The sequence below is a fragment of the Halichoerus grypus genome, chromosome 7, assembly GCF_964656455.1.
Source record: "Halichoerus grypus chromosome 7, mHalGry1.hap1.1, whole genome shotgun sequence".
NCBI lineage: Eukaryota > Metazoa > Chordata > Mammalia > Carnivora > Phocidae > Halichoerus > Halichoerus grypus.
This window is the reverse complement of record NC_135718.1, coordinates 21549858-21694036: the sequence shown is the minus strand read 5'-3', so window position 1 is coordinate 21694036 and position 144179 is coordinate 21549858. Positions and strand designations below refer to the sequence as shown.

Below are 144179 nucleotides of genomic sequence, written 5' to 3'. Positions count from 1 at the left end.
GCAGGTGTTATCAGGTGGTGATACAATCAGATACCATAGTTATCTTCCTGCTTGCAAACCCAGGTCATTTCACAGTGGAAAGGGTACCAGTCTCAAAAGGGACAAAGGAAAAGAAGTCTTATGAAAAAAATCATTCTGCAATGGCAAATATAGCAATGCCCTCAGGAAATTGTAGCAACAATCAGGGTTTAATCCAACTAAAGCAGATACTGCAGGACACAGGAAGGTGATGTCAAATAAGAGGTTTTATTGGAGTGGCCTGCAAAACAGATAAATGTGCGAATGCAAAGCCGATGAAAAGAAATGTTTGCTACTACCCATTACATGGATCAATATGAATCTGCTAACTCTAAATCTTTTTGTGGCAGTTTTCATTATAAATGACCTGCATTTTTAAACAATCCACCATCAAAAGTCTAGGTTTGAGTGAAATTAAGAGTTATCTTTACATATAATTAATGCACTTGCTCCTGAATATTAACTCACAACACGTTTGTCATTTCCCTTAAAGGCTGCTCGCCTTTGTGGTCTTTCAAGATCCTTATGTTTGTATCATCCTATTCAGTTTAAAATATTCTGATCTTTTAAAAATGGGCAGAAACCGTAGCAGAAATTCATGAGCTTCCATAAATCTTTACAATTCAGATAAACTCTTATGTATGCCTTCATGACAAAAGAGCTTCTCAAAGTCACTTCCATTCCGTTGTCACTATTCTCATTCATACCCACCCATGGGCAATTTGGAGAAGACGGACAACAAATGTCCACATAAAGAAGCTTCTTTTAAGGATGATAGAAATGAGATGGAAACAGGAGTAAGAATTGCATGATATATTTTTTTAAATATCATATATATATTTTTTTATTTGACAGAGAGAGAGAGAGACAGCGAGAGAGGGAACACAAGCAGGGCGAGTGGGAGGGGAGAAGCAGGCTTCCTGTGGAGCAAGGAACCCGATGTGGGACTCGATCCCAGGACCCTGGGACCATACCCTGAGCTGAAGGCAGACACTTAACGACTAAGCCACCCAGGTGCCCCTAAATACCATATTTTAATAGAATATTTAAAAAGCTTATTTAGTTCAATCTAGAATGGGGATTATTACAAAGATAATTTGATCCATCTTTCTATTCTCAAATATAATGTCCTCGTGTAACATCTTTCTCCAAAATGGGAAGTAATAGCAACCTTTCATATAAGGGAAGAGAATCTCTCATGTGTAGGTAAAATATTCATACTGGTATAGCAGAAGAAGCCAGGATAACAACTATCTTGTATATTTCAACCCTTTTTTCTGAGGCCAGTAGTGTTGCCTATCCTTAACATTTGAAGAAAGTTCCTATGATAGCATAGACCTGCATTAAGAGAAGCCTTCAGAAAGAAGGTACTACATTAACTTCCAATCTTGGGAAGACAGGAGAAGGGAAGAATACAAACCCTATAATAAAACAAATTATTATAAAATAGATGTAAATTAAAAAAAAAAACAAAACTATGTAGAACCAAAGAAAGCAATAGAGTTGTGAAACAAAGGTAAATTGAGGCCAGAGACAAGAAAGTACAACTTAGGAAGTGAATAGATACTGAAATGATTTCCTAAGGAGATTTCATAAAGCCTCCAAGCTAGTTAACAGTTCCTAATATTAGAGAAAAAAAGTAATGAAACCTCTTTAACACCAGTTAATAAATTAGTGGATATTTTAGAAATTAAAGGAGGAAGAAGGCAGAAAGAGACAGGAGGGATAGAGAGAGATAAAGAGAGAGGGAGAGAGAATAATTTTGATAATAAAAATGAAAGAAAAAACCTCCTTCTGGGACTGCAGAAATGGTTATACACACACACACACACACACACACACACACACACACACACACATTTAGCATATATTGATAAAGTGAAAAAAATGTGAGCTTCTATATGCCAGACATTGTGCTAAACTATGAAATCTGAAGATGGAAAATACTATGCATGGTCTCAAAAAATTAAAGTCCAGACTCTGATTGTTGCATTAGAGGAGAAAAGGCCCAGCTCTGGACAGGTGCAGTCCTAAGGAAAGGATGGAGCAACTTTTCCAGGAGATGGAGATGGGTATTTATCTAAAGACAAAAATGGAAGCAGAAAATCCTCAGGATCTCTCTGATTAGATTGTATCTTAAGAGGAAGAGTAATTGTAAAAGAGTGGAACATTGGATATTTTACCAACCAAATCTTTTAGAAGTTCACCCATCCTGAATTTCATAGTCTACGTGTGGCATTTGAAGATGGTCATATTTAAATAACCAGTTCTAACATCCATGCCTTGTTCTTTCTGTTTTTATTCACATTTCCAATCTAGGTAGATGTTTTAATTTGGAAGGAGGCAAATTTGAATAGCTGCATTTTTAATATAGATATATTTATTTAAAATTGCTTATGGAAGGACATATACTGGTGGACGGAGGAGAGAATGAACACACTCCAGAATAAGACCTGAAATTTAATCTAAGTTCTGCTCTTTATTTAGTATGTGGCCTCTACCAAGTTTAATTCTCTGCATATTCAGTTTTCTTATCTGTAATATGAGGGTAATAAAACTACAATGTCTGGGCCACATATATTAATGTATGAACAGGGCTAGCCTAATATCTATGATAGGATACACCCTGAAAACATTGATATTAGCTAAATTCTATTAAGCAATTTCTATATTTCAAATATTATGCCAAGTTATTTATATATAGTATCTCCTTTATCTCTCAATACAAACCTGTAAGTTAGTAACTATTATTTTTAGCAGTACTGAGATGTAAATCTGTCTCTCCTTTTGATTCTTCCTTAGAGTTTCCATCTCTCTGATTACATTATCCATTTGTTTTTCTGTTTGTCCACTTTTTCCATTAAGAGTCCTTAGCTTTTTAATGGTAGTTGTTTAAATTCCTGATCTATAATTCCAAAATCTCTGTCATAATTATGTCTGGTTCTGATGCTTGTTCTGTCTCTCCAAATTGTGCTGTTTGTCTATTAGTTTAGTATGTCTTGTAATTTTGGGATGGAAGCTCGACATGATGTACTGTGTAAAAGGGTCTGAGGTCAATAGGGCTTTAGTGTGAAGTCTTATATTTACCTGACTAGGAGTTAGGCCATTTTCCCTGTTTGCCACAGCTGTGGGTTTCAGAGGCTGAACTTTCCCCTATTGCTCTTGTCTTTGTTTCCCCTGTTGTCTTTGTGTTTCTCTAGAGAATTCTTAAATAATTTCTGACGTGCAGTTCTTTCAACTGCAGTTCCCTAATATAGGAGCACTTTTGATACGGTGGTAAGATGTGGGAGGAAGGGAAGCACTCTATAGTCCTACAATTAGGTCTCACTCATTTGGTGAGTCTGTGCCCTGGGTTGTGTCCCCCACAAGTGCTTCTCAGCTCTCCCCCTGCCCCCCCCCCACAAACTTAAATGAGATAGAAAGACAAGAGGGGGCTAGAGTTTGGGCATTTCCCTTCCTCGAGTTCGGTTAATTTCTGGTAAAACTCAAGGTAGTCAGGATCTAGTGAAATATTTTCCCTTAAGGCACACTTTTGTTAAGACAAACAGAACACATTGGGTATATTTCATAATGGCTACTTTTCCCCTCCTCATGCCTAAAACAGAGGCAACTTCCTTTTTTTTTTTTTTTTTCTGATTTTCACCTTGAGAATCTGATGGGACTCCCACAGGTAAGTCTTAGGAAGGTGTGAAGTCCCCCTAAGACTAGGGGTTTTTAACTCTCAAGCTTGTCGATACTGAGCTTCCAGTACTCATCAACTAAAGCTTAAGTTATTGTACATCATTATTAGCTCAAATGGTGGGCTTCTGGTCCTAAAATTCTGCTCTAGTAAGTTCTGATTCTCTATATCTGCCGATCTGTCTCTCCAATTTTCAGGGCAGTTTTTGCCTTATGACCTCAATTTTCTGATGAATCTAGGAAGAATTATTAATTTTTAGTTTGTTCAGCTTTTTTTTTTCCTTTTTTCTTTTCTGTGACAACAGGAGTGACAATTTCTAAGCTCCTTATATGCTAGACCGGCAACCAGAAATACTCCTTAACTTTTGAACACCTTTTTAACATCTTTATATTCACAGTCTTTTCTCTTTTCCCTTCCTCTTCCTTTTCCCAAGCTGTCATTCTTTCCTCAGGAGTCATCTCTGATTCTTCATTCCACTACTTCTTCCTCATCAAATCTTCAGACAGCTTCCTTCCATGCGTTGTGATCTCATGAGAGAATGAGAGACACCCCCATTTCCACCTGAAGTAAGGTGAGATGAGGGGGCTTCTGGTTTCTGAATTCAGCATAGACTGAGCTGTTTGAAGTCAACATAGACAGAAAACTGTTCAGTGCTGCTGTGGTTTTAGGAAGGATCACAGATAGAGGCTTGCATAAAATCCAAACAAAGAACAAGTAAACAGGGGGCCTGCAGAGTCTTCCTGAATAGAAGCATAAGAATAGAGAACTAGAGAGCTGGGGGAAGTATAGAAATACTGCCCCGTTTGTCTGCACACACAAAACATGTTTGAATAATTTCTTGGGGGAAGTTTAAACCACTGACTGAGTAAAGTGTTCTTCTCCACTGAGCTGTCCAAGGAAGCATTGAATGAACAACAATGAAGAGATACTGTCCTGGTAGACAGTGTAAACACAGGCTCCTTTCAAAAGCGATAGGAGTACTTTGGAGTCATACACAACAGAGAAATAATTAAATTTGCAGGTTGGCTGGACTCAAGAAATCCCAGAAATATAATGGAAGAAAGAGGACAGGATAACTAAGGGCCTCAACACCAGCCTAAAAGGGTAGCTTGTGTTTGCCAATTTTTGTTAGGTATCAGGTCCCATTTGGCACTTTATACAGAATTTCTACCACTTAATCTTTACAACAACCCTATCAAAGAAGAATTACTAGCCTTATTATAAGGATGAACAAATTGAGCTTCAAAGCATTGAATAACAAGGTCATGGTCACCCCACTACTTATTTCTATAACCAGGATTCAAACCCAAAGCTGCATTATCTCAAAGCTCATGCTTTTAAACCATTCTGCTCTCCTCTTAAAGCCACTTTTTGTTATCACCAATCCCTTGTCAAATTAAGAACTAAATTCTCTAGCTGGGAACTTGCTCTAAGACAGAAATTGAGAGCTCCAGTGCCTTAGAGAGGCAGTCTCAATTCCCAAATGGAAAAAGCAAGGTTTGGTATGTTATTAGTATTTATATAAACCCACCATACTCTTTTTTCTTTGATTCTTTTTAAAATTTTTATTTTTTTAATTTAAATTCAATTGATTAACATATAATGTATTTTTAGTTTCAAAGGTAGAGGTCAGCGGTTCATCAGTCTTATATAATACCCAGTACTCATTACATCACATGCCTTCCTTAATGTCCATCACACAGTTACCCCATCCCCCCACCCCAATCCCCTCCAGCAACCCTCAGTTTGTTTCCTAAGATTAAGAGTCTCTATGGTTTCTCTCCTTCTCTGATTTAATCTTGTTTTATTTTTTCTCTCCACCTTACTCTTTATGGACACAAGGCTGTTAGGTTAAAAATATATCACATCTTTCTGGGTCATGAGGATCCACTTAAAATGTAATTGAGCTTTATTTTTATTTTATTTTTGTCTATCAGCTCCGCTTACCCCTCATTCTACAACATTAAGGCAAATGCCATATTAGGTGTAAGAGTACATGAAAATGTCTCTGGGAGCAGATGAATCTAATTGTAGTGAACAGGAATGAAGCCTTTTCTCTTATGATGCAGTCTCCTTTATTAGCTAAATCTCTTCCTGGGAAGTATTGGAGCACCATGCTTTGTTGGACCCTTTATTATTATGGAGGAGTGCAGAGAAGATTGGTCATGAGTAAGGTACTTGCAAAATGGTATAATTTATTTCCAAGACACTTTTGAGAGAGAAAAGAGGATCTCAATCAGTCAGGATGTTGGGGCAACTGGTATAATAAATAGGGAGGGCTCTGGGTGAAGTAGGGCTTTTGGTGATTCTGTTTATTTGTTACTATATGTTTGTATTACTCAGAATTCTCCAGAGAAACAAACCAGTAGGAGATAGATGATAGATAGATGATGATAGATAGATAGATAGATGATAGATAGATGATAGATAGATAAAGTGATTTATTATAGAAATTTGCTCATGTGATTATGGAGACCAAGAAGTCCTACAATCTGCCATTTGTAAGCTAGAGAACCAGGGAAACTAGTGGTATAAATCCTTCTGAGTCCAAAAGCCTAAGAATGGGGGGACCAATGAAAGTCCCTGTCAGGGTCCATAAGTGTGAGAACCAAGAGTGCAGATATCTGAGGGCAGGAGAAGATGAAGGTCTCAGCTTTAGGTGAGCTTTAGCTCCACCTTTTTGTTGTATTCAGGCCTTCAATGGATGGGATGATGCCCACTGGCATTGGCAAGAGCCATCTTCTTTACTTGGTTGGATTCAAATGCTCATCTCTTTCTGAGACACCCTCATAGACATACCTAGAAATAATGTTTTACCAGCTATCTGGGCAAACCTTTAGCCTAGTCAAGTTAACACATGAAAATAACTATCATAACCTTCAAGGAAGGGAGAAGGAATTTGGATAATTTCAATTCTTGGAGATTTCTTGGTCCAGGCCAGGGCTCATCTTGTGTCAGCTAGTTACTTATTTGCAATTCAAGAGACAATGGTTTACTAAAAAGAAATCAGTTTATTCACAATCAGAGCAAAATCAACATTGGAAATCTGTGTGCTATTTGAATAACAAAATAAATAGATTCATTGCAGATGTTACAAGTTATGACTGTGCTTTACAGGAAACAGACTATATGTACAATTATCTTCTCTACTTAAAATTTATCCTGAAATACTAAGGTTTAACAAGATTAAAACACAACCTAAGCAATAATCTCTCTCCTTCTCTTCCAACTCCACCTATACATATGAACATTATTCAGTTTTCTTTTCAAACAAGCCACTTTTTAAATAATTCAAAATATATTAGTTCCTATGATATTGTAATTTATAATAAGAAATATGTGTTTGGTCTTTGTCCCTTTCCTGGTGCAAAGCTCCTAAAATCCTAGGGATGTCCGTAAGTGATAGGAGTGGTAAAGTGCCTCTTGTTATGTTAACGAAATGACTTTTGGAATGCCTCAAGGTCTTCTAAGTATGAAGACTGGTTGCCAGGGGAACCAACCCTGTGATTAGAGGGTTGGAATTTTCATTCCCATCCCCCGACCTTGGGGAGGGGAGAGTGGCTGGAGGTTGAATCAATTGACAATGGCCAATAAATTAATCAATCAAGCTTATGTAATGAAGCCTTCATAAAAAAATAAAAGGACAGGTTCAGAGAACTTCTGAGTTGGTAAACACACTGAGATATGGGGAGAATGGAATCTTTGGGGAGAGCTTGGAAGCTCTGTGCCCCTTCCCCAAGCCTTGTACTATGTATCTCTTCCATCTGGCTGTTCCTGAGTTAAATTCTTTTATAATAAATTGGTAATCTAGAAAGTAAAATGTTTTGAGTTCCATGAGCTGCTCTAGCAAATTAATTGAACCCAAAGAGAGTTGTCATGGAAATCTCTGATAGATAGCTGGTTGGTCAGAAGCACAGAAAACAACCTGGGCTTGTGATTAGTGTCTGAAATGTGTAGCTTTTTGGGGACAGGGACTGCTTGTAGAACTGAACTGTAACCTGTGGAATCTGTGGGAGACCAGACTGGGTAGAGGCAGGCAGTGAGGGTGGTGAAAGAATTCACCCAAGGCAGAACAAAGGAGATTGAAGTTTATTGAATACACTGCAAGGGAGCAGTGAGCAGGACAGCAAAGGAGAAACTATCTGCCAGGGGGCAGTGGTAGGGGGCTGAATTAAGAGGAGGAAGTGAGGAAGTATGGGAACGTATGGAATTTTCTTTTTCTGGTACCTGTGCTAGGTTGTAAGTAGCCCATTGGTCAGCTAGGGCTTATGGATATTTTGAAGTGGGTCACCTAATGGGTCTGTGTGCATTCAGCCTGGTGTTACTGTGAGCCCCTTACCTTACTCGGGTTTCCATTGCTCAAATCTGTTACCTAAAAACAGCCTCTGCAAAATATGATATCTCCAGGTAAATAGTGTCAGAATTTGGCTGAATTATAGAACACCCAGCTGGTGTCCAGAGAATTGCCTGGTGTTGTGGGGGTACCCCTTCCCTAATACACATTTTGGAATTGGGTTCAGAACCCAGAATCGTTACCAAAAGACACAGTTCAAGACTATATTCTCATTTTCCTCTATAAGCAGTCCTGAAAATTATAGATTTTCTGTCATTCTACATAGGTCAACAATTCCATTAAATGGATAATATTAAAATCCTATAAACCAGTATAATCATAGAGAGCTTTGTGGGGGGAAAATGTAATATTTTAATCATAGTTTCTATATTCTCAGGACCGGCAAGATGCCTAATACATAATGGGCATACACACACACACACACTGCCAAGTATGTATACACCCACACACATATATTTACATCCACACACACTGCCTATATATGTATATACACACACATATATATACATATACACGTACTGCCCATATGTGTACACACATACACACACATACATATATGTATATATATATGACATGACAATAGAAAGGCATTAGAAAATTTAGAGTGGCTTGAAGTACTTAAACTGTCTATTGGCATACATTTTTTGCAGGAATATCACATAGGAAGATATTTCCATTCTAGTTCTTTTTTTTTTTTTTTAAGATTTTATTTATTTATTTGACAGAGAGAGACACAGCAAGAGAGGGAACACAAGCAGGGGGAGTGGGAGAGGGAGAAGCAGGCTTTCCACTGAGCAGGGAGCCCAATGCGGGGCTCAATCCCAGGACCCTGGGACCATGACCTGAGCCGAAGGCAGATGCTTAATGACTGAGCCACCCAGGCACCCCCCTCCATTCTAGTTCTAATACCCCCTAAAATTATTTTCAAGTGGCACAAAAAATTATCTGAACTGTCCAGTTATATCATGTGGCATAGAGATTCAACCACATAGACCCACCATTTCTTCTGGCCCCCAGATGTATAGGTCAATTCATTTCCTGATGACCACTAAACAGTTACCAGTAATAATTTATAATGACCACATTTGATTTCCTTAGTGGTTTCCTAACTCTTTGATCTTGAGCCCACAGGCAAGGTTGCAAGTCATCAAACGTCCAGCACAGGTAGAGGGATGAGCAATGTTGATAGAACTTTGCTGAAAGCCTCTAGGCCATGTCTTATCACAGTAGCACTTTATTTCTTTGCAACTCTCTTAGAAGCCATTCATGGCCATAATAAAAAACAAAACAAATGGGGCACCTGGGTGGCTCAGTCGTTAAGCATCTGCCTTCGGCTCAGGTCATGATCCCAGGGTCCTGGGATCAGGCCCCATGTCGGGCTCCCTGCTCCGTGGGAAGTCTGCTTCTCCCTCTCCCACTCCCCCTGCTTGTGTTCCCTCTCTTGCTGTCTCTCTCTGCCAAATAAATAAATAAAATCTTTAAAAAAAGTGCAAAAGAAAAGTCAAACAAAGCAAAACAAGAGTTATTAAGGATAGTATAAATATGAATTGATTTGGTGGCAGAAACTAAGAAGAAGCACAAAGTATTGTGGTAGTTTATTGGTATAGATTGCTTTAGCTTAGAGGGTCCTCAGAGTATAACCTTTCATTCTACAAATACAGACACTGAGGCTCATAGAAGGGAAAGAATTTGTCCATTTCTCATTTGATATCATAAATCCAAGTGATCAAGGAACATGAAAATACATATATTTTCATCTTTATTTAGACAATGTGCTCTCTTAAGGCAGAAATTTTTATCTGTTTTTCTCAGTTAAATGTACTGTGACTTGGGTAACTGAACTTCTTGAAGTCTCAAATGGAAGGCCAAATGAGATAATGCCTGCAGAATACCTTACGCAGCCTGACACATAGGAAGTACTCAGTGAATATTCAACATGAACAACGGGCATCATCACCCTATATTATGTGTCACAGATACAGATTGTGTTATGATGAGAATAGTTTTCATTTGACTTTAACAAAAACTTTAAAAATGAGTCAGAACAATATGACGGATTATAAAACTGATGTTCAGAAATAAGTGATTTATTTATATTTACACAATTTAGTGAGGCCAAAGAGTTCATCAGTAAATAAATATGAACTTCATCAGAGCCCTTCTTCTTACAATACTTCACCATATTAATTGTTGAAGGACACTGGGCTCTGAAAAATGTCTTCTAATGTTATTACATAACTGTATATTTTAATAGCTCAAGGAGATTGAATGAGGGTGTAAAAGGCAAATTATACAAATTGATTCTGAATTCTGACTAGGTTATCCCATGGGCCAAGAAAGTCAAATATTCAAGTGTCTAATTACAGAATAATTACTAGTTAAAATTTAGATGACTCATTTTTGAACCCACAGATAAAAAACAGCAGCTGGAAAAGGAAGCATGCTTTTTGTATAGAGACAAACACAAAAACAATAGAAAGTAAGGGGAGAACCTTCAAAATAATCCATTAAAAACTGAAAATGTTTTTCTGGAAGCCAAATTTGGAAGGAAATGCATTGGGGGAGATAGGAGAAGCATAGAATACTGTAAAAAACCAAGATGCAGAATTGAAAATTAATGAGAACAATCCCAGATTTCTACCATTGACATATGCAGCATCTCTTTCAGTGCTTAGCTCACTTTGAAATCACCTTCTTAAGGTAAGGACTCAGAGTCTCTCTGCTTTCCATCACAACATAACCCACAGTGACACCTGCTACCTCCAGAACTAGGAAATAAATTTCATCAGGAAAGACTTACAAGATAATGGCAAGATGTATGTACCTGGGAGTCAGATAGTCCTGAGTCTGAGTCTGAGATAATCATTCCAGGATTACACATGGACAAAGTGGGCGTAGTCTCGTCATTCCAGAAACTCCAGTTATTAAAGATGTTTCCAACACAAGGCAGACTAAGAAATAGTGGCACTGCCCTAGGCAACCTTGGGGGTCAATGCACTCATGACCTAGTACAGAAAATAAGACAGATACCAAAGGGAGGCAAGATGGCGGAAGAGTAGGGGACCTCATTTCATCTGGTCCCTTGAATTCAGCTAGATGTCTATCAAATCATTCTGAACACCTGTGAATTCAATCTGAGATGTAAGAAAAGAATTTCTGGGATTCTACAAATAGAAAGGTGACCACTTTTTGCAAGGTAAGAGGTGCAGAGAAGTGAATCTGAGGAGATATAGCAAAAGATAAATGGCGGGGGGAGGGAGCCTCTGTAAGCCAGCTACCGGAAAATGATATAGCCCTAGAGTGCAAAATTGGAACTTTTAGAAGTCTGCTCCAGTGAGAGACATCCCTGCCTGAAAGGTTCTCAGATGGCAAAGTAGGGCAGAATCCTAGGTGAGACAGTGTGGTCTCAGGATCCTCAGGGTCACAGAAAGAACAGGGGTGCCTGAGCCGGCAGAGTTCCCAAGCATTGGAGCAGGGAAACTGGCTACGATCAGCAAGTCCAGGAGTGGGCTCTCAGCTTGGTTTGCCATAAACCACCAACTGTGGCATGATCGGGAAACCGCTTTCCATGCAGGAGCCCTGAAAGCAGCAGGCCTGTGGCAACCCTCCTCCCTACCATGGGAGGACTGGCGTAGGAGCACACCTAAGGAGTCTGCACAGTTTGGCCCACAAAAAAGTGAAGACTGCTTTTCCCTGAGAGTTTACTGAAGAGTGGGGCTGGGATTTTCAGCTCCAGTCCTGGAGATCGGGGCACCACCATTTTTATTTTCATTCTCTAAAGTGGAGCAGAAAGCCTTCAGGGAGCAAAAGCCACATAGAACAACCTGAAGCAACTTACACTGAGCCCAGCCCCCTGGCAAGGGGCAGTGCAAAGACACCTGAGAATCAGTGTGACAGGACCCTCCTCCAGAAGACCAGCTGGACATCAGGGGAAACCAAATTTACCAAGCATACAGAACTGCAAAACTCCTGTGCTAGAGGAAATAGTATATAGAATTCAAAGTTTTTTCTCATGATTCTTTTATCTTTCAGTTTAAAATTTTCCTTTTCTTTTTTCTTTTTTTCCTTTTCAACTAGTTTTTTATTTAATCAACTCTTTGTTTTTAAGTCTTTTTTTAAAATTTTCATTTTTACATTTACATTTTATAGATATATTCTTTATTATGGCTTCCTTTCACTCTATTCAGTTTTATTTTTGTATATATGTAAGTTTTTCTTTCTTTACAATTGTGGGATCAAGTGTCTTCTAACAAACAGAGCAAAATATACCCAGGACCAAGTGTATGATCCTGTTCTGTCTACCTGTTTGATTATATTCTCTCTTTCCCCCCCTTTTTTTTCCCTGGTCTCTTCTGATTGTCTAGTGTATATTTTGCTAGGGTCATGTTTGATATTTTTATTTTTTATTTATTTTTTGTTCTCTTGTTTATTCTTCTCTGGACAAAAGGACTAGAAGGAGGAATTCATAACAAAAGAAAGAACCAGAGCTAATATACTCTCTGCCATAGATTTAATCAATATGGATATAAGTAAAATGTCGGACCTGGAATTCAGAATAACAATTATAAAGATACTAGCTGGGCTTGAAAAAAGCATAAAAGACACCATAGAATCCTTTAGTGCAGAAATAATATCTAATCAGGCTGAAATTAAAAATCCTTTAACTGAGATGCAGTCTAAAATGGCTTGGGTAAATGACAGTGACATAGAAGACATAATGTTAGAAAATAAGGAAGCTGAGGAAAAGAGAGAAAAACAATAAAGGATCAGGAGGGGAGGCTTCGAGAAATCAGCAATACCAAAAAGTGAAACAAAATTTGATTGATTGGAATCCCCAAGGAAGAGGAAAGAGAGAGAGGAACAGAAGGTATATTTGAGCAAATCATAGCTGAGAACTTCCCTAATCTGTGGAAGGAAACAGGCATTCAAGTAAGCAGGCACAGATATCCCCCCTCAAAATCAACAAAAATAGATCAACACCCCAACATATAATAGTGAAGCTTGCAAATTTCAGAGATAAAGAGAAAATCCTGAAAGCAGCTCAAAACAAGAAGTTCTTAACCTATAAGGGTAGAACCATTAGACTGGCAGCAGACATATGCACAGAGACCAGGCAGGCCAGAAAGGGCTGGCATAATATAGTCAGGGTGCTAAATGAGAAAAACATGCAGCCAAGAATACTTTATCCAGGGGTGCCTGGGTGGCTCAGTCATTAATCGTCTGCCTTTGGCTCAGGTCATGATCCCAGGGTCCTGGGATCGAGCCCTGCATTGGGCTCCCTGCTCAGCGGGAAGCCTGCTTTTCCCTCTCCCACTCCCCCTGCTTGTGTTCCCTCTCTTACTGCCTCTCTCTCTGTCAAATAAATAAATAAAATCTTTTTTATTTTTTATTTTATTTTATTTTTCTAAAAGATTTTATTTATTTGAGAGAGAAGGAGAGACAGTGAGAGAGTATGAGCAGGGAAGAGAGGGAGAAGTGGGCTCCCCACAGAGCAAGGAGCCTGATGGGGGGCTCGATCCCAGGACCCTGGGATCATGACCTGAGCTGAAGGCAGATGCCTAACTGACCGAGCCATCCAGGCACCCCAATAAATAAAATCTTAAAAAAAAAAAAAAAGAATACTTTATCCAGCAAGGCTGTCATTCAGAATGAAAGGAGAGATAAAGAGCTTCTAGGACAAGCAGAAACAAGGAATTTGTGATCACTAAACTAGCTCTGCAAGAAATATTAAAGAGGATATTTTAAGTGAAGAGAGACCCTAAAAGTAACATAGAACAGAAAGGAACAGAGACAATATACAGAAGCAGTGACTTCACAGGTAATATAATGGCACTAAATTCATATCTTTCAATAGTTACTCTGAATGTAAATGGGCTAAGTGCTCCAATCAACAGACATAGGGTATCAGATTGGATAAAAATGTAAGCCCCTCCATATGCTGCCTACAAGAGTCTCATTTTAGACCCAAAGACATCACCAGATTGAAAGTGAGAGGGTGGAGAACAATGTATCATGCTAATGGACATTCAAAGAAAGCCAGGGTAGCAATCCTCATATCAGACAAATTAGATTTTCAACCAAAGCCTGTAGTAAGATATAAAGAGGGACACTATATCATACTTAAAGAGTCTATCCAACAAGAAGATCTAACAATTGTAAATATTTATGCTCCTAACTTGGGAGCAGCCAATTATATAAACCAATTAATAATGAAATTAAAGAAACACATTGATAATAATACAATAATAGTAGGGGACAGATCATCTAAGCAGAAGATCAACAAGGAAACAAGGGCTTTGAATGACACACAGGACCAGATGACTTCACAGATATAAACAGAGCATTCCATCCTAAAGCAACAGAATACACATTCTTCTCGGTGCATATGGAACATTCTCCAGAATAGATCACATACTGGGTCACAAATCAGGTCTCAACTGGTACAATAGGTTGGGGTTATTCCCTGCATATTTTCAGACAACAATGCTTTGAAACTAGAACTCAATCACAAGAGGAAATTTGGAAGGAACTCAAATACTTGGAGGCTAAAGAGCATCCTACTAAAGAATGAATAGATCAACCAGTAAATTAAGAAGAATTTAAAAAATTCATGAAAATGAAAACACAGCTGTTCAAAACCTTTGGGATGCTGCAAAGACAGTCCTAAGAGGGAAGTATATACCAATACAAGACTTTCTCAAGAAACTAGAAAAATCTCAAATACACAAGCTAACCTTACACCTAAAGGAGCTGCAGAAAGAACAGCAAATAGATCCTAAACCAAGCAGGAGATGAGAAATAATAAAGATTAGAACAGAAATCAATGAAATAGAAACCAAAAGAACAGTAGAACAGATCAACGAAACTAGGAGCTGGTTCTTTGAAGGAATTAATAAGATCAATAAACTCCTAGACAGACTTATCAAAAAGAAAAGAGAAAGGACCCAAATTAATAAAATCATGAATGAAAGAGGAGAGATTATGACTGACACCAAGGAAATACAAACAATTTTAAGAACATATTATGAGCAACTATATGCCAACAAATTAGGTAATCTGGAAGAAATGGATGCATTCCTAGAAATGTATAAACCACCAAAACTGAAACAGGAAGAAAGAGAAAACCTGAACAGACCTATAACCACTAAGGAAATTGAAGCAGTAATCCGAAATCTCCCAACAAACAAGAGTCCAGGACCAGATGGCTTCCCAGGGGAAATCTACCAAACATTTAAAGTAGAACTAATACCTATTCTTCTGAAGCTGTTTCAAAAAATAGAAATGGAAGGAAAACTTCCAAACTCGTTCTATGAAGCCAGCATTACCTTGTCCCAAAACCAGACAAAGACCCCACCAAAAAGTAGAAGAACAGACTAATATTCCTGATGAACATGGATGCCAAAATTCTCACCAAGATACTAGCTAATAGGATCCAATTGTCCATTAAAAGGATTATTCACCACAACCAGGTGTGATCTAATCCTGGGCTGCAAGGCTGGTTCAACATCCACAAATCAATCAACATGAAACATCACATTAACAAAAGAAAGGACAAGAACTATATAATCCTCCCAGTTGATGCAGAAATAGTATTTGGCAAAATACAGCATCCTTTCTTGATTAAAACTCTTCACAGTGTAGGGATAGAGGGAACATACCTCAATATCATAAAAGCCATTTATGAAAAGCCCACAGAGAATATCATTCTCAATGGGGAAAACACTGAGAGATTTTCCCTTAAAGTGAGGAACATGACAAGGGATGTCCACTGTCACCACTGTTGTTCAACATAGTACTAGAAGTCCTAGCCTCAGCAATCAGACAACAAAAAGAAATAAAAGGCATTCAAATTGGCAAAAAAGTCAAACTCTAACTCTTCACAGATGACATGATACTTTATGTGGAAAACCCAAAAGACTCCACCCCCAAATTGCTAGAATTCATACAAGAATTCAGCAATGTGGCAGGATATAAAATCAATGTACAGAAATTAGTTGCATTTCTCTATACTAACAATGAGACAGAAGAAAAAGAAATCAAGGAATCGATCCCATTTACAATTGCACCAAAAACCATAAGGTACCTAGGAATAAACCTAACCAAAGAGGTAAAGGATCTGTACTCTAAAAACTACAGAACACTTATGAAAGAAATTGAGGAAGACACAAAGAAATGGAAAAACATTCCATGCTCATGAATTGGAAGAATAAATCTTGTTAAAATATCTATGCTACTCAGAGCAATCCACACATTCAATGCAATCCCTATCAAAATGCCATTGACATTTCTCACAGAGCTGGAACAAATAATCCTGAAATTTGTATGGAACCAGAAAAGACCTCGAATAGCCAGAGGAATGTTCACAAAGAAAACCACAGCTGGGGGTATCACAATGCCGGACTTCAAGCACTATTACAAAGCTGTAATCATCACAACAGTATGGTACTGGCACAAAAACAAACACATAGATCAATGGAACAGAATAGAGCACCCAGAAATGGACCCTCAACTCTGTGGTCAACTGATCTTCAACAAAGCAGGAAAGAAGATCCAATGGAGCAAAGACAGTCTCTTCAACAAATGGTATTGGGAAAATCGGACATCCACATACAGAAGGATGAAACTGGACCATTTCCTTACACCACACACAAAAATAGACTCAAAATGGATGAAAGGCCTAAATTAAGACAGGAATCCATCAAAATCCTAGAGCACATAGGCAGCAACCTCTTTGATCTGGCCATAGCAACTTCTTGCTAGGCAAGTCTCTAAAGGCAAGGGAAACAAAAGCAAAAATGAACTATTGGGACTTCACCAGGAGAAAAAGTTTCTGCATAGCAAAGGAAACAGCAAAACTAAAAGACAATGTATGGAATGGGAAAAGATATTTGCAAATGACATATCAGATAAAGGGCTAGTATCCAAGATCAAACTCAATACCCAAAAAGCAAATAATTCAGTCAAGACATGGGCAGAAGACATGAACACACATTTTTCCAAAGAAGACATCCAAATGGCCAACAGACACATGAAAAAGTGCTCAACATCGCTCGGCATCAGGGAAATCCAAATCAAAACTACAATGAGACACCAACTCACACCAGTCAGAATGGCTAAAATTAACAAGTCAGGAAAGGACAAATGTTGGTGAGGATGTGGATAAAGGGGAACAATCTTACACTGTTGGTGGGAATGCAAGCTGGTATAGCAACTCTGGAAAACAGTATGGAGGTTCCTCAAGAATTTAAAAATAGAGCTACAGCAATTGTACTACTAGGTATTTGTCCCAAAGATACAAATGTAGCGATATGAAGGGGCACATGTACTCCAATGTTTATAGCAGCAATGTCCACAATAGCCAAACTATGGAAAGAGTCAAGATGTTCATCGACAGATGAATGGATAAAGAAGATGTGATATATATCATATATATATATATATGTGTGTGTGTGTGTGTGTGTGTGTGTGTGTGTATAAATACAATGGAATATTACTCAGCCATTCATCATCAGATAGGATGAATACTTACCATTTACATTGACGTGGATGGAACTGAAGCGTATTATGCTGAGCGAAATAAGTCAATCAGAGAAAGACAATTATCATATGATTTCACTCATATGGGGCATATAAGAAACAGAGAAGAGGATCATAGGGGAAAGGAGGGAAAATGGAATGGGAAGAAATCAGAGAGGGAGACAACCCATGAGAGACTCATAGCTATAGGAAACCAACTGAGGATTGCTGGAGGGGAGGTGGATTGGGGAATGGGGTAATTCGGTGATGGGCATTAAGGTGGGCACATAATGTGATGAGCACTGGGTGTTATGTGCAACTGGTGTGATGTGTCCAACTCTACATCTGAAACTAATGATACACTAATTGAGTTAAAAAAAGATCGATATCAAAAGAAATTACTAACATCCAAAAAGGCATCATAAATATCAAGGATTCAGCAAAGGATTTTGAGGATTGAATGAGTTCATAAGGGGAGACCATATGTGCAAACACTGAAAACCTATACAGTCTTACTCAAACTCAACAAGAGTATTGATACTTTACTTGAAAAAGAGTCACACTTCCAGATAGAAACTTGACCTATCTTAATCATCAAGCCCATACCCTTATCTCCAAAGATTTTACTGAGAGTCAATATTTGTATCACAAAGTGGGTCGCTAATAACATTTCTTGGTTTATTGGTTGAAAAGTATTTATTTATTGTAGACATACTATACATCAGGCCATGTGTAATTTTTTTCACATGGCGTAATTTCTGTTTGTACTTAGCTGCCTCCCTCTCATACTTCATACATGCCTTAGCTTAAATGGCAGTCTTCTCTGATCATTTTCTCTAATTAACTCACTTACCCTAGCCCCCACCCCACACACATATTTTATTTTCTCTCCTAACATCTGGACTTTTCCTCTTATGTTTCTCTGAAGAGTGACATTTCCCTAAAGACCAGTTAACTTGGTTGTATTAAAATTCAAGACTCAGCCTCTCCTGCAAGGGTCAGTAGCTGAAATTGTCTCTCAATTCTGTGAGGTTCCAGTTGCTGCTTTTGCCTCAGCTCCTCTGGGACCTTGTTGAAGCACGTATAGTTTAGCAGTCAAGTCTTTGTGAGGAATTCAAATGCACAGTTTTAGTGTTCAACTCTTCTGTGGCTCCCTTTCTTCCAAGACTTTTCCTTTAACTTTCTGCTATTCTACAAGCCTCCATATCTCTGTCCTCCAACACCTTGGAAAGTAAATTCTGCTGCTTTGCCTAGCAGTCAGCTTCAAGTCTGTGAATGTACAGGCAAAAGCCTCAAACTTGCAAATCTCATCCATTACAGTTTGTCTTTCTAAGGTTGATTTCTCTCTACTTGATTTCCATTTTTGAGTATTCTCCAGAAATCCCCCCCTTTTTCCTCTAGGTTTTATAATGGTATCTATAAGAGGTATAATTTATCCAAGTTATGCCACCATTACTGGAATCCAAAATTTCCTGAAATATTTTCATAAGGGTTGGAAAGGACTTTTTTTTTTTTCTTTCTTTCTTTCTTTCTTTCTTTTATTTATTTATTTATTTATTTATTTATTTATTTATTTATTTATTTTAACTACATCTAGCAAAATCCATAACCGATGTAGTGGATAATTTTTGGAAGAGAGAAGGAAGGCCCTGAGAGCCTAAAGGGAAGATGAGAGAGGCAACATAAAGAGTTCCCTCCCAGTTGCTCCATACAATGTTGCAGAGGGGGAGAGGCATGGGTGAGCCTGCCGAACACTACACTTTTTTCTACCTCTTTTACAGGAATCCTCTTTTGGTTTTACAATGGCCTATTTGCTATGGCTTCTCAACTCATCTCTAGAGTTCTCACAGAGTTATTCTGTTCTATATATTGCTGTTAATTCCCCATCTCTGTTGAAGAAGGAGGGGTTGTAACTTCCTAGTCCACCACCTCGTTGACATCCGGTCACTGTAATGCATTTTTAGGGGACTTATTTTTGTTTATTTATATTTTTTTTTCAGTCATTGATTTCCTCAAATCATGATAGTTGATTTAGGCTAATATTAAATTTACTTTGTATATTCTGAGAACTCAGTTACTGAAAGTGGAGAAAGATGACCGAGGCCTATGTTGGGTGTCAGAAAGGGATTAACCTGCCATTAATCATACTGTGTATTTGAGAGGTTAATAATACAATGAATTCAGGGCGCCTGGGTGGCTCAGTTGGTTAAGCGACTGCCTTCAGCTCAGGTCATGATCCCGGAGTCCTGGGATCGAGTCCCGCATCAGGCTCCCTGCTCGGCGGGGAGCCTGCTTCTCCCTCTGACCCTATCCCCTCTCATGCTGTTTCTCTCTCTCTGTCAAATAAATAAATAAATAAAATCTTTAAAAAAAAATAATACAATGAATTCAAATCATGTTTTTATTCCAAGACTAACAAAGCAGAGATCACATTGTAGTTTTATTCAGATATCTAGGAACTGACTCCCACCTTAAATACTTGTTAACTGTGTGTTCTTAGGCAGGTTATTTAAAATGCTCCTACCTCAGTTCCTCATCTAACATATAAGATGATTACAGTACCTATAATGTAAGATTTTTGTCAAGATTAAATAAAGTGATACATGTGAAATCCTTAGCATATTACCTTGATACATGAGTGTTTAATGACTTCTAAGCCATGTCCTTCTTACTAACTTGGGAGCTCCAGGTAATGTAGCTAAGGACTGTGAGGGTCTTATTTTAATACATAAAATAAAATATCCTGATGTCACTATTAAGTAGCATGATGAAGCATCAAAGTGTAAATTTACTTTTCACAGATAGCTGAAGTCATGATAGCATTGGGTTATGATCTCACTTATTCCAATGGTATCTTGATGAAATTCAAAGCATACAGCTTATTCTTGTCATCATTCTCCCCCCACGCCCCACCACCCACTGGCAAAAATAAGGCATAAGAGATAAAGGGAAATTTGGCCCAAATTATATAGCAATTTACATAATTTGTGTCAAAACTGAATCCAGCTCAGCCTTCCACTCAGAAGTGTACCAACTGGAATTATGACTGATAAAGAATGAATCCTGAGTTCCATATATGAGTATACAGTGTAAGTTACATTTTTTTTTGCTTTTTTGCAAAGGATAAATATACAGTATTTCTTAAACAAAGGGATCTATATGACAAAAAAAGAATGATAAAGAAGAGTATTGTTACTAATAGTCACAGAAATATAAGATCAAATGTCACTTTTGGCCTATCCAAATTCTAAAATATATGTGGGTATGTGTTGTGTTTGCTAATAACTACTCTTGACCATAGAGAAAGGACTTAGGTATTTATCAATGTTTGGAAAGCCAAAATTTGTTCATGTACTTTAAACTAACAATTCTCCATATAGGAATTTGTCTTATGTGTGTAATTACAAATACACAAAAATTATAAGTGTTACGAGTCATAAAAATCTTGAAAAACTTAAATTCCAAAAAGCGGCCACTGGCCAACTAATTGCCAGTACATAAGAATGATGGCTAGCAATATTTAGCTGATAAAACCAAATTCAGAAGAAGAATTAATTGCAGAGAAAACAGTCACTAACCATTGAGCAAGTAGGCAGGTCAAATGTCAGGTGTTGTATGACCCGATTTTGCAAAATACGCATATAAATCATTGGGTGAATAAACAAGAAAATGTCATCAATTTTCATTTTGGGGCATGAATTATGAGAAAATTTTGACTTTATTGTTTATACTCTTATCTTTATTTTCTAAAACCCATGGACAGGCATAGGGAGTGAGAGTGGGGTAAGAATTACTACCCACCACCTGATCTGCACTAAATTCCAACATAGGAGTTCTTAAAACTGAGTCGTGAAAAAGAAATTTTGCTTCTTGGACATGCCATTAGCTGTGGAATTCAAATTAACAAAACTCTTTAGCATTTTCTTTCATGGAGTAATGACATCAGTCAGATGGTGTGAAGAAATACATATGCACAGGACATTTTATGTTACTACCTAGCTGATTATGACTAAAGTCATCAGGAGACAGAGCAGGTGTACAAACAAATTAAACAGTTTCTTAGCACACAGAATCAATACAACTCTTCTAGTACTTGGTGATTTTTCTGATCTCTTTCTTGGCTTGGGGGATTTTCCCAAGCACTTCCCTAGCCCTTTCCTCTAGAATGAGCAAGCTAAACTTCAATTAGTTACTTTTTAAAAGTAAATTACATTTGTAAGTAGACTTTTATATTATACTAACGTTATTAAACTTAGAGGATTTCTACTTTGTACAACTGTGTACAACTCTGTTTTCTCTTTCAGTTACCTAAATCCCTATGTTAAGAATCACTTTTGGGCACCTGGGTGGCTCAGCCGGTTAAGCGTTTGTCTTTGGTCAGATCATGATTCCAGGGTCTTGGGATGGAGTCCTGCATAGGCTCCCTGCTCAAGGGAAGTCAGCTTCTCCCTCTCCCCCTGCCCCTCCCTCCATTCATGCTCATGCACACTCTCTCTCTCTCACAAAAATAAATAAAATCTTAAAAAAAAAATCACTTTCTTAGTGATCAACTTGTCCTTAAAATATCAAATACTCTGGACTTAAGATCCATACCTGCACTGACGTATGTAATTTGGTTGTTTTCTCATAGTAAATAATCAATTCAAAAGCTTTCTCTCATTAGCTGCTGTGATCCATTATTGGCTTACATCCTAAAATTTTCCTACAACATCTGCAAAGTTAATAAACCAATTATGGAAGCCATCTGGAACTCGAAGAGAGATTAAAAAAAAAAACTAAAAAAACTCCCTCTTTTCTGAATAGCTGGTACTGTAATAGTAAGTCACAAAACAGTGATGTTACAAACCCCACTATCATTAAAGGAGAGAGGAAATTTTTTTACATAAAAGAAATACTGGTAGAGCCATGGTAGAGCTCCATGGAAATTGACTCCTGAAACAGTTTAAACATCTATATCTATTGCTTACTTGTCCAAAGGCATGGAGCCCTTAGTTCGTTTATCATAGGAACCAGCAGGGCTCAATTGTCTGCGTGGATGGGGACACATTTAGTGAACTTGGGCAAGTTATTCAAGCTCTCTGGGCACTAGACTCATTGATAAAAATGGGAAATTTTGCCATTAACCTACCCTCTAGACTTAGCTGGAAGGAAATGTGATTGTTGTTCTAATGCTGAACTTCAATACTCATAGGTAGCTGAGAAAACAAAGCAAAAGCTAAACCCCAAACTCAGAATGTGTCATTAATAAGTCTGGAATATTCTTAATCCATCAGTGCTGTTTAGGGGATACTAAATATGGGGTTAAATTAAATGCTTTGGTTTCTCAACTATCCTGTTTCAAATTCTAATTCTGCAACTTATAGACTGCCTGGTATTGGGAAATTATACCACTTCTCCAGGCTTCTTTTCCCTCAAATCTTACAGTGGAAATGTCATATGATTTTAGTTAGAATTCAATGGTATAATTAAAAATATATATATAGTACTTTAGTACTCAATAAAAACAGTTTTATTATTTTTACATTTCATTTTATTACAATTCAATGATGTATATCTAAGTCATCATGAATTTCTTCTCTCTCCTCTTTTGACATATTCCCCCCAAATCTTGTAATTAGCCATAAAAATACTATAAAAATTGGACAGGAATCAATAGCAATTTTAAAACAAAGAGAAAAGATACATTCTCCCCTTGCTATCCTAGTTTACAGAAAATTCCTGAGATAAGAAGATTTTTGCTCTGCTCTGCCCTGATACCTGCTATTTATTGGACCTTAGAAAATGAGTTACTCTCCTTTTGGACACTCAGTTTCTACAATCATAAAATACGGAAGTCATGTTTTACATGCTCTGTTCACTCGGCACATGTGAAAATTAAAGACTAATATTAATGGGGAAAATTCTATCAATTTAAAAGTTTTATTTATTGTTCAGATCTTTTAACCTGGTCATTCCATTCCTGGGAATTTATTTTTAGAAAATAATTCTAAAGGAGAAAGAAAAAAATATATTCCAAAATGCTTACAGTGAGTGACCTTTCTCAACAATTTATTGTGATTATTTCTCAAGTTACAGAAAATTTGAAAGATTATTACAGTGAATACTTACATAAGAACTAAATATCTACCTTTAACGTTTAACATCTGAGCTTTACAACAGATTTTCCTAGATATCCAATTTATCCAATCATATACCCATTTTATTTTTTAGTTCATGTATTGACATGATTGTATAATTAAAAAAAAAATTCTCTTGAAATGATGAATTACCCTGATTGATTTTTATATTCCTGGAGTAATCACTACTTGGTAATAATATATTATCTTTTTTATATGTTGCTGAATTTATTTTAGCTAATATTTCATTAAGAACTTTTACAATTATGTTCATGGGGGTATTTGTCTGAAATGTTCCTTACTGTAGCTACTTTTGTCAGGGTTTGGTAATAGTTGCTCTGGTCTCATAAAACAAATTGGGAGGTGCTTCTTCTTCCTCTATTTTCTTTTTTTTTAATTTTTTATTTTTTTTAAAGATTTTATTTATTTATTTGACAGAGAGAGACATAGCGAGAGAGGGAACACAAGCAGGGGCAGTGGGAGCGGGAGAAGCAGGCTTCCCGCGGAGCAGGGAGCCCGACGCGGGGCTCGATCCCAGGACCCTGGGATCATGATCTGAGCCGAAGGCAGACGCTTAATGACTGAGCCACCCAGGCGCCCCCTTCTTCCTCTATTTTCTAAAACATTTGGTGTAAGATGGGTATTATTTCTTCCTTAAATGTTTGATAGAACTCACCTAAGTATATGTATTTTTTTCTAATAAGTCCACAATCATTCACATTGTTATTCTCTCTGTAATGTATCTATTTTCTGATTGCTTTTAAGATTTTCTCTTTATCTGTGATTTTCATCAGTTAGCCTATGATGTACCTCTCTAACATTATCTTTGTATGTATTATTTTTGATCCCTTTGATTCCAAGATCTTGGAAACTTGTAGCTTGATGTTTTTCACCAAATTTGAATATTTTATCTATTTCCTTATAATAATTTTTCTGACCTGTTCTTTCTCTCCTGAGGTAGTGAGAACCCACTTATCTAGACTGCTTAATATTACAGCACAATTTTCTAAGCTTCTGTTTATTTTTTTAAACATTTTTTCACTTTTTTTTACAGATTGGATAATTTCTGTTGATATTCATATTAATAAGCCTTTTCAATTACAGTCTTAAATATATTGCTCAACCCATCTAATTTTCCCCCCTCTTTTGAGAAACTGTGCCTTTAATTTCCAGAGCAGAATTATAGGTTTCACTTTTTTGCTGGGATTCCCTACCGGTTCATTTGTTCTTATCACATTTTCTCTAAGTCCTTGAACCTAATTTCAACAGTTGTTTTAAACTCCTTATCTTCTAATTGTAACCTGAAGTTCTTATCTTGGGTTATATTTCTAATTGGCTGCTTTTATTTATTTATTTATTTTTAAATTCTTGGGCCATATATTCTTTTTTTTTTTTTTTCATTGTTGGGGGGCCAGAGGGAGAGAGAGAATCTTAAGCAGGCTGCATGCCCAGCATGGAGACAATGTGGGGCTCGATCTCAGGACCCTGAGATCATGACCTGAGATGAAATCAAGAGTCAGACACTTAACTGACTGAGTCACCCAGGGGCCCCTATATATTCTTGCTTCTTCCTGTGTTTAGTAATTTTTGCTGTGTGTCATATATTGTGTATTATATATGGTAGGGAATTTGAAATATGTCTTTCTTGAGAGGATTTTAATTTTGTTTGATCAATAGTTTAATTAATGGCAGACCTGTTGTCATTGATAGGTTTCTTTTTTTCTTTGCTATTGTGGTTTTTTTTCCCCTGTTGCTATTAGTCCTAATTCTTCCCTCCTGTGCTGGGTATGCTCTTTCCTTCTCATCTGGCCTTTCTGAAGTCTCAACTAAATGCTTGAAGTGCTTAGTGAGGTCTCTTCACTTTGGTTTGGCTACAATTCCATGTCCTTCAACATTGCCCAACCTCTGGCAAGTTTCTCAAGTCCCATGACACAGATGCAGCTCTCTGTGAGGCCTCATGGTGTGTGGTCCCGTATATCTGCAGCCTATCTCTGCGCCAAGGACTGCCAGGGAATCATGATCCTGGTCTGCCCCTCGTTCTGCACAGTATTCTCTTCTCTGGTCCTTTGCCCAGCATATACCAGTTGCTCAGGTGTCTGAGTTCTATCTCTGCCTCTTGTGTTCAGTAAAACACCGTCTACTCTAAATCCTGCTGGCCCCCATTTCACTGTGGAAGCTTTCTCAGTGCAACGTGTGCACGGTCCAGCCACAATGCCCTTCTTCTCCCTTTATTTCCCTTGACTTGACTGAATCCAGTTCCCCAATTCCTCCCCAGACCTACCCCTCTTTTTATATCCCAGTTAGGGTACAGAAGAAATTAGCTGAATAATTCAGCTTTTTTGCTATGGCTCTCACCTATTTCAGTGAATCTAAATTAAGGTTAGTTTATTTCCCTGTAAAGCTGATCATGGATGTGGGTCCCAGTGGTGAACTTAGAACTTATGCTCTCCTCAGACTCAGTCATCACTGCTGCTTTGACCCTAAAACAAATGACCTCTGATTTCCTCACATTGTTCACATGTTCTAAGCCATTCCTGTATGATTTTTCTTTTCTGCTCACAGGATTCATGCAGTCAAGCTCTTCAGCCATATACCCTACCCCGCATTCCAATGAAACACCATTTTCTAGTTCTGAGCTTCTTCATTGATCCTTTCAGAAATTAGACTGAGGCACTCCAAAATTTCTAGGCACGGTTTTATTCTTAGAGCCTTGAATCAAATGGTATGCCTCAGTTCAAACATGTCTATCATTTAAATGAGATATCTAAGTTGTTTGGCTTTACAAACTGCTTGTAAAAAAAAGAAGAAAAAAAAATATGTGGTCTAGAAGCAAATGAGCAATGTTCTTAGGATCTTATATAAACCTGATAGCAGTCTGTGACTGCAACTGTGGTAGTGTTAGATACATTCAACAAAACTAAACATTCTTGTAGATTCTCTCTGTGCTCCCTCTGACAATCAAGCAATCAAAATATGTATTATGCCTATATATAAAAGTTTCCTTTTATTTGCTTTGCGATGCAGAAGGAAAGCATACCATAGTTTCTACCACTGAAATGACAAACTAGTATGGGACTCAAGACCAACACCCCTGATATAATGGTGCTCTTTCCAGGAAATCTCGTGAGAATTTATATGGCTCACATTAGAAAGGTTTTATTGCTCTTAGGTGGGAATTTACTGGGAGTAAGCTGGAGGAGAAAAATCTGTCCATAAAATTGATATACAATATCTATTTATATCTGCATACCTACAGATATAAAATAACTATAGAAATATAGTAGATATACCTACTGCAAATATATAATTAATTTGTTCCAAATTCACAAAATAATCCCCACTAGTTCATCAAATTCTTATGAAAAAGTAAAAGATACAGTGAGTAATATCAAACATACATTTTATACACATGGCTCATCATCTATTTCCATATCATTTGTCTCATTAACCCATCACAATAACCTAGAGGCAGGATGGAGCAGGTATTCCATTTACCAATGAAAAACGTGAGGCTCATGTGGTCAAGTGACTCATTGAAGGTCACACAGCTAGTTAATTATCCTATCTGGTGCTCTTTTGATTATACCACTCTAATTTGGTTTCCCCGACATGATTGCGACATCAAGACACTTCAGTAAGTTTAAGTGTTTGATCAATAATTCAAGGAGCTACTAATTGAATGGGGCGATGCTTATGGATTCATTAAAAGGTATCACCTCTCCATAGAGCACTAGCAAAGGTCATGGGATAGCTGCCCCTACGTTGTCATAATCATCCCTCAAAATAAATTATTCAGATTAGGAATTATATACCCATTAGCTTTCGGGAAAATGCTGATAAGCACATTTATCCTCCAGCTGCTCACTAGGCCCATTAATATGTATTTTCTCAAGTATAAAAAACAAATACACTGCGACCCTGAACAGGTGAAGGCATCAGGAGAGCCCATTCAGAAATGGGGAGTTTGCTGCTTTCAGCAAACCTACACTATTAGGCCTGTACTTCCAGCATGTCATTTTAGAATAAACATCCTCTGGGAGGCAGCTACACGGATGCTTTCACAGCAGAGTGAGGAGTGCCTGACACAGCTATGAATGAACAGCAGATGTTTGCTGGTGAGCTGGGATCACTGACTTTAATTGCAAGAGTAAAATGATCTTTGGAAAGGGAAAAAGCCCAGTGTTATCAGTCACTTTTGTGCAACCCCTGCACACTGAGTAATTACGTCTGAGAGCCAGCTCTGTTGTTCTGAAGGATGTGGAAGGGGGAGGGGGTACATGACATTTACCTCCTTGTACCATTTGGATAATGTTACCTTGTCTGGAAAACCTCAGGACAAGAAAAGCCTGCAGTCTTCACACTCTCAAGAAATTCTTTTGAACTTAGTTATGTGGCTATTGGTAATTGGAGAGTGGATAAAGTAAGAATAAAAAGTTCTAAAGCAATTACAACGTATTTTTCACATTTCAAATGGAACTAAATACAAAGAAAATAGATACACTGATTTAAACAAAAAAAAACCCATGAATAAAGAACAAATTACAAAATTGTTAATGTTATTCTTCAAAGCGAGTATCTACAGAGTATTATTCTTAACTGAGGAATGATTATCATTAACACTGTTTTGGATTGGAGAAGAAATAGTTTCAAACTTGGAGTCAGACAGGTCTGGGCTTAAATCTCCAGTAGCTACTCAAAAGCTGTGTATTTAAAAATATACATTAAAGGGTTTTTTGGTCGCAACAGAAATCATCCTAAGGCAAATAGGGAAGGGTATCGGGGTATCTGTTTGAATCCAATAAATAATTGAATAATTAATTCATGGAAAGCGTCAGAACCTGGGCATTTCCAAAGACCTCAGCATCAAACATAGGGGAACAAGCTGAAGTTCTGCCATTAAATGTGCCAATTTCTCTTGGAGGTCACAGTCATCTTCATGTGAAGGGGAGGCTGATGTTCTGAACATCTTGTTAAGTTGAATACGTTGGAATGGAGTTTGTTTTATTGAGGCATGTTACCTTTGGTTCACACGTCTAGAAGTGGTGAAGGTCTCGTGCAGGTGGGGGAGCATTCCCATGTGCACAACTGCAATATATATTTTTTCCTTTTTCTTCTACAGCTAACCAGGTGTCCCTCCACCATAGCAGTTCTTCAGGTACTCAACATAAACCCTTTTTATAAACCATTGCCAAGGACCTCCTCCTACTCTCTTTACTAACTCTCAGTCTTACGACCAAAATATCAAGTCTTCCCAAATTATTGAATTCCTTCCTCCCATACCTGTACAGAAAACTCCAGCTAAGAAGGCAATCCCTCCTCTCTCAAGGAATTGAAGGTTACCAGGGTTCTGCTTGGGAAACTTTAAGATAGAAGCCACAGCAAACTCATGTTAGAAACCAAAGTGACTTGTAATCAAGGAGAACTTCCCAGGGTTTCGTATTCTTAAAACTGACCAGAAAGATGCTCAGACTTCTAGGATTTATATGATTTTAAGCCTGCATTATTTGTGATCTCTATTTCATCTAGCTATTGCCAACCCCGAGAGTGTTTTATTCTTCTGTAAAATATGAAGGAATGTATAACAGGTAGTGTCTTCTTCCACACGAGACAGAGACACTACACTGAGTTGTAATGCTGGGAGCATATTGATCGTCTTCTGTGGATCATATAACAGCTTAATTGATCTCAAACAGGGTGGGAGAGAGAGAGGGAGAGAAGGAGGGAGAGAAAGGGAAAGGGAAAGAGAAAGAGATTTATTCATTTATTGTAAAGAATTGTGGTTATGAAAGCTGACAATCTCAAGATCTGCAGACAGCAAGCTGCAGACCCAGGAGAGCTGGTGTCCCAGTCAGAGGGCAGGACAAAACCAATGTACCAGCTCAAGGCAGTCAGGCAGGAGGAGCTCCCTCTTACTTGAGGGAGAGTCAGTCTTTTTGCTGTATTCAAACCCTTCTACCTTATACTTAACAATCTTAGGTTAAATAACAGCACAGAAGGGACTAGGCTGATATCTCCATGGATGTAATTTTAGAAACGCCATCAAAATCCTTGCTATACCCCCAAATAAACATCCTTGCTACTTTGATATTTGAAATGTCTTTAATATAAAATAACATTTGCATCTCATTATGAGACAAGGATTTAAATGCAATGTAAATCCACCAGAAAAGTCTATGTCAATACATTAACCATGGGGCTTTTTACTTGGAGTGATGGAAACCTAATTTCAAGCTTGTTGAAGGGAAAAAAAAAAATGAATTCATTTGATTGTTACTGAAAATAAAAATTATATACATATATATATATATATCAGAAATAGCTGGAGCTAGGGGTTCAGATTATGTTTTTAAGAAATACAGAAATACAGGTCAGTACATTATCTCTCTCTTTCTCCCCCTACTTAACTCTGGGACACCTTCATTCTCTGGCAGGTTCTCTCTTCTTGATGGGAAAGACAGTAAACCTTCCAGGTTCACATGCTTCCTACAGCTTGTGATCTCAGGACAGAGGCCCTGCCCCTCCCAGAATCTAAACCTGTCTCCTAAAGGAGGCCTCTAATTGCCCAGACTGGGAAGCAAAGCCCTTTGATAAACAGTAGCCCTCCTTTAGCACATTGAATCTGCGAGGGGTCATTTCCAAAATGAAGGCCTGTGGGAAAGATAAAATGGGTAAAAGTCTTTGACAATGTGACCTTCAGACTAGAGTTTGAATGATATGAGCATTCAGAGGCAGATGAAACCAGATACGCCCTTACTATATTTTAGGACCTACCTGTTTCATGCTCAAAACAACACCATGACGTTTATTATACATATAAGGAAAAAAGTCTCTGAAGATAGGTTTATGGTTCTTAACCCATTTTTTTGTTTGCTTGTTTGTTTCCTTTACTTAAGTATATCTACAGATAGAAAGTATACTTGTCAGAGTCACTGAATAAATAGCAATGAATCTCAACATCATATGTGTACGTGTGTATACAGATTTAGGGAGGAGGGTCCAGTTAGTTTTTGCTGTGTAACAAATCGCCCTGAAAGTCAATGGCTTAAATTACAATGATTTATTATTATTTATGTAAATAATAAATAGTTATTTATATAAACATATAATTATATATTATTTATATAAGAAATAATCATTTATTTGTTATTATTTCTAATTCTGTGTGGGTTGACTGACTGATTCCTATGCTGGTTTTCCCTGGCGTCATTATGTGGCCATCAGCAGAAGGGGTGTATGATCCAGCTGTCTCCTGGTGCTTGCAGGTGGTGAGCTGGGAATCTCAGTTTCCACACAGCCTCTCACTGTCTCTGAGGTTAGCCTGTTTCTTTGTTTATGGGTCTCAGGAAAGTGTCCAAGCATGTGTAGGTGGAAGCTGCAAGTCTTTTGAGGACAGCTTCGGGAGTCTCCTGATGTGACTTCAGGCAAAGTCTAGTCATCAACATAAGCCATAAGGCCAGTACAGTTTCAAGGCTTAGTAAATAGACTCTATAGCTTAATGAAAAAACTACAATGTCACATTGAAGACTGGGGTACATACTGGATGGGAAGAATCTGTGGCCATATTTTGTGATTGATCATATAGCCTGAATTTCAAGGTTCAGGCAAAAAGTAATTAGGAAAAGCCCTCCTGGTTGATGCTTGCTATCATGATCTTAGATCTTTCCTAGATCTTTGTTTATGTATTTTTAAAGATTTTATTTATTTATTTATTTGAGAGAGGGAGACAAAGAGACAGGTGGGGCGATGGAAGCAGAGGGAGAGGGACAAGCAGACTCTGCGCTGAGCACCGAGCTCGATGCAGGGCTTGATCCCAGGACACTGAGATCATGACCTGAGCCGAAACAAGAGTCAGATGCATAACTGACTGAGCCACCCAGGGGCCCCTCTCCTAGATCTTTAAACCTAGATTTTTCTGAGTTAATTGCCATATTCTGTTCATCAGGAAACAGTGATGCTCAGTCAGTGGCCATCAATGAGCCATCTAGTGGTCAGGAGTTCAGTAAACTCTATTTGCAAAACTCAGCTTTTAATTAATAGTGAATTTTAAAAATCTATCTTAATTTAAACTTGTCACATCAATTAGCCTCAGGGATGAATAAGTAAACACAAACACAATTTATCACTTTGTCAAGTTAACAAACACCATGTTGATGTGCTCAGCGCCCCTAATAAAGATTCATGAATTCACACATCTGACAGTTGTTAAGCCTATATGCTATCTAGGCTGGCCGTGCTCTTGCTAGAGATTTTAAGGTCAACAAGATGGGAATCTTCTTATTCTTGCTACTCTTACAGTCTAGGAAGGAGGCTGAAATAAAGGGATTAGTAAAATACTGTAGAAAATGAGGTGGACTGTGGCAGAGATTATCCAGAGGATGAAAAAACAGACAATTTTTCTTGAAAGCTTACTGCATGAATTAGCTCATTTAAAGTTTATAAACAGCCTGTGAGTTAACAACAATAGCCATGTTTTATTTTAATAGTTTAAGAAGTCTCATTTAAGCTCAGAGACATCAAATAAGTTTCTGAAGAACATAGTAAATAAAGGCTGTGGCCAATATTCCAAACAAGGAAGATCTGACTGCAAGTCCCTTCTTCTATATAAATTATGCACATTTTAACAATATATTCATAATTTGGTGTCTATTATATTAGTTATACTTTGCCGCATAACAAATTGCTGAACACTCCATGGCTTAAAACAGCACAGGCTTATTGTCTCACAGATTCAGTGGGCCAAGAATTCAGGCAGTTTTACTAGTTTACCAGCTTCAGGGTCTCACCAGACTCCAATCAAGGAGTTAGCCCGGCTGTATTGTCACCTGGATCGCTGGCCGAAGAAGAAGTCACTTTCAAGATCCCTCAGGCTTGGGGCAGATTTTATTTCCTTGTGGTTGTGACTGAGAGCTTGAGTTTCCTGCTGACTGTCAGAGGGAGGCCACCCTCAGCACCTAAAGGCTGCCCCCTGTTCCCTCTCAGGTGGCTTTCTTTATGGGCAGCTCGCAACATGGCAGCTTGCTTCTTCAAGGCCAGCCAGAAAGCAAGAGTGAGTCAGCTAGCAAGAGGAGTTTTGTATCACATATGTAGTCATGAAAGTGAACCCCCATAGCCTTTGCCACGGTCTATTGGTAAGAAGCAAGAAACAGGTGCTGCTGCAATCAAGGGAGGGGGATAATACAAAGTGCAAACACCAGCACACAGGGTGCATGGGGCCACCCAAAAGTCTGTCCATCACATTGATGGCAGACATTGGCATTGACTGGGGGTTCACTCATGGACTTGTAAGTTTGAGTTTTGAGATGCCATAGGGAGTGCACGTATGCACACACACACACACACAACACACACACACCTTGTCTCACCTTCTCATACTCATACACTCACATATCCCTCCTAAGCTTCACAAAATATTTTGCACACACATTTCATTCATGGCACCAAACTGTGAACTTTCAATCCAAAAGGAAATAACTTCTATCCTATTTTTTAGTCAGCAAAGAGTTGGGGGAAGGGGAATGGTGGGGAGGGCTGCTAAGCAAAAATATTCAATTATGTTCCCCTCAAGACTGAAAAGCAGAAAGGGAGAGATTTCATCAAGGAACTTGGCAGGCCACAGAACAGTCCAAAACATACACAGTGAATGGCCCCTGATAGAATTCTATCCAGAAGGCAACCCTGCCGCCTATTGAAAGATTCCTTAGCTGGGCTGGCAAACAATGTACATTGAAGGACCTTGGAGTTAGATAATCCTTTTGCCTTGAGTGTGGTGATAAACACAGGGCCTGGGGAGTATGGCTGTGTTCTATAGAATGGAGAGCAAGGCCAAGACATCCTCAGGGTTTTAGCCACTCCCCATGGATCTCTCTGGACTTAGAACCTTTTTCTCCACCTGAGAGAAGAAGGTCGCTCTTTGGGGGTTAGAAAGCCTATTCTTCTCTAGTGGATGGGGCCACACCAGCACTATAATATCCTGTAATAATATTCTTATTCCCAAGAATAATAAGAAAAATGGTGAGCCAGTGGGGAAGGAACAAGATCACTCAACTATGTACCCAACAAAAGTGCCGCCAAATGACAGAAAAATCAATACAGCAGTAGACCAGTGCCTTGGAAAAGAGACTTTGGAGTCTGGCATACCAGAGTTAAAACCTAGTTTGTTACATTCTAGCTATTTGATCTTGGGCTGATCAGTTGTTTCTCAGAGTCTCAGTAAAATAATACTAGATTCAAAAGTAAAGTGAGTTGTTCCTATGTGTAAGATTCTGTGCTAAGCACTTTTCATTTATCACCTCATTTAATATGGTAACTCTATCTCATTGTCCTTAATCAGAACTTTTCAAATTATAAACAAGAAAAGTCTAAAAACTCAGGGTCAATTAAGCAAATATAAAATATAATATTAGTAATAAAATAATGAAATGAGGGAGGGAGGGCTTACAGGTAAAGATTCTGCTGAAATGGGTGGACTAGGCATTACCAGATCCACTTCTTGCACACTGTTTCTTCTTTCCCACTGACTTTTTGTGCTTTAGCTTTACTTTCTGTCCATTCCATAGACATATTTCCTCCCTATGATAAGGAAATGGACAAATGCAACTGCAACAGGCAGCTGGTTCTGATTACATCACCAGGTAAGGCCTAAGGAAGACGTTAGCTGATCTTCCTTGAGTAAACATATCTATCCTTCTGTCAGTTACCACAGCCATGGGGTTGGAGTTCTCTGATTCACTTGCCCTAGGTCACATGCCAAACGCTGAGGCTCAGGGTGGGATCTTTCCATTAGTAGGTTCACTATAATAGACATGATGGGTGAAGGAAGCAGACCAAAAAAAAAAAAAAAAAAAAATCAGTTAACCACAACAGGGAGGTATATTTAGTTAATTATTTTATAGATAAGAAAACTATTTCAGAGTTTAGAGCAATTAAGTAAATGGTAGAAGATTATCCATGTATAGGAGGTAAAGGAAGGTTTGATTTGAGCCCTGATTATGTTTATAACCTATAGGAAGAGCTGTTATCAATATACTGTTTGGTTAAATCTTCTCATTGATTCCAGGAGTAAAATAGGGAGTATTTGAATGGACTAGGAAGTATTATAAGACTACTTGGGGGAAAGGTATCTTACATGGATTTGACTGGTAAAGCAGAAAAGCAAGAGAAATGCTACTTTGCTTAATTAGGTTTAACCAAAAAAAATTTCTTTCAAAGATTTACTTTTAGTTGAAATATTATGGAATTTAGAGTTAAGGAGAGATGTGTTTGTTCTCCTAGTTGAAGATTAGAAAACTAAGTTAAAAGAAGCAGGTTCAAGTCCAGGCTTAGCTACTGACCTCACATTTGATTTTGGACAAGTTATATATACTCCATGAGCCTCAAGCTCCTCTTAATCTAGAAAATAATATTACTTCACAGTCTCTTGAGATTCAAATTGGGAAGGAAATTTAAAATTGTATTGAAAACCTAAAAACACAATCCAAATGGAAGATGCTACATGCCACTGTTTACTGATATCATTTCTAAAATCAGAGAAAATGGATCTTTATCACTCTAGTAGTTTTATAACTTGGTAACAGAAGAGGAATCTTTTGAGCTAATTTACCTGTCAACTTCTATTACCTTACAGATCAGTATTATTATTATTTATTGTGGTGAAGATAACTTTTGTAAGAATTGCTAGGGAACAAGATATTTAAAAATTAAGTGTTGTACCCAACAAAAGCCTTTGCTTTAACTCAAATTAAATGTATTTTTCTTTATATGTATTACTCTTCAGCAAACAGGGATATTCTATTGGCTTTTGTTATACTGCCCTTCATTCATATCCCTTTGCGCTGTTCTCCTGGACCTTTTCCGCTACAAGCTCAGCAGTCCTTTTCACTTTCCCTTGTAAGAAATCTCTCCTTCTCTCCAACATCTCTAATCATCTTCAAGGCTCTTTTCCTATGTAATTCTAGATAAGAATAGGGGATTGATTTATAGTAAGTCTTCATCCACTGCTGTGGAGACACAAAGTGAAGTGCTACATCTTGTGAATAATTACTTTAGAAAACAAACCCCCAATGCAGCAAGATAAAACGATGGAATTCATCTCCATCACATTCATTTTGACAGTTGCAGGAATCCAGGTCCGATCGTGCTGCAGTGAAAACTACAGGCTGAGGCTGGCAAAAAAGAAAAGACATGTTCTTGTCAAAGCGACTCTCATTGCAGCTGAAAGACCATTCAGTTTTGTCTGAGGACACCAAGCTACTTTCTGAGTTCTTGGCAAGCTTTTGTTCAGGAAGGGGATTCTGAGTGATTTTGCCTATGTCATGTGACCGTTCAGTGAATAACCCACGAATAGCTGTCACACAGGGACCCCGTCTTTCCATTGATGCCCCCATCTATGACTGCTCCAAGCTGACCTTTGGTCTCAGGTCAGTGCTCTCTCTGAGGGGACAATAATGTTGTAGAGCCTTGGGATGTAGGAAAAAGAATGGGGAAAAATTTCTCCTTGTCTTTTTACTCGGTTTTTCTTTTGGACACAAGTTTGGGTTAGGAAAATAATTAGAAGTGTTCTCAGAAAATGAGATGAGGAAATATAGAAAATAAAGATGATTAGGTCTAAATTTAACAAATTAACAGAGTTTTTTTATTTTTATAATTTTTTTTGTTTAAGATTTTTTTATTATTATGTTCATTTAGCCAACATATAGTACATCATTAGTTTTTTTTTTTTTTTTATTATAACACTTGGAGTTTTAAGAATACTGCTTAAGACCTAAGAGTTAACAACCAAAACACTCAAAAAGAAATTATTAAAATTAAAAGCCAGAAATTATTAAAATAAAACTTCTCAGGGAGCGAGGGTACAGACAATGAGCAATGGGGTGAGAAACTGCTGCTTTTCTTAATAAATCCATAGATTAATTTTTACTATGCCATATACTTTGATAAATGTAATTAACAAAGATACCATAAAATATGGCTATAAAATAAAAAATGATTTTGTATAGAATGCAAACTAAGCTTATTAATTACTAATATAAATTTTCACATTTATTTTCTAACTGGGACTTAATAATATGGGAAAGTCAAGGTTTATTGCTACATTTGTCAAGTGAAAAAAAGTGAAATTCACAAAAGGTAAGGAATCTTCCAAGATTATTCGGAAGTCAGAGGTACACTGATTAGGAGAAAAACCCAGGTCCCTGGCTCAGACATCAGCGTTCTTCCCATCCCCCCTCCTCTGACAGAAGGGATATTCACAGGTGCCACTCACTAGAGCAAAACAATTTTAAGGCAAGCGGCAGGAAGAGAAAGCCACAGAGACAGTGACCTCAGATTTAAAACAGGTAGAACATACAAACTGGGTCGAGATTGTTTTAAGTAATGTGTAAGTGAGCCCCTGAGTCAGGCAGGTTAGGAGATATTAGACATCAGTGGGGAGCAGGCCTAACACGGCAAGGGTGATGAATATGCCATTCCACTTAGCATCTCTGACAGAACTCACAGCGCAAACTCACAGACTCGTATGAGTCCACTGCCGGGTGCAGTGCAGCGAGGTTGAAATTTAGGAAAGAGCGGAGCCCAGGATTATATTTGTCTCGCTGAAGGGGGGCCAGAGGAAAGGAGGAGGGAGGATGCAGACCGGTCCATAACCTGTGCGGTTGAATGGCAGGGGCAGACCCAGCAGCCTGGACCCCTTTCTTATCAGTAATCGCTGCACACTTGTTGGAGGGGGTGGTGGGCATCTGCTCTATCCAGGGCTTTGCTGATTGTCTTGATTTCTGTGAAGTGGAAAGCCTGTTGCATCGAGCTGTCTGCAGTGATGCTTGAACAGTTTCTCCTTGGAGATTAATTCAGAAGGCATCTGTGCATTACTTATTCTCTCTCTGTCTCTCAATGGAAATGAGCCTTTTGGGGAAAAATTTGGAGTGCAGGCCTTTTATGCTATGTGTCGGACCCCATCTCCTTTCTGTACATCTCTGCATTGGCCTAGATCTGGGTTTGTAAACTCCATGCAGTCTATACTTTAAAAAATAATTTTATCATGATGGCTTTGGATAAAAAGTGACTTAGGAGTAGAACAGAAGGTAGACAAGCCAGAATGCTCTTGTTACCCTGCAGACCACCTTGTCACCCTGTTGCTGAATATAGGGAAGGAAGGAAGTTGTGGAGTTGTTCTTGAAATAAGATTCTGGAGGTTAAAGAAAGAAAGAAATCAGTGTCTTTTCATTACTAATATGGTGTGTATGCACAAACACACATACTCCTCACGACCCATTCCCAAGGTCCCCACGCCAAGAGAAGTGTCCTGAATCTCCTTTCCAGTGAGGACTCAGCAGATGATAATAGCCCATCCCTCATCTGGTATCTAGACCTGTGGTTTGGTCTAAATTCCAAATCATAAGAGGGACAGTGTGATGGTGGTGGTAGTGGTGGTGGTGGGATGTGTGTGTGTGTGTGTGTGTGTGTGTGTGTGTGCACATGCGTGTGTGTAGTGGGGGAGATAAAACCAAAAAAATGCACTTCAGTTTAAAGTAACATTCCTCTCTGATACAGGTTGTTACCCCTTTGTAATTTTGTAACCACTGAAAGCATTCACTGGGCATCAACTGAAAATTAAAAGAAGGCTGGGAGAAAGTTTAGGAGTTTTCAGGGGCAAAGTTGGAGGTGGTAAATAAAGCAAGCAGCTATTAACTTTTCATCAGAGATCAGCAGGAAACAAACAGCAATTATTCCCCATAGAAATTCACTCTCAGACTGTCTGCACTTTGTCCTATCCCCAGGCATAGTGTGGATGACATAGCTAAGCAAGGACACAGCCTAAGATGCACCAAGGTGGGGAAGTGAGGGATGGAGAGCAGACAGGAGCACCAGAAAGAGAGGCAGACACAGAGCACACAGCGAGGGGAGGACAGGGACACAGAGGGGGAGAAGCAGACACCAACAGCAATGAGAAAAGCAGACCCAAGCTCAACGGTGTACTGAGTCCCCAGAGATAGGGGCAAGTTTTTTGCTCACCTCCGTCATTTTTACAATACCATTCTGTTTTTTATTGCAACATCCATTATCTATCTGTATTATTATTGTTCTAACATTTTCTTTAAGCATTAAATAATTTTTATGTAAACATTTTAGTAGAACCACCTATGCAAAACCTTACATTTAAATTTTAAAAGTTGGAATAACAACAGTATGAATTATATGATGGCATTCTAGCTAAGTGTTGCCGCCCAAAAAAAGCTCTGAGGTTCCTTGTTGACACTATCAAAAAAAAGGGAGGGGGGAGGGAGGAAAGAGAGAAAGATTAAGTGTGAAACTATAGCAACAAAAAGGAGGCCTATTCCAGGTGCCTAGGTAGCTCAATCAGTTAAGTGTCTGACTCTTGGTTTTGGCTCAGGTCATGATCTCAGGGTCCTGGGATCGAGCCCCACATCGGGCTCCATGCTCAGAGGGGAGTCTGCTTGAGATTCTCTCTCCATCTACCTCTCCCGCTTGTGTTCTCTCTCTCTCTTTAAAATAAATAAATAAAATCTTTAAAAAAATAAAGATTTTTCCTTGATAAAGATCATAGGAATAATAAAAAAAAAGAATCATAAAGTATGAAAAATGTTTTTCTCCCTGAGATATAATGTGGTATTCCATGGTGTTATGGCTCTGTACCATGCAAAATAATTTCAAGCTCCTGAAATCACCTGCAAGATGCGTGAATAACACACATAGAGATTCGCTGATGCAGTGGTTAAGAGTGTGAGTGGGTTGGGCGCCTGGGTGGCTCAGTTGGTTAAGCGACTGCCTTAGGCTCAGGTCATGATCCTGGAGTCCCTGGATCGAGTCCCGCATCGGGCTCCCTGCTCGGCAGGGAGTCTGCTTCTCCCTCTGACCCTCCCCCCTCTCATGTGCTCTCTCTCATTCTCTCTCTCTCAAATAAATAAATAAAATCTTAAATAAAAAAAAAAAAAAGGAGTGTGTGTGGGCTCTGGACATGGAACTAGACTTAATACTGGCTCATTCATTCCAGAAATGTGTGGTGGGTACCTGCTGGGCATTTCAGGTGCCAGGAATAAATGGTAAAATAATAAAAAGAGTCTTCCTTTATGGGCCTTTTTAAAAATTGTAGTAACCAAATTTTGTGTACATAACAAAATTTAGCATTTTAACTGTATTTAATTGTACAATTTAGTGGCATTAAATGCATTCACAATGTTGTGTAATCATCTATCTCTTTCCAGAATCTTTTCATCATCCCAAACAGCAACTCTGTATCCATTAAACAATAACTCCCCATTCCTCTCCCACAGCCCCTAGTAATCTCAGTTTCACTTTCTGTCTCTGTCATTCTATCTTTTTTTAGGTACTCCGATAAGTGGAATCACACAATATTGGCACTTTTGTGTCTGGCTTATTTCACTTACCATAATGTTTTCAAGGTTCATCCATGTTGTAGCATCAGAATTCCATTCATTTTCATGGGTGAATAATATTCCATTGCATGTGTATACTGCATTTTTGTTTATCCACTCATTTATTGATGAACACTTAGGTTATTTCCACCTTTGGGCTATTGTGAGTAGTGCTACTATGATCATCCCTGTACAAGTATCTATTTGATTTCCTGCTTCCAATTATTTTGGGTACATACCTACTTCCTTCATGGGTCTTGCACTTTAAGAGGAAGTAAGAACAGATAAATTTCAACTTCAGAATATTATGTTATTGGGACACACATGTTGTGACAAAGGAGGACAAAAGAGCCAGACAGAACCCAGGTGGAGGAGATTCTAGTAAGAAAAAAAAAAGGAATAGCACAGGTGAAAATTCTAAATTAATTGGGTGCATAGTCCATTATGAAAAAAAGAAAATTCAGGAATGCTTAGAATGGGGGGAAATGAGATTAGAGGGAAGGGCAAGGAACTGATCCCACAGGGATTTATAGACCATATAAACATCATTGAATCTCCCAAATACCCACATGATCCTTCACATCATTCAGATTCCTTAACTGAAATATCACATTCTAATAAATATCTTCTTTGATCATCATATGCAAACTGACATGTTACCTTCATCAGCTTTTAGTCCTTATCTTGTTTTATTTTTCTCCATAGCATTTATAGTCCATATATATGTATTTGTGTGTGTGTGTGTGTGTCCTTCTGCCCCTCAGAATAAAAGTTCCATGATGCAGAGACTATGTCTTTTATTTTACTTCTGCATCCCAGGACCAAGGAATGTGGCACATAAATGAGCTATAAATATCAGTGGAATTAATGAATGAATGAACCAATGAGTAAGTGAACAGACTCTCATTTACTAGCTTTATGACCTTGAGTAACGTATTTCCTTTTTTTAAATTCAAGCACCTCTTCTGGGTAGTTGTGTGGATGAAGTAAAATGTGCATAAAACACATAATACAGGGCACCTGGGTGGCTCAGTCAGTCAAGCATCCAACTCTTGATTTCAGCTCAGGTCGTGATCTCAGGATCTTGAGACTGAGTCACATGTCAGGCTCCATGCTGGGTGTGGAGCCTGCTTGGATTCTCTCTCTCTCTCTCCCTCTGCCTCCCCCCACCCCAACTCACACTCTCTCTCTCTCTCAAAAAAAAAATCTGTAATACAGGCCCTAGAACATACTAAATGTCCAATAAACATTAGCTCATAGAATTTAGAGAAAAGGACATAAACAGCAAAAAGTTGAGGGAGATAAATATAGAAAAACAAAACAAGATAAAACTACCCATTCATTATTTGTTTTGGTGGGAGCTCCGTCCTTGTATTAGACCCATCCATCACAAAAGGAAACAAAATTAAACAAAGCCAACAAATACATGTTACACTTTTGACTGTCAGAGAAAATAATAAAATAATGGGAATGGGCTGATGTTGAACACAAGTAGAATTTAAATTTTTGTTTCATACAATCAAATATCAGTCATGAGTTTTGCTTTCCTACAATGATTTACTGGTTTCCACACAAACTGCAGTGAGTGAGTGAGTGTGTGTGTGTGTGTGTATGTGCACGCTATGTATGTAAAAACATACCTGTGTGAAAATACATAGAATCATATGATGTGTTTGGAGTGAATTTGAGCAACTGACCCAGGTGAGTATAATAGTTAATCTCTTGTTCCCTTGCAATACATCGAGAGACACAGAATCATCAGAAAAATCAGGAAATTTGAAGGTGTTTTTCATGCCTCCTCCTCACTCCCCCAAAAAACTTCACTCTCTACTCTTGGGGATTTGTAAACTGTAGTGATGCTTGTTCCTAATTTAATGAAAAACAAAAATCAATAATACAGCATTGATCAACATGGACCCTGGGAGTAAAAAAGAATCACATCATGGAGGTGTTAAAACACATATAAAATTGGAGATAATGAATAAGGTGTTCTAACTGTAGCTTTTGGCTTGGACCTGATAAGAGATAATACTCTCCCACAAGGAAAGGCTTTCATTTCACACCTACTTTGTGAAGCTGGTGATAATTCTGAGGCAGTTTGCAAGGACTAGGACTTATTTTGCCAATTTCATAGCTGCTCTTGGATCTGAGGAATAGAGACACAAGGCTCCTTTTATAACTCACTGGGTTGTTGTTGATTTTCTAATTTATTTATTCATCAGCTATACCTTTCTACTTACAAGAGGAATTGGCAATGGTTTAAAGCACACTTTCTTCTGAACCCACCAGGGCTGTGTTTTACCACTCCCTGCTCTGGAGAGGAGTTGGAGCTCGTTCTGCTGAGTTCCAGCAAAGGATGGCTCTGGATATGGGTGTGGTAGGGAGAAGATGAAGGGATTTTCATTTAATATATCAAAATGGAAACCATTTATTATGAAATTTTATTTATGTATACCCCATTTAAAACTCCCACTATAATATGTATACACTAGGCCAGTGGTTCTCATACTTAGATGATTGCCAGTGTCACCTGGGATCATGTTTTAAAAGCAGTTTTTCAGGACCCAGCTCCAGACCTCCTTTTGCTGTGTATCTGGAGTTAGGTCTAAGAATCTCAATATTTAGCAAGCCCTGAGGTGAGTCTGCTGGGCTGGGAACCACATTTTGAGAAATCACATAGTAATCAATATTCGCTGATTGATTTGTTAATATTCTGTTCATGACTTGCTCATCATTTCCTGTTTTTTTCTCCCACTGACCCTAACTGCTATTCTTTTTTTTTTTTTAAAGATTTTATTTATTTATTTGACAGAGAGAGACACAGCGAGAGAGGGACCACAAGCAGGGGGAATGGGAGAGGGAGAAACAGGCTTCCCGCGGAGCAGAGAGCCCGATGTGGGGCTCGATCCCAGGATGCTGGGATCATGACCTGAGCCGAAGGCAGACGCTTAACGACTGAGCCACCCAGGTGCCCCCTTAACTGCTATTCTTATGGTCCATTTGGGGGAAGTTAAGCTGATTTCTGATAGAAAAATCTCCCTATAAGACTAAAACCTTCTTTTAACAGTTGAAGAAAGTACTGTTTGGAGAGGACAATAGACTGAGCCAATATCAAAGAGTGGAAGAGTTAGGAAGAACACAACATGGGTGGGTCCTGTTAACAATGGCTCTTTCTTGAGAGGCCAATTATCAAGAAACTGACTGTGTTAAATCATGTGTCCTTGGGAAAAAAATAACATAATAAAGAAGCAAAAGTTAGTTGTCATAAAAGTCACAATGGGAAAGCCATTGGGATATAAAGCATGAAAGAATCAATGTGGAAACATAAGGATCTGGTTTCTCTTTTATCTAGAGTCAGGCCATGTCAGGAGATGAGTGTGTGTGTGTGTGTGTGTGTGTGTGTGTGTGTGTGTGTGCAGTAGATGGTAGACTGCCAGGAAAGGAGATTAGAGTCTTCTCCATGCACAGAACAAGATGAATCGGTGTTGATCAAAGACTGACATCAAACATACGGCCTCCATAATTTAACCTGCTGTTTGTAAACCCTCATTAGAAAGCAAAAAGGATCATTATGAGTTTCTCAGGTCACAGGTATTAACTCCACATCATTCTAATTTCTAGTCCTTGGTCACTTTCTGCCACATCCTTTGCTGCATCTCAAAATCAATTTGCAATTTAATGTTGTGGGGTCTGCCAAAGAAGTTAAGTTCTGTCACCAAAGTTGCCAGTAAAAGTCATTAACATATGAAGCACTAAAATCAAGGTGAAGCGTGAGGGTCTGGTTTCATTTCTACCTATAGTCAGACTGTGTGAGAAGAGGGGCCCAGCCTAGGGGAGTTGGGTGTGAATGTGCATGTACACAGGTAATAAACCTCCACGAAAGGAGATCGACGTGTTCTCCAGACAGAATGAGTTGAGTTGGTGTGGAACAAAAGCTGTATCAAATATATGCCCTCAATAATGAAATCTGCTCTCTGTAAACCGCCTTTTGAGAGGAGGAAGCTTCATTATGAGTTTCTCAGGAACATGTGTTAGCTCCATGTAGTTTTAATTTCCAGCCCTCAGTCACTCTCCAACACATCCTTTCTCTGCCCTCTCAAATTCAATTTGCAATTTAATGCCATGAGGTCTGCCCACGATGAGGTCTTCCGTGTCCTCAGTCACGTGGAAAAACATACAGCATTCTGTGCAGGGACCTTACCCATAAAACACCAGTGGCATTAAGCCATCATATTGAAAGAAAATCACATTTCATAAATTCTAAGTTTAATCTATATGTAAATTTAGCCAACATTTTTAAAGAATAATAATTCATGAGTATTGATGTTTACACTGCTTGGCAATGTTTTTTCTTATTACTTTAAGTAATGATCCAGATACAAACAACATTCTTTTATTTTATAAAAACAGGTGCTTGGTTGACTGAAGAGATGCTGAAGAGACCCATCTCCTACTTTCAGAGAAACAAAACCACCAGCATCTTTCCTGAGCTAAGAAGAAAGAATAGTGATACTAAACAGAAAGCTACCAATTTTCAGTAATTTATATTAAAATTTTACTAAGGAAAATGTAAAGGTTTCCTCCAAATGCCCACTTCTTTTCATTATAACTATAAATCAACAACAAAAAGCAACCGGTAATAACGGAGACATTGAGATTGTTCCGACACAGTTATGGTATTCCTTTCAGGCATAGATATAGATCAGCATCACTAAGATTTGGTGAGATTATTTTAAAATGTAGATTCTTTGGTATTTGAACAACAAAAAAACACATATGATTTAATAAGTGTGGTAGGGTCCAGAATTATGACCAGAATCACTGAATTCTTAATTCATCGACTTTATCTCCAGTCTAAAACAAAGCCAAATCCACACTAAAATGCCCACACTATCCTGTAACTTGACATTTATATGAAAATCCTGAGTTGGGGGCCCACGAATCTGCATTTTAATAAATTATCTGGAAAATAATAAAGCCTAGCCTAACATTTTTTGGCTGTTTGCTAAATGCCACTAAGTGTCCTAAAAGCTTTATTTTAAACCAACTTATTTGGTTTATTCAATTATTTCCTTATTTTTTAAATTTAATCTTCAAGAAACCCAATGAGGTATTACTACTTCCATTTTATAGAGAAAAAAAGCTGAGGCACAAAGACTAAGTTGCCCAAGTTTATTCTAGAAAGTCTCCAAGCTGATTCAAACCAAAGCAGATAGAACCCAGAGCTTTTATCTTCCAATATACTGTACCTTGGTGATTTTGGTGCATATGAAAAGGATTGAGTTATGAAATAGATATATAGGGCCTTCTGCAATAAGTAGTATAAAAAGCACCTTCAAAAACATGGAAAATAATATTAAAAATATTCCTTACTTTTGCTTTCATAATTACATTCCCTGTCCTAACATTACCAAATCCCAAATCTGTACATTCAAATACCTTTTCTTATGTGTCTCAGTTCAACTCTTCATGCCATACAACAAATTCAGAAAATTCTCTGCTAATTTCTCTTTCTCCAGCGCTGCCTGCTGCCTTCCACACTGTTCAGCAGATCTGAAAAGGAGGCAGTCATCCTCACTCTTTCTTTCCCTCATCATCAACATTTCCTGCCATCAGTAAGTGATCCCTATAACTTTCCTATTAAATCTCTAGCAAATTCAGCTCTCCCCTTTTATAGTCTATGTCATCATTATCATCACCATCACCATCACTACCATCATCATCATCACCATCATCACCATCATCATCATCATCACCATCATCATCACCATCATCACCATCACCATCATCACCATCACCATCATCACCATCATCACCATCACCATCATCACCATCATCATCATCACCGTCGCCATCATCACCATCATCTTTCCTGGACTTCTGCAATTGCTTTGCCTCTTGTCTCCCTCTTGTCCCCTCCAAGCCATTCTTCACACTGCAGCAAGAATGATCTTGAAACATGGTGGCTGAATCCCCAGGTCCTTGACATTTTCCAGGAAACCTTGCATGTGCCATCCTTCCTATCTCCTTGGCCTCAGATCAGATCACTCTCCCCCAACACTTACACTCCATGCATGTCAGCCTTCCTTTAGTTCCTCTAGCTCCCGACATTCCTCTGGCTTCCTGCTTTCACATGTTTCCCTCTGCCTGGAATGCTCCCGTTAGAGGAGCATAAATTATGAGTAACTCCAGGCCTCAGCTGTCTCATCTATAAAATGGGGATAAAATAACTTTAGATTAGGGTTGTTAATACTATGAAATACAAGTATTATATATTCAATAAGCTTTAATTTCCCTAAATATGTTCAAACATTTTTAGGTATCTTCTAATAATCTTTATATTAAAACATATTGAATAATATATTCCTTCCCACCATTTCACCAGTCGTCATTTCATGGACTCTCAAGGTTAGATGTGTCCCTTAAAGAAACTGTTTATCTCATTTCAGAAATTCATTAAAATTTTCACAAATCTTGTTGTGAAGTATTCTTGCAATTTTTAATTGCTGGCTAGTTAACAATAACCTTCAGAATGTTGCATCTTTCTAAAAATGTACCTGTTGGATAGCTATAATTTTCAAAATGACTACTTTGTTCTACAATCCATCAATGAGTTAGTAAAAACAATGAATGGAATTTTCACATTTTTGTGGGCCCTGACAGGAAAAAAAAAGATTACAAATAAATGAGCAAGTAAAGGAGCATTAATTAGCATCGAATTTGTAATAGCAGAGTTCAGTGCTCAATAATTTGAAAATTAATTGAACTTTTATGTTGATGTATAAGGTAAAAACATAGCCAAGTTCTTGTTGAGAAAAGATTAATATTACTTAGTAAAAACTCTCAAGACTACTAATTTGTTGAAGAAATAAATGTATATTGTATAAAGGTTATTAGTAGTATAATCCAGCAAGAAGGATGTTATAGTATCATGTATGTGAAATATGGAAATGGAAAAAGACAGATAGACAGGGGAGAGAGAGAGTGAAGGGAGAAATTGTGAGCAAATGTTGGGAAATGAATAATAGGGAATTCAGGATTAAGAGGATCCATGACATGTTTATATCCATCTTGCAACTTCTTTATACATTTGAATTTATTTCAGAATGACATTTATGGAATCTGGATGCAGACTATTCTTTTAACCTTTCCATAAGTATAAAATTATTACATAATTTTTAAAAATTGCCTTTTGTCCCTGGAGCACCTTCATACATGTCCCAATTTTCTCTACAGCACACCCTATTGCTTACTATACAGTTGACCCTGGAACAACAGGGATGATAGGGGTGCCAACTTCCCACACAGTCGAAAATCCACCTATAACTTTTAATATTTTTTAAAGATTTACTTATTTATTTGAGAGAGAGAGAGTGAGTGCATGAGCAGGGGAGAGACAGGGGAGAGGCAGGCTCCTCGCTGAACATGGAGCCCAATGCAGGGCATGATCTCACGACCCTGAGATCATGACTTGAGTCAAAACCAAGAAGCGGATGCTTAACCAACAGAGCCACCCAGGCGCCTGTCCACCTACAACTTTTGACTCCCCCAAAACTTAACTATTAATAGCCTACTGTTAACTGGAAGCCTTACCAATAACATAAACAGTCATTAACACATATTTTGTATATTATTTTTATTATATACTGTATTCTTATGATAAATTAACCTAGAGAAAAGACACTGTTATTAGGAAAATCATAAGGAAGAGAAAACACATTTATACTACTATACTGTATTTATCAAAATAAAGCCACATGTAGGTAGACACAGTTCAAAACAAACTCATGTTGTTCAAAGGTCAGCTGTACTATATGATGTTTTAATTTATTATTATCTGTTTCCCCCCATTAGAATGTAAGTTTGTGAGGCTGAGATTTTTTTTTTTTTTCATTTTATTCGCAGCTGTACACCCTGGATCTTAAACAAAGCTTCAACACAATAGGCACTCAAAAACATTTTTGAATGAATGAATGTTTGAATGAATGAATGGATAAATGAATCTATAATATGGTGGTACTGAGGATCAGCATAATATATTTACATTATACACACATGTAAGGCACTTAGCACAGTGTCTTAAGTGCTTGATAAATATGAGTTGCTTTTACTGAGTAGTTCAGGAGGGTTAGATTTCCTGCTGTGTGGTGATAAGAGATGAGGCTGAGGCCAGGGACAAGGGCCACATAAGGAAGGGACACATGGCTCATCGTAAGAAACTTATACTTTATTCCATAACAAGTGAGGAGTGGTTTATTCGGATTTGTTTACATGAATTTCCCTGTTATATGTTGAATTGTTTCCCACAAAATTCATGTGTCAAAGTCTTAATCCCTAGTACCTTATTCTGGAGATAGGGTTTGACCTTATTTGACCTTATTCTGGAGATAGGGTCAAAATGAAGTTATTAGGGTAGTCATAATACAATGTGACTGATGTTATTGTAAAAAAGAATATTTGGAGATGGACTTATGTAACAAAGAATGTCATGTGAATGTGAGGAAGGCCATCTCCAGACCAAAGAGAGAAATCTGGAATGGACTCTCCCTCATAGCCCTCAGATGGAACCTTGATTTCAGACGTTAGCCTCCTGAACCATAAGGCAATAGATTTCCATTTTTTAAGGCACCCAGTTAGTTCAATTATGTTAGGGCATCTCTAGAAAACTAGCACAATCCTTTTGGCCATCATTTGGGGATAAATGGGAGGCATGCTTGACTAAAGCAGGGTAAGCCACTTAACCCTTCTGAGCTCCAGTTTCTTCATCTATAAACTGGACATAAGGCCTGATAAGCAAACCTCATGATTCTACATCAAAGACAACCTGTGAAAATGTGTAAGAGAAATTGATGATAAATAGAAAGGAATATGAATAGGGCACGTAAGGCACAATGCGTGTCTTCTAAATACATAGGCTTTTTTTTTTTTAATCCATTAGAGCTTCTCAGAATATTCATCACAAGCAACTCTCTCTTATCTAGAGGAAAATATTGTCAATAGCAATTCAGCCACCCTTTTCCTGAGAAAAATTTCCCACCAGGGTATCATCTCCAGTTCTGAATGGACGCATCAGTGAAATGTGACACGGACAAAGAATGAAATCTCTATGGTCAACATGGCATTTTTCTCCCACAGAACCAGTGAAATGTGAAAAAGTCTGTCCTGAAAAATAACTGGCAGGGAAAGTGGGGCCAAACACTTATCCTGCTCTTGGGTGGACACAAGTGATTGAAGGGCTTAATGGGTGAAGGAAATTGCCCCCAGGGAGACAGAATCCTTGAGAACACCTTACTGGCACTGGACAGTCTGAGACCCAGTGAACTTTGTTGTTTCATATAAATGAATGAATGGTGCTTACAGCCTGAGGTAGCACAAATGAATCAGTAATTTAACTTCCATTTTAAATTAAACAAATGGAAAACTGTGCTTTCCAAATCTATTAGCACCTTATAATTAAGCCCTTAACAGAGGTTCAGTCGTAGAATACTTCATCTTTTAAAGAAAATAAATTGTTGACAGTTCACTTTTAATTTGAGTGTTGTTAAGTCTTTTACCTAAATTGTGACTTCATGAGAACTGAGTACTTACAGATTCTTGAAGAGACGCCTTTTGTTCTTAGGTATCAGTCTGGTGTAGGATGAAGCAAGACCACATCAGCAAGCAGAGATCTGGGCTGTGAAAGGGTCACAAAACTGTGAGCTTCTTAATGTCTAGGATTGTGTTTTATTTTGATATTCAGCCCCAAAGACCCTAAATAAGAGGGCTTCATAATATTCTTTCTGCTAAATTAGATGATAGATACATATATGTGAATAAATAGGAAATGTTAGAACGCAAAGATAAGAGCAGAGGCAAAATATAAGAAAAGGGGAATTAGTCTTTGTCACTAAGTCACCTAGTCACTAAGACTTGAGTCTTAGAGGTCAATATCTTTATGTCTGAAACCTCCCCTTCACATATTATTCATGAGTCTTTCCTTACTTCTTTTCCTCCAATCACCATTCCATTAACACCTGTTCTCAAGAAGGAATCTGAAATTCATGCACAGAAAGGGGTAATTGACTGATGTGCCAACTTAATGACCATCCTAGAATCCTAACAGGAATTAAATTCTTAATTAAACTAAGCTAGACACTTTTAATTGTCACAACCCACAAATGGGGAGTGGTGGGTAGGAGGTTCTTGTGATACTGACTGGAGGCCAGGGGAAGCTGTTAAACATGCTACAATTCACAAGGCACCCCTCCCCAATAAAAAGAAGAATTACTTGAAAAATTAATGGTGATAAAGTTGATGAGGTTGAGAAATCCTGGTCTAGGGGAATAAAGCCTAAGCAGCGTAATTCTCAGCATAATTGGCAGTGAAGAGAGGAAGAAAGGATATTTGTTGAGAAGAAATCAAAGCTTGTCTTTACAAGGTATCACAGTATATAAAGATAGTGACATCCTCCTAGAGAGGCAGTCTGTGTAAGAAGCCGAATACAGTCAGATCCTTGTCTTCAGAAGGGAGGGTCAGCATGGCAGCCTGATGGCTGAGCCTTCTGCGAGCATCAAAGCCAGATTTCAGAGTGTGGCAATGGTGTTGTTTCCAATCTTGGGACCCTTGGCCTCAGAGTCACATCTCTTTCTTTTAATTTTGCAATTTCCATAGAGCAAGTCTTAGTTCTCTTCATCTCCACATTTCCCACTGCTGGTCCTTCCAGGGGTTTTGTATAAGGATCCCACATCTCTTTAAGCCCTTGTTATTTCATCTGTAAAACAGGAATAAGCCACAACAATAAAAGTGATTCACTGAATGGGTTTCTGTGAAGCCTGAGACTTACCTAGGACAGAGAAAGCAGGAATTGCATCTCACTTTTAGCATTTACTACCAATTTCATTCTTTTTAAAATTTTAATTCCAGTGTAGTTAACATACAGTGTTATATTAGTTTCAGGTGTACAATACAGTGATTCAAGAGTTCCATATATTACTCAGTGCTCTTCAAGATAAGTGTACTCATAATCCCCTTCACCTATTTCACCCATCCCCCCACACCTCACCATCTGTTTGTTCTTTATAGTTAAGAGTCTGTTTTTGGTTTGTTTCTCTCCTTTTTTTCCCCTCTTTGTTCATATTTTTCTTAAATTCCACATATGAGTGAAATCATATGGTACCTATCTTTTTCTGACTGGTTTATTTCACTTAGCATTATACTTTTCAGATCCATCCACGTTACAAATAACAAGTTTTTTCTTTTTAATGGCTGAGTAATATTCCATTATATATATAAATTTATTTATCCATTCATCTACCATGGAACTTGGGCTGCTACCAGTTTGGCTATTGTAAATAATGCTGCAATAAACATGGGGGTGCATATATCCCTTTGAATTAGTGTTTTCATGTTCTTTGGGAAAATATCCACTAGTGCAATTACTGGATCAGAGAGTAGTTCTATTTTTAATTTTTTGAGGAAACTCCATATGTTTTCCACAGTGACTGTACCAGTTTACATTCCCACCAACAGGGCAAGAAGGTTTCTTTTTCTCCACATCCTTGCCAATGCTTGTTGTTTCTGGTGTTTTGATTTTAGCCATTCTGACAAGTGTGAAGTGGTAGCTCATGGCGGTTGATTTGCATTTCCCTGATGATGAGTGATGTTGAGCAACCTTTCATGTGTCTGTTGGCCATCTGTATGTCTTCTTTGGAAAAATGTCTATTCATGTCTTCTGCCCATTTTTTAATTAGGTTATTCATTTTGGGGGTTTGAGTTTTATAAATTCTTTATGTTTTTGATATGTCATTTGCAAATATCTTCTCCCATTCAGTAGGTTGCCTTTTAGTTTTGTTATTTATTTATTTATTTTGCTGTGCAGAAGCTTTTCATTTTGATGTATTCCCAATAGTTTATTTTTGCTTTTGTTTCCCTTGCCTCAGGAGACATATCTAGAAGGATGTTGCTACTACCTATTTCATTCTGAACTAATTGCTCAACCCTCAATGTTCTCATTTGTGAGATGCATGTCACCTACATCAATAGGACATTGTGAGGATTTAATGCAAAAAGGGAGAAGAGCAATGAGCTCTTGTCCTTTCACATTGTAAGTGTCAAATAAATCATATTGCTGTTGGGATCATTGTTATCATTGATAATCTTTTCTATTGATTATCATTCATCGATTCACTGATTGTTTGGTTTATTTGTTCATTCATTCATTTATTTGACCAACATTTGGTAAGATCTTGCCATAGTCTAGGTATTATAGAGATAAGTGCTTCAAAATGCCTCTTTCTTGGCCAAAAATTGTGAAGCTGAAACTCTGAATTTGGAAGAAGCAGAGAGCGCTAGCCAATGTAGAGAATGAATGAAAGTAACCTGTGTCTGCAAGTCATCTACTCTAAGAGAGCACATCAAACTGGCTTCCTTTTAGCTCTTTTTGTCTTGTCACCTTTGTTGTTCCTTCTAGGACTTGATTCAGCACAATGTGATATTCTTTTTTAAAAATTTTATTTATTTATTTGAGAGAGGGAGAGTGAGCCAGAGAGAGAGAGAGAGAGAGAGCATACAAGCAGGGACAGACAGAGAGGGAGAAGCAGACTCCCCTGCTGAGCAGGGAGCCCGATGGGGGCTCAATCCCAGGACTCTACCGATTGAGCCACCCAGGAGCTCCACAATGTGATATTCTTTATTGCAAAAAACTTCACCATGTTAACTCAAATAAACAATCTTATTAAACCTGATTTAGGAAGAAGAATAGGGCTAGAGAAAGGGAAAAAAAAATCAGTGAAAGGACAAAATGACATTGTGCCTTAGGATGAATGGACTGTGACAATGGAAAGTATGGATTCCTGTGGTGGCCACTCCCCCCAACCACTTCTACTTTTTTTCCTAATAAAAGTTATTAGATAGGTATTTGGATTTTATTGCTGTGTAACCAACAGGCACCAACAGTGACATACAACAATACACATTATTTCTCATGGTGTGGCTCAGCTTCATGCTGTTGGGTCTGCTGCCCCCCTTCTCATGCTGCATGCAGTCTATGGTGGGTGGTCAGCTGGGGCAGGTCTGACTGACATGAGTTCATTCTGGGACCCAGACTGAGGAGGCAGGGAATACCCAGAGAAAACTCTTCTGAGAGATGCCAGGAAAGAAATGGAGCCTGTTACCTAGTCCTATGCTCCATTGACCAAGGGAGGTCACAAGGCCAAGCACAAAGGAAAGTAAAGGAAAAGTATACTCCACATTTTGTTTTTCTTTGAAAGACTGGAAGCATGCATTGAAAAAAAAAAAAAGATCAAGAAATGAATAAAGAATAAGGGCCAATAAAATGACCTTGCATATAACCTATGGGCTGCAATGTCCTGGGAAATAGATTTAGGCTCAACTGATGTAACCCAATATGTCAGCCCTGGCCACTACCAATTTGTTTCATTTGATCAACTGGAAATGGCAGGTTAGTTGGAAGTTTTTAAAAGAAAATTGTTTCACCAGATTGTTCTGATCCAAAGAAATGGTCAAAGAATAATACCTTGTATTGTTATTGTTGTAGTTAAATATTTTTTCTGTATTATCTGTATTTTGCTGTATTATCTATAAAGCATAAATAATCATGCTGTCTAACTCACAGGCCATATATAGGAATTAAATAAGACCATGCATAAGCAATTCTTAGCATAGAACTTGGCACACAATAAGCACTCAATAAATATTACCCAACAATAACTGAAAAACAGAATACAAAGACTTAGTTAACATATATTTCAGAAGCACCTAATATATGTAAGACCTAATATGTGATAGATTGTGCCACAGAGAACAAACCTCTGCTTCCAAAAACCATGTACTAAAATCCGAAGGTGGAGTTAGGAAGCTCTTACCAGTCATCAGTTCTTAATGACAGGCTTTCTAACCCAATATATGCCCTCTTTTTCCCCCCTTACACCCATTTTAGTGGTCCAATCACTGGTAATCAAAACAGCCCAGGCAGAGGGACTATGCTGACGTTGTTACTGACAGGAATGGCAGAGGCAGAATAGGAGCACTGAAGGAGGGGAGTCAGTAAGACATCCTGGAGGTGGTGGCGCAGGAAGCGCAGTAGGACTTTCATGCGCAGGTATCAGGGGAGCGGTGCTCTAGGCAGAAACATCAGCCTAGACCAAAGGCACAGTGACCCGAAGGAATAGATGCATTCAGGACAGGGAGGGCAGTTGAGCCAGAGCACAGGAGAGGAGTCTGACCTGTTCCTCACACAGATGTTTAAGTGACTGTTTCATATCCTACTGGTGTCACCTCAGGTTTCATCTCCCCAGTGTTACCTCGCCTGATCACCTTGCCTAGTGTCGCCAGGGAAACTGTACCATATTTTTTGTTTTACAGATTTTGTAGCACTCATAGTCTCTGAAATTCTCTTATTTGTTTGTCAGTGTGTTTATGGTCTGCTTCTACCCTGGTGTATGAGCTACATGAGAATAACACTATTGTCTCTCTTGCTCCTTCGCAATTCTGTGTGATCACAAGAAGTTCACAGTAAACACCTGTTGACATAACAGATGAAGAGATGAGGAGTGTAGAAGGTAAAATAAAGCTGGAGTCAAAAATCAGAGGCTGTACAACATCAGAAGCATGAGCTATTAAAGAAATAATTGATAAGATGGACTTCTTTAAGACGAAAAATGCTGTATAAAAGACAATGTCAGAGAATAAGAATGGAGGAAAATATTTGTAAAAAACTTAGTAATAAGGGACTGGTATCCAAGATACAAAGAACTCTTAAAACTCAAAATAAGAAAACAAACTGATTTAAAAATGGGCAGAAGGTCTTGACTGGTATCTCATCAGAGAAGATATACAGATGACAAATAAGCATATGAAAAGATGCTCCACATTGTATATTATTAGGGAAATTCAACCTAAAACAACAGTAAGATACCACTACACACCTATTATAATGGCCAAAATCCAGAACACTGACAACACCAAATGATGACAAGTATGTGGACCAGCAGGGAATCTCATTCATTGCTGGTAGGAATACAAAATGATGCAACCACTTTGGAAGACGATTTGACAGTTTCTCCCAAAACTAAACATACTTTGATTCAGCAATCATACTCTTTGATATTTACCCAAAGGAGATGAAAACTTATGTCCACACAAAAACCTGCTCATGGATGTTAACAGCAGTTGCATTCATAATTACCAAAACTTGGAAGCAACCAAGATGCCCTTCAGTGGGTGAATGGATAAATAAACTATAGTACATCCATACAATGGAATATTATTTAGTGTTAATAGGAATGAGCTATCAACCTGAAAATACATGGAGGAAACTTAAATACATGTTACTAAGCAAAAGAAGCCAATCTGAAAAAGCTACATACTATATAATACTATATGACACTTTGGAAAAGGCAAAGCTGTGGAGACAGTGAAAAGATCTGTGGTTGTCAGAGGCTATGAGGAGAAAGGGATGAATTGATGGAGTACAAAGGATTTGGGGGGCAGAGAAACTACTCTGTATGATGCTATAATGGTGAGTACATGTGATATACATTTGCCAAAACCCATAAGAATGTACACCACCAAGAGTGAACCCTGACATAAACTACGGACTTTGGGGGACAATGAGGTGTCAGTATAGGTTCATCATTCATAACAGGTGTACCACTCTGGTGTGAGATGTTAACAGTAGGTGGGCTGTGCTTTTGTGGGGGGGAGGGAGTATCCACTCTCTATACTTTCTGCTCAGTTTTGCTGTAAAACAAAAACTGTTCAAAAAGAAGGAAAAAAAAAAAAAAACCCTGAGAGAATGCAGGATCTGGTCTTTTTTCAGAGAATGAGGATCTGGGGTTTCTGAGAAGGATGGTATAATTTTCAGAGCTCTGCTTTTGGCTGATTTGTATGTATTCAAGCAGAGGCTAGGCATGGACTGAGATCTTGACAGTAGTAAGGTCATTGTAAACATTTGAACAAAGAAGTAAAGTTTCTCTAATAAAGGGAATAATCTATGGGAGCCCAATTGTCTTTCTCTACATGATGTCCATACCAAAGAGAACATCAACTGATTTTTCTCTCTCTCAGGACTGGCTACTCTGCAAAAGACTGTTATTTCTTCAGATAAAAGTGTTGAAACAGAAACTACCATCCTCCACATGAATATACAATGGCTCGTCTCCCCCAGGTAATAATATCCTTGAAAGGAGACCTTGTCTGTGGTTTCTTGATCAGACAACAGAAGCACAGCAACATTTAAAGCTTCTATAACAAAGTGCAACTTTTCACGTTTCCCTACTCAGGGCCCTAGTGTGCCCTGGGCCGGATATTGGCAACATTAGAGCCTTTCTCCCTTCACACAAACCCATTTCTATTTCTATCTTGACTTTTTTTTTTTTTTCTTTTTAGCAATCATGTTATTCACTCTTATTTTTCATGCTTTTATATTCAGTTGAGTAAATTTCTCTGCATTTTGATTTTTGAAGGTTTTGGAGATTTAGCTAAATTGACAGATGTTGTATTAGTGCAATTATTTCCATTATCTTACAGCTTTGCATTTTGTGACTATATCATAATTTATTTATCACTTTTTCTGTTCAGGATCATTTAAGATGTTTCAATCAATCTTAATTTTCTTTTTTTTTCTTTTTCTTTTCTTTTTTTTAAAGATTTTATTTATTTATTTGACAGAGAGAGAGAAAGAGAGAGAGAGAGAATGTACACAGTGGCAGGAAGAGGGAGAGGGAGAAGCAGGCTCCCACTGAGCAGGGAGCCTGATGCTGGGCTTGATCCCAGGATCCTGGGATCATGACCTGATCCGAAGGCAAGATCCTTAACCAACTGAACCACCCAGGCGCCCCTAATCTTAATTTTCAATTTAAGATGGGTTCCCCAACCATATACAATAATATAATGAACTGTCAAGCATACATTGTCTTTTGCACATGTGTGAAAATCTCTTCAAGGTACATACATAGCACTACAGTTACTGGGTTAAGAAGTATGTACATAACACAATTTATTCAATATTGTCATTTGCCCCCCGAAGGTATGTACCAGCTTTTACTGTTTGGAATTTCCAAATTTGCCACATCTGTGTCTAGCGCTTCGGCATTATTTGACTTTAGATTTATGTAAGTCTCAGGGGTACAGAATAATAGCTTTCTATTGTTTTAATCTGCCTTTCTCTGATAACATGTCAGATTGAGCACATTCTCATGTACTTATTGTCCATTTGTCTTTTATCTTTTGTGAATGACATTTTCATATATTTTGCCCTTTTTTTCATTGGGTTGTTTATCTTCTTTCATTTTGATTTGTAGAAGCGCTTTATAAATTCTGGATACTTAGCTTTTGTCAGTTTTATGCATTGCAAATATCTTCTCAAAATCTGTTCCTTGTCTTTTTACCTTGTTTATGATGTCTTTAGATGAACAGATGTTCTTTATTGAATGGATTCAAACTTACCCATTTTTTTTCCTTTATGGTTCGTCCTTTTTTAGGTCATTTGAAAAGGAAAATCTTTGCAAACCTAAGACTGTAAATATAATGTTTCACATTTTATTCTAAACGTTTAAAATGTTTTACTTTGCACGGTTGGTCTTTTGCCCACCAGAATTTAATTTTGCGTTATCTCTTGTTCCTCTTATGCACCCTCCACTAAAGTACCCTCCTTTATTGCCTCAATAAATCTTGATTTTTTATAAGACAGCTTCATTCCCACTTTTCTTATGAAGCCATCTTTGAGCTCTCAATGTTTTGCTGACTTCTCTCTCCCTGACTGCTAAAACATCTGTCTCTGAAATTGTAATGATTTTTATCTGAATACTGTGAATGTTAATAGATACCTGCAGTGTCCAGACAGGTAACCCAGATAAGTGAAATGGGTCAGAATGCACATCATTAGTGGGGAATGTGACAGATCGGGATGCACAACAGAGCATGTGACCTACTCATTGGTGAAACTGCTACACAGGTTTGGTCAATTATTGCCATGGAAACCATCAGCCCACAGTTGCCAGAGCTTCTGATTTTCATTTTTAAAAGACACCAGGAATTTAGATATTTACATAAAATCGTCTAAGTTTGAAAGTTGGCAACAATTTGAAATGTTTAAATGAATAAGGGGATCTGGGACATCTGATCTAATGCCGTGTTTCTCCACCTTCTTGTCATTATCACCTTCTTTATGGAAACTTACATTTTTATTCCCTAATCACTTACCCATGGAATTAAATACTAAAGAATTTCATAATCACACTCAGATTCTGAGGAGAGAATTTAGAGGAAATTCTACAATATGATCAGAATGCTTTCTTAGTTACTGAACATTTTTCATTCCAGCCAGACCCACACCCTGAGAAAATGGCAAACAGACAAAACCTCTTCCCGAAGGTAAAGTTGTACCTCTGCTCTTGTGGATAGAATGCAATCCCCTCTAAGAGCTTTTTGAGACATCGCTGGACCAGATGCCAGGGAGAATAGTTTCATAGTCCTCAGAAAAGCAACAAAGGAGTAGAGAGAATTAGACAGAACCCCATTGCCTTCCAGGGAAACCCAGGCTCCTTTGGAGGATGTTCAAGGCATGGCCATTGGGCTTTTAATTCAATCTTGGTTCCTAAGCTTCAGTTTCTTCACCTAGTCCAGTTCATATACACTTCACTGACTATTTCAAAAGTTCATTTGTCTGGTGACATCAGCCCTAGAACAGGAATCAGAATATTAGGTTCAGGTCCGTGTGTGCCCCTGGGAGCTCGGTGTAAAGTACTCTGAACTTCAGTTTTCCCACATGTAAAGTAAGATGAACCATAGATCAACTCCAAGCCCAGTGTCTGCAGGGGCCTCGACACACAGCTGCCAAGAGCACTGGCTCAGGGCGCCTGGGTGGCTCAGTTGGTTAAGCGACTGCCTTCAGCTCGGGTCATGATCCTGGAGTCCAGGGATCGAGTCCCGCATCGGGCTCCCTGCTCGGCGGGGAGTCTGCTTCTCCCTCTCCCGCTCCTCCCTCTTGTGCTCTCTCTCCCTCTCAAATAAATAAATAAAATCTTTAAAAAAAAAAAAAAAAAAAAGAGCACTGGCTCATAAGTCCATCAGACATGAATTTGACTTCTAAATATGCAATTTATCAAAAATGTTACATAGCTTCTCTTGGGAGTAATTTCAACAAGTGTAAAATATTTATAAAAAATAATTCTTCATTTGGTTACTCTGAAGATCAAATGAGATCACAGGGAACAGCTTTATTATCATTATTACAGGATATTTTGTTCTACTATCTGGATCTCTGTCGTGATTCAAACCTGAGTGAAACATTCTTTACTTGTTCCCCAAATTTTCAGGTTCCCATGGGAGGAACATTTTTAATAGAATCTCCTTTTCCAGAAAAATATGTATAATTCTCTCCTTGGAGGCTGGAATTTCAGTCCTGCCTTCCACACGACCCACCTGGGCAAGGGGCCAGGGAACTTGCAATTGAGTTTGGCAAAAGTATTGTCCACCAATAGGCAGCAAATAACACCACAATGCCACTCCAAAAACCCGCAGACACTCACACACAAATAAAGAAGACCCAGAAATACTAAAGGAGATTTCCTGGGTTTGTAGGTCTCCTCTTATATCTTTGTTTGCTGGCTGTCTAAGTATGGCTCAGCAATTCTTACTCTTAATTTTTCAACAGCTTTATTGAGATATAATTAACAAACCATGAGGTTCATCCCATGGTTATTCTTTCTGTTTTTGAGTATCTCTGATGGTCTTTCTGTGTGTTTGGGGCTAGGTGGATGCATGTGGGCTTTTGAATGTGTCCAAATATGTATGTGTTGGGGTGCCTGGGTGGCTCAGTTGGTTAAGTGGCTGCTTTTGGCTCAGGTCATGATCCCAGGGTCCCGGGATCAAGTCCCACATCGGGCTCTCTGCTCAGTGGGGAGCCTGCTTCTCGCTGTGCCCTCTGCCGCTCCCCCTGCTTGTGCATTCTCTCTCTCTGTCTGATGAATAAATAAAATCTTTAAAAACAAAACAACAACAACAAAAAACCAAATATGTATGCATTTTTGTTTATTTGTGTCTCTGTACCAATACCTGAATCTGTGTGACTCTGGAACTGTGGCTCTCTTTCCTACGAGGTCTCTGTGTCTATGTGTGTCTGAGTGTGTACATATCTCGGAGCCTGGTTGTGAGGTTCTAGGAATGAATCTGTGTGTCTGAATGTGTATCTGTAGTTGTGTGGTGTAAGTTTCTAAACCTGTTAGTGTTTGTCTCTCTGTGCCGGCTCTATGTTGTATGTTTTGCGAATGCGGTAACAGTTCTGAACATGTGTATGCCAATTTTTGTTACAAATGACAAGGTTGAGCAATGGTAATTTGGCCCATTAAGGGTACCAAATTGTTCAAACAAGCATGGTTTGAAAAACACAGGTGAATGATTTTAAATTCTGATTTTTTCATTATTATTATTTTTTTTTTTTTTTTACATTGGGACCTATATCCTACTCTTCAACTTGATTTTGGGACTATGCTGAATGAACAGTGATTAGTCCTAGGTGGCCCCAGCCATAAGAAGTTGTAAAGGTCCCAGGTAATTCTAATGTGCAGCCAAGGTGTAGAACCTCTGCACCAGGAAAGTGGCTAGATCCCTGCCACTTTTCTTGAAATCTGCAACCTGCTTTCCTTAAATTTAACATTAAGTCTGTAACAGTAGGGAGGGAGGTTAATTTGATACTTTATTGGATGTGAAAAAGTACTTATCCTCCCTTTGCCTGTGGAGCAGGGAAGTGTCCCAGGAGACTGGAGCCTGTGAGCTAACAGCTCCTAACAGCTGAGGAGGAGTTCCCCCTAGCCCAATCCTCCTCACATTCCAGCAGGCAGTGGGCTCCTTTTATGAGTACATCTGTCTAATTAGGCAGATGTAGTGCTGCCTTTATTTCCATATAAATCCTTCAGACCCACTGTGGGTATTTGGCAAATCCAAAGAGAATTTACTAGTATAATAAACAAAATGTTTTATTTAAAAAAATTGCATGTTCTGCAACATTCCTTTAATGGGGAGGTTCAGAAAAGAGAAAATGCAGAGTGGTGTAGCATGGAGACCTGAAGTTAAGATGAAGGGAGAACAAGAAAAGGGAATGAGAAGAATAAAGTCTTTGATATTTAAACCCCGAGAGAGGGACATCCATGAGCTGCAAAGTAACTATATAAAAATTAGAGGGAAAAAATGAGCCCTTTCTTTCAGGTTACAGACCTCACTTATGGTACTCATAGGACTCTTTGGAGTGAGAGACTGATTGCTGACTCTTTCCAAACCCATCAACCCAACCACTCCCCATGAAGAGTTTTCTCAGGTCCTGAGAATTTTAATTCTGATACTCATAGCAATGAATTCAGGTGGGTAGCAGACTTTCATTCTCTGAGACTAGAAAAAATTAGATTCCTTAATATTCGCACTATCCACTACTGCAACTAGAAGTCTACATGAAACACAGTAACTGCTCAATAAATATTTGAGAAATAAATAAATGACAGGTCTGGTTTTAACAACCTGGTAGATCTGAATTGGCTACCCAGAGGTCTCTCTGTAACAGAAAGAAAGTGAAATAATCAGTGAGAAAGGCTCTAAATTACTCACAAGGGAACTATTCCATGAAATAAAATATTCCTAAAAAAAACACAAAAATTTAAGAGGATAGAAGTAGTAGAGGATATGAGTCAGTGTTTATTAGCATAATTTAATGATGCTTATAGATGCTTATAGAAGGAAAATTAAGTGGGAAATACCTTAATACCACAACCCATCTGGAAGTGTCAGTTATAATTTACACAGTACCTTATAGCTTCTGAATATAATTCAGTTAAAAGTGTTTGGGTTGATAAAAATAATAGCTAATGTTTATTGAATCACCTATATGTACTAGCACCATAATTTACATAAAAGGCCTCATTTCATATTTTCATTTACCTCAGTAGGTTGTTTTATGATACCACAATTTCACAGGTAAGAAAAATTAAGACTCAGCAGGTTAAATTACTTGCCTAAGTCCACATGACTCTAGAATTCTAAAACAGGTCAATTGACCCCATATGATTACTACACTATTTGACTTGACTTTCTCGACCACAGTAGTACCAGGTGCCAACCATTCTGACCTCCACTGAGGTCTTGATGGAAGAACAATTACTGAATATGATGGAAACGCTTGGATGGGGACTACTCCAAATGCATCATTCACTTTCCTTAAGTCCTATACTTTACGACGCTTAGATACAACACAAAGTATATATAGTCATATGTTTGCGAATACCTTATTGTGGAAGGCACGAGACGGCTTTGCTTCACAATTCTTATGATAGGCAAGATGGCCATCCTGCAGAACTTTATAGCTATCCCTGGGACAGTTCAGTTTTACTTCTGTTCTTTTATAGTTGAGGGTCCTGTGGTCTTTATACCTGGAGAAAATTTTCCAGTAACAGACTAGTCAGTGATAAAACCGGGATGAGAATTTAGTTTTGCCAACTCCCTAGCTATAGAACTTTTGAAGATATCAGATGTTTAATCTTTTTCTTGAAACATTTCAGAGATGGGAAGACAGATATGTTGACCTCAGTGATCTCTGACTACACTAAAATAGCCCCAGGAAGTTGTTATCCATTGATCCAAAATAAATTCTTAATAGAAAAATTAATTTTTATTCTCAAATGGGAACCAAGAAGGATTCTTTCCTCTTCTCCAGACCTTGGCACTTATAACATGGGGGAAAGAGTTACAAGCATTATGCAGTCTTATTCCTTAGACTGAATTCTTTGGAGTAGCCCCTGCCATTATTTTGGCCTCTAATATAGAATGATAGATTCTGGAATAGGGGAAAGGCTATTTATCCTTATATTCAAACAACAATATATCTCTGCATCACAGCAAGAAAAGTCAAAACAAAAAGAAAAACAAACAATAAGTTTTTTTTCTAATTGTGGTTTCCCCAAAGCTTTGCAGAAACAACCAAAATTTTAGGATTTTCATGCAGTATCATGCAGTCTTTTAAATCAGGCTATCATTAGAAATTAGTCCAGCAATTTGCTAAATTGATCCTACTTTTCCATTAGACACAGCTTTTATCTGACCAGCAGTCTGTTATCTCCCACACAACACCCCCACTTAACACCACGTGCAGCTGCTTCATTTTAAAATGAAATGAGCTTCAGTTTATTGATGAGAAATCTCCCTGAGAAAGAAAGAAAACAAAAAGGATCTTAAGACAATTGAGATGAAAGACAGTGAAAGACAGTAAATTCTAGGTTAAAACTTGGCATGTTTTAGAAGGTGCTAAACTAAGTGGCCATTAGATAAATGGTATCAACAGCTTGTTCCTTGAGGGGGAAAGATAAAGAGTAGAGGGGAAGTGAACAAACAGAGGCAGCATCAAAAAGGGAAAAAGATCCTAAAAAAATTCTTCTGCTCTGAATTTAAAACTTTGAGATACAACTGATTTCTATGTATTCTTTTATCCCCAAGTGCAGAGTCATGATTCAAAGAGACTTGAAGGTCTTCTATTCCAAATGTTACTGATTCATTGTCTGATACATTCCAACCAAGTAGTTGTTTAGCCCATGTTTAAATAGCACCTGGAACATTAAATGTATAGCCTTGCTCCTCAGCTCATCCCTTCTTTAAATGTTCTGATGATGATGCTTCTTCATGAACAAAGTTTAAGTGGGATTCTCAACTATTTCAACAAACTTGGAACATTGTCATTTTCACTGATAATCAGAGATTTGAAAATTAAAACAGCAAAATGTCATTTTATAAAAAGTAAATTAGCCAAGTATATTTCTCAATGATACCCAATGCAGATTCACAACTTTTCTTGATCCTATCAGAGATATAATTGGTAATACACACACATATACATATATATACATATATATAGAGAGAGAGAGAGAGAGGGAAAGATACCTGCAAGAAAGACAAGATGCAAACACTGGCTTGAGATGGGTTAGAAAGTGGGTGAAGGACAAATATGCATGGTGAGAAAGTTTAAAGCCCTTGGGATGACTGAAATTAGAGGAGTCAGCATTCTTTTTGAGGTTTTTTTTTTTTTTTCCTGTAGTAATCTCAACAGGTCCTCCTACAAAGATTGGAGAAAGTCCTCAGAAAATGTCCCCCATCAGACAGACCTGGGAGAGAATAGCAACCACATCTAGTGAGGCACAGGACTCCACTTGGATATGCCTCTCTCTCCTATTGAACAAATGCCTGAGTTAGAAGATGCAGTGTGTTGGGGAGCCTGGGTGGCTCAGTCAGTTAAGCATCTGCCTTTGGCTCAGGTCACGATCCCAGGGTCCTGGGATGGAGCCCCACATCGGGCTCCCTGCTCAGTGGGGAGCCTGCTTCTCCCTGTCCCTCTGCCTGCCACTCCCTCTGCTGTGTGATCCTTCTGTCAAATAAATAAATAAAATATTTTAAAAATGATATAAAAAAGGAAGATGCATTGTGTTGAATGGTGCCCTCCTCCTCCATGAATAAATGTCCATGCCCAAATCCCTGAACCCTATGAAAATTACCTTAAATGGGGAAAGGTGTGATTAAGGATTTTGAGAGGAGCAGTTTAATTGGGATTATCTGGGTGGGCCCTTGTAATGTAAACCCTGACAGTTGCTTTTTTTTTTTTCCTTTTTGTAATGCAAGTGCATGACCTAAGCTTTGATTGCTGGAGCATCAATTTCAAAGAGGCATCCACTTAAAATGAATAAATGCATTATCAGAAACAGGACTAGATAAAGTGCCAGGCCACCTCCCCTGACTGAGGCTCCTTTTCTCTTCCCACTCTTACTAAGTTTTATTTATTTATTTAAAGATTTTATTTATTTAGGAAAGCAAGAGAGTAAGAGGGAGAAAGAATCTGAAGCAGACTTTGCACAGAGCACAGAGCCCAAGGTGCAGCTGGATGCCACAACCTCAAGATCATGACCTGAGCTGAAACCAAGAGTCAGACACTCGACTGAGCCACCCAGGCATCCCAGGTTTTAAGTTCACCAATAGGAAAGGAGCCTGTGAAACCCTAGGCTCTCATCCTGACCTCAATAAAAGCAGGACCACCTGCCCTTGCACACTCCCCCCTCCCCTCCTTGACCTCACTGCGTGGCCCCAGGTGTGCTGTGTAATTTCCAGGTCTTGTAAATAATAAACCTCCATATTTTTCAGAGTTTCCTGATGGTTTTTGATGAAGGGCGTCTTGCAATCATAATAAGAACCATAAGGGCCTATCCAGCCACAACATCTGTTATCGATATGCTAAGACCTTCACAAAACAACCCTAGATGCAATAATGTGTATTCTTACAAGACAGATACCAGAAAAGAAAACACATCGAGGAAAGAATGATGTGAAGACAGAGGCAGAGACTGCTAAAAGCATGGAAATATCAGGGCAGCCACCAGAAATTGTTAGAGGAAAGGGCCAGATTCTTCTGTAGAGCCCCTGGAGTGAGTATGGCTCTGCTGGATTTCAGGCTTTGAACACCCAGAACCGTGAGTGATGGAATTTGTTATTTTAAGACACCAAGACTGTGGCAGTTGCTGCAGCAGTCTCAGGATCCTAGTCCAGAAGGACAACGAACACTGATACCCTGAGGACACTAGTGAAAACCTGGAGGAAAAACCAGAAAAAAATCTACCCCTGAAGGACAGGCAGGGGTAGGCGCTGGACCCACAACTACGGCCAAGGGGTGTTAGGAGCACTGACAGGACCGCAGACGCGGGGGCATGGTGTCACTGAGACCGAGGCTTCATCAGAATAACCAGATAAGGGGCGCCTGGGTGGCTCAGATGGTTAAGCGTCTGCCTTCGGCTCAGGTCATGATCCCAGGGTCCTGGGATTGAGCCCTGCATCGGGCTCCCTGCTCAAGTGGGGAGCCTGCTTCTCCCTCTCCCTCTGCCATTCTCTCCACTTGTGCTCTCTGGCTCTATCTCTCTGTCAAATAAATAAATAAAATCTTAAAAAAAAAAAAACTCTTAAAAAAAAAAAAGAATAACCAGATAAGGCCCTACCTGCCTGCCGCTGCTGAGGTAACAAGCATCGAATAACAAGTAACGAGGAAATCATGCTAGAAGGGGTAGGAGAGGGACGAGAAGGTGGGAGACCTTTTTGAGGTCTTTTTGAGATGGAGGACAAAAGCTCCACGTGGAATAGACACTGAGAAAAGCTATCTGGCATATAAGCCCCTACTTTAAGCACAAAGTTTTGCTAGAGGAGTTTGAAGCCTGTGTCACACTGAGGATAGCCAGACTGACCACAAACTTCAAACCCCAAGTCCCAATTAGAATAACGCCAAACTTCACTGTAAAGTCCTAGAAGAGGGAACATTTTACCCATTAATGGGTTACCTAGCACCGAACTACTTACCTCAGCCTCCACTGTCCTTCCCAAGATACTCACCTTGCTACAAAAAATTATGAGTCCTACAAAAAGTAAGAAAATACAACACACTGTTTTTTAAAAAGTTTATTTGAGAGAGAGCAAGAGAGCATGCGCACGCAAGCAGGGGGTAGGAGCAGAGGGAGAGGGACAGAAAGTCTGGAGCAGACTCCAAGCTGAGCACAGAGCCCTGAGATCATGACCTGAGCTGAAACCAAGAGTCAGACACTTAACTTGACTGCATCACCTGGCACCCCTACAACACACTTTTTTTTAAAAAGAAAAGATTTTATTTACTTATTTGACAGAGAGAGAATGAGTGGGGAGAGGGGCAGGAGGAGAGGGAGAAGCAGGCTCCTGGCTGAGCCGGGAGCCCAATGTGAGGCTCACCTGAGCTGAAGGCAAATGCTTAACCGACTGAGCCACCCAGATGCCCCTACAATACACTTTCAAAAGAGAAAGCAATCATCATTTCCAGACTCAGATCTGACAAAGGTTGGAACCATTCTTAAGCAGATTTCAAGTAATTATAATGAATAGGCTACCAGGTTTAAAAAGGTGGAAAACAGGCAAGATCAGAGGAAGAGTTTCAGCAGAGAGACTGAGGCTACAAGAGAGATTCAAATATGAATGTTTCAAATGAAAAATATAGCAACTAGGATGAGGACTACTTTTGAGAGATTCATCAGAAGACTCAATATTGTGAAAGAAAGAATCAGTGACTTTGGGGATTGTCAATGGAAAATACTCAGAAACAAAGTGAAAAGCTAAAAAATAAAAATGAAAACAAACAATAACAAAAGCAGTGTAACTAAGAGCTCTGTGACAATATCAAGTGCTCTAACATCTGAGTAACTGGAATCCCAGAAGAAAAAGAGAGGTCTGAGCAGGACAGAGTACATACCTGATGAGGTAATGACCAAGAACTTTCTAAAATTAATTGCAGATCTAAAAAGCTAAGAGAGTGCCAAGCTCCACAGCCCTGCAAACACACACACACACACACACACACACACACACACACACACACACACACACAACACAAATACCCTATGTCTTTCTTATTTGAATTACTTAAAACCAAAGAGAATATCTTGAAAGGAAGGAGAAACCAAAAGAAGTCAATGAATGATGACACAGATAAGAATTATAGTAGACTTCTTGTTCAAAATCACATAACCTAGAAGAAAATGGAATGGTATCATTAAAGTGCTAAAAAAAAGAGTTCAATAAATACAATTGACAACCCAGAACTATAAAGAACAAAGGAAAAGTAAACACTGATTCAGAAAATCCAAAACAAAAATTGAGGGTGTTCCTTACCAGAAGATACATGCTATATGAAATAACAAAGGGAATTTTTCAGAAAAACAACCTGATAATGGTTGAAAACTTGGCTCCACACAACGAAATCATGAGTATTGGAGATGGCATAAATGAAAGTAACATAAAACTCATTTTTCTTATTTTTAATTGTTCTAAGAGATAACTGGTTATTTAAGGCAAAAATAGTAATAATGTATTTTATATTTATAACATGTAAATATAAAATATATGATAATGGCACCTGGTATTATTGACACCAGTATTATTCTAAGGCAGGACTTGGAAAAATACTGTCATAAATATTGGATTATATTATCTGAATGTTGATTCAGATTGTACAGAAATGTTAAAGGAAATTCTTCAGGCATTAAAAATGTGTGTATTTATAGAACATGCAAAATATATGATAGCAAAAAGAATGAAAAGACTTGAGACTACACAGTTGTATGATCTTAAATTACACATTCAAGCTGTATAACATTATTTTAAGGTAGTATTTAATTGAATAAAGATATATAATGTAAGATGTATAATCCTAGGAAAACCATTATACTTTTTTAGAATTTTAATAATAAATTAATAGAGGAGATTAATCATAAATATGTCCAAATAATCCAAAGGAAGACAGAAAAATAGAAGAAAACAAACAAAATTAAATGGAACACACACATGAACAATATGGCAGACTGTAGTTCAATTTTTTCAATGATCATATTAAATGTGAACTGTGTTGGTAAATACATGACTCTGTGCATTTTTTCCCCAAATGATAGAACTGTACACAACACAGAATAAGTTTTACTATTTGGATTTTTTCAAATCTACCAGGATATGCAGGGAATTCAAGATATAGTAAAAACTGTGACAAGAGATTCTGTGTTGCCAGTGAATTACTCACTCCTCAAAAGGGGATGGGAAAGAAAGGAGCTGACCTAAATAACTTTGGAAACAGTGTTTTGATTGTATACTCTTAAGACTTAAAGACCACTCACAAAAACTGTATTCTGGTTGGTCAATTTCTTTAAGAATTAGCAACTCTATGTGTACATTAGTGTTGAATGAGAGTTAGTTCCTCATTGTCAGAGAAAGAAGCTGCAAAAGTAAAGACTGAATTGCCAAACTGGAATCAGGGATATTATTACAAACTATTTTTTATATATAAATAGTATATGCAAATAATTATTTGGAGGTGGGTTAGTATACATTCATATATTTGTCAGGTATGTTCACGAGAAGAACCAAGGAGCTGTGCCACCACAGTAGCTAAAAGAACACCTAATGCCAGGCACCTGGGTGACTGAGTCGGTTAAGTGTCTGCTTTCAGCTCAGGTCATGATTCCAGAGTCCTGGGATTGAGTCCTACATCAGGCTCACTGCTCAACGGTGAGTTGGCTTCTTCCTCTGCCCCTCCCCCCACTCATGTGCTCTCTCTCTCTCTCTCTCTCTCAAAAATAAATAAATAAAATCTTTAAAAAAAAGAACCCCTGATACCTACAACTTAGTTTCTGTATTCCATGTTCCGACAAACACAATCTTCTTGGAGAGATGATTCTTTTCAGGACTAAGACAAGCAAAACAGGATCACCCCAGAGTATCTTGTGGTATGCAAAATAAAGGAGTCCCTTCCCACCCTTCCAAATACAATGGGAGTATGTTGAAAGAACACAGGAACTAATCTGAAAGAGCTCCAGTGGTCATAACTAGAAGAATTTGAGCAATATGAGTATCAAAAGTTTGGATCATAATCCAAAGGCTAAAACACATATCCATGGGACCATGTTAATATAAGTACATAAAAGAATAAATGAATAAATGGAGGAAAAGGGATAATTCTTCCTTATGGAACAATCTCAATAAATATAGGAGGAATAAGGAAACTAGAAAATCACTATTAAAATAACATAGTAGGGACGCCAGGGTGGCTCAGTCGTTAAGCGTCTGCCTTCAGCTCAGGTCATGATCCCAGGGTCCTGGGATCAAGCCCCGCGTCGCGCTCCCTGCTCAGCAGGAGCCTGCTTCTCCCTCTCCTCCCCATTCATGCTCTCTTCTCACTATCTTTGTCTCTATCTCTGTCTCTCTCAAATAAATAAATAAAATCTTAAAAAAAAATAGTAATATTTGCTTTGGTTCTTGAAGCATATGGTTTCAAGGTCTTTGTAACAACAAGAGGAGACAGGATATTGATATAGTTTCAAAGCATTCCCACCCCCAAGTACTTATTAATTGCAGGAAAATAGTTATATAATACCTTCCTATATGATACCCTGAGGTATATAGTATATATATAAAACAATTTGTCCCACCATAGACACAAAGAGTTGTAAAGAAATCAGCAATCTTACCAGCTGACTCAGCACTGGTTGGGAGAATTGATGTAGCTATTGCATGAGCAGGCCAATGGTATATGATCATCAATTAGTGAATGTGCTGGATGTGATAACTCGAATTTATTAACTATATTTACACAGTACATGCTGTCCATTTTTTCTTTATATTTCTTTTTTTTTTTCATTAAAATATTACAGGTCTAACCCTTGGGCCTATGAGGAACATAAGTACATTTCTTAGCAGTCTTCGACCTGCTTAGCCTTCATCCACACACACAAAAAAAGACAAAGAAAAATCAAACAGAAGCTGTTTGAATGGTGCATATGTTAGAAAAAGTTACCAGCTTTTTTGGTCACAGTTCAAAACATTCAAAGAAAGGCCCTTGCTGATTTTGAACACTTATAATATGAAGAACAGAGTTTGGATAAAGAAAATGAGGTAAAGATGCTTATATTAGGGAATACAAATAAATACATATATTGAAAATTCTGAGCTGCCTAAGATAGTAACATCTACTGTGAAGACACTCACAGTTAGGGCAGTAGCCACCAAGAAACCATTTTCCCCTGCCCTGCTCCACTATCTTCACCCTTATTGCTCTCACCTCACCTTCACAGGATGAACACAAGAAATCTAAACACATTTGATGCAAGCAGAAATGGAAAGGTATGGTACCTGAGAATTGTCTCCCATTAGGATGCTTAACCTTTACTCATAGTGCTCCCATTTTGTGTATTTGACCATAACTGAGTCACCTAGTCACCCCTTGCTGCAAGGGAAGCTGTCAAAGGGGCAACACAATTATTACACTTAACACTGCACTCCTACTCCCAGCCCCAGAAAGAAGCAAACGTTGCTTTCAGGAAGCAGCACTAATACTAGGTAGTAGGACAACAACCTAGAGTACCCCTAGGGGTGGGGGCAACAACTAAGAGTACCTTCCAAGGCTATTTATTTTGGCTCAATGCCTTGATCCATCTACAACTCTGACAGAAACACCAAGCTGCAAAATACAAAGTCATGTGATGAGTTTCATAATATCACCCTTTAAAGATTAGGTGTGTGCCCTATCCTACTTATTAGATTGAAACAATCAGCATGAAAGTAAGCCCTCTAAATCAGCTTTGCCAAATGTCCTCTACTGAAGATTAGTCCTGAAATAAGGCCCAAGAGAAAAATGTTCCTGTTGTCAAATACATTGGAGCGTCTTAATGTGCGGTAGTATGTTAAAGCCTCTGGCAAGTCCTAAAGTTAAATATGCTTAACATAATGTTTCCCAAATGACAAAACATACTTTTTGTGACATTTTTACCATTCTCTAGAATTAATTTGGACAATATTGATAAATCTTCTCTCATAAGCCCTGGAAGGCTAATCTTTTTTTTCCTGCAGAGGAAAATTTTCTATAGAGGATTTCCCAATAAATCCACTGATACTTCCGCTCATTGTTAACAGTGCTGCTTGTCAAAATTGTTTATGTTTTTCCTTATTTTTTTAGTTCAAGCAATTGGATCAGGTTGGAATGAGTAGGCAATCTTACTCTTTTTTAGTTAACAGGTCTCTAACAGAATCCGATAGGTTTTACCAAGTAAACTGAAATTTAGAAATATGACATCTTGAATTATAATATGGGAAAATAAATACCATGTGAGAAATTTAGAGAGATTCTGAAAAAGTAGAAACAGACAATATGTTTTGTGATTACTCAAATAAAGGTTCCATTTAGCTCACTTTAAATATGATCCTTTTTTATAGCCCAGATCTGTTTCAAGAAAAGGAAGAAAAAAGCCACAGACTTAGAGGATCTCTAATGACATTTTATTGCATGCCTTTCTCTCACTTCTGTCCCCCGCCAGCCCTTACTGTCCACTGTCTTAGAGTAGTCAAATCCCAACTAGTCAGAGTCTGAAAAGTAAAGATGGGCTATGTCTTAGGGTTCAATAATATTGATCCCCATGCTCATGACCTGACATGTTAATGGACATAAAACGTGTTCTCTTCTGAATATTCTAAGTCCACATTTCAAGGGATGGACTGAGGAGTAATACAAGCATTTGTTGGCACAAATATTGTCAAATGCAGCTTTGGATTTTGGATATCTTAGAATCACCTCCATATTCTAGGTCTTCCACATTTATCTCTTCCACAAAGCTTCCCTGGCCCTCGCAGCCTGTGCCTTAGGGAAGTTAAGGGACTTATCCAAGGGTGTCCCACTAGTAAGTAGTAAAGCTCAGATTTGGACAAGAGTCTATGTAAATCCAAAGTCCATCATGATCTTAATTTCCTCAAACAGAAATAATGCTCTGTATCTTCCCTAATAAAAGGTGGAGTTGTGAAATCTAATCCAAATGGTGTAAGCGCAGAGTCCACACCCCTGATGACTTCATTTCTCTCACCTGCAGAAGGCATGCTGGGATTCGTGTCTAGACTCCACTGAGTGAAATCCACCTACTTTCCCATAGTCCCCACTTGTCAGCCTAGAATTACTGATGTGTTGGTGATTCAAGGGAGAAGTATTGTGGAGAAGATTTGGAGGAAAAAACAGTCTAGGCACTTCACAGTAATGTCCCTATAGATGGTCAACTAATGGTTTTATTGGCAGTTTCAAAACATTTTGGACATGCTTCAAGCAAGCGGTTACTATAAAGTAAGATTCAAAACCCAATCAACTTTATGAGGCAGCTGACACATTGACCTCACTGGGACATGTTTGTGTGAAAAAAGCATCACAAAAACAGCTCCATTTATTTCTGGCAAGCGTTAGCTTCTTAACAAGTGCCAGTTATTTTATGAAAGGCACAAGATGCTAGAAGATCCTTTCCAAGAGAAATTCCAGCTCCTTTCCAGTTTACACTAAGCTACTAAGCTACTCCACGGGACCTAACTGGGGACAAATATATTTTAAATCAATATCTCCACAAATCATTTTCATCTGTGTGCACTTTCTAAAGTTATTAGCTATTACATTTTCATATTAAAAAAACAACTAGACTGAGGATTTAAACAATTTACTTAGAAATATCATCTGGAACTTGGTACTGTCACCGCCATCACATTTAACTGTCTCAGAGGAGCATGACCTAGCAGAAAATCTACATTGTACTTCCAATTCCTTATTATTCCTCCAGCACCACCTCCATTAATCCTTACCATAACACTCAATACATCTATTAATTAACCTTTCAAGAATTAAAGTGTCCCAAGGATATTTTTTAATTAAAAAAATTACAGATCAAACCAATCTTCTCAGTGGTGATTTGTAGCTCAGTATTGCAATTGTACAGTTTCCTTCTCACTTTGCTCTAAAGACCCATCACTTTTTACAGCTCAGTTCATAGGCTCTCATCCACTCTCTGGATGGAATCCCCCCTCCTCTGGACTCCTATAGTCTTTTGTTTATTCTTGTCCTAATGCATTTATAAGTTGACTTGCTTTTGAGATATTTACTTTAAAAGACTGCAAATTCTATGAAAACATACAGGACTTTATTCATCTTTGAGGCCTCTACCACATCTAGAAAGAACATAATTATCCTAAAATATAATTATGTTGAAATGAAGTGACTCAGTATAATCTTACTAAATGAGAATAGGTTTCAAAACCCAGTACTTTGATAGACAGCATTATTTAGGTGATCAAACACCTTCAAAAGAGTCTGAATCATACAAAAATAGATTAATACAAGTATAATATTTAATATCAGGCAGCCTGAGATTTCAACTCTGCCAGTTATTATCTAAAAGACTGGGCAATAGGGCGCCTGGGTGGCTCAGTCGTTAAGCGTCTGCCTTCGGCTCGGGTCATGATCCCAGGGTCCTGGGATAGAGTCCCGCATCGGGCTCCCTGCTCGGCGGGAAGCCTGCTTCTCTCTCTCCCACTCCCCCTGCTTGTGTTCCCTCTCTCGCTGTCTCTCTCTCTCTGTCAAATAAATAAATAAAATCTTTAAAAAAAATAAAAAATAAATAAAAGACTGGGCAATAGTTAAAACTCTAGAAGTCTTGAGTTTTTAATCTGTAAAATGGATTATATTAATGTAACATAGTTCTTAGGATTACTGTGAAGAAATACAGTACCTACCATAGAATAAATTACCAAAGCATGGTCATCATTTATATTCACTTACATAAATCAGGGCATCCTCCCTGCCTCAGTCAAGATAGCCTAAGTAGTTGTTTTTAAAGCATGGACTTTGGATGAACAGCATTGGCATCATCTGGCAGCTTGCTAGAGATCCTCACATTCCCCACCAACCTACTAAATGAGAAACTCTGGAGGTGGACCCAGCAATCAGTTTAAAAAGTCCTTCAAGTGATTCTGATGAACACTAACATTTGAGAAGCTACTCTCAACTCCTAAGGTTAAAAGGCTTATTTCTCTTGTATAGTACATGCCCATTCGCTGGGAGCTCTGCTCCAAGTCAACCTCAGTGGAAGGCCAAGCCTGAAGAGTTTTCTCCAGCACAAGTTACTTTCATTTACATTTCATTGTACAAGATAAGTCTTAACGGCCATACCTGACTTCAAGTGCAATCTCAAAATACCCCCAGAAGAAGAGGAAAAAGAATATATATGGATAGCCCAATGACAACCGTGGTTGCTTTCAGCTTTTTGGTTTCTTCCCTTAGTGGAAATGGAGCTCCTGGTTAAGTCAAATGCTAATATTTTGACCTTGCCTCAAAGGAGGGAGGAGGTGATCAACCTCCACTCATGTAGAAAACTGACTGAAATACTCTGCTGCTTTAAAAGGTGCACTTTACCCAACTGTCATCAAGAAATAAATTATTGGGTTGAATTTTTCTCAAGTTTAAGTCTTTCTTTCATAGTTATTTAATCCTCAAAACTTGATTCAACTTGCTAATATTGGATCCAATATAAGATGATGCCTGATAGAGACTGAAATATTTATGTTTTATTGATATTCCAAGATACTCTGTAGAGACCCTTACAACCTCCAGGCATTCCACCTCTGCCAGGTAAAGGTATCAGAGCATCACTCCTGCCACCACAAATGGTCAGCACCATCTAATTCTCAGTAGGCAGGACCTAAGAAATAGAAATGGAAAGACTTACTCATTAGTTTTCCGTACTAACACCAAACCCTGGAGCCAATGCATATGCTTGTGCAGGTTGTGTATTGAGAATAGTAACACACTAGAGGGTATCAGCACATCGTCAACATCAGATTTTTGTATATTTATTAAGAAAAACATTGACACAACCATCAGTAAAATACCTAATTTTTTAAACTAATTTATCACCATAGTCTAAGAGAAGTAAATTGTATTGAGAAAAAAAGATGATCTTTTTTTTCTTTTCTTTTCTTTTTCTTTTCTTTTCTTTCACAAAGGCAGCTGAAAGGTTAGAGTTGACCTGTGTACTGTTTGATCCAAGATTTTGCTTTAGGCAACGCCATATGCCTACTCTGTTTCACAACCTAGCTATAGTCTTAAAAAGCTACTTATAGAAATTGAGCTTTAGCAAATTAGAACTCTTTTACAAATAGAAGAGGCCCAAAATATGGAGTATAATTATTTAAAAGCTGAGTCCTTTAGTAATACTACCAACTACCATCAAGATATACCTTGGATATATTTTCTCAAATCAACCTGTTTGATTATATATATATATTTGTACATGGGGGAATTCTGCTGTTTTAGCCTATCTAGGTCTAAGCAAATTTTACAAAATAATAGAGAATAAGAGAATAATCCATAATTCCTTAGAATGAAGTCTCTAAATGGGAAGTTCTGGTTCAGTTAGGTAAAAGTTTTGGGAAAAGATTTTGTTTTTGATTTCCTTAATAGCCTTCCCATAGTCCTGACTCTTGTTATATCTCTTTCTACACTACACCATGACCACATTTGGGTAAATAATTTGCACTTAACAGTCAACATTTTAACTCTTAAGCCTACCACCTTCTTTTTTTTTTTTTTTAAAGATTTTATTTATTTATTTGAGACAGAGAGAATGAGAGAGAGAGAGCACATGAGGGGGGAGGGTCAGAGGGAGAAGCAGGCTCCCTGCCAAGCAGGGAGCCCGATGCGGGACTCCATCCAGGGACTCCAGGATCAAGACCTGAGCCGAAGGCAGTCGCTTAACCAACTGGGCCACCCAGACGCCCAAGCCTACCACCTTCTAAAAGACTATGTAGGAGCACCAGATTCATGATGAGAATTGCATTCAGTCTGGTATGAATGTACATGTGTGTACTGATAAGTATTAATAAAGATGGAGTGTTGGTGGGCTCATTGCAAGGCTGAGAAAGCAACGCTTTTTGCTCCCACTCAGTGTTGAGAATGCACAGCAGCAGTCCCTGCCTTCTTCCTTACTTCTGGTCACTTCTGCTGGACTTCTCCCAAGGTTACTAACAGCTCAGCCAAAAACAAAAGCTTGGATGTCAAACATTCTGCAAATACACCAGTCACCTCTTGAGTAAATCCCTGTGAATGACCTTCTCTGGGGATAAACTGCACAAGGCGTTTGAAGAAAAATTCTGCTTTAAGCATCCTTAGGCATATACAAATTTGAAAGAATGAAGGGAACCTTAATTTGGGAACTTAGCTGCAGAAATTACACGCATAGCTTCAAAAACTGAAGCCAGAGTCCTTCAAAACTGTTAAGTCTTTCTTTACATGTTTATTTAATTTACCACAATTTTACTTTTACTGTATTCAGGACTTTTCCACTGCACTAACCAGTCATTTAAATCAACCCTTCCTACTGCTGGCAAAAATTGGCACAGGAAGAAAGAATGCAGAGCAAAAATAGAGCTTACCTCTTCCTATAGACTGGATACATCGCTTATAAAGCCATAATGCACATGGTTCAGGCCTGGAACACTTCCATGTAACCACTGAAGACACATGATTTGCAAAAGTAATTACAAAATGACTTGGATCTCTTCATACACTTTTTATGGTGGTATGAACATTCAACATGAGATCTACCCTCAATGGATTTTTAAGTGTAAAATATAGTAATGTTGACTATAGGTACACTGTCATGTAGCAGATCTCTGGTAATTCCTCATTTCCAGAAAATGCACATCACAACCACAATGAGATACATTCTTGTGCCTGTCAGGTTGGCTGTGATCAAAAAGACCAAAGACAAGTGCTGGTGAGGATGTGGAAAAACTGGAACCCTTGCACCATGCTGGTAAGAACACAAACTGGTGCGGCCACTAGATAAAACCCTGTGGAGGTTCCTCAAACATTGAAAATGGAACTACTATGTGAAAAAGCAATCTTACTTCTGGGTATTTATCCCAAAGAATTGAAATCAAGGTCTTGAAGAGATATTAGCACTTGGATGTTCATTGCCACATTATTCAGAGCATGCAAGATACAGAAAAAACCTAAACATCCATCAACAGATGAATGTATAAAGAAAATGTGATATATACTACATTCTGTGTATATATATGTATAAAATAGAATGTAGTCATATACTTTCAAAACACTTTTACTCTATCCTCCTTAAAACGCCTTTAAAAAGCCCCCAGCCCTATAAAACTATGTAAAAATCATTTAGGTACCAACGAGAAATAACACTGGAAAAAGAGACGATCATCATCATCATCATCATCATCATCATCGTTATTATTTTCACTTTACCTCTATTGTCCTCCTCCCCTTGCACTTTTCACAGATACTTCAGTGGAACATGAGGAAAGAAGCAAGATTAAGAGAGGTACAACATTTTCTTTAAAGCTCATGAGGAAATGGGAGAGAAGACTTTTGGAAATCTCAGTCATTTCTATACAGCATATTAAATTAAATAAAACGTAATACTTGTCTCATATGTTATTTTTTTTTTTTTAAAGATTTTATTTATTTATTTGAGAGAGAGAATGAGATAGAGAGAGCATGAGACGGGGGAGGGTCAGAGGGAGAAGCAGACTCCCTGCTGAGCAGGGAGCCCGATGTGGGACTCGATCCTGGGACTCCAGGATCATGACCTGAGCCGAAGGCAGTCGCTTAACCAACTGAGCCACCCAGGCACCCTCATATGTTATTTTTTTTAATAGCCATGTTTTCAACTTTCCTCTAGCTCTAGCAACAAATTACCTGCAAGCATAACACCCACATGTATAGAGATTCTTTTTAACTTCTACTTCTTTTTAAGTACTAGTGTCTAGGACTTAGCAGGCATTACCCAAATTTAGTGCTGACCTACCAAGAAAGTTCTATGAGTTTGAGCTTAGAAAATATAGAAGAAGAGGACAGTATGGGTTTCCTTTTCGTCAAAGTGCTGATGGTTGTTTAAAGAACACTATTGGATCATTTATTTTAATAGCTTTTCATTTCCTGTTTCAGTTTGTAATACCTATGGGACGTGGGAAATAAGTGCTATTCTAGATAAGTTTCATTTGGTAAACATTGATTTCTTTGCTCTTATTCTGATCGGAGCTGAAATAAACTGTTCTCCTTCCCTATTTTTATTCCCCAGCACCCCAGCTGGATGTCCTGAGCTGACCTGTGGCTATTGGTCACAACGTGCTCTCAGCATAATCCCTGCCTCTCACTTTTCTACTTCAGGGTAGGAATTTTTTCAGGGTAAAAATGAGGGCTCATCTTACTTCCTTTTGCATGGAAAACAAACAAATCTATTTTAGGAAAGAGGAAAACAAACCTTTTGAGGAAACAGTATTTGTTAAACTGTATTGATCAATTTTCTGATAGCTCTTCCTTCATATCATAGACTGGCCATCTCCATGGCCTTTAACAAGTGACGTCATTTCACTAGGCCAGTTCCTGCATCTGTAAAATGGAACTAATAATAGTCCTGTCTTCATAACACTCTTGTGAGGATTCAGTAAACAATGATTAATGAACAGAAATCTAGGCAAAATCATATTACATCAATACCTATGCATTCAGCCCAGACCATGGTACTAGAAAAAAAGAAACAGCAAGAAATAACACTGGAATAACATTGGAAGAAAGAGAGAGAGACACAGAGATACAGAGACAGAAAGACAGAGTGAGAGAGAGAGTGAGAGAGGGAGAAAGAGAGAGAGACTAGTGATATACTGTCTTGGAAATGCATAAAGAATAATCTACATAATAATTTTTAAAAAAGAAAAAAAAGAATAATCTACAGTCCACATTCACTGCGTGTGTTGAGGATGAGTTAAAGTACATAGGAGTTCATCATATTATTCTCTTCTTTTCTGGATAAGTTTGAAATATTGCACAATTAAAATATTAAAGAAAACCAAATTCTTGGTATGTAGGCCCCTACAACTGTGGGAGAAGCAGGAAATTTGCATGAGCTTAATTTTTCTTCTCTGCATATATTTTTTTAAATTTTTATCTAGAAATAGCCTATCCTCATTCTTGCCTTTATTTTTTCCAGGACATGCTGCTGGGTATGTGTTTTTTAAGCAGCTCTGAGAATATGCTTGGCAGTAATATTTCCCCTTAGAGAAGGGGGAGGCAGAGGGCAAGAGACGGCTCCCAAATCCCCCAGGGAAGGAGGGTCTCCCTAGATTTTAACATAAAAACTGCCATAGGCTTACAGGAGATTGCAAATTACCTCTCCTGTTCTTTTGGGATCCTTGACCTAAAGGAAGCCAGGGAAACTGACTCACTGAGAAATAATGTGTGGCCTAGGAGGCCATCTGGAGCTACTGTAGTAGAAAAGGCTGTGTGGAGAAGATTTAATATGACAGCAGCTTCCAGTCCCTTCCTGGAGTTAGCTTCTGACCTTCTGTTCATCTTCTTTAGCCTAAGGTGCAGGGCACCATAGGCCTGAGAAGCCCCAAAGCGCTTGCCTTAACATGAGGCATTATCGGTATTAGGGCATAGTGTCTGAATAACGAAGTTTCCATGTCAATCAACCTCAGATTCAGACTTTTATGACTATGAAAAAGCCAGAAAGTGTCTAGCTGTGTGGTTAATGGTTTGTTTGATGTCTGTCTTTACTAAGAACAATTATGAAAAGAAATTTTATGACCCTCTTTTTCAAGGCTTTGGACAAAGGCTTCAAGGAGAAGATATATGAAAATGAGGCTGAACATGTCTTGATCCCAGCAAGGAATAATGTATTAATTATCTACTGGTAAATCACAAAATACCCCAAAACTGAGCAACCTCAACAACAGTAACTTTCTCAAAGTTTCTTTGGGACCATAATCAGGGTGTGGCTTATCTGGGACCCTCTGGTTCAAGGTCTCTCATAAGGTTGTGATCCAGCTGTGGACTGAGCTACAATCATCTCAAGATTCACCTGGGGAAGGTCCCCTTCCAAGCTCATCACATGGCAGTTGTCAGGATTGAGTTCCTCACTGGCAGCCCATCACAGACATCTATGAAAGAATCCCAGGGATTGGTTTTGTTAATATTTTTCTTGCTTTTTACTTTTGATGGGATACAACCCACAAATTTATTGTAAAATTAAACTAATATCCATCTGTCTGGAGAACGCACGCCTTCAAAGTGCCTCAGTGCCACCCTGGCATCTGTCACCTAACCACCCCTCTACTTACCCATCACATCCCAACTTCAATGGGCCTTCTTCTGGGAACCTATTCTTTGCTTTCCCAAACAAAACCATGTGTAACATATAATGATATAATTAAGATTCTGTGATTATTTGTATTATAATGTTTCATGGGCAGTGCAGTTTATGGAAAATAAAGCCAAAAAACATCAAACATCAAACACAAGATAAGGAGATGTGAGTTCAATGCCCTTGCTGCTTAACAGGAAACTGAGGTGAAGTCACCTTCTCTCTGAATCTCAGATGCTTCATCTCCCAAATGTGGGACCAGATTGCCCAGTTCCCTTGTGGTTCAGAGGGCATGACTTCCTTTCCCCCGAGATTTAAAGGGTTCTTGCTTCCCTTACCACCGTCTCATCATGATGTACACCTTTGAATACTTTTCAATATTCAGAAGTCATATTCTAGCCAGAGCACATGTAGGTAGAATCATCTTCTAGTACAGCAGATGCCGAGCACTGATTATCCACACATACCACCTAGTCCGCAGGAACATTGCTTTTCAGAGCTGGGGGATGATCCATCTACCTTCTCCCTGGGTCCCCTATATGAACATCACCACTCCTTGTGCTGCATCTTTCCTTTTCTCCAGAAACAGACTTCACCTGACTATGCTGGAATCCAGTAATAACGGGTTTAGGATAGCTCCTCCATTCACAAAATAAATGCTCAGCAAATAAGTGTTTGTAGACAAATTTAAAAATAAACAAATAAAAACAAATGGATGAGTGTCAGAGGGACAGACTTCCAATTAATATCTCCCACCCTGGCTCTCTCTGTGAGAGCACATGGCGACATTTCATGATTTGAAAGGGGTCAGTACCCAGGGCTAGAGGATGGTACCATTCACCCAAATGCATTGATAAAAGATTTTAGTTTTAGTAAACTAAAGATGGGTAGACGGATGTGTTACACTGGTTAAAACAATAACAACTTGGAGTGCCTGGGTGGCTCAGTCAGTTAAGCATCCAGCTCTTGATTTCAGCTCAGGTCATGATCTCAGGGTCCTGGGATCAAGCCCTGCATCAGGCTCCACACTCAGAGGGAAGTCTGCTTGGGAATCTCTCTCTACCTCCCCCCTCTGCCCCTCCTCCCTGCTCTCTCTCTCTAAAATAAATAAATAAATCTTAAAAAAAAAAAACCAATAATAATAACTCTATATACTTGCTTTGTTTTCCAAATTGGCAAGAATAAATGGCTCAGAAGTATAAAGCTAACGAACTTTTTCGTATTCCCCTTTCCTCCCAGCTTTCTCTCTGTTTCTTTCACCTTTTATAAGGGAAGAACCAATTCCTCGATCTGTTTCTTTTTCCTCATTTCCCCAAATTACCAAAGACTGATAGGAACCCCAGGAAAGGGTATCTGCATTTTACCATAGAACCCTCCCTTACCTGAATAAGCCTTTTTCCTGTCTTTTTCTGTGGAGACTTGAGATAATCCCATGCCATTACCCCCAGAAGGAAAAATCAAACCCAAGCCTTGGAGTTGCCCCAGGCCTCTCCATCATTTATTTTCCTGATTCACAGAGGAAGATAGAACCTTGAATTGCACATTGCACACCGAAAACCTGCCCTTTAAAAGAAAGAAACACAGAAGTCAATACAACTAACATTATGAAATTTACTAAATGAAACAAGATTGAGGTTTTGCACAAGGACTGAAGAGGTCAGTGTGAGGTAAGGCCCCCGTTCTTTAAGACCATCTGTCCTACTACAGGAAAGTAGCAGAGTCTGTGTTTTGAGCGTTTTCCTCACAGTCATTCAGCCCGTTCCAGAGCTACAAGGGCCACTGTTCTCCTGCCATGGTGGAACCTGGAGCAATGGAAAGAGCCCTGGCTAACCAAGCCATCCATTCAGCCTATGAAACGTGTGCAAACGAAGAAGGAATGCACGCCTGTCTTAATGGATTGCTCTGAGGATGAAGTGACATGATGTGAATGCACTTCGTAAATTATACATGGGAAGATAAATGGGAGGAGTGTTTTAACTGTTTTGATTTACATCGTTATTAGCACTGAGAGCTGACTATGTGCCAGGTACTGTTAGCTAGTGTATACACTTCACTTACCTAACCTTCCCCCAAACCTTAGGGGACATGTATTGTAATGCTTATGCTACAAAGAGAGAAACTGAGGCCCAGAAAGTCTAGGTGACTTTACTCTACTCTAGGTTGTTACATGGCAACGTGGGGACTCACACTCAACTCTCTGACTGCAAAGTTTAAATTCCACCAATAATTCATCTATCTCTTTCCTTTGCCCTTATTTATCTTACATGTAACACATATGGAATAAGGGAAGACCTTTGGCACAAAATCTTGACTTTCAGCAAAGTTTTAAGGATTACCCCTACCAAATCTTGGAGAGTGACTGCTGACAAATTTGTGATTAGGTCTCAGTCAGCAATAAACCCTGTCTTCAGTGCTGAGATGGGGACTTGGGAATAGGACTCATGAAGGGAGCAGTGTGTTGAGGCAAAAGGTAACATTTTATGTAGTTCCTTTGTGTGTTGTAACTGCATTCCCTTTAATGCCCTTTCATTTCTCACTCTTAAGCTGTGGGGGTGAGAGAGGAATTAATTATAGTGAGCCAACGCTCCTGCCCACGACAGAAAGCTGCTCATAAACTGTCGGCTAGGGATAGATGTTCCTATAAAAAAATGAAATGAGAGGCCATTCCTCCCCTGGAAAAGACTGAGAATAGGCATTGCTCTACTTGTGTTGAGAGATGCTTAGACTATTCAAAGGGTACTTCCTTTTCTTACCATGAGCCACGTCCCTTGAAATGACAAGATCTTCTCTCCCCTGTTCATGTGCATGTATGGACACACATGCACACATTCCAGATACAAACATCACATGTATGTGGACTCAGACACATGCAGTCACACAAACATACTCAGGCATACATGTGTTCATGCATACACATACACACACACACACACACACACACACACACACACACACACATACACACACACCCCAAACTGAAGAGAGAAGGAATCAAGCCTCATAGCTGAGGGCTCTGAGTCTGGCAGATTGCTCCTCAGACTCTAGGTCCATCATGCATTATCTGTAAAACTTAAATTCCTTTCCTTCCCTCTCTGAGATTCAGTTTTGCACATCTATAAATTAAATATAATACTACCTCTTTAAGGGATGGTAGTACAAACTGCATTAAGGAATACAATGCATGAGAAAATAACTTAGTACAGGAATTGATGTGCAGTAAACACCAAGGAAATCCTTTACAGAGCACTTACATTCCAAATGTAGAAAACTCTGAAATATGGGAGTTTGATAAATTTGATAAAGCTGGATAATAACAGGTAAAGAAATATTCATTACATCATTCCCTATTGTTTCTTGTATGCATACAATATTTCATGATAATATTCAAATTAATGTTTAAAAATCTATATAAGTGCATAGAATCTTAACACAGGATGTCTCCCAGAAGCAAAACTGGAAAATGACACCATTATTTAAAAATTTATACTCCTGCATATTGTTTCAATTGTTTCAAAATATGTGTAATATTTTTGCAAAATGTTGAACTCTATACAGTTTTGTTTGCTTGCTTGTTTAGTTTAAAGAAACTATATCTCATATACATACAGTTAGCCTGTGAACCACCAGTCAAAATGCTCTTTCCCATTCCTATGGGGCTGTCTCATACTGAAGCGACCTTTAGAGGGCTTCTTACATGTTTGAGCTCCTCTTATTTGATTTTAACGAAACATCTCATAATTGGTTGGGTTAGGAGGAAAGGAGTACAGGAAGTTGGCTCAATGTGCACCTCCTTAAACCCAGAGGGACCCTCTCTCACAGCCCAGAAATGAGCCCTGCTTTAGACACCTCTCCATGCTTGGCACTTGTTCCTCTGAGATCTCTCTTTTACCATTGCTGATACCATAGTAATTACATAACCACAGCAATAATCCTTTAAACCAAGCCAATGAGAAGATGAAACCAGAGGGCTGGGCCCAGGAACAGATACCTGAAACATATGCCAAGAGTCTTTGTCATGTTGCCTGGAGGGAACAAATAGACCAAAGAGTAATTAAATATTTTCACATTATATTAAAATAATTACCAGGTCTTGGGGCACCTGGGTGGCATAGTTGTTAAGCATCTGCCTTTGGCTCAGGTCATGGTCCCAGGGTCCTGGGATCGAGCCCCACATCGGGCTCCCTGCTCAGCGGGAAGCCTGCATCTCCCTCTCCCACTCCCTTTGCTTGTGTTCCCTCTCTCGCTGTGTCTCTCTCTGTCAAATAAATAAATAAAATCTTTAAAAAAAATACATTAAAATAAAATAAAATAATTACCAGGTCCCACCAAACAAATAACAAAAACAACACATTTAAATTACTAAAAGGGAATTGGAGAGGATTGTAGGACACTGGTATACTCAGTGCTTGCAGCAAATGAATTTTTTTCCATTTTTAAAAGGGCAATCTGAACAGGTAACAAGAGCCATAAAAATGGTATGCATTTTGACCCAGTAATCCCAATGTTGGGAATTTACCCTAATGAAAAACAACCTTAAAGCAAGCAAACAAACACACAAAAAAGTAGCAAAGAATGGGTAACTCAGATTCTAATAGGAGTTTGTAAGGTAAATTTCAGGGTGACAGCTCAATAGACCTCCAGGTAACCACAACAAATGAACTCTCTGAAGTACATGTTGATGCTTGGAGAAGTTGATGTGAAATTATCAGAGTAGGACGAGCCTTTAGAAATAGCCAAGTTCATCATACTTTTGGACGCTCAGTATCAGTTTTGGAGCTTGCTATTATAGATCCTGAGGCCCCATATCTCAACTGCCCGTTCAGCCATGCCTGAGCTCAGGTTTCGTTCCCATGCTTGGGTCTCCAAGGCCGGCTCTTTGCCACCTCATTATCCAGTTGGGTGTCTGAGATAACAGCAGATATATTGTTGCTGCCCCTACTGAAGACTAACTATAGGGACTCTTACAGTCTCGTGTGGTCCTGACAAGGAGGAATTCAAATGAATAATCCAGAATATGAGTTTCCTGCCAGCAGGATCAAGCTCTGCTAAGTCCAGCCTCTTTTCCTTTGCCAGCCTTCACCAGAGAAAGGAGGTGTCAAAGAAAAAAACTGCACCAGAAGCAGTTCAATAGGAAAGGAAGTCTTTTTTTTTTTTTTTGAGATTTTATTTATTTATTTGAGAGAGAAGGAGAGAGAAAGCATGAGCAGGAGGAGGGGCAGAAGGAGAAGCAGACTCCCCACTGAGCGGGGAGCCCTATGTGGGGCTGAATTCCAGGACCCTGGGACCATGACCGTAAGCTGAAGGCAGACCCCAGGCGCCCCTATTTTTTTTTTTTTTTTATAAAGCAGCTGGTGAGCTAGTGGAAAACTACTAAAGGGCATTAGGAAAGAGTTTGGTTAATGTGATTAGACCATGTCTGTTTGCTAATTGGTGCTTATTCAGTTAGCTTCAAAGACTGGGAGATAAGATGCCTATCTTCCTTCACGATTGTATTTCAAAGGGACAGTTTTTGTCCTTGAGAAAGACATTCCTGGGTCATAAAACTGGCAAGTGTTAGAGAAGATTTACATCTTAAAGGGCAGAGAAAGCATTTATAATTCCAAGTTTTCTAAAGCAAATGCTCTAAGAAAATGGAGGTCAGGGGCCTATGGTCAAAAAGAAACTTGCCTGAAGTTGAGTCAAGCCGAGGGAATGTTCAGGCAGTGATGGTCAGAGAGAACATCCATGCGGGGACAGCTGGCTGCAATCATGTTTGTTTGGGAATCAGGAAAAGATCCTATCTTCCTGGACTTGTATCAATAATGATACCATATTGCCATCAATTTTATTATAGCTGAATAGACCCAATGTATTTTTGCATGGTCAACTCCTTATCAATTACATCTGCCACAGGTCATGTGAAAGCAGACTGTGGGAAGCCAACTCTACAACAGAAATTTGTGTGCACAAAATTTACTAGGCAGTGTTCTCAGGATGGAACTCTGGGAGTGAAGAAAGCAGGTTCGGACAGAAGGAGAAGTTGAAATGTGATGACTGCTCAATGAAAGTCTCAGTCAACGTCATGGGGAGTTTTGGAGTGAAGAAGGTTCTACATAGTTGTCCCTTATTAGAATGAGGTACCCAGGTCTTTATTTGCTTACTTGTTGAGTCATTGCATGTGAACTCCCCCCATAGTTCCCTGGAAGGGAACATGGTCTTGGGTGAAGCAGCTCTCTTCAGCTGAGGGCAATCACTGGAGTGGGTAAGTCATCTGCAAGGTTATCATGCAATTTAAAATATCCCATTCAGATTCTCCTTATCACAATTATAAAGGATGCTTTTTATTTTTTATATGCATCATCACCTGAAACTATCATGTTTATTTGTACAAATGTTTGTTGTGTCTCTCCTTCCATCTAGAATGTAAGCTCTGTGAAGATAGGGAACTTTGTGTGTTATTTGTCTGTATTCCAATCACTTAGCATAGTTTATGGGTTACAATAAATAGTAGTATTTGCTAAATCAATCAATAAATGAATATGTTGAATGCTTTCTGTATATGAACAATTTGAAAGTTCTGGGAGAAATTTTTGACCCTACTTCCTAGGAGGCCCATTTCTGAAAATCTCTGGTTCCAAAGAAGTTCATCTCTTGAAGCAAATTTCCTTTGTATCTTCCTTTGGGGCATTCCTATCATTAGGGCATAGATTTTTTTGCATTTTTTTCTCTGTGACATTTACAATAGTTGGCATTTAGTTGATGCTCTGTAAGTATTTATTTAATGAATAAATGAATTAATGAAATAATAAATTAATCAATCATAACTCTGTCCTTTGGAGCCACATGAAATTGACACTCCTCCATTTAGTCTCTGAAACTCCTCTTCCTACTTAATCTCCAGGCAATAACTCTGACATCTTTTCATCATTTCTCAGATGACCAGTTTCCAAACCCCTTCAACATCCTGGCCTGTCTTCTACAGACTAACAACTAAGATAGAAGATCCTGGAGAGCAGAGGCTGTGCCCTATTCTTCTAATTCCCACCCTACTTAGTGTAACACTTCACAACACTGCATGTAGAAGGTGCTTCATAAACATTGCAAATGAAGTTGTTAGCTACTTCCAAAAATGCAAATTGATAAAGTTTAACTAAGCTGATTAAGTTGCCTTGACTAAACCTCTTTACCTTCCCTTCATTCTCTAGACTTTATTTCCCTTTCTGTCTCTTTTTTTTCTGTGTAACTTACCCCAAGGAAATGTTCCCCCCTTCCAGAATCTAATTAAAGTTTTCCAATAATTATAATAATTGCCAGAAGACACGCCATGCCTTAGATTCTAATAGCAAGCACTTTCTGAAAGCCAAGGTAACTCTTTGCATACAAATCTTTCCATTTATATAGTAAGTAATAAAATCCATAAGAAAAAAATAAAGAATTAAAGGACAAAATTAGAAAAAAAAAAAAACAACAACCCCAAAACCCACAAAGAACAAAGATAGAGAATACGGGGGCAAGAATATGAATTCGTTGGAAATAAGGTGTAAATAAAACAGAAGAACATAGACTGGAGAAAATTAGAATCTCCAGCCTTATTAATACTCTCCATATTTAATGCAAATGCCTCATTCCAACAATTCTGAAAATAATTTGCACAATTCATTAGTCCCTAGAAATCTACCATTTATCAGCTGTGCATGTCCCATAATTCCCATCAAAAAAACTTTATTTCCCTAGTCCCTCTTGTTTGTCTAGGCATTAGTTCACACTGACTTTGTATTAGAAATTATGCTTAGTACCAGGCATCCAATGGCAGAGAAGGCAGTCAAAGCTCTGAATGCTTGGAAGTGCATTCAAGCATGGAAGACAAACATTCAACACAAAATTACACAATTGATTAAGTACAGTCATGGTGCATTTTTTCTGGTTAATCTCAGGCATATACTGTCTTGGAGTAGTATCAATCTTTCATTTATTAGGTGCTAACTCTATGCCCAGCACTTTGGATGATGGCTCACTGTACAACATTCTCAGCAAGTAATCATTAGTTTTCCCATTTCATAGTTTTCTAAAATGGATTGACTTTTTTTTATATAGAAAACCCTTATTTACACTATTTCAGTCACTCTCATAGCCATCCTATTGAGATGAAGAAGTTCAGAGAAGTTAAGAGACTCTTCCAAGTTCACAGAGCCAGAATATAGCAGTGGTAGAATTTAATCTACTACCAAATCCTATGTTCTAAACCTGGAGCTGAGCTGAAGATTTTTGGGCAAACTGAAGCCTTAGAGAGGTGAAGTAATGGACCCAGGATCACATGCCTGATAAGTAAAAGATGTAACCCAGCATGTCTGACTGCAAAGTGCATGTTCTTATCATTAAACATAAAGGATTGATTTCCTCAGTGTTTCCAGTGAGGATAGAGAATATCTTGATTTGGGCTTAAACTTCTCCAAGGTAGTCAGCCTTGCCCCTCAGGCATTTGAAGAAATAGGCATTGCTGCTTCTTGCCCATCTGCTCCTACACACCAGGATAATCTTCCCTCCTTTTGCCAGCCATACTATCGTTTTCCTTCTCTATTCCTTCTGCCAAACCCCCCTTTTCTGCCAAGCCTTCACCCATTATACCACAAAGCTGATGGGCTCTCCCTACTCTGCATCTCAGCACTTACCAACTCCCTAGGCACTTCATTAATCTGTACCTGTTTATGTGCTGCTCTGAAAATGTCCCTAAGTCATTTTTGGGTGTATCTGTATTCTTTCTCCACAATTCAGCTTTATGTACCTGCAAGGCAGAAATAGAGCCTCTTCTGGTTTTTGTAGTGGCCTTCACAGAGCCTGGTTCAATTCTTGCACACAATGAGGTTAATGAAATCAAGCAACTCTCCTTCTTTCCCTGGACAGACTGATGTAAACTGCATGATAAAGGAAGAGGACAGAGACAAGGAGAGTGAGCATTTGCAGGTGCTGTTCTTGTGGGGGAAAAACTGTCTTCATATAGAACACATTGCAGAAAATGTTACACCTATTGGGGAGAGTTGGACACTATCTCAGAGGGTTGCATGGGTTAGAGAGAAACCTTCCATTTTAGGGGCAGAGGACATATCAGGGAAGTCAAAGGGAAGATGACATCTGAACTGAACTTCAAAAGATGGTAGTAAATGGGCATTTAGAGAGGGGAGAGTATTGAAAATGATGGAACAATGGAAACAATGTCTCCAATGGGGTAACTGCAGTCAGACTTGAGGAAGAGGAGATGGGTCCATTTAGTTGGGCCACTGGATGCAGCAATGTGTGCAAAGGAGAAATAATGTCTGAAAGGTGAGTAAGGTCTAGATACAGGAGAGCTTGAACAGCAGAACCTAGAGCTTGAAATCTAATCATTAGACGAGGAACCACAGGAGTTCTCAGTGTCAAAGACTGGCATGATCAGAAATGTGGTTCTGGAAAACTCAACTCCTTTACCATGGACCACAGATTGAATGGGGACAGACTGTAGGCAGGGAAACAAGTTATGAAGTTATTCTAGTACATCAGAAAGAAGGAACAATGGTCTCAACTAGAGTAAGAGTGGCATGTAGGGAAAGGGAAGGATTTGTGAGGCTCCACAGAGGACGAATGCACAGGACAAAGCATAGATGCCTATATGGGGGCAGAGGAGAGAGAAGAATGAATGCAAGGCCAAAATACCTTTTGGTATTTGGTATTTGGCATTCTGAACATAACAATGGCTAACATTTTGTGGTCACATCCTCTGTTCCACATATCACACTAAGCACCTGTTACACGCCTTAGCTCATTTCATCTTTATAATAACTGCTTTGAAGTAGGTAGCAGCTAGGAAGTTAGATACTGCTGTAAACCTCATTTTATAATTATAGCAATAAATGCAACAAAAGGAAAAAATAACATGTCCAAATAACACTCAGCTATTAAGTGACAGAGCACAAATTATGAATCCATGAAGTCAGGCTGCTCAGCCCACAGGCTTAACCATAAGACACAAATGGAGTGTCAAATGCAAAAATGGTGAACAAGGAAACCACAGTGGGTAAAGGGTGATTGGACAGAAGGATCCCAGGAAACATCACCTAAGACAAAAACTGAAAAACAAAAAAAACAACACACCACCACTGTGGGGAACATGGGATAGATTCAACCAGGAAGATGCAGTCCCATGTATTGAATGCTAACTTCCCAGGCCTGCACATCATACTTCAGATATTTTTCCTGTTGAATGAATGTAACTACATTATGAAGTAGGCATTATTACTGCTATTCCTTCTTTTATAAATGAAGAAACCAAGGGTCAAAATAACTAAGTGACTTGTGTAAGATCACAAAAGAATGCCAGGAATTGAACCCAGGGTACTGTGCCAAAGCCTTTGCACATAACCTTAACACATATGCGGCCAATGTTGACAAGTGTCAGTGAGAATGAGGACTCAGTAATGGCCATTTATATGGTGACTAAGATGTAGTGTTGACCACAATTGATTCTCCAATCTGTAAGATTTTTGTGAATTTAAAAACAGAGATTCATTAATATGAGCTCCCAGACCACAGGTATATCTTGTAGCAATTCCTAATTAAGGAAAATTAGGGTGTAGGGACGCCCTACCAAGAGGACATGGACATCCTTTAAAAGAACAGTGTCTGCAGACCTATGAGAGTGGAAGCCAGAGGGTAATGGACTGAGGAGAAAGTTGGAGATGAGGAACAGGAAGAACTGATGATTACATATCTTCTTCAAAAAATGTGAAGATGTAAAGAAGGGACCAAAGAGGAAGACTGGGCCTGAGTGTGGGCTGGGGTGGCATGTGGACACAGGATGGGCACCCAATACTTATCTGATCACTCACTATCAGAGACAAAGAAAGGGGCTACTTTTGCTTATTTTGCTTTGCTTTTGTTTATTCCTCCAAGAGGAATATTGAGCATATCTGTAGGCAAAGAGGGAAGACCTAGTAGGAAGAAAGAGATAAAAGGTGTAAATGAGAGAGGAAAACATAAAATAAGAATGGTTGCAGAGCTTCAGGTGTTCGAGGAGAGGAGTCGTTTTGGAAAGAGAAGAAATTGATTTTCTTAAAGAGATAATACCATGGCCAAAAGATGGACAAGTGTGAAAGAGACCGCTGTCTAGCAAGAAGTGCCCAGCTCCCTGGTTGAGGACAGGTGACAGCCACATTCATTCCAGGCTGCACTCAGTAAGTATAGATGGGGTGTCTACCAAGTCCTGGCACCTGAATGAACACACTAACAGAAGTTGGGCCCTTCCTCGTAGAGACTTCTCAAGTTACAACAGTTATCTCAGGATGAAGGACCAGGCAGCATGGCAAGGGAGCTGGATTAAGCTGAGAAAGCTCTGTTCCCAGTGGGATCATTGGTGTGTTTCACAACTTTGAACAAGATGGTTTTCCTTCAGGTCCTCAGTTTCCTCATCTGCCAAAAAGGGAAACAAAACCATATCAGCGATTTCCAAATGCCTATAGGTCTATACAGGAAGATGATGACAAATCCTTTATTTTTTTATTCATTTTAATTGAAACATAACATATGACAAAGTTCATGTAAAAGAGTGTACGGCTTGCTGAATTTTCACAAGATGAATAGATGAGTTTATCACTACTTGAATCAAGAAACAAAATGTTACTAGCACCCTAGAAATGTGCCCACTTCACTCCCTTCCAGACTCTCCCCAGACCCTCCCCATCTCCCTCTTGATGATAACCCACTGCCCTGACTCCTATCAGCAGAGATTAGCTTCACCTGTTTATATCATTTCTGTAAATGGAACTATACCGTATGAGCTATTTCGTGTCTGGCTACTTTCACTCACCATTAAGTTTGTGAGATTTATCTTTATTGTAGAGTGTAATGTTGAAGGGTTTAGTGATGCATGTTTTAAATATAAGAAAAAAAAGAAAAGAAAGTATGTTTTTCATAAAGCTAAATTTATTCAAAATAAATGACTGTCGTTTCATTTGAGATTATGTGCTTCTATCCTTTGGGTAACAAAAATCATCTTTCTTTTTGGAAATCTTTTGTTAACTGCTGGAAGCTTAGTTTGGTGCTTTATTTATTTATTTACTTATTTATCTTTTCATTTTATTGTGGTATCTTATCAAATTCAGCTCCAAATTATTTCATACTAAAATTTTTGATCGGGGCTTGAAATCCCCAATCTTGAGTTCCATGGGGCTAGGAGCCCTCAAATTCTTTGGCTCTGTGATTTACAGGACAGCTAGAGGCTCTGGGCTTTGGTTATAGCCACCTTTGACAGCCAACTCCTGTGGGCAGATTCTTAGTGGTGCACACAAAAACCACAGTTACCAATTATTGTTGTATCTTGACAGGCAAAAAAAGAGGGGAAGGTTTTTTGTTTTGTTTTGTTTTGTTTTCATGCTTGTCATCCACAATTACAAATAACAAACAACAGTGTCAATTTCCCTAAGTATCAGGTCAGATTGAGTTTTATCAGAAGCCCTTAAGAATTGCCAGAAAGTCTGGACTAGGGGTATAAGTGATCCACATGTAAGAAAGGAGAAGAGGACAAAGATAATAAGCATGAGGTTTCTGTGCCCCAGTGAAGTTTTGGAAAAGGAAAATGTGCCCTGGGCTGGTGGTCCTTAAGGAAAGCGTCATCACCAGAAGCAGACTCTAAAGAAAATCTAGGGGCTCCTAGCATGAACTCAATTAACAAGAATGAGTTATTTAATTGCTTGGAAAAGAGGATAAAATCAATCACATAAGTCAGAGCTGAAATAGCATGCACGATTGCAAACAAGAATCACATACATGCTCACACAGATGAAGAAAAAGAAAAGAGAAAGGGATCCCAGTACATTTGGTTCTTAAAGTATAATTGTCTGGTTGAAATAATGGGATCTGTAATGGAATTGTCCATCAAGATCTATTTAAAAAAGAAGCTTCCTGAAGGCAGAATTCAGAATTCCTTCCTTAAGAGAACTCAACTACGTAATCAGTTTCTGTCCCTTAAAGCAAGCCATTATGGGATAATTCTACTTTTAAACAATTTGAGGCTTGTTTTGCATTTGCATTACTAGCTGTGAAAAGATACAGCACCCAAATTATTCCAGCTAGATTGTTACCCTTTACAACTGAAATAAGAGACATTTTAAATACAGTTTTTAGAAACTTGTATGTTATATAAGGCAAGATAGACACACACACACACACACACACACACACACACACACCACTAAATATATATACAGTTTTGACAATGAACTTTTAGAAACTTTGATGTCAATGCTTATAGTGATTCCAGTGACCCAATGACCCTCATCCCAGTAGCATCACCTTTTTTTGTTGATGTTGTTGTTATATGAAGGTGACACAGATGACCCAATTTCTATATCAAATTCTCTTTGAATCAGGTTCCCAGGGATAGTGATTGGCTGCACTGATTCATTCTTGCTCTCCTTTGCCTGATTGCTGCTGTGTCCAGGGCTACAAAGGGGTAGCCCAGACTCTCCTGGGAAGGGAAAGAGATCATAGCATGCCCACTTGGATGGTCAGCAACACAAACACTCAGAAACAGACAAATTGTGTTGAAGAGTAAGATGAATGCTGGTAATTTAGGTTGGTGGTTACTTCAGAGAAATCTATCAAAAAGGAGGGTGCCCTGCCAAATGGAAGGAACGTGGACTTGTGCCATTTGAGAGTGAGCAAGTCTGGACCTTCCGGTGGATGGTTGGCATCAAGATGTAGCACCTGCAGCCAGGCCCAGAGAGAGAGACCCAGGATTGAAAAAAAAAAAAAAAAAAAAAAGATGGGAGAATGGGAATGGACATTTCTATGCACAGATGCTTACTGTATCTTATTGTTTCTAGTTTTCACCATACCCTACAAGGCAGTATTATTAATCACCACCATCCCTTTTAAGAAAGGAGGAAACTAAAGTTCAGAACCAGAGAACTTAGGTAAGTTCTCACAGCTACTATATGGTGGAACTAGAATTAGACACCTCTTCACCCCACCTTGACAGCACCTTTGCCCTCCTAGGGAACCACAGGGGCTCTGGGCAGGAAATCAAAGCTGTATCTTAGACAAGGAGGATATTCAGTAGCTTAATTCCCAACCTGATAATTAATAATGCCACGGACACTTTCTAGACATAGACACAAGGAAGTAATGGGAATCCTTTGGCAGAAAGAATATCTAGAATCAGCTTAGCACTCAGCTTGACTCCTCTTGACTGTTAACTTCCCCTTTCCAGGATTTTGACATGGACAGTCAGGATCCCTGTAGTGTCCTTTTTTAAGATTTTTTTTTATTTATTTGACAGAGAGACAGCGAGAGAGGGAACACAAGCAGGGGGAGTGGGAGAGGGAGAAGCAGGCTTCCTGCTGAGCAGAGAGCCCAATGTGGGACTCGATCCCAGGACCCCGGGATCATGACCTGAGCTGAAGGCAGACACTTAACGACTAAGCCACCCAGGCGCCTCACGTAGTGTAATTTTTTCAATAGTCTAGGGATGCCTATTTTTGCAGTGACCCTCCAAGTCTATAGAAGGTGCTCTGAGAAGCTTTTTGTTTTAAGAGAATGATTTTTTTTCCCTCTGAACAGGTGTAGATTATTTGGAGCCAGGTGTGGGACTTAACCTGGGGAATGCTTTTGGTCCAATATTATGTAAACAATGAAATGGCAGTATTGATTTTCTTGTGATGTTTGTAAACATCCATTAAATGTCCAATGTTAACCCTATTCACTCCATTAAAGATTATGAAACACTGAATGGAATAAAATATTAATTTGTCTCTGGGTAGCTTACAAACTGTTAAGAAACAAAAAAGGCAAAACATACAATGAGTGCCTTTAATTATAGGTATTTAAACTCTCCCTGGCTTTTCCAATACTATTTATGGGCAGCTTAATTAAACACTATCCTAAGTCAGCATGAGGAGACCCTAAGGAATATATTTTATACCTTCAAACTATAAGTGTAAAAGAAAGCTTTGTTTTTTGAAGATTTTGTTCTTAAGATGTTTACGCAACTTAGAGAACACTCATGAGTCACCCAAAATGCTCTTCCTTCAGTTACCTAGGACATGAAAGAAGATAGCACTGACCTGCTTTAATGGAAGGGACCATTCACCACACTCTCCAGGTCCCCCTGCTCTTTACTAACCTGAAGTTCTGACTCTGTATTGTAGCATGCCGACAAACCTCTATTTCCACAGATACTCTGAATCTGTGGAGCTGGGTTTCAGCTATACTCACAAATCACCACTATCCTGGGGAGTCTTGATGAAATTTTCTATAATAAGCAGGATTTTTGCATTTTAACATCTTCAAAGTTCTGGATGCATCTTAGAATCAATGGAATATAATAGTCAATGTCATCTAGGTGACACTGATAGTGCCACTGACCAAAAACCTTCTATAGAGAGCTTCTGGAAATATCAAGAAGGCACCATTATCAAAGTACCTTAGAATCAATGAAATATGAGTGTATATAGCTAATATTTATTGACTACTTTCCACAGACCGGTATACCAGTTATCTAGCACCACATGAATGCTATCTAACCAACAACCATAAAACCTCAGTGTTGTACAACAGTCAACATTTATTATTTCTTATGTATCTATGGGGTGATTGAGCAATTCCTTTTAAACCAGCCTGTTGAAATTTCTCACTCTGAATCAATCTGATGAAAATGACTGATAATTGTTGGAAGCCAGTAATGTTAGTGTTAGGCTTATACTGATTACTGGCCTTACAGATAAAACTTTAAGTAATGGATAAAGTAGTGAGTCAAAGAAATAGGGTTTGCTCATCTGGATTTATTTTGTAATTTTAGCCTCATGACCATTCTCTTCAAATATTTTTTAAAAACATTTAGATAAAAGTGAGGAAGAACAGTTCTTCTGTGCTATGTGTTTATCCTCAAATCATCCTTTTCAGACATGTGTATTACAATTTTATTGTGGTCTTTGACCTTCATGGGGCCATCTCACAAAGTTTCTCTCTAACTTAGATGCTAACAGATGGCAAAGTCCAGGAAAAAAAGCTTCAGACAAGCAGGGCACCTAAATATTTTTCTTCCTTAAACAATTAAATAAAACTTTGCTCTGTAGGGTGCCTTGGGAAATGACAGGCTTAATAGCCTGGTGAATGAACAGTGGAGTTGCCATTACACTTGAGGTAAAGTCCGTTTAAACTTCAAATCAGGTACAATTCAGGGCTCACATTTCCTGAGCAGGTAGGATGGAAGAGGTTTCAGGATATCGTAGAGACAACTGACTAAATTCTAAAGAAGAGGTTTCCAGATTTTTAAAGGGGATGGCAAACAAATAATAAATTGAAACTCTCCCTAAATGTTCAAAGAGAAGCCCCCTTTAAAGTCTTATCTTTTGGAGTACATCAGAAATGTGAGAACATACAAATCAAAGGTATCCCCAAATGATCTCTAATGGATCAAAATTTAGACTAGTGTTATGAAACATCACTTTAAGCTTCCCTGGCTTGGTTACACATATAACCTGAGCACTAGAAAAGTGTTAAGGTTCCTCTATACTATTTTGAATCAGTGGTTCTTGGAAACACACAAGAATGAAAACCCATCTGTCTATCTATCAGTTGTTTTCAGGTACTTATTTTTGAGTAGATTCACCCTATTGTATAATCTAGTTTGCTGCTCTTTATGCTGGTGTATTGGACAACTGTACCTCTGGGTGATTAAATATAGATTGGTATCCTTAATTTTCTGGGCCTCCAGCTTGACCAAGTAAGGTATCACCATCTCTGCTTTGGTGGATGGCCAAAGGTATGCTTTTTGTTTGTTCACTTTTTAAAGCTACCCAAATTAAATATGCACTGAAAATTTAATGAGAGTTCTTAAATACATTCATTTAATAGCCTTTTTTTGTAGCCATTAAATAGGGTGAGATAACATTAGCATCAGAAATGAAGTACTTAGGTATAAATCCAACAAAATATTCAAAAGATCTATATAAAGAAAATTACAAAACTCTGTTGAAAGAAATCAAAGAAAAACTAAATTGAGAGATATTTCATATTCATGAGTACGGATTCAATAGTGTTAAGATGTGGTTTCTTTTCAACTTGATCTATAGATTCAATATAATCCTAGGCAGAAATTCCAACAAGTTATTTTGTGGATATCAACAAAGTGATTCGAAAATCTACATGGAGAGGCAAAAGACCCAGAATAGCTGACACAATATTGAAGGAGAAGAACAAAGTTGCAGGATTGACACTACCTGACTTTAAGACTTACTACAAAGCTACCATAATCAAGGCAATGTGGTATTGACAAAAGAATAAACAAATAGATCAATGGAAAAGAATAGAGAGCCTAGAAATAGACCCACACAAATATACCCTTCACAAACATTAATTCAAAATAGATCATATACCCAAATTTAAAATACAAAACTATAAAATTCCTAGAAGATAACACAAGAAAATATAAATGACTGAGTTTCCCAATGACTTTTTAAATACAACAGCAAAGGAATGATTCATGAAAGGCACAATCCACTTTGAAAGACAGTATGGCAGGTTGTTTTTCACAAAACTAAACACATTCTTATCACATAATTCAGCCATAACATTCCTTGGTATCAACCCAAATGAGTTGAGAACTTAGGTCCACAGAAAAACCTGCATGCAAATGTTTACAGCCACCTATTCATAACTGTCAAAAGCCGGAAGCAACTGAGATATCCTTCAACAGGGGGAAAAACTGTGGTACAGTCATACAATAGAGTATTATTCAGCTCTAAAAGAAAATGAGTTACCAAGCCACATCAAGGCATGGAGAATCCTTAAATGCATATTGTAAAGTGAAAGAGGTCAATCTGAAAAGGCTACATACTGTATGATTCCAACTATATGACATTCTGGAAAGGACAAAACTCTGCAGATGATCAAATGATCAGTGGTTGCCAGGAGTTCAGGGGGAGAAGGAATATATAGGCAGAATACAAAGAATCTTTAGGACAGAGAAACTATTCCTGATTCTGTAATGGTATGTCACTATACATTTATCAGAATCCCTAAAGTATACACTATTATGAGTGATCTTAATGTAAACTATGATTGATAAGCATGTGCTAATGTTGGTTCACAGAGTGTAACAAATGCACCACTATGTTGTGGGATGTCGAAAGTGAGGGAGGCTGTGTGTGTGACCAGGAGAGGGTATGTGGATACCTCTGCTCAATTTTTCTTTGACTCTAGAACTGCTCTAAAAAATTAAAATCTATTACTTAAAAAAAAGAAAGAGGTAGATTTGCATGGATCAAAAGGCGAAAAAATGAAATCTATTGTCAGGGAAGAAAAGGCAAGTTACATAATATGCATTACAGGAACTGATGTCTCTGTGTGGGTGTCTGTGTACGGAAACATTATTTTACAAATATGCACACAATCATTTTATATGTTCCTGAAAGCATCGACAGAAAATTGGAAGAATAGGGACACCTGGGTGACTCAGTCAGTTGAGCGTCTGCCTTTGGCTCAGGTCATGATCCCAGGGTCCTGAGATCGAGTCCCGCATGGGGCTCCCTGCTCAGCGGGGAGCCTGCTTCTCCCTCTGCCTGCCACTCCCCCTGCTTGTGCTCTCTCTCTCTGACAAATAAATAAATGAAAATCTTAAAAGAAAAAAAAGAAAATTGGAAGAATATATATTAGTTAATGGTGGTTATCTATAAGTATTAACTTAATAATGGGTGATTGCCATATTAGATTTTATAATTTATATTGCTAGAAACTTGTGTCAAGTATTTGTTGCTTTTATTGTCAGAAAAAAGTGGACTGATAAGAAAAGCAAGCAAGGTTTACAATCAAATAAATCAGGCAATCTGAGGAGCTGCCTGAGTTCTCTCCTCAAGTTGGGGCAGGTGGACTGCCCCTGGAATTTCTGCCCTCTGGCTCCTGTCCTCCTGTTTGGGCCCATTTCGCCTGCTGTACATCAGCCGTACCTGCACTGGTTATGATCCATGGCTTTGCTCTTACTGAAACACCTATGAGTTCCCTCAGGCCTCGCTCCAGGGCACCAAGCCTATCTCCCCAGCACTTACATCCTTTACTGAAAGGGATTTCAAGATCTACAACCTTCTGGGCTTAACTGATGCCCAGACTCTGAGAGTGACCAGTTGCTTTTGAGAAGGGTCTCAGACCCAGCATGACTAGAGCCATCTCCACCTCTCTCCTCCTCCTTGGGAGAACTGGGCACACGCTCCTGAAACCTGCTTCTTATTTCCTGAATGCTCTAGGAAACCCAGGCAATGAGCAAATATTGCTGAGGCTCATCTGCATTTCTTGTAGGGAACAACTCTTCAAGGGAGGGGTGCCCCACTTTACTATGGTTCCTGCTCTGCTGGAAGCCAAGCACCTATAGCTCCTGTCCACAAAATCTAACAACCCCACACCGATGGAACAAAAAACATGCATGCCTCTTGCAGGTGCCCCAGCAAAGAAAAGAGAAGCTATTCTTATTTTCAAGCCACTCACACTTTGGAATGTTTTTAAATGTGGAGAGTAGAGAAAGCTGGTCATACCTCTCTCCCACCCCTCCTTCCCATACTTTCTCCCTTTCATGCTTTTTCATAAGATATTTCTTATCTATTATTTTTGTCAGTGTTAGGACCAAAGTTAGAGGTTTAAAGACCTGGTTTCCCTGGTTGTTGAAATTATACCATGGGAAAGGGAAGAACCTGGAACTTTTACTCCTTTTTACTGCAGCCTACCACTATGAGGACCCATCCCCCAGATACAGACACCCTCACTCCTGGGACCAGGTCATCTTGCGAGGTGATTTTTCACCTTCCTGATAGGCACATGAGATACACAATCAGTAGTTTCTCATCTGCACAAACAGAAACCTGTGCCTACAGGAATGTCTGGACAGTGTGTTGGAAGCATCCCAGCACACCAAGCCCAGTAAGGTTGTTCCTCTGGGCTGGAGATAAAAGCACAGATGGAGTGAGGCTGTGTCTGGGCTTAGTCGTTTGTATTGGCTCTTGAGGATTCTACTGAGGCTAAGCAACCACAATTTTCTGTTTGGTTTTATTTTAACAGTCAACCATATGCTACTGCCTCAAATCAGCCAGTCCCCATAGGTGATAACACAGTTTGTATCCATTCCACAAGGGTGGTATTGGCCCATGATGGAGGGAGCAGCTGGTTCTCTATTAGTGGCAATCCCTTTGGGGAGAAGTAGGATGCTTCTTTCAAAAATGATCACTTCTATACTGGAGAAAACCCCTTCCATCAGCCTTGATATAGGTTTATGAAGCTACTCCTTTCCAGTCATGTGATTTTGATAGTCTCTAAAGATGAAACAATTCATTAAGTAAAGCCTGGTATCTAAGACATTGATACTCCTTGGAAATACAGGTGTGGGGCAACTGTTTTTCAGGCTAAGTTGATAGCCTAGAAATGGGTCATGATCCATTTCTTAAATTTACCTGACAAAATTTGCTTGGGGATTTTGTAAAAGACACAGATTTCTAGTTTGCTATTTTGGTGACTGGTCTATGTCTGCAGAGACGTGGGGTATTGCCCCCTAAACAATTACCCCAGATGACTGAGCTGATTATATGGAAGTGGAGCCTTCATGCTGCCAGGGCTATGCTCTAGCGAGAAAGGGAGCCCCAGGTTATGGCAGTGGAAAACATATTTGGGATTCTTGGATTTCCAGCTGGGAGTTCAAGTGCATTCTTCCTGACATTAAAGAACAATTTCTTGATACTTGAATTTCCTTGATTTCCTTGATCAAGAAAGGTAAAGCCTTCCTATGGAGGAAAGAGGCCACTCAAGCCCTTGGTGGACCCAATTTGTATAAGTAAATGAAACAAACCCAAACCTCTTGTTAATCAGATAAATCCCCAGTATAGCATTTTACATTTGAATTTGTGAATTGCACACATACACCCACACCTACACACAAATCAACCCATTTTTTTCACCTTTCCAGCTCTAATAGGATCTGGTCTGTATGTCCTGTTAACTCTGCCCACTTAGGAAAAGAAGAATGGGGTGAAGGGATTACAGGGGGTAATCCTTCTGCAGGAATCTAGAGGTATTGCCTTTTCCCAAATTTCCATTTCTCAAAGAGAACAGCCCTGAAGCTCCTAAGAACTAGGAGAATGCAAATTAAGGATTACAATAGGGTGTAATTCATTAAGTAAATTATAGAGCATTCATTCAATAGAATATTATGATACAACCATTATAATGATAACACTTATAAATAATTGGTAATGGCACTGGAAAAGAACATAATATTCAGTAAGACAGCAAAATGTAGAACCACAGAATCATGTGTTGCATAATTTCAACAATTACACATAAACGCATATATGCACGACCAAGGTATGAGGTATAAAAATATAATTTTATTTTCTTACAAATAGATGGGTTACAAATGACTTCCATTTTATTCCTTAAATTTGTTCTCTAGGTCTCTCTCTCTTTTTTTTAAGATTTATTTATTTGACAGAGAGAGACACAGCGAGAGAGGGAACACAAGCAGGGGGAGAGGGAGAAGCACCTGCCGAGCAGGGAGCCCGATTCAGGGCTCGATCCCAGGACCCTGGGATCATGACCTGAGCCAAAGGCAGACGCTTAATGACTGAGCCACCCAGGCACCCCTCTCTCTCTTTTTTTTTACTAAAATTTGATATATCTCTAATATTGTTCAGAATAAAAAATAATTCAAGGTGATAGAAGGGAGAAAACTTCCAAGTTAAATAAAATAATTTAAAGCATGTTAAGAAGCATGTGTTTCCAATTATGGCTCTAGGATTTGTGCATCCCCACTATGTGTGGGGACACCTGCCATTAGTAATAATAACACCTGCCCCCAGGGAACTCCAGGGAAAGTTTTATAACTGATGTCACAAGGATCCCTTAGAATCAGACCACCCTGCACCATGTCCTGTTCTATGCAGTCAATCTAGACCAGAACTCCAAGGGCAGAGCAGGCAAAGGAGCTGAAAAGATGATTTGATAACTAGTTAAAAAAATCTGTGGTGGGACTTTTTACGATAGTCTTCAATATATAGAATACTTTGGGGTAAAATGTATTGTTGAGTCCAGAGGTGAAACAGAAACTAGCAGGTGAAAGTTACTGGAGGGTTCAGATTTCAGCCCAGGCCATGGCAGACCGTTCTAACAACTGGAGCTTCGGAGGAGGGCAGCTCCCCAGCCAAAGCTCAGTCTGAAGCTGGAGGATCACTTCTCCAGGGTGCCAGTAAGGGGCAGATGTTTGAAGCAGACAAAGGCTGTGTGAGGTAACACGTAAGCTTTCTACCCAGCTCTGGGACCCCAAGTTTTCAGATGCACAAAGCTGGGATTTTATTTGATCAAGCAGGCAGGACAGGCATGACTACTCCCATCACACAGAAGAGGAATTTGAAGCTCAGAGAGATTAACTGAAGGCCCTGAATCATACAGCTAGAGTGGCAGAACTACAAACTTCAAACCAGTGCTCATAGCCCTGGTATACACACACTCAAATACCAGGGCAGCTGTCCAAAGCTAGGATACCAAGAACTCAAAGATTCAGGGAGACAGACCCTTGATGGGTAAACGACAAGGAAAAATGGCAACTTCCCCTCAACCTTTGGCCTTTGTGACTGGATTATACTCTTCAGAGGGCATCTTCTTGTGTCACCCAACACAGAGTTTGCCAGGAAAAAAAGTCACAGCTGAAGTCATAGTCCAATCCAAAGTTTTGTTGTCCGAGAGGCACTCTGAACTCTCTCATGGGGCTCAGGGAGACTCTCCCAGGTAGCAGCCCTACGTGTCTTGAGTTGGTCTGAGGCTGGGGGTGGGAACCGCTGAAACAGGAAGGGGAAGAAATGCTTGATTCCCTGAGTGAGAACATGAGCCTGCCATAAGGGAAGCAGGAACCTTCTGCCTCTGTTTCCAGGAAGAACTCTACTCACAGCTACATTGCTCCTGAGGAAATATGTAAAGCATAAGCAAGCCCAAGGGCACAGGAGAACACTAGGGAGGAGGGGTGATCTTTTTCATCCTTGGTTTCTGGCAGTTTGGCCTCAGACTGGAGTTGTCATTGTTGTTTTTATTGCTGCTCTGCCGCAAAGAGAAATCAGGGTTTGGGGGGAGAGAGAAAAATTCAGATGAAATAAAACCGGGAGCATTAGACACATTTTCTTTTTCTTCAGAGAACTGCCGTGGCATTAACAGTGCATTAACAGTGTACTCAGCATTCTGATTTCCATGATGGGTGATTTCATTCAAGCGAGGACTAGGAAGAAATAAAAATCATTCAATTAACATTTATTGAGCACGTATCATGTGACAGGTACTCTCTAGAACATTTTCCATGTATCGGTTCACATGAGCTTCTTGGAGACCCTATGAGGTGGCTATTATGATTATGCTTATTTAACAGATAAGGAAAGAGGCGCAGAGAAGCTTCTGCAACCTGTCCAATGTTTTGGACTATATTTGCTATTTATTAAATAGTAGAGCTGAGATCAAGACTCGAGCAGTCTCACTCAGAGCCCAAGTTACACTGAACTGCGATGTTGTGCTAGTAGTCCAGATGAGAGAATGAAATGGTCAAGGAAAGTTATGAAACTTGTTCAAAAGCCACACAGAAAGCACTAAAACACTCTAATATTCCAGGATGAGGTCAGACGATGGTCCCCTAGCCCAAGAATATCCTGGACCAGTGCTCACAAATCACAACCACTGGCATTTCATGAAACTTCCTGAACAAATGTCTTAGAAAAGATTGATGTAGATGTTGAGCCAAACATTCACTGGACACCTACAGTGAGTCAGGCCCTCACCACATCAGCCATTCTCCTAACTTACAGATCCCTCACAACCAACTTTGTAAACAGTATTTTTATCTCCTTACTTATGGAAACTAAGCACCATATTTGAGGTCACAGAGCCAGGTAACAGCAGAGAAAGAAGGAGCACACCTTCTGACTCAGCCCAGGCCCCTCCACTTCACATTTCAGTTTGCCTCCTCAAATGAAAGAGAGAGTCCTTGAAATAACACAATTTATAAAACATGTAAATGTGAATCTTACCACTTTGACCTTAACAGAAGGCTGATAAAATTTTTTGAAATGTCCTAGCCTTTAATAATGAATTAAATGGAGCTCATAAAGGGGATAAGCCTGACTCTACAGTAATGAGATGTTTTACTCTCCCTCATATAATTTTACTGATGTTTGCAATCACTTTTCATGACAATAATGTCCTTCTCAAGGAAACAAGTTGGTTTCTCTAAGGTTTGGTTTCCATGTTACCTTCTCATAGACTCCGAGGAACCCAAAACCCATGGACTAAGTGAAATTGGTGGAGGAAAGCCCTTCCAAAAGGAACAGAACAGATCCATCTTTTAATTAAAATGAGTCTCTGGAGGGTGCCCGGGTGGCTCAGTTGGCTGAGCGACTGCCTTCGGCTCAGGTCATGATCCCGGAGTCCCAGGATCGAGTCCCGCATTGGGCTCCCTGCTCGGCAGGGAGTCTGCTTCTCCCTTTGACCCTCCCCTCTCTCATGTCTCTCTCATTCTCTCTCTCAAATAAATAAATAAAATCTTTTAAAAAAATAAAATGAGGCTCTGGAGATAGATACATAGATACACAGATACTGAGAGAGAATGAATATATACCACACAAAAACAGTCGATGTGATAGGAATGAACTCAGCCAGCCCTTGGCACTTAATGAATTACCAATTTCATGGGGATGGTTTCAGCAAAATTCTGAAGTCAGCAGTACAAGGAATTCTATAATGCCAAGACAGTGTAAAACAGCAGTTCTGTTTTCAGAAGAATTGGACTTGAACTGGAAGCCAACTACTCATGCTAGAATGGCAAGAGATTCACTGGCAGACACTCTAGGGATATAGAGGTGCCAACTCTTGGGATGACCTCACCATACATTCTGAAATAGAAAATAATACTTTTTGGGATTCTGTTAAAGTTCATCAGTGAAAGAAAGTCCCTGCTATTACTTAAAAAGCTCTAATACTTTCAGTTGACTATTACTATTAATAGAAACTCACCAATTCAATCAAAAGTCATGCTTTCTACAGAGTCGGTTTAGAGTGTTTCTTAATTAGGTTTTTCCATTAGCCACATTCATAACATCCAGTGGAAATGGAGCATTAAAGGTCATTGCTGTGAGGCACTGGACAAATCACTGACGATCAGTCACACATTCTCTATGCTCTTTATACACCATTTTGCACCCTCTCAGTCTCCCACATCAAGACCCAATCCTAATCTTCGGTTCTTTCCTGAGATGCTTAAATAAAGGATAACTTTGATGAAGCAAGATGTGAGAGAAAAATAAATCAACAATGAAGGGGCAGCCTTCGTGTCTCATTCACTTATTAATTCATTACAGATTGAATAAATGACCCTCTCACTTCATAAAATCCCTAGGACACTTGTTAGTATAGAAGAATGAAAGTTTATTGGGGTGGGGAAGAAAATTTTGAATGATTCCCAAAATTTAACTTTTTAACATAAAAAGTTCTCTTTGCCATGAAATTAACATGTACATCTTATAGTCTTTAATGAGAACTGAGTCACACTAGGATACTTCAAGAAAGGTTGGAAAAGCACAAAAATGATTCCATTAGTAGTAGACTCAGGATATACCTGGCTGAGCAATCGTGACTGGAGCTCAGGTTATTCACCAATTCAGTTCTCTCGACATAACTCATTTAAGGATTACAGCAGCCTAGATTCACATACTTTCCTTGACCATTTGAACGAATAATGTATACCTCATTCAGGGAACTTCAAAAAGATGGTCCGATGATACAAGGATTCAAGAGTGGCAGCTCATCTCTGTGTTACCACGAAAAGTTGATGAATTTATAATGAAACCAGTAACTCAAAAGTTCTGAGCAGCAATAATTATGCAGGAATAAATTACAGTCAAGAACCTCTGTACATTACAAGACACACCACTAGGATAGTGAAGAGTTAAATCATATATAGGAAAATATACGTATATATGACAAATGACTCAGCCAGCTGAGATATATAACAACAAAAACCAAAAACTCCCAAAAATCAATGTGAAAAAGACAGGAAACAGAATAAAATTCAAAAGATTTGAACAAATAATTTGCCAAAAGAGATACTGATATCCAAATGAACAACTAACCTTAGCAGTAATCAGGGAAATACTTAATAAAATCAATGTGACAATATTCCATAATCAAAGGATAGATAAAATAAAAAAGATGGAAAACCTTTTTTCCATGTATATGTGTAATCACCAAAACTCTTATTCCCTGCTGATGGAAGTATCATTTGGTACAATTACTTTGTAAAAATATTTGGCAGTATCTACTAAAGCTGAACATAACCGTCCTCAGAATTGGAGATGGGTCTAAATGTTCACCAAAAGACACAGAAGAGAATATTTATAGAAGAATGACTCATATTCATTTCAAATTATATAGTTTAGATAATTCACAAGTAAATACAATATGGAAGAAATTCAAAAACGTAATACTGAACAAAAAACACAGGTATAAAAAAAGGACATAGAATTAGATTCCATTTATACAAACTTTACATGAAGTATAAAACCAAGTAAAACCAACCTGTGTTATTTGAAGTCAAAACAGGGTTATCCCAGGGGAAGAACTAACTATAAAGGGGTACGAGCCAGGCCTCTGGGGAGCTCCTCATGTTCTCTTCCTGACCACAGTACTGGCTACGCAGGTGTGTTCATTTATGAAAATCCTACAAGCAGTGCAGTAATGATGTGGACACTTTTTAATGTATACTTACTTAAAAAAATTCCATGGTGGAAAGAAGAGATGGATAGGAGTCACTGGAGAAAAAACAATTTTTACGAAGTCTGATAAGAGTTAACTTTCTTCTTTGGGAGCAGTTCTGAGAAAGCTGGTAAGGTTAAAACCAAGAGGGAAGAATACCTACTTGAGGTACACAGCCCCTCACATTTATATGTGTGTAACAGGTAGACTGTAGATAATAATGATGTCAATCCCTCCTTCGCCTATTGTCACACTTTCCAGGGTAACAATACTGCACTAATAGAAAATGACAACGGACTTGTCATAATGCACCCCAACAGCCACTCTGGTTCAGGCCCCATGCCCAAGAAAATGACAGTCACTCATTCCCACCTTGTATAAGAGGAACAACAGGACAAATATCAAAGGGAAAGAAAGCTCATCACAACCGCGCTAGTGAAACTACTGTGAAGAGAGGAGAGAGCACCTGTGTTTGGGAGCTCAGGGTCTTTGGTCCAGTCAGAGACGTGATGCTCAAAGGGAAAAAGGAAACCAAAGATGGTATTTGAGGACTGGTAACTGAGCCCCAAATGGCACGGACACAGACGAGACTAAAAAGGAAGAATGACGGGTCATATCCTGTTAAATGTATGAAGAACCACAAGGTGGACCTAATTCTCATGAAAGGGAGGAAAAACTGGCTACATAGATCCTTTCCTCTCCCAACAGTCCCTGGGTTGGCAAATCCCTAATCTTGTTTAAAAGGCCAGCTCAAGGGGCGCCTGGGTGGCTCAGTCATTAAGCGTCTGCCTTCAGCTCAGGTCATGATCCCAGGGTCCTGGGATCCAGCCCCACATCGGGCTCCTTCCTCGGTGGGAAGCCTGCTTCTCCCTCTCCCACTCCCCCTGCTTGTGTTCCCTCTCTTGCTGTCTCTCTCTCTGTCAAATAAATAAATAAAATCTTAAAAAAAATAATAATAAAGGCTAGCTCAAATATTAATTCCTTATAAAGTCACTCCTTCCCCCCTCCCAAAATCCTCACAGGACTTTGCACAAATCTTGATTATATTTACTATGCACTTACGACTCTAAATTGCATTTTTTATGTCTGTATAGCTGGCTACTTCTTCCTCTATGTGTATATAACCTCAGGGGCAAAGCATCTTAGCATGTAGCACAGTCATCTGAGATGTTTTTATAGTTTTTTTTTTTTAATAGCTTTATTACAAAGGGAATACATACACGTGGCAAAAAAAAAAAATCAAAACAGCATAGACAAGTATAAGAGGGATGGATAAAAGTTTCCTCCCCATGATCTAGCCCAGCAGTTAGCAAGCTTTTCTTAAAAAGGGCCAGATAGGAAATATTTTTGGTGCAGCAGGACTATGCTCGCTGTTAGAGCTACTCAACTCTGCCGGGTGCATCACAAAAATAGCTACAGATGATATACAGAAACAGATGAATGAGGCTGTGTTCCCATAAAACTTTACTTTGAAGAACAGGTAGCAAACCAAATTTGTCCCAGGGGACATAGTCTGCCCACCCCTGCATACTGAGTGATGGTCTCATGTTCCAAATGTGTCTTACAAAATGTACTGTTAGTTGAGTATATCCTTTATGCAGCCCCACTAACCAAAATGTAGCTTTTAAAGACAGCAAAAATACACAGTGATGGACCTGGACCAGTTTCTTCAAATAGAAAAAAAAGTTCCTAAATCACTTTTTTTTTTTTCCCCATTAAGAACCAGGTATATGTGGTTGGGTAGCTACCAACTACCTTTGTGGAATGTCTGCAGAGTCAAAAAAGAAAGCAAATGTATCCAAGTTTTTGGTGCCCCCATATCTCCTCAAATGTACAGTTAGTACTAATTCTAGTTTTATGCTCAGATGAGCCTGTAAAATTATCTAACCCATTCAACATCTAAATTACAACATAAGCTCTAATACAAGGACCCAAGGCTTTGGGGGGCTGCCTAGAAATCTAACCACAAGGGTGAATACGGTTTCAAAAGGAAAACCCATTCCCAGTCAAGAGAAAAAAAAAAAATTGAAGTACCCTCTCTTTGTAACGTCAGAAGCCACATGCGCATACCTTCAAAAGGGGACCGAGGTGGCTGTTGGTTTCCCCTGTGCCGTGCAATCGGGTGTACGTTTCAGGTCCTTGAGTAGTAAGAGATGGTATCTATGAAAAAAAAATTAGAACTTATACTAAAACTTAAAAAAAAAAAAAAAAACTTATCTGTAGGAAATGTTCTACTGATTGTTAAGATCAAGTTCCACTCTAGGAATTTTAAAAACATTGATGAATTACAAGTTTTCCATTGTCATTGGCTTCCCCCAGTTCCTCACTCTGCCTGTGATTCTCTCTTTGGATCTCTGGGTCTTCATGTTTCTGACATAGCCTCTTTCCCTCTACCTCTCTCTCACTCCCTCCTGCTTCTCTCTCTCTCTCTCTCTGGTTCTATCATAGTCTTTGGGGTCTTTTCCCTTCTCCAGCTCTCTGTACCTCAACCTCTGTCGGTTCTGTCTTCTCTTTCTCTTTCCCTTTGTCCGTGGTTGCCTTTCATTTAAGCAATGCAATCATCAAAGTTCTTTTCCACGGCCATGCAAGACTTTCTAATGACTCACCTTCATGGGTGAGGAGTTACAGGTAGAATATGGGTGCTTGACTCACTATGTATTCATATGGCTCAGGATGTGCATGTTCTATGTGTGTGTGCACGTATATGAATATGTACATGTAGATGAATATCCAGATCAAGCTAATGTCTGAGACTTAAATTGAGATATATGTTTTCTTTGTTGGACTTACAGGTCACCAGAATGTCTAGTATATAGTATATAGTCTTGTTGGGGCAAGTACCTCCATATCTGTCTCTTTTTTTCTTTTTTAAGATTTTATTTATTTATTTGACGCTCCCCACTGAGCAGGGAGCTGATGAGGGGCTCAATCCCAAGACCCTGGGATCATGACCTGAGCCGAAGGCAGATGCTTAACCAACTGAGCCACCCAGGCACCCCAATATCTGTCTCTTTTCTAATTAAAAAAAAAAACTGATGAGGAAAGGCTTGGTTGCATCCACTGTCATACAATCAGAAGAAAAAACACAAAGTGATCTTCTTACCACCTTTGTCATCAAAACTACCAACACAAGTTGGTAGAGATTTGTTTTTTTTTTTTTTTTTTTTGTGAAATCTAGATGCCTAGAATTAAGCATAACGAAGCTTATAAGGTTCATGATCTTTTTTGATTTGGTTTAAAATATTTTTTAAGTTATAAAAGTAGCATATATTCATAGAAGAAATATCAAAAAACCACAATTTAAATGATAGTTAAAACAGTCATAATCAATAATAATATTTTAATCTTACCTTTCTAATTTTTTTTTACATTTTCTTTTTCTTTTACAAAAATAGAAACATATTCAATAAAGTATACTGAGCCCCTATTATGTACCAGATGCCCTGTTAGATAAATAGAGAACACAACAGACAAAAATTTCTACCCTCATGGAACTTAAAATCTTACTATTTTAAAAATTTATGTTTTTACCTTTTACTTTGCTGCATACATTTTCTAAGTCATTAAATACAGATCAATAATACATTTAATAGGTATTTGATATTTTATCACATTGATGCACAAGAACAGGGGTATTATTTGCTTTTATGGACCAAGAAAAGGCCAAAAAAAAAAAAAAAAAACCCAAACCAAACTCAAACCCAAAATCACATAGCAAGAATTTAGTATTTACTCTGAGTGAATAGTTATAAATGCTGTAAGGGATATATAGAAAAAAAGAACAAAAACAATTTTTAAAAATTTTTTTTAAAAGATTTATTTGTTTGACAGAGAGAGACACAGCAAGAGAGGGACCACAAGCAGGGGGAGTGGGAGAGGGAGAAGCAGGCTTCCCGCCGAGCAGGGAGCCCAATGCGGGACTCGATCCCAGGACCCCAGGATCATGACCTGAGCCGAAGGCAGACGCTTAACAACTGAGCCACCCAGGTGCCCCAAAACAATTTTTTTAAAGATGAGAGATGGCCCCAGTCCTCTAAGACATGACAATGGATAAGGGAGAGAGCATAATTACAGAAGAGAGACAATATCCATTACACACCTGCTAAGTGGGCATTAGTCTGTGCTTACTATGGTGTGTTATTATTAATTCAATGACAACAACAACAACTACTACTACTAATAATAATAATAATAATACAGCTAATGTTTATTACTATGTGCCAGGTACTACGTTAAGGACTATCAACCCATTTAAGACTGTAACAAACTTTAAGAAGAATATTTTTATGTATGAGGAAACAGAGGCATAGAGTCACAGTTATTTTCATGAAGTCACAGAGCTAGTAAATGATGAAGCAGTATTCCAAACCCAAGAAGTCTGTTTCCAGAGTCTTTGCTACTGATTATTATATTAGAGTTAAAAAAATGCACCATATTTTATCCTCAGAACACAAATCTTATTTATGTGGATAACCAAGAAAAATGGTACCAAGAACTCATTCCCATTATACAAACTACAAAGTATTTATTTCACAATAGAAAGACTGCTTTCCAGGGAAAGGTATAGTCTTTCCTTTTTCTGACATCTTATATGTGCATCATTATCTCTCCCCTAGCCTGCTTCAGCAGGTCTTACCCCATTGTATTCAGATTCTTTTGAGAAGTTATTGAAAGCTGTGGACTTCAACTTTCTCCAAAAAAAAAAAAAATGCTCATGTACACAGAATGTGTAGGCAATCTCAGAAAGTTCATGGACCTGAAGCTACAGAAGAATCCTCTAGGGAAATTTTTTTCAAACTTTAATGTTACTAAGAATCACCTAGGGGATTATTAAAACATAAATACCCCTGCTCACTCTCCTGCCCCCATCAACATAATAAATACTAATTCCAGATTAGTAAAATACATTTACTTCAAACATCCCAGGTTATTTAAATGTGGGGGCCTGAGGAACACCCCTGAATGCAGTTTTGGTTGCCAGTTGGAGAACCCAAGGCTGCTCAGTTCAAAATCCCTCCACCTACCCAGGGCTGGTCAGGTGGAGATTAGAGACAGTGTTTCCAAACCTGGGTGACAAAAGCCTTTTCCCTGATTCTAATCAAGAGAAAGAACTGAGGAACTAAACAGAAGACCTTTGACTTTACAAATAAGCAAGCCCTGGATCAGATGACCCATGAGTTTGGGTTCCCATATCCTCTCTCATTCTAATTAGGGAAGATGACCAGAACCATCAAGCCTTTGGCTCTTGGGCACAGTATGATCAGCCAATTACCTGACAACATGTCTCAGTAGCCTGATGTCCAAGTGAGTGTCCATGTTGTCCATCTGTCTCTATAGGGTCAGTAGCCAGCAGGGAGAAATCAAATGCCAGCTTCCACACATTCATTCTTCCTGGAGAACAAGCTGGAGATGACATGTTAGTGATGCTACGGGAGTCACTCATAGGAATGGGTGGATGTCATGAAAGGAATCAAACAGGTCAGCACCCTGAGACCAGAGTAACATGAAAAGGAGCACACTTAGATTTTTCTGTTCATGCCAAGGTTCCCCTACCATCACTTGAACTGGTTTAGGAATTCCTCTCTAAGAGACTTCAGAATGAACCCAATACCCAAGGGCAGTGTGACAGTAGAAAGAGCTTTGCAAAGTCAGAGCAAAACTCAAATTCCTGTTGTACCACCTTTTAACTAGGTAATCTGTGGCAGCTTTCTTAACCCCTCTTGAGACAGAGCAGGGACTGGGCTTGGGTCCTCTCAACTCTGACCTTGAAATCCAGCATTTCTTGGTAGCTGAAACCCTATGTGTCTTGAGTAGCATATTTTGCAGGAACGTGGAAGAAGCATGTTTGTCAAAAGAGGGACACAACCAGGAAGACTGGTGAAGACCAAACCAAACCAGTCTGCGCCAAGGTGGACCACAGGGCTGATGTGACTTTTCACCAACTTTCTCCCTCATTACAACACTAAAAATCACACCCAAGGGTGGAGATTTAACATGCTAATGACACATGCAGTGCATGATGAAGCATGTTTTGCCCACTGCGCCTAGATGCCCCACTTCCTGTATCCTCCATTCCTGCATGATTAGACATCACTCTTTTGTCACCTCAGCCTCTTTAGACACTTTCCTCAGCCTCTGTTCTGAGAGCCAGCCTGATGGACGCTTTCCTTTGTTCTGTCTCCCTTGTGTTCGAGCATAAGCCCCAAGAGCCTTGCCTGGAACTCCCATTGTCCTCTAGTAAATTTCTGTCCAAGAACCCCAGTCAGTAATAATCTGAGCATGTTTCCACAATGTTAGAATGGGGATAATACCTACTTCACAGGGTTGTTGTAAGGATTAAATTAAATAACATAGTGATGATACTCTGCAATGTGCTTATAGGGGATTGCTCAAAAGCTATGGTGACTTATATCATTGTTGTTAAAAGTCAGCTTCTGTTATATCATGTAGACAGCACACCTGGGTGGAACAGAGTTGTTCAGCAAACTCTCCTCTGCCTTGTCTCCAACCCCCAGTCTCAGTCAGACACAAGAAGAGCAAAAGGAGCCATTGATGACTGATTCCCAATTGTCAGCAAAAAATAAAAATAAAAAATAAAATAAATAACACTTCTTTTTCTGTTTGTTTTTTAAAGATTTATTTATTTTTCTTTTAATTTTATTTTATTATGTTATGTTAATCCCCACACATTACATCATTAGTTTTTGATGTAGTGTTCCATGATTCATTGTTTGCGTATAACACCCCGTGCTCCATGCAGTATGTGCCCTCCTTAATACCCATCACCGGGCTAACCCATCCCCCCACCTCTAAAACCCTCAGTTTGTTTCTCAGAGTCCATAGTCTCTCATGGTTCGTCTCCCCCTCCGATTTTACTAATACTAATCTTATTAGTACCCTGTATGGTCACTTTATAAGGCTAATGATGACCCATCAATCACCCTGAATTAAACAACTTGTTCTAAAGCCCAGCATGTATCATTTGTGTTGGTTCTCCTGGACCCCCAGAGCCCTGTACCCCATCCCAATGGTGGTCCCTCATGGGCAGGAACGCAGGCTTTAGCCAAAACATAACTCTGTCCCCAGCCCACGGCGAAAAGGCCTGAGCAAGTGCAGGTATCAGTGGAATTCTGTGGAATTCCTAGGTTTTAGCCTCCCCTTCTTCTAACACCTGACATGCAAATCACACTGCTAACCCAGCCATCTCTCAGCTTCATCTAGCACAAAGTGTAGGTAATAATATCTGTCCTTCTTATGTCTTAGGACTATGATGATAAAACTGAAGAAATATGACAAAATTCTTCAAAAGTGAAGCATTTTGAACAGTAAAAAGATACATTACTGATCTAAGGTAGTGGAAAAATATTCAGTAGATCTCAGCAGAGGCAGAGACATGACGGCTTTGATGGACACGTAAAAGTACATGCAGGGTTTCCTACAAGAACATCTGGGTCCTTTTATCCCCACCAGAATTTTAGAATAATCTCTGTTTCTTTAGGATGAACCCTGCATAGTAAAATTTCACCTTTGTTTCTTGCCAAGCTTTGAACCATTGCATCTGTAGGGGCCAACAGCGGGCTACCCCCAAATATGCTACTTTGGCATACTGATTATTTTAAATAAAAGTTACTTACAAGACAGCCAGTACAAAAAGAACACTCTGATGGCCCCCACCCCTCAACCTGCCTTTGTTTGCAGAAAGCAAAAAATAAATCTCCCTCTCTGTACGGCAGGTAAAGAGAATCTGTCCTTTATAGGAAATTTGAGCCAACGAGGCTTTAGAAACAACCCTTGTTACTTTTTTACCCTTTTACTTTCCCAGCCCAAATCCTGTTTAGAATCCTTTATCAACTGTAGCTCCCAAAGTTACATTTTCTTGTCCTGTCAATTCCTCAGAGATTTATCAGCTCCTTGTCCAAAAAGTGTAAAAACTGCCTGCCCTTGTCATTTCTTGAAGTCTCAATTTCTTTATTGTACCTCCATGTGCACTCTGGTTTGGTTTGGTTTTGTTTTAATCCTGTTAATCTGCCTCATGTCAATTTAATTCCTAAACCAACTGAAAACACCTTGGAGGAAAGAAGAAAGCTTCTTCCTCGCCTACATATACATCTTATGTGAGCGGAGTCTGCACTCGGCAGTGGCCATCACATCCCGAGGAGTCTGGTTCCTCCTCACACTGGCCACAGGTCTTCCAGGCCATCACCTCTGACCATGGCAGGGATGAGATCTGGCCAGTTTGCCTTTGGAGACACAGGTGTGCTCTTCATAACTTTCGAGAGGTATGGGACAACAATCAAGATACACACAAAGACAGGCCATAGAATTTGCAGATAAATTTAAAGACATAAGGCAAAGTGGCATTTTGGGGAGGCTGGCTCAGGATGTCTCTGATGGACTTTACTAGATAAAAGACAGTCTTTGTTTTGAAAACTGTATTTGAGAGGATAAAAAGAAGCTATAACATTCAAGATGAGATTTAAATGTGCAAATAAGGGCAATCATATCTTTAAGGGATGGCGTGGGGGTTTTTTTTGTTTGTTTTTGTTTTGGGGGCACAGATTTTCAATTTCTCATTGGGCATGTCATATACACATAATCATTCAAAACTGATGTCATATATTAAGGAATTTCCTTTCTATGTTTGCTCTTGCAGTTCTTTTTCCTACCAAGAACTATGGTCATGTCAAAATTCCCCTTTTAAAGTCCTCACTACTATTCATCATCCAATTTAAGCATCAACCTTGCATAAGCCTTCTTAACCATCCCTGCCAAAAGGTTCTCGGCTCACCTTTACCTCTCTAGCAGTTCTGCCATCAGATGACCTGCATCTTCTACGGCCTCGTATGAATGTTCATCCCTTTCTATACCATGTCACACACACCTCTTCAACAGTGCCTGGAACATCTTCGGTGCTCAGCGATATCTGTAGAATGAAAAGTTAATAAGACTATTTGCATAATGCTGTTAGTGTTGTCCCTGGCACATGGTATTCCTTAAATGTTAGCAATTACTCATATAAATAAGAAAACACTCCATATATTTTTGTGCCCAATTCTATGGTATCGTGTCCAATTCTATTCTATTCATACTTTTTTTTTTAAAGATGTGAATCATCTCCAGAGTCGTTTTTTTAAAGTTTTTATTTAAATTCCAGTTAACATAGAATACAATGTTAGTTTCAGGTGTACAATATAGTGATTCATCACTTCCACACAACACCTGGTGCTCATCACAACTACTTTCCTTAATCCCCATTACTTATTCAACCCATTCCCCCACCCCCCTCCCCTCCCCAGAGTCAATATTTAATGACTTTTATAGAAGGTACCAGAAATTCCAAAAAGAAGTGTAACTTCTATTCTGAGATTATGCATTTCGCCGCTGAAGATTCCATGTTTGCCAACTACAAAAGTGAGATAAAACAAACTACTATGTCTTTATATTTTAACTCGAATATCAGTACCTGATTTAAACAGTGGGTTTCAAACTTCAGGGATTTATGTAAACACGTATGTATGGGAACAATAGGGAAATACCTAATCATGTGAAATAGAAGGCTTGCTCACTCCCAAGTCAAGGACCTAGATCGATGTGTCATCTTTGTGTCCCCAAAACTTTACTTACAAGTACAAGGAGCTCAACACTCTCAAACTGAAGACACTAAAACGTTGTGTGTGAGCTGGCTGGCACTTCAGAGAAACAACTATGTGTCCTCAGAAAGCAGAAGGCAGATAGTCTCCCTACTTGGAAGATTGCTAGTAAGGAGATTCAGACTGGTCCACCTGCCTCCACATCTTATGCCTTCTTCCTCTACAGCATCTTGCTTTCCATGTCATTTTCCTTCATAATTAGGACCAGAGCCCTGATCAGAAAAGGAAAACTGTAAGTTTGTTAAAGAAAGGCAATTCTATGAAAATTTAAAAGGTCAGGTGAAAAAACCTTATATAAATGATCCTGGTTTTCCCAACTGATGGCAAACTAAAATCAGGTTTTTTTGTTGACTCAGAAATGTATGAAGTAAGACTAGATCTCAAAATTTTCCCTTGAATTTGTGCTCAGTGAATCACTCAAGTGTTGATCTTAAGGCTCTCTAAAGATGAAGAGGAGAGTGTGAGAACAATGCAATCACTACTGGAGCTCAGGAATGAAATTTGACAGGTAGGTATTAAAAGCATTCCCTTTTCCCAAGGAGATGGAGCATCCATAACCAGGACGTGCCTCCTCCCAAGCTCCTCTGAAATCCATTCATGATGAATAATTTCACAATTTTACAAACAGATCTCGACTGGCTCTGATTTCTATCTACAAGGCAAGGATAGATTTGGGAGTCAGATCAAAAAAGTTTATAAATTGTGCTCTGTCCCTGACACTTGCATAAGAGCCTGAACGAGTGACTTATTCTTTCTGAACCTTGGTTTCCTGTTTAATGTCATGCGGGTGATTATTCAACCCTCACAAGATTATCGTGACATTTTTAAAAATGATGAATATACGACATTTTACAACAGCAACAAAAAAATACTGGTCCCGTTGAGGGGCGCCTGGGTGGCTCAGTCGGTTAAGCATCTGCCTTCAGCTCAGGTCATGATCTTGGGGTCCTGGGATCGAGCCCCATGTCGGGCTCCCTGCTCGGCAGGGAGTCTGCTTCTGCTTCTCCCTCTGCCTGCCGCTCTCCCTGCTTGTGCTCCCATTCTCTCTCTCTCTCAAATAAATAAATAAAATCTTAAAAAAAAAAAAAATACTGGCCTGGTTTAATTGCTCAGGTAGTGTTGCTACATCTCAGGTCCAAAAATAGCTGAAGGAGAAGACATGCATGTCAGATAACCAGACAGTCATGGCAATTTGATAAATGCAACATTAATACCATCACAATGACGTGAGTTATGTATGCAGATGACTGTCTATGAGCAATGTTGCCAGTGAGAAAGAGCCAGGGGGTGAGAAACTGAAACATTTAAATCACATTCAGCATAAAAATGTGAGGAAAAGATATTAATGCTTACCACCTACCTAACAAGAATGTCATAGGCATTAATGAACTAGTGCTCATTAGCATTTTGAAACTCAGTGGAGGAAAGAATAATACACACAACATACCCCATAAGGCAGTGAATATAATCATATCATGTATAAAATGAGTTGTGTAGAAGCAATACATTCGCTCCTGACAAATGATCTGTGCTCGGGGTCCTGAATGCCACAGTACTCCCTCATTTGGTCCAAATCTTGCAAAGGTTCCCATCAAGAAAGTCTGCCCTGTAGGACAAGGCTGCAAATGTCAGTACCTAAATTTAAGTAATGGCTCAAAATCTTGGAAATTCCTCTGAACTCGCTCTCTCTCTCTCTCCCTCTTTCTCTTCTCTCTCTTAACACACACACATGGAGAGAATAAAGAAAGGTCTAGTCATGTGCAAGGCCAAATGTACATCCTCAAACAGCTGTCCCAAGAGCATCAGAAACATGCACAGGAAGGAGGCAAGAAAACCATTCAGAATTCTTGAAAAGTTATATGGGCAGTCTATAATCACCATCCCTTTAGTTCGGGCTTTTAGCTAAAGATCAGACAGGTTCAAAGGATGTGTGATGCCTAGGCCCAACTGCTTTCTGGGAGAGAATCGAAGTGGCAAATCATGAATTTCTAATGTTGTCTTCGTATTTGGGGCTGATGAACTATTCCCTTTACTGATCTGAGAGAAAGAAAGGTGTTGGAAATGGCAGTGACACACACATGTACGGAACTTTCCCACAACGGTGTCCTTTCATGTGCACCAAGATCTGCTGTTCTGTCGATTAATTCTGATTAGCACTGACCTCACTTTACAGATAAAGAAATCTAAACTCAGATTATTATGGCAGCTTGCCAAAAGTACATGACCAAGAGGGCTAGCACTCAAATCTCCACTCTACTTTTCATTTCATTAAGTTGCCTCCATTTGAGAAGTTTCCTCTGATTCTACACACTCCAATTTGCAAAAATAATAATGTTACCTTCTCCATGATGCTGAAACAGATAGAGCTGGCTAGATGAAATTGATTAGCTCTGCCTTTGAGTGCAGAGAGAGAGAGAGAGAGGTTATGGGGTGTGTATGTGTGGCGGGTTAAGATTAAAAAATGAAGGACTTCAGTCAAGAGAGAAAGCTCACTAGTTAGCGGACTTTGAGTGCTCAAACATTACCAGTCACCACCATTATTACTACAATAAGTCACCCTTGTAGACGTACTGCAGGTCACACATCCAAAATTTGACTAACACTGTCCCTATATGACTTATAAGCATAAGCTTATGACCATGCTCACAACACACCCCCCCACTCCACCCCCACACACACCCTGGCAATACGTTTTAGTAATTTCTTAAATGAACAAGTATCTGGCTTGCCAAAGATGCATTTTCTCCTCTCTCATTCTGTTCAAAATCTTTCAAGATGAGGTAAGGGATAATTTGCAGCTTGGATATCAGTATGTATTTCTAGTCCAAAGTCCTTTGCTTCATGGTACCTACATATTTGATGTGTTTGAAACTTCCCTTCACAGTCAGAAATTCTGAGCTAACTGCTTGAAGAAGTGAAAAAGTTTTAAAAATTTCAAATTTAAATGGAGTGAATAATTTTAGCGGCAATGATATTAAAAATGTGATTATTAAAGTAGGGAGTAAGAGTAAAGGTCTCCAGGAGCTCCATGGAAATAATCTCTGCTTCAGTTGTTTAAGTAAACGTGTATATGAACAACATATGAACCAGAACCTATATCCTCAAGGCTAGATATTAGAGTAGTCTGGATGCTCTCAGGACAGGGCTAGGAATACTAATTGCTGTTATTGTGATTTGTATCAATACATTCTAAACCTATGTTCATTCCTACTGAACAGATTTTATCTTAAAATACTCAAAATTTCTATTTCAGAAGCTCACAATGAGCATAACTAAAGTGGGAAGGTTTCTAGCAATCTTACTACAAATGAAGTCATGGTTAGAAGGTGCTAAACTGAATAATCTGTGCATATTTCAAAGAAGAAACGCTCAATTTCCTGATTGAATCCACCACTTATTTACGTTTATTTTTTGCCTGCCCTTGTTCGTAATGTTCTTAATATCTGCTTTATGGTAGCCTAGAGAACTTTCACACGCTTTTTAAATGATCATTAATCATAACCACCAAAGCTGCTGTTTCACCATTTCTGCCAAGGAGAGTTTCCAGGTTCACTTTAAATCGACAGCTCCAACACTGAAGGGCTGCAGACATATTCCCCAAATTCTAAAACCTCCTCCGGCATGGCCAAAAATCATGACATTCATCCCTACAAGCTTCTCTGTGTGCAGCAGAAGCCCACCACACCTACTGTCCTCAGTGTCACCGTCTTGTAATCTAGCAATCCCCTCACCTCATAAGGACAGGGCAAGCCTTTATTTGTGCTCGTCACTGGAGGAGGGCAAATAGTGGGGCACAACAAGGGGTTGCTGTCACTGGGGTCTTAATGTTTCTAGGACTGGATCACACCGGAAAACAATCAATAATTCCCAAGCTGCAAAGCCCCAGCTCTAAACACACACACACACACACACACACACACACACACACACACACACGGGCCCTTAGAAGGTGATACAGGCTCTCTCTGTAAGTTGCATCTCCCGAGTGCCCAGAGAGACAGACTGCACCAAAGGACAATGACTGTCCACTGCAGTTCTCATCCACTTTAAATTACCTTGCTCATGGGTCATCTTGGACTTCCTGGAGCCATCAGTAAGTCCGCAGCAAGTAAAGGGGAAATCATTCCAGAGAATGTCAGACTGCCCTAAAAGTTAACCCTCTCACCCTCACATTCCAGATACTTAACTAACAAACCCACTCTTCGCCTGGTCTTCAACCCCACAGACCATGGTGACAGGGTGTAGGATTTACCTGCTAATTTGGAAGTTTCTTTCATGGTTGGGGCTTGGAGAAGATGGAGGTCCCGGAGGGATGGAAGCATTCTGGAGGTGATACAGTTCCTGGGGAAGTTGGGCAGTGGCTTCTTTTTGCACAGTTCCCAAGTCAGAAGCTTCATATGCCCCCGTCCACCTGACTCTTCAACACACTTTAGCGCTTCCTCCCCTCACCCCGTACCCCCTCGCCTCTGATCGCGCCCCGCCGCTACTTCTCCACTCACGACGCTGTGGTGGTCAGCCAAGTGGAGCGGCCTTTGTGTGCGGAATTCCTTGTCACCTCCAACGTGCTGATCTTCAGCTCAGCTCCTCCAGCCCCGAAGCGTGTAGCTTTGTTACTCTTGCTGAGGAGTTCCAGGGTCCCGCTGCTCAAAGTACCCCCGGGCTTCCACTCTTGCTCGGCTCCAGTTGCCAGCTCTGCGCCGGAGGCGCTCCGGGAGAGGAGGGAGTGGCAGCAGCCAGGCCTCGCCGCTTTAGGTGCGGGCGTCCCCGGGGCGGGGCCCTGGGACCGCGGGACCCCGCAGGAGCCGCCACCGCAGGCGCCCGGGGCGCCGAGGACCCAGAGCCCCGCGCCGGCGAGGAGCGCGCTCAGCCCCGGGTGGAGTTGCGCCCCGCGCCCACTTTTCCCATCGCGGGGGCGGAGAGCCGCGGAAAGGGGCCCGGAGCGGCGGCGGCGGCGCGGGGCTTTGCGCTGGCCGGCTGCGGGGGGCAGGCGCGCAGGACCCCAACTCCGTCCAAGTTGGGCTGCGGAGGGGGCGGGCGGAGGCGGCGGGCGGAGGCGGCGCCGGGCGGGAGGCGGGGCGCGCGGAGCCAGGCGCCGCCACATGGACTGGCGCCCGCTTTTCGGGATTCCCGGGTCGTCGCCTGCGGAACCCAAGCGGGGGCCAGGAGTGGTGGAGGCTCCCGCTCCGTGCCCCGCTCTCCCCTTGGCTGGGTTGCGGGTTGAGAGCGGGCTGTGAGCGTCAGGGACCCTTCCCCTCCTGCTCTCCTCCTCTCGCTTTGTTCCCTTCTGTCCTCTCCACCAGGAGTCCAGATTTACTCTGCAGCCAGGACTCTTGGCAGCGTCTTTGGGAGGAGAAGGATCTAGGGATTCCTCTTCTTTCCCCTTAGTGTCTGTGAATTGGCACCTCGATCCAACCCAGAGCACAGGCAATGTATCTGGGCCCCGGAGAGACGCCAGAAGGGCAGTGGAGGGAATGGTGTGGGATTGTGTGTAAGACAATAGATAGATGATTGATAGATATAGATAGATGATAGATAATAGATCTTAGAGTTAAATAGAAATATATCTATCCAAGATCGATCGATTTATCTATCATCTAACTCTCCAATGATGATGATGGTATGTGTATTTAGAGGTTTCTCCCATTGGTGGCCATGCTTTACTCTTTCCCTGATTTTCTATAATATTCATTCTAAAGCCAGTCTTTTTGTATGGCATATTTGGAAGAGCACTTTGCTACTAACCGTGTTCTAAATATTTTGTGGGCATACACTTCCACATCTTCCAGAACAAGACAAAGTGCTGGGTGAAACAAAAAAAGGAACTCAAACTGTGGGCTTGGGACCATTTTGGTTTTTGCCCAGTGTTATAAATCCAATGGCTTAGCACAAAATCCGAGATTTCATAGGTAATCAATCAGTAATATACTAGAGGCGTATTGATTGCATCCATTATACCTGTTTTATAAATTCACCGTTTCCTTGTATCAGTCCTTACCCTTCTAGCATGAGACATGCCTTCTGAAGTCTTGGGATGAACTTCCATACAGTTTACAGCCTTCTATGTGTGTTTAAGTCTGCTACTAATTTGCTGTGAGAACTCAGAGAATCATCATGCTTGGTTGCCTAAACTTGAAAATGAAAGGGTTTCTGTTGAAGAACTGTCTAAAAAATAAAGAACTAGTACCCAAAAAAAAAAAAAAAAAAAAAAAAAGTCAGCATCATGAAGGACAAAGAAAGTGAAGATCTGTCCCCAGTTCAAGGAAATTTAGGAGACATGAAAACAAAGGGTGTGATCCTGGACTGGTTCCTAGACCAGGAAAAGGTCATCAGTGAATCAACTGGCAAAATTTGAATAAGGTCTATAAATCAGTTGACAGTATTATATCACATTTAATTTCCTGGTTTTGAAATTGTACTGTGGTTGTATAAGATGTTTATTTTTATGGAAGCTGAATAAAAGGTATGTAAGAATTTCATTTTTGCAACATTTTGTAGTCTGGTACTATTTTCAGAGGAAAATGAAAAAAATTGGCATGAAAAAAATATAATGAAAGGATTGGATTAAATGACCTTTAAAACTTTTTTGAGCCTAGAATTCTTCCATTGTATAATATAAGATCTTCCAAGCCAGTTCTCCTGCTGCTGTTATTATAAAGTTCAAATGGACATTTTAGGGAGGAAAAATGACTTTACAAATTGCAAACTATTTCTTAAATTCCACAACTTTTCACATAGACAGTTTATTTTTAGAAAGGTGAAATACCTTCAGATGTCTTCACAGCCTTGACAAAACTAATAACACACCTGTTAATAACACAGGTAGCACCCAATATTCAATAAATGAGTGCCAGAAAGATAATAGCTGTAATAATAAAATGGTAAAAATTCTTCTAAATATATATTTTGTTTCCTTTGTTTTAACTTCATTGAAAAATATAATTTCTGGACCTACGCTGGGACTACTTTAAAGAAAACAGAGTAACTGTTAGTCATAATTAAAACCTTTTTTGACATGACTTCTGTAAGATGTGTTTTTGGAAGTATCTTCTGAGTTATTCTTTAGACCGATCTAAGATGAGCAAATGCAGGCCAAGCAGCCGGCACAGCCATTAAATTTCAGTGTTTCCATGAACAAGAGTGTCCTAAATGGTAGACTAGTTTACTCATTAAAGGAGCCTGGAATATTCTTCCAAAAAATACCTTTACTATTCATGAATAAGGGCTTATCCTTGGAAAACAGACCTGTACCCTGCGAGTAAAACAAAGTACCTACCAGTTGTGGTTTATACACAGGAGAAAAGAACCCGTGGTTCTCCTTCCTCCCCCAAGCCACAATTGCTCTTTGTTAAAACCCAGAAAACCTGTTTCTCCCTTCTCTCACAATGATTTCAGAAATTTGAGAGTTTAGAGTCTGTTCTAAAAGCCTTCCTACCTCCTTTCTAGCCATGATAGATGTGTGAAAATAATTTCACAGCTGGGAAACAGGATTAAGAAGTCAAAGTACAAGTAGGTCCCTATACAAATATGGAACTAGGTAAAGCAAAGGAAAAAAGAAAAAAAAAAAAAAGAATAAATAAATTGGAAGGGTAAGGACTAATGTTGATTTTGAAATAATATTTTTAATATTCTTGTCCTAGATTATTGATTATCTGCCTAGTGTAAAAACAAGAATGGATATCCACACTGAAATAGCTCCCAGAGAAAATTGGTAAAAATACAAATGCTTTGGTTTGTTTTTGTTTTTGTTTTCCTCCATATAAATGTTACTTTCCCCAACCTCCCAAATACATGTTCCTACACCATTCACTTAAAGAGGTGGTCCAAAAGATTTACTGAGGATAGGCATTTTTTTAAGTGTATTTAAAAAATGAAACTATATTTTGCAGAATAGTTGTGGATTTACAGAAAAATTGTGGGGATCCTCAAAGAGTGGGATATGAAGGGGGGCGTTCCTCAGTGAGAGTGGCAAGCTGGGGAGATCTGGGACTGTTGCCACCTTGCATCAACTGAACATTCAGCAACTCAATGTGGTTTCACTCACAAAGAACCTGGCCGTTGTCCCCACCTCCGAGACCAGACCCGTGGGTCAGATACTTTGCCCATGGGGAGAAGCCAGAGAACAGAGCTCTAATCTCATCTCCAACCCCCAAGGAACTGATTTCAATCATAATGAAGTACAGAGAAGTTCAAGCCTAAATATACTCTTTAATAAGCAGTAAAAATTATGGTGAAAGGCAACTCAGAGGAGATCTATAGATTTGTTGGTGATAAAGGCTACCTGGGAGGTTGTCCTCATTTCAGTGGAGAGAAATGAGGACAGTGCCAGCTGGAAAGAACCCCCTTAAATCAGACAAATATCAGTCAAGGACTTCAGGAACTATCCCCTGAAAGGAGTCTAAATTTGATTGGATTCGTATGTAAAGGAATTTATGTCTCAAGGCATTGTTGAAAACAACAGAGCAATTAGTAAGCAATTAATGGAGTTAACAGCTGTGTATGATCAGGAAAAGAGAGAGCTCCACTATAATCACTGTCATCCTAGGGTAACTGTGGACATACTGAAATCTATGTCCCCTGAAAAGAAAACTCAGAGGCTTCACACCGGGTGTGTGATGGGGGGCTGGCGTTGGGGGAGGATAGATTTTACTAAAATAATCCAGACTAAATCAGTAAACAAACAAGCAAGAAAATAATAATAAGCCCTGGGATGAGAAAGAAAGTGCCTAGAATTACTACAATATATAATTCAAAATGTCACACTTACACACAAACACTGGAGACAAGGTGGTCATACTGGAAAAGTATGACCCATACACCAGAAACAAAAAAATAGATTATGGAAAGTGCCTGTGAGAACATTCAAATGTCAGATTTTTTTTTTTTTTAATTGAAGTAATACCGCATACAATGTGGTATTAGTTTCAGGTATATAACATCCTGATTCAAAAATTTTATACATTACTCAGTGCTCACCACAATAAATTAGTCACCATCTGTCACCAAACAATGCTATCACAGTATTATTGACTATATTCCCTATGCTGTACTTTTCATCTCCATGACTTATTTATTTTATAACTGTAAATTGTACCTCTTAATCCCCCTTATCTTTATTACCCATCTCCCCACCTTTCTCCCCTCTGGCAACCATCAATTTGTTTTCTGTATTTAAGAGTCTGTTTCTGTTTGTTTATTTATTTTTTTAGATTCCACATATAAATTAAATCCTTTGTCTTACTCTGACTTATCAAATGTCAAATTGAACAGACTTAAAGGAGTCATAAATATGCTTAAAAAATTAAAAGAAACAATGATTAAAGTAAAAGAAAGTATGATGACAATATAATATCAAATAACTAATATCAAAAAAGAGATAGAAATCATAGAAAAAAGAACCAAATGTAAATTCTGGAGTTGAAAAACACATATAATCAAAATAGAAATTCATTGGAGGGCTCAATGGTAGATTTGATCCAGCAGAAGACAGCATTCGATGATTTAGATAGATCTATAGAGATTATGCAATCCAAAGAATACAGAGAAAAAGAGGAATGAAGAAAAATGAACAAAGCCTCAGAAAAATATGGGGCACTATTAAGCTCCCCAGCATATAGTAATGAGAGTACCAGAAGGAGAGGAGTCAGAGAAAGGAGCAGATAAAATATTCAAAGAAATAATGACAGAAGGCTTTCCAAATTTATTGGAAAACTTTGATCTACATATCCAAGAAGCTCAACCTTATTAGACTTTCCAAAATATTTATTTTATAGAAAAGCTTAAAATACATTATTAGATCAAAATTTGTCTTGAAATCACCTAACATTTTATTTTAGTCTTGTCATTTCATACATTAGTCTGTTTGTTTGTTTCAAATTTTTATTTAAATTCTAGTTAGTTAACATATAGTATAATATTGGTTTCAGGAGTAGAATTTATATATAATACCCAGTGCTCATCATATCACTTACATATAACACCCAGTGCTCATCATAACAAGTGCACTCCTTAATACCCATCACCCAATTGCCCTACTCCCCACCCATCTCCTTCCATCAACCCTCAGTTTGTTCTCTACAGTTAAGGGTCTCTTATGATTTGCTTCCCTCTTTATCTCTTTTTCTTTTCCTTCCCATATGTTCATCTTTTTTTTTGTTTCTTAAGTTCCACATATGAGTGAAATCATATGGTATTTCTCTTTGTCTGGCTGACTTATTTTACTTAGCATAATACATTCTAGCTCCATCCATGTTGTTGCAAATGGCAAGATTCCATTCATTTTGATGGCTGAGTAATATTCCATTGTATATATATACACCACATCTTCTTTATCCATTCATCAGTTGATGGACAAAATTTCGGGCTCTTTCCATAGTTTGGTGATTGTTGATAATGCTGCTATAAACATTGGGGTGCATGTGCCCCTTTAAATCTGTATTTTTGTATCCTTTGGGTACATTAGTCTTGAAATGAACCATCCTCAACCAACCCCTACAGTTCTCTAAGATAATAGTCCAAATTAGAAAGAACATGATGTATCAAATTCACAAAGCCAACTCTGTAAGGCATAAATAGAACTAACTGAAGAGCTAATTATAATTGTTTGTTATTTCTTTGGGATCATCACCTAGAATAAGGGCAGCAAGAGAAGTGGACATCTTTCCAAATCTTTCCCTAAAGAATAGTGGCAGGCCATGTCAGGAGAAGTTTCAAAGAGCTTATCTAGTTTCAAAGAGCTTATCCCAAGATGAATGAGGTTCATTGAAGTCAATTCAATAGATTTGGGGGTCTACTGTTCCAACAGAATATATTTGTATAAATTGAATAGTGGCTACTGCAGTGGCAGAGAAATAGAGAAGTCCGTTTCTCACCATAGGTTTTGAGTTGATATAGTCTACAACTAGGAAACAGGAGAGACTTCAATGCTAAATTAAGTTCAAATGTTTTATTAGACTTGTATTAGGTATTCTAATTTCTGATTGGAGATTGCTTTGTGACTTAAAGTGAGATTTTTCTCTTACCAAAAAGGGAACATAAAAGTCATGAACCTGGAGGATTTTTACTTAGGGCCAGAAAAAGATCTGCTCCTAAATACTGTAAAGGAACAATGAGAGATAAAATAAAGTTGTGTTTTGATTATGTCGTAAGTCATGCTTAATCAATATCCTAGTTTCATACATGTTGCATCTTAAACAATTTGCTTCAAATTCAGGATGTTTAATGAGCCAAAGCTGAGCTAATAGCAAGTCTGTTCTTGGACAAATGCCAGATTTTCAAGGCAGCATCAGCTGTGAGTTTAATTTTTAAAACCTTTTGTAATGATACGGAGTAATTTTGCAATGGCAATTCAGCATAATGAATGAAGATTTTCTGCCTTTCTATCTAGTCCTTCTTCAAAGTCCTAAGTCTGCTATACATTAGTTGTGTTATATGGAACATATTACACATTTCATAGTACCATGTAATGAACGACTGGTATGGGTGATTTTTAATATCAATGGGATGCAGTTCTACAGAATTATCTAAGGGTATTACTGTCTGAATGAAATATGAATTCCTGTTTCTATCCATTTACTTGTAAGGTGACCTTTGGCAAGTTGTTACTTTCTCTGAATCTCATTGTTTTGTACTTAAAGTGACTGCCCGTATCCTATAGAATGTGTGTAGACTCAAAAATATTAAAATTTGAATATCATTGAGGAGTTTTAAATACTCTGGAAATGCAGGATACAATGGTAATTTTTTAATTTTTTTAAAGATTTATTTATTTGAGAGAAAGTGAGAGAGAGAAAGCATGTGGGGTGGGGGAGGGACAGAAGGAGAGGGAGAGATTCCTCAAGCAGACTCCCCATTAAGCATGGAGTCTGACACAGGGATGGGTCCCAGGACCCTGAGATCATGACCTGAGTTGAAACCAGGAGTCGGATGTTTAACCTACTGAGCCACCCAGGCCCCCGACAATGGTAATCTTTTTTTTTTAAAGATTTTATTTATTTATTTGAGAGAGAGAGAATGAGAGAGAGCACATGAGAGGGGGGAGGGTCAGAGGGAGAAGCAGACTCCCTGCCGAGCAGGGAGCCCGATGCGGGACTCGATCCAGGGACTCCAGGATCATGACCTGAGCCGAAGGCAGTCGCTTAACCAACTGAGCCACCCAGGCGCCCCGGACAATGGTAATTTTAAACGATATTCTAAAACAATGTAGTATTAACCCTGACTGAAAACATTCTGTGATGCTGTCAATGGTGGGAGGGAATTCTAAAGGTTATCAATCATATCTTCTCCCTCCTCCTCACCCCATTTTTATCCTTAACCAGATGCTATTCATTCCCTAAATATCACAAGCACAGATATTCATTAAAAAACCAGAGATGCCAAGCCCAAATTCTCAAAAATCTATTTCATTTTTTTAAAAGATTTTAGTTATTTATTTGATAGCGAGAGAGAGCACGAGCAGGGGAAGGGCAGGGGGAAAGGAACAAGCAGACTCCCTGCTGAGCTGGGAGGCCAACACAGGGCTTGAACCCAAGACCCTGAGATTATGACCTGAGCTGAAGTCAGATGCTTAACCTAATGAGTCACCCAGGTGTCCAAAAAATCTATTTCATTTTTAAAAAGAGGGGTTCAAAAAGCAAACAAAAATATTTTTATTTATTTTATTTATTATTGTATATACTACTTATTTATTCAACTTATTTATTATATATTATATGTTATTTATAAAAATGGCAGGAGAGTGGGGGAACTGGGGAGATGTTGGTCAAAGGATACAAACTTCCAGTTATAAGATGAATAAGATCTGGGTATCTAATATTCTGCATGGTGATTATAGTTAATAACATGGTATTGTATACTTGAAATTTGATAAATGAGTAGATCTCAAGTGTTCTCACCACACGCAAAAGAAATGGTGGATGCATTAACAAGCTTGATTGTGCTACAAATTCGAGAGTGTATTTTTACATTATATCATCATATTGTGTATCTTAAAAAAAAATCACATAATATGACCTAAACGTATATAATTTTTATTTGTCAATCATACCTCAATAAAGCTGGAAAACATGCACAAATAATATTTTTTAAAAAGAGAATAATGGGAAAGAGTAAGCCATGTGACAAGCAAGAGTGTTTTAGGAACTAGAACTGCAAAGATCCTAAGAAGGAACAAGCCTTCATATCCTACAGAAGGAGAAAGGAGAACGGAGAACGGTGTGAAGAAAAGAGTGAAAAATAAGGAGAAGGCTATTAAACAACGTAGGGCAATATTCAGGAGACAAATCACACGGGTCTTTATAGGTTAAGGCAAGGACAAGAATCCTACCTGTAAAGAACTTAAAATTTGGTGGTGTATTAAATATAGACCCCCCCCAAAAAAAATCACATTAGAGAAACTAGCTAGGGATTGAATCATGATAATTTATTATATTAAAATTATTTCATTTTTACAGTTCAATCTAACAGTTATTTGTGGCCTGTTTGAACTAGGTCGTGTAATAGGCACAAACCTATAAATGACAGTTTGGAACAAAGTTCCTACTTTGAATAACTCAACATAGTTGGGATATTACATTGTAAATATCATGGTGGAAACAAGCACAGGGATGTATGATTGACAGACAAAATCAGGTATGACAGGGAAGGTTCCTGGAGGAGGCAGCCTTAGCTGACTCTTGAAGATGAAAAAGAAGCAAAGGTCATTACAGATCATGTGAATTGCTTGATTAAGGATATGGAATTATAAGATAGCATGAGGCAACATGCAAACTGCAGTACTGCAGAGAAAAATGTGAAAAGCATTAATTACACACTTCTGTTTTGATTGATCTTCCACCCATCTCCCAAACCCTGGTTCCACATATGCATGTGTCTCCACCTGTTCTTACAGGGTGAGGCTCAATTCAAATATGACCCCCTCCCTTCCTGAAGTATTTTCAAATGTCCATGGAAAGAAATGTTAGCATGTCATGATCTCATAATGAATTTCCACCAACTGTTAAATTTTTTGCAGGTAGGATTCACATCTAATTATCTCTCTTCCTACTATGATGCCCAGTAGGGGTTTGCCAACAGTAGATGGTTGAAAAAATTTATTGAATAAGTGAATTAAACTAATCTATCTACAGAATCATCTCCAAGTTGATTATCAATACCAGCTTCTATCTCAAAATTATTTTCACTAGGTTTGACTCAGTCTTACAAATAGTTCCTCAAACTGACTAGGCTATTATAACCTCTATTCAGAAGATACCATTTTCATTACCCCCTTCAAATTCCAACAATACTGCCCCAACTCATTTTTATAGGATGTAACTACTATCTGGTACCTAGAATTTTAGACATAAACCATATATTAAAAATCATCTATTTCAGTGATCTCAAGTCTGGTTGCACATTTAGATCATTTGCATACTATTAAAATATCTAAATCTGGGCTCTACTCTCTAGAAATTCTGATTTAATTGATCTGAGGTGGGGCCTGGACATAGAAACAATGGTTTAAAACCAATGAACTTCATTATATTGCATGTTATAAAACTTATTATCTATTACAAATAAAGAAAGTCTAATTCAGAAAGGTCAAGTGACTTGCCCAAGAGTCACAGATAAATCTAATTGTGATAAATCTCTACTTGGAGGCCAACTCTTTCCTTCCTTCCTTCCCTCCCTCCTTTTTTCTTTCTTTCTTTCTTTCTTTCTTTCTTTCTTTCTTTCTTTCTTTCTTTCTTCCTTTCTTTCTTTCTTTCTTTCTTTCTTTCTTTCTTTCTTTCTTTCTTTCTTTCTTTCTTTCTTTTCTTTCTTCCTTCCTTCCTTTCTTTCTTTCTTTCTTTCTTTCTTTCTTTCTTTCTTTCTTTCTTTCTTTCCTCTCAAATTATCAAGTACAAACATCCTCACTCATGCTTTCTGAATGCCCCCTGCCAACATACACACCAGACTTGCCCTGAAAATAAATACATGTTGCTCTGAAGGTGATGTTTGACTTTCATTAAACCCACCCTAATGGCCTATGTTTGAGGGACATTTGTTTTCATGACAGAACAAACTCCATTTCAGAGTCCAGAGACATACTTACCCAGAATTGATAGCAAGCTAGAAGTAATTCCAGAGGTAAGCACAACAGAAAATTTTTGTAACAATAACTCTGTACTGGATATTTTTTTTGAGGTTGTTGTAAGTATTAAGTGGCATGAGGCACATTAGGCATTTAACAAATCTCTTGGCTCATATTTTGTCTTGATCAGTCATCATCATCATCATCTTGGCTTAGTGCTGATTTGGCAACACTGTAGATGTACAACAAATGAATCAGAAAGGAAGTCATATCTTATTATCTTAGTGACCCTAATATCATTATGTATACATAGTTTTATTTCATTCTATATACTAGGTATTATTATCCTTAGTGCATAAATGAGAAAATTGAAGCTCAAAAAGACTAAGTAACTTGCTCAACATCATACAGCTGGTAAGTGGTAGATCTTGGTGTAGAGTCTTTGTCTAACTGCCTCCCAAAGTACGTGTGATTTTTGACCATAGAAGATATCCTCATTTTTGTCACAACATTTTGCAAAAGGGGTTAGATTAAATGCATAGATAACTGACCATTTCTTTCAAATGAGGATTCGTTGTTGCAAACCTAACAGTTTGAAGTTAAATAAAAGAGGCAAGCATTATGATCTCCCACAAAGTGAGCATTTCTGATATTCCTGCCTGAATGTGTCACAAATATATGATATAAACTATCTATGGAAACCAGATTGGTTCATGGTCTCCATACACAACATGTCCATTGCAGGTCTCTTCACCTTTGGTCATACTATTCACACTACCTGTAATGTCATTTATCCCTTTTGGCTTCTCAATTATCCCTCATTGTTTCAGGACCAACTTAAGATCCACCTTGACCTTTCCAATCTACTTCTCCTTTCTCTGAGTTCCTATTGCAAGTGTGGCTGGAACATAAAAATTAGTGCCTCTCTTTGTGAGATATTCTTTAGTGAAAAGTAACAGATGCTGGTCAAACTAGATTAAACAAGTAAGAGAAAAGAGAACAACAAAAGGTTTCTTCTATAACCCAAGAGCATATCATGTATGTGGACCTCATGAGGGACTGGAACCAAGAACAGAAAGCCTTTAAGAACCAAAGCTTTAAAGCTACATATTCCTTTCTCTTTCTCTTTCTCTCCTTCTGTTCCTTATGATTATTCTTTCCTTACATGTGGTTCTTCTGTGCAACATCATAAATATGATATGGTCTGGACTCCCTACATCATAAATATGTCCTTCTAGTTCAACTGTCCAATATAGACTCACGTAATTCAAATTTTATGGGAAAGAGATTCTTCCTGACCCAGATGTATCCAGGTGTCCATTCCTTGTCTCTTCAGACTGTGATCCAATCACAGTTGTGGTTGAGTTGTGAGTGGTTTAATCTGCTTTATCATTTGATAAGACTGCCTTTTGTACTTTTTAATGTAGAATAATTAGTACAGATTTTGCATAAATGTAAAACTCTGAATGGGAAAAATAACAGCTTTGACTTATTTTGTGCCCTTCACAAGACAGGTACTCAGCATTCTATGGTTGATTAGTTTATTAACTCATTGGGGGAAGCCAAAGGACACTGGTATCCTTGAGTCTTAATAAGTTGGAGGGTATGAAAGTAGATGTTATAGCACCCCCTCACTTCACCAGAATGAAGATACTGTCAAGCTTACATCCCAGGAGCAAAATCATTGCACTGGAACAACCAGGTCTGAGCAGAACAAAGTAGGACATGGTGGGGGGGGGGGCAGGACCTGAGTTAATCTGATCTCACTACATGAGGAAACATTCATTCAAAGCAACCCTGGGAATGTGAGACAATACTGCCACTATGGAGAAACTTAAAGGGATGATCTTGAAGGTTTCTAAATGATTCTTAGGTCAGGGTGAACAGACTGGAGGAAGAGCATGACCTAGCCTCAGCAACTCCAGAAAGTCACATCTTTGGAGGTCTGGGCTATGTGGTATGATGCTGTGGCAGATGTTCTTTCCAGTTCATGTTGTATTTTTCTAGTGGCCCTTACTTTCTGTAATGGAACAATAATTCCTTGTTATGATCAAAATCTGTGCTGAAAAAGGCTCTGAGAATGGCAATTACATCTTACTACTGATGAAGGACTGTGTATCTCTCCCTAGGAGGTGAGGTATTTTACACCTGTCTCTGTAGAAAGGGCTATTTTTATCTAAGTGTGTATTTTTCATGGTGGCTGGGACATGCCTGAGCACTTTCTACAAAGTGCAGTTATTATATTCGATTTCCAAATGAACCTTGTTGGCACATCTTGATTCTGGTGACCATTCATTGTCTAGTGAATAGTGACAAGGGTTTATGGTCACACAGGAAAATTATATAGATGGCAAAGCCAATCGTGTGTGTGTGTGTATGTGTGCATGTGTATCATGTGAACAATTTCTTTCTTTATCAAGGGATCACCAAAATTCAGCAGATAATAAGAGAAGAACCATTTGAGTAAAGGGGCCTTCTTTCTGATCAAGAATGGAACTATCTCAGGGGCGCCTGGGTGGCTCAGTCAGTTAAGTGTCTGCCTTTGGCTCAGGTCATGATCCCAGAGTCCCGGGATCGAGTCCCACATCAGGCTCCCCACTCAGCAGAGAGTCTGCTTCTCCTTCTGACCCTCTCCCCTCTCATGTTCTCTCTCATTCTCTCTCTCTCTCAACTAAGTAAATAAAATCTAAAAAAAAAAAAAAAAAAAAAATGGGACTATCTGAGAAACCAAACCACCTGGGCAAATTTGGGTAAGTTTGGCCTGTATCTACCTATGCCTTAAGGTGAAGTGATAATTTTTACCTGTCATACTAATGACAAAGAGAGATTTTTTTTAAAAAACATAGGAAATAGACTAACCATGATGACTAACTCCACAACATCTTAAACAAGACACATGAAATTCATGTATGGATTTCCTCATCATAAGAGAGTATGGATACCTTCTACATACCATAGGCAGAATTCTTAGGTGGCCCCACATTTCTGAATCTTTTGTATAGTCCTCTTCCCTTTTGAGGCAGAGCCTGTAAGTATGATGGGATAGTTACTCCCTTGATGAGGTTATGTTATACATGGCAAATGGTGATAGGATAGTCACCCAATTATTATGTTACTTTATAGAAGACCACTTCACTGCAGACTAAAAAGGAATTAAAAAGTCAGAGAGATGTAATGCTACCACCTGGAAGAAAGCAGATAGCCCTGCTGTGAACTGCCTTTGGAGCCACGAGGAAGATTGAGATCGTCTTCTCAGAGCTGAGGACTATCCCTGGCTGATAGCTAGCAAGATAATAGGATCTCAGGAAAACAGCCACAAAACAATGAATTTTGTCAATAACCCATGAGCTTGGAAAAGGATCCTGTGTCTCAGATGAGAATTCAATCCCTGACCAACATCTTGATTTCAGCTTGGTGATACCTTGAGCAGAGTAACCAGGTAACCTGTATTTGAACTCCTAATCCAAAGAAATCATAAGATGCTAAATGGCTGTTATTTAAATCACCATTTGTGGTAATTTGTTACATAACAATAGCTATTGATACTAACAAACCATTAAATAAATAGTTAATACATTCATTTAATGATTTAATAAACATTTATGGGGAATGTTCAGATGCCATGCTAAGCATCATGGTAGGTAACGGAGAGTCAGAGTCAAACATGACCACCACCACCATCCCCATGCAAATACGAAGAGATTCTAATTAGGAACCAATTTTCCTATTAAAAAAGAAATAAGTCCCCAAACTTCTCAGAACAGCATCATCTGTTCATTAGGGACAAACTGGTAGATTCAGTTTGCAAAAGAGCAGAACTAGAATTTACACTCAGACTTCAGAGAAGGAAAGGTTATCACAGGATTAAAAATGGTTTCTTCGTGTGTTACAACTCTTTTTCTTCCAATCCATTGTTTTCTCTTTTCCTGTCCAAGCCAGAAACAAAGGCACAAGTTCCATGTTATGAAGAAGGTGTCTGTTGGGTAGAGTGTCCTAGTTTTCTGAGATGTCCACATTTACAAAAGCATCCCTTCTCCTCCCAAAAGTCCTAGACTCAACTAGCCACAGATTCCAGTCTGTGGCTGCAGACATCACCTGTGGAGTCCTGGTTTCAGCCCCACCAAGGTTAGGCAAGAGTGAATAAACGAAAAGCAAGTCTACAATAAGGGGTTGAAGCAACTCTGTAACTTCCCCCACTGCAGCTCAGGCGGAGAACAGCCCCTCCCATCTTTACCTCAACTCCCACACACACACTATCTCTTTCCATATTTTCACACCTCTGCCATTCTAGATGGCAAAACTTCAAGCATTTTCCTTATACTAGAAGTTTTAAAATCCATTTGACTGATATAACCTGAAATACAATTCATCCTTTGGAAAGTTTTTTGTTTGTTTTTGTTTTGTTTTTCCTCTTTCAGTTTCTTTATTTGGAGTGATTAGGGAAAACTTTATCTTTCTGTGAAGAGACTAATGGTTCAGTCTGAGAGACCCAGAGAGAGAGTAGAGAGGGAGAGGGAGAAGATCGAAATATATAGAAAGAGAGGGAAAGGGAGAGAGAGAGAGAGAAAGAGAGGGAAAGAAGGAGAGAGAGAGGAAGAGAGAGAAGGAGAGAGAGGGAGACAAGAGGAGAGAGAGGTGAGGGAGGGGGAGAGAGAGAGAGAGGGAGAAAGAGAGACAAAGAGAGAAAGGAAGAGAGAGACAAGAAGGGAAAGAGAGAGAGAGAGACTGAGAAACTGAAAGAACGCTTCTTGCATCATTTAATAGTTGTCCTATACGTGGGAAGCTCAGTGTGGAGCATTTACAGATGCACAAAAGATATCTAAGTTTCAGGTTGCTGATGTGGCATCCTGGGCAGGAGCATCTCCATCCTGGGCCTGGAAATTCATTTCAACAATACCAATATCATAGTGGTATAAACACATGTTTCCTCTTGTATAAGAAATTATTTAGGGTTCCTGGGTGGCTCAGTCATTAAGTATCTGCCTTCGGCTCAGGTCGTGATCCCAGGGTCCTGGGATCAAGTCCCACATTGGGCTCCCTGCTCGGCAGGAAGCCTGCTTCTCCCTCTCCCACTCCCCCTGCTTGTGTTCCTGCTCTTGCTATCTCTCTCTGTGTCAAATAAATAAATAAAATCTTTTAAAAAAAAGAAATTATTTAATTTCTCCTCACACACTATGATAGTTTAACTGCCATGCAAATATTAGAGTCAACAGAGGTAAACCCCATAGCTCAGTCTCTCATATAAAAACTCTATAAGCTGTAGCCATAATTACCATCATCAGTGTGTTCAGTATATATGGGTTGAAGGGCAGTTGTATATACTTTAAAGTAGATGTCCTAAAATAAAACGAAGAAGAAATATTTTTGTTATTTTATAAGTGATTCTGTCTCCCACCCCCACCCCCAAATTATTTCATACACAACATGGCATTCTTCTAATTACCCTCAACATTATTTAAATATAAGCTTAAAATATCTGATTTTCTTCACATTGTCATTTCCTCCCACCACGTGGATTCCACTGTCCTGTCTGCAGGACTGGTCCTGCTCTCTGTGTTGAGAAAATGTGGCCTAGAAAATTAATTCTGAGATTGCAATCCTTGCCTTGAAAAGAAAACTTAGACATGACATGTATCTTCTGTCAATTTCAATAATGTCAGGTCTCTTGCACCCGAAGTGTTTGATAGATTGTAAATTGAGATGCTTCTAAATGGAGGAGATATGAGCCCTTTATATGTACCTGTCACTTGAAGCAATCATTCTTAAGATGGTATGAGCGGTGATGTACAGAAGACACGAGGGCCACTTTGATAAATTCTGATAAACAAAAAGGGTCATTTTAGGGTTTTAGGCAGTAGTAAATAAATCAACCCATTTCAGGCTGCTGTAAAGGACTGGGACCAGAGTAAGAGGCAAAATGTAATCTGAAATGCTTACCCAGAAGAGTCCCTCCCAGTTTCTCCATGTAAAATCTTATAAGGATATGTTTTAATATTATAATTCTCTGCCATAGGCTATTATATTCAACCGAGGCAACCACCCACCCTGCCCCATGCCAGTCAATGGAGCTGACATCCTTTTGCTTATAGTATTTAGAGAAATTAAACTGTCAGTCTTCATTTCTCTTATGGCTGTACCAGCATGTTCCATTTTTATCTAAGAAGCTTATTTGAATTTAAAATTATCCTGGGTGACTTCAGAGTCCCAATTTCAGACTTCTATCTTCTGCTGAGATCCAGGATACTGGTGTCCAAGCCATCAATACAAATGAAGTCTGACCACATCAGAAGGGGAAAAAAAAAAAACACTCTTCTTCTTTTCTGCCTTGAAATTCTCCAATTAGGAAGCTCAGAAGATTTTCAGGTCCAGAGATGACCTCACTGTTGCTGAGACAGGAGAGGAGAGGCCTGAAAACTATGTCCCAGGATTACAGCAAACAACAAGGAGGGGAGGACCAATCTTCCCATCATGCAGTTATCCAGCTACATGATCACCCCCAAACCTGCACCACTGAGGACTTCTCTGGAAACAGCATTTTGTAACCCATCTTATCATATCAGAAGTCTGAGTCCCATCAGATGCGGACTAATCCTTTGATTTTTTTCTCCCATTCCTCCTTCATCTACACTTTCACTCCTGCTCTGCTCCCTGAGATCATCAACTTTTTTTTTTTTTTTAAGATTTTATGTATTTATTTTAGAGAGAGAGTGAGTGGGAGAGAAAGTGGAAGGGGGGGCCAGAGGGAGAGAGAAGGAGAGAATCTCCCCGCTGAGCACGGAGTCCAATGAGGGAGCTCCATCCCACAATCCTGAGATCATGACCTGAGACAAAGTCAAAAGTCGGACACCTAAATGACTGAGCCACCCAGGTTCCTCCCTGAGATCACCTTCTAAATAAATCATCTTATCCAAATCTTTTTGTCGGGGTTTGCTTTGGGAGAAATTGAATCTAGGCATTTCTCTTATGAACTCAGACTCTTCTAGAGCCATATTACTCCTCACCGATTGTGTTCTAAAACTTCAGTTCAGAAAGCTGTTCTGTTAATAGGTATTTTTAGGAGAAGGAGGATTTAAGCAGTTTTACTTACAGAAGCATTTATCAGAAACAGGTGAATTGAGATGCTCCCTGAGGAGGTAGAAATTATTAAAAAGCACTTTCCAAATTTACTTGATCAAAGAATCCTTTGGTTGTGTATTCATCTGCCAGGTTGCTGGTGATTTTTAGAGCACAGTTTAGTAAATGATAATAAGAGTTTCAGATTTTGAATATTTAAAAGGTGCAAGCAATGAATGGAAAAGGCAAATGTCAGTGAGGTAGACAGAGTATTGCACACAGGAGAGTGCAAGTCTCCTGAAGGCATTGAGTTCTACCCTTGTGGTTCTGCATCCAGCTCCTACTGGACAGCCTTGTCCTTTACTTGTCCTGAACCTTTCCTTCTCAGTTATAAAGTACGTGTACTGATTCAGAACTCAATAAGTTCCTTTCAAGCTTTAAAATTCTGTAACTTTATTATGGATTAATGTACTTTAAAGATGGAGTCTAGCAAGAGGGTCCTTGATCTGAGTATCAACTAAAGCACTGTCCATTGCACAAAACAGAAAAACCAACCAAATGATTATAAGCTGAAAAGGAATTTACCAGCTGACATTACTCTAAAGGCAAAGTTTAAGTGCTTTAGGAATGACCTACAGTGGGACTTGAACTCTATCACCAGGACCCACTTCATTCCATCTCCTCTGCTCAGCTCTGTTTTCTTCCATGTGTTGACTTTGCTACCAGGCAGGTATGATCTTTATCCATTTATACATCTGCTCTGAATTTCATATATATTCACATATATATAGTCATATATATATATATATATATATATATATATATATATAGTATTTTTATGGGTTTTTCTCAATTGTTTCTATTTCCATTTCATTGATTTTTGGTATAATCTTTGTTATTTACTTTCTTCTGCCTACTTTGGGTTTAATTTATTCTTTTCCTAGTTTCTTTTTTTAAATTAGTTTCAGAGGTAGAATTAGTGATTCATCAGGTGCATAGAACACCCAGTGCTCATTACATCAAGGCCCAGTTTCATATATTTTTAACTTCACCTTCAACTTGAAAGAGAGAGCTTGTCTTTCCTTCAGAATCAGACATATGCCCAGGGTGAGCCTCTCATTGGTAATTGAATTAAATCGAATTCCGACATCAGAAGTAATCACTATAGGTATGGAGGTAAGCTCTCCAGTGAAATTAGTGTCTGCACCTTAGAATCACCTGCAGAGATTTAAAAAATACTTACATTGAGGCCCACCTTAGGCTAATTAAGCCTGTACATCTGTGAGTGGGAATCAGGCATTAGTACACTTTGAAGCTCCCTGGTGATTTCAGTGTCTACCCAGTCTTAAGAACCACTGCTTTAGACCTAGACTGTAATGATTCACGTTTATAGAATTCACCTGAAGAATATTTCAAAAGATAGATTCTGATTCAGTAGGTCTGATGCAGGGCCCAGGGCACTGCATTTCTAATAGGTTGTCAAGTGATGCTCATGACATGGTTCGTAGTCCACACTTTGAGAAATAAGTCATACGATTCAGTATCTATTCCCACAACAGTGAGTAAGGTCAATTCTAACCAGAACATGTGGGCTGAGAGTGAAGAAGGTGTGACCCACCAAGTGAAATTTTACTTAGTTCTGATGAAATTTTCACTCCTACTGATGAGACTGTAACTTACAGAATCAGCTTTTATAATTATGTATAAGAGCTCAGGCATATGTTCCTATCATAACTGTCTTTCTAAAATTCTGTACTCCAGTGAATAAGAAGTACAATTTGAATAGAGAGCATCTACCAGTACCCAGGAAGTGTTAAACTTACTTTTACCTCTTTCTTCTTTCCTGTAAAATAATAAAATTGGGCATGATTCTTAAATAAAACATAAATAAAACACAGGGCTTACACTGACCACTTGCAAATGCCTTTTAAAACAACCACTGCCACCACCACAACAAAAACAGCTTTTACCAGCATAGTTAATAATGCTAAAATAACCCCAATAATTGACCTTACATGGAAATGCTCTAATGTTATGGAACATTTTTTCTTGGTAAAAACTGCACAATGCACCTAAACTGTGTGTGTGTGTGTGTGTGTGATCAAGACCTGTTTATTTTACAGGCATAAACAGCAGAACCAGGAAGGAGTGATGAGGTTGCGATACCAGTCACCTTGGCAGGGCCAGGTCTAGCACAGGCTCTATGAGTGTGATGAAGGCCGACCAGCAGCCTCGTCAGCCTATTCCTATGAGGAGAGAGTGTGAGGACAGCCTGGGGGAAGGTGAATTTTCCATGAGGGTGAGGGTCGGGTCCCTCTGGACCAGGTGAGCACCTTGGCCAAAGAGCACCCTGAGGTGGCTCTGTCTGCACCTGGGGCAAAGCCATGTCCAAGAGGGAAACTTATGGTGCCCTCTGGTCACCAGGAAGACCACCCACATGTTCCAGAGCAGCCTGCGATGAGGCCCTCTGGTTAGCAAGCACTCCCTTCCCCACGCCCCAGTCATTTCTGCAGAGCCTCCAAGGAGAGGGCATCCAAGGCAGTCAGACTTCAAAAGAAGGGTTAAAACAGTAAAAATAGATACCATTACAAACTGAACAAATTTGGATCCTTTTTAAATCTCCATGTCTCCATTTTATTCTTTGTGTGGGCATGAGGAGTGTGGGCTCCTGAGGCCAGAAGGTGCAGCAGCCAAACAGCCAGAGGGTGAGGAGTCCAAACCCAGAAGGTAACTGGGTGGTCACATCTTATACACTCTCAGGAAGTTACACCCCTGCCTTGTCATCAGATGATGAAGTATGCTCTTTCCTTCAGGGGATTTTTTGAGAATGTTCTCTCTCCCTTAGATTTCCCAGGTTGTGAATATTCGCCCCAGAATGAATTAACAAGATATCTATATTCTTGAAATGCAGTGGCTTTTACAATCAACCGACCTGTCCCATTCTCTCTCCCCACCCCTCCCTAACCATCCCAAGGTTCACAAAATGTTAAATGAGGATATTAACTTCTGGCCTGTTGCCTTGGCCTCATTTCCAGGGACTATAGCATATCGAAGCAACATAAAACAAGAAGGATACACAACCTGAGGCCCCGATTGTATTATCTAAAAGGCAATGACCAGGCAGCTGAGATCCATGCCTAACTCACTTAGTATCTCAAAAGTTCTGAAGCTGACGTGAGTTGTAAAGAGCCTACCAAGCGTCCTGCAGTGATGTCTCCACTCATTCCTTAGTCCCACTTTTGATGACTCAGCAAATTTTGGATCATGCTAAATAAATCCTTGTTCAGCCCTGAATGCTAAATATCTAATATGTAATCCACATGTGTGTTCCTGGTTCCCTGGAATCTCCCACCCCAGCTGCTCTAATCATACCCATAACTCTCTCTGGAGCTCTGTTCTCACAGTGCCCTGCTCTCCTCTAAGGTCTTTAAAAAAAGAAATACATTATTATTGGCCATGTGTATAGTTAAGGAAACTGAAGGTCAGAGAGTTAAGTAATGGTTCTATAATCACACAGATAAGAAGGCCGAATGAGAACCCAAGCCTTTTCAACATACCACATTTAATGTGTTAACCTGTCCAGGTTCCTTCCTGCAAGAATAGTCATTGTCTCAGATTTTGAATTCGTGGAGAGCAGCAGTTGCTTCTCACGTGCTCTGCAGTGCTCTGCACCATGCACAATGCCTGGCCACAATGGCCACTCATTAAATGTTTGTTAGGTCAGAGAGATGGACCGTGAGTGGTGAAAATATTCTGGGTTAGGAAGAAGATTTTAGCTTCCTCTAGTTCATCCTTAGGTTGGCAACTTCTTCACTGACCCCATATACCTTCAGCAAGGAAATAGAAGGACCTTTATTTGTGTGGTCAGCACAGACATACCTAAGCACTCCCTGGTTGTTGCTCTCAGGGCAAAAGTCTGATAAGAAGAGACGCAACCAGAGCAATTACTCCTGTCTTCCCATTATCTCCTGGTTAATTATACCATGACATCAGTACCCTACATATTCATTGAGTAGGAGAATCTTATTTACTTACCTCCAGTCAGGGGCATTTGCTTCCTTTAAAAACCCATGGAACCTGGTACATAATAGTTACTCAAAAATACTTAGAGTCAGAAAATATTAGAAGATGGTGTAGTGGTAAAAGTGAATTAGTCCAATTCCTTTATATGATTGATGATAATGAAATCGGGGGCAGGGGAAGGTATACGGATTATCAAAGCAACAGATTACTTTTTCTGGCTTAACTAAATGGAGACAGAAAATGACTTAACCTTCCCTACAATCTATTATCCAGATTGAGACCTTTAGCTCTGGAAAGTGTCTAGAGCATTAAACATAGGACTCAAAGAAATTCAAATTAAGTATGAACATGGTGATGGGACCCTTGAAGGAATACTTCTGCCAGACTGACACTCTGACCCTAAAACAGTTAGTAGTGAGCAGTTCATGAGTTAATGCCCAGGGTCAAGGATATGGACGTCCAGCAAGAAGGGCTATGGGGACCGCTTTCTCGTCATGAACCAAAGATAATGTGGGATACTAGAGGAGACTCAGGTGGCTGTGATGTGAGGAGTAGCAGCCTCACAGCCCGGGTTTTGCCACTGTCAAGATTAAGTAACACATACTAACTGAGAGCCTTAACATCTGAGCTATGTATACATATCTTTCAGTTTTCTGTAAATGTATATGTGTATTACAATAGAGGACAATGTCAGTATGTGTCCAAATGCAGTATGAAACAGGAGGATGACATAATGGGGAATCACTGGGTGATATTTAAGAAATACCACTCTTTCTAATAAACATAATATTTAAAATCAGGGAACTATCGACTGTCAAGTGATAGTATTTATAATGTTGCATCAAAAATTCTGGACTTTATCATTCTAAACCTATACTTCCTAAAGATGATATATTATATACTATTTTATGGCAAATATGAAAAGTCATTTATTGTATTGTCTATGAATGTTGGGGGAGGGATATCATCAGTCTTCTCCAATGATTTTATATCTCTGCATACAGAGGCAGAGAAGTCAGGAGG

General features: G+C 38.9%; 3 long non-coding RNA genes across 7 annotated transcripts; all 3 read right to left on the bottom strand.

The window, feature by feature from the left end:
* Window positions 1–48283: 48283 nt before the first annotated feature.
* Window positions 48284–76971, bottom strand: LOC118534025 (uncharacterized). The gene is made up of 3 exons (XR_004916475.2): window positions 76876–76971; window positions 62342–62486; window positions 48284–50821 (listed from the first exon to the last, which is right to left on the bottom strand). It is a non-coding gene; the product is annotated as an uncharacterized LOC118534025 (long non-coding RNA).
* Window positions 76972–78422: 1451 nt separating this feature from the next.
* LOC118534026 (uncharacterized) lies at window positions 78423–82051 on the bottom strand. Its single transcript, XR_004916476.2, has 3 exons — window positions 81998–82051; window positions 80334–80412; window positions 78423–78862 (listed from the first exon to the last, which is right to left on the bottom strand). It is a non-coding gene; the product is annotated as an uncharacterized LOC118534026 (long non-coding RNA).
* A 109-nt stretch (window positions 82052–82160) lies between these two features.
* Window positions 82161–122034, bottom strand: LOC118534024 (uncharacterized). Of its 5 annotated transcripts, XR_004916473.2 has the most exons (5): window positions 121284–122034; window positions 116170–116304; window positions 112654–112868; window positions 109452–109541; window positions 101967–103863 (listed from the first exon to the last, which is right to left on the bottom strand). It is a non-coding gene; the product is annotated as an uncharacterized LOC118534024 (long non-coding RNA). The 5 variants fall into 5 exon arrangements; XR_013449632.1 differs by lacking the exons at window positions 101967–103863; window positions 109452–109541 and adding an exon at window positions 82161–82178 and having other exon boundaries at window positions 121284–122030; XR_004916472.2 differs by lacking the exon at window positions 109452–109541 and having other exon boundaries at window positions 121284–122028.
* Window positions 122035–144179: the final 22145 nt, after the last annotated feature.